At 34.0% G+C, this 133,209-nt stretch overlaps 14 protein-coding genes and 2 pseudogenes across 24 annotated transcripts; 8 read left to right on the plus strand and 8 right to left on the minus strand.

Moving 5' to 3' along the window:
- Nucleotides 1–3,862: 3,862 nt before the first annotated feature.
- LOC111317646 (transcription factor TCP12-like) lies at nt 3,863–6,210 on the plus strand. Its single transcript, XM_022920087.2, has one exon. The coding sequence runs from the start codon at nt 4,520–4,522 to the stop codon at nt 5,987–5,989; it is 1,470 nt and encodes a 489-aa protein (XP_022775822.2). The 5' UTR covers nt 3,863–4,519; the 3' UTR covers nt 5,990–6,210.
- Nucleotides 6,211–13,342: 7,132 nt separating this feature from the next.
- LOC111318412 (uncharacterized) lies at nt 13,343–16,321 on the minus strand. Its single transcript, XM_022921267.2, has 7 exons — nt 16,208–16,321; nt 15,609–15,671; nt 15,402–15,481; nt 14,886–14,994; nt 14,561–14,720; nt 14,062–14,225; nt 13,343–13,974 (listed from the first exon to the last, which is right to left on the minus strand). The coding sequence occupies exons 1-7, from the start codon at nt 16,208–16,210 to the stop codon at nt 13,624–13,626; spliced, it is 930 nt and encodes a 309-aa protein (XP_022777002.1). The 5' UTR covers nt 16,211–16,321; the 3' UTR covers nt 13,343–13,623.
- A 1,889-nt stretch (nt 16,322–18,210) lies between these two features.
- Nucleotides 18,211–19,127, plus strand: LOC111317647 (CLAVATA3/ESR (CLE)-related protein 12-like). The gene has a single exon (XM_022920088.2). It carries the CDS (start codon nt 18,444–18,446, stop codon nt 18,777–18,779), a length of 336 nt encoding a protein of 111 aa, XP_022775823.1. The 5' UTR covers nt 18,211–18,443; the 3' UTR covers nt 18,780–19,127.
- Nucleotides 19,128–22,118: 2,991 nt separating this feature from the next.
- On the plus strand, nt 22,119–22,801 carry LOC111317648 (uncharacterized). The gene has a single exon (XM_022920089.2). The coding sequence runs from the start codon at nt 22,237–22,239 to the stop codon at nt 22,699–22,701; it is 465 nt and encodes a 154-aa protein (XP_022775824.1). The 5' UTR covers nt 22,119–22,236; the 3' UTR covers nt 22,702–22,801.
- Nucleotides 22,802–23,120: 319 nt separating this feature from the next.
- CHUP1 (Hydroxyproline-rich glycoprotein family protein) lies at nt 23,121–28,978 on the minus strand. 4 transcript variants are annotated; one of them, XR_016335051.1, is made up of 11 exons: nt 28,933–28,978; nt 28,346–28,643; nt 28,007–28,098; nt 27,091–27,843; nt 25,336–26,718; nt 25,106–25,237; nt 24,866–25,006; nt 24,596–24,777; nt 24,267–24,378; nt 23,714–23,857; nt 23,121–23,407 (listed from the first exon to the last, which is right to left on the minus strand). XR_016335051.1 is itself a non-coding variant. In XM_022921272.2 (10 exons), the coding sequence occupies exons 2-10, from the start codon at nt 28,452–28,454 to the stop codon at nt 23,309–23,311; spliced, it is 3,006 nt and encodes a 1,001-aa protein (XP_022777007.2). In that variant the 5' UTR covers nt 28,455–28,643; nt 28,933–28,978; the 3' UTR covers nt 23,121–23,308. The 4 variants fall into 4 exon arrangements, 2 of the variants coding, with proteins under 2 accessions (XP_022777007.2, XP_022777006.2); XR_016335049.1 differs by having other exon boundaries at nt 28,346–28,652; XM_022921272.2 differs by lacking the exon at nt 24,866–25,006.
- A 1,944-nt stretch (nt 28,979–30,922) lies between these two features.
- Nucleotides 30,923–34,392, minus strand: LOC111318414 (uncharacterized; annotated as a pseudogene). The gene is made up of 10 exons (XR_016335053.1): nt 33,891–34,392; nt 33,645–33,814; nt 33,363–33,451; nt 33,183–33,271; nt 32,972–33,075; nt 32,777–32,876; nt 32,619–32,694; nt 32,406–32,519; nt 31,439–31,969; nt 30,923–31,237 (listed from the first exon to the last, which is right to left on the minus strand). The product of XR_016335053.1 is annotated as an uncharacterized LOC111318414 (transcript).
- Nucleotides 34,393–34,610: 218 nt separating this feature from the next.
- Nucleotides 34,611–36,556, minus strand: LOC111318415 (Cytochrome b561/ferric reductase transmembrane protein family). The gene is made up of 4 exons (XM_022921274.2): nt 36,251–36,556; nt 36,122–36,173; nt 35,836–36,032; nt 34,611–35,077 (listed from the first exon to the last, which is right to left on the minus strand). Exons 1-4 carry the CDS (start codon nt 36,413–36,415, stop codon nt 34,751–34,753), a joined length of 741 nt encoding a protein of 246 aa, XP_022777009.1. The 5' UTR covers nt 36,416–36,556; the 3' UTR covers nt 34,611–34,750.
- Nucleotides 36,557–39,708: 3,152 nt separating this feature from the next.
- LOC111317649 (clavaminate synthase-like protein At3g21360) lies at nt 39,709–42,197 on the plus strand. Its single transcript, XM_022920090.2, has 3 exons — nt 39,709–40,962; nt 41,346–41,599; nt 41,728–42,197. The coding sequence occupies exons 1-3, from the start codon at nt 40,597–40,599 to the stop codon at nt 42,071–42,073; spliced, it is 966 nt and encodes a 321-aa protein (XP_022775825.1). The 5' UTR covers nt 39,709–40,596; the 3' UTR covers nt 42,074–42,197.
- An 834-nt stretch (nt 42,198–43,031) lies between these two features.
- LINC3 (little nuclei3) lies at nt 43,032–50,599 on the plus strand. 4 transcript variants are annotated; one of them, XR_016335060.1, is made up of 8 exons: nt 43,032–43,598; nt 44,621–44,830; nt 44,982–45,235; nt 45,359–45,629; nt 45,708–45,791; nt 46,680–48,751; nt 49,734–49,900; nt 49,994–50,599. XR_016335060.1 is itself a non-coding variant. In XM_022921275.2 (8 exons), the coding sequence occupies exons 1-8, from the start codon at nt 43,284–43,286 to the stop codon at nt 50,207–50,209; spliced, it is 3,594 nt and encodes a 1,197-aa protein (XP_022777010.1). In that variant the 5' UTR covers nt 43,032–43,283; the 3' UTR covers nt 50,210–50,599. The 4 variants fall into 4 exon arrangements, 2 of the variants coding, with proteins under 2 accessions (XP_022777010.1, XP_089613214.1); XR_016335062.1 differs by having other exon boundaries at nt 49,734–49,894; nt 49,994–50,436; XM_022921275.2 differs by having other exon boundaries at nt 49,729–49,900.
- A 2,855-nt stretch (nt 50,600–53,454) lies between these two features.
- Nucleotides 53,455–55,974, plus strand: LOC111317650 (RNI-like superfamily protein). Its single transcript, XM_022920091.2, has 2 exons — nt 53,455–53,745; nt 54,630–55,974. The coding sequence occupies exons 1-2, from the start codon at nt 53,533–53,535 to the stop codon at nt 55,851–55,853; spliced, it is 1,437 nt and encodes a 478-aa protein (XP_022775826.2). The 5' UTR covers nt 53,455–53,532; the 3' UTR covers nt 55,854–55,974.
- Nucleotides 55,975–66,759: 10,785 nt separating this feature from the next.
- Nucleotides 66,760–68,670, minus strand: LOC111317651 (protein MIZU-KUSSEI 1 pseudogene; annotated as a pseudogene). Its single transcript, XR_016335065.1, has one exon. The product of XR_016335065.1 is annotated as a protein MIZU-KUSSEI 1 pseudogene (transcript).
- Nucleotides 68,671–73,073: 4,403 nt separating this feature from the next.
- NUDX1 (nudix hydrolase 1) lies at nt 73,074–74,008 on the minus strand. The gene is made up of 2 exons (XM_022921278.2): nt 73,705–74,008; nt 73,074–73,558 (listed from the first exon to the last, which is right to left on the minus strand). The coding sequence occupies exons 1-2, from the start codon at nt 73,856–73,858 to the stop codon at nt 73,239–73,241; spliced, it is 474 nt and encodes a 157-aa protein (XP_022777013.1). The 5' UTR covers nt 73,859–74,008; the 3' UTR covers nt 73,074–73,238.
- Nucleotides 74,009–74,423: 415 nt separating this feature from the next.
- On the minus strand, nt 74,424–78,674 carry LOC111318418 (sialyltransferase-like protein 1). The gene is made up of 11 exons (XM_022921277.2): nt 78,281–78,674; nt 78,092–78,204; nt 77,807–77,893; nt 77,623–77,700; nt 77,446–77,537; nt 77,111–77,312; nt 76,698–76,788; nt 76,394–76,452; nt 75,916–76,064; nt 75,330–75,411; nt 74,424–75,218 (listed from the first exon to the last, which is right to left on the minus strand). The coding sequence occupies exons 1-11, from the start codon at nt 78,384–78,386 to the stop codon at nt 74,835–74,837; spliced, it is 1,443 nt and encodes a 480-aa protein (XP_022777012.2). The 5' UTR covers nt 78,387–78,674; the 3' UTR covers nt 74,424–74,834.
- A 1,893-nt stretch (nt 78,675–80,567) lies between these two features.
- On the plus strand, nt 80,568–92,226 carry PPC4 (phosphoenolpyruvate carboxylase 4). Its single transcript, XM_089757100.1, is given in 20 exon segments — nt 80,568–80,900; nt 81,618–81,781; nt 82,487–82,601; nt 82,925–83,002; nt 83,100–83,168; nt 83,317–83,395; nt 83,481–83,557; nt 83,665–83,760; nt 84,070–84,211; nt 84,657–84,788; nt 85,371–85,444; nt 85,540–85,818; nt 86,777–86,894; nt 86,968–87,077; nt 87,162–87,308; nt 89,434–89,532; nt 89,699–89,787; nt 90,505–90,631; nt 90,712–90,918; nt 91,354–92,226. Coding segments are annotated over 20 exon segments (3,183 nt in total). The 5' UTR covers nt 80,568–80,744; the 3' UTR covers nt 92,179–92,226.
- An 8,328-nt stretch (nt 92,227–100,554) lies between these two features.
- On the plus strand, nt 100,555–104,669 carry ABCG21 (ABC-2 type transporter family protein). The gene is made up of 5 exons (XM_022920093.2): nt 100,555–100,949; nt 101,082–101,889; nt 102,952–103,131; nt 103,285–103,466; nt 103,749–104,669. Exons 1-5 carry the CDS (start codon nt 100,731–100,733, stop codon nt 104,397–104,399), a joined length of 2,040 nt encoding a protein of 679 aa, XP_022775828.2. The 5' UTR covers nt 100,555–100,730; the 3' UTR covers nt 104,400–104,669.
- A 4,246-nt stretch (nt 104,670–108,915) lies between these two features.
- LOC111318420 (putative isoprenylcysteine alpha-carbonyl methylesterase ICMEL1) lies at nt 108,916–115,952 on the minus strand. Of its 3 annotated transcripts, none has more exons than XM_022921279.2 (11): nt 115,282–115,952; nt 113,944–114,020; nt 113,445–113,514; nt 113,254–113,334; nt 112,822–112,896; nt 111,758–111,859; nt 111,541–111,681; nt 110,872–110,937; nt 110,631–110,774; nt 110,172–110,262; nt 108,916–109,196 (listed from the first exon to the last, which is right to left on the minus strand). In XM_022921279.2, exons 1-11 carry the CDS (start codon nt 115,647–115,649, stop codon nt 109,035–109,037), a joined length of 1,377 nt encoding a protein of 458 aa, XP_022777014.2. In that variant the 5' UTR covers nt 115,650–115,952; the 3' UTR covers nt 108,916–109,034. The 3 variants fall into 3 exon arrangements, with proteins under 3 accessions (XP_022777014.2, XP_089613237.1, XP_022777016.2); XM_089757111.1 differs by having other exon boundaries at nt 113,944–114,015; nt 115,282–115,355; XM_022921281.2 differs by lacking the exon at nt 112,822–112,896.
- Nucleotides 115,953–133,209: the final 17,257 nt, after the last annotated feature.

Genomic DNA, 133,209 nt, shown 5'->3' on the forward strand with positions numbered 1-133,209 from the left:
AATCCATCCATTTCTATATTATATATATCCGCCCTCTTTTGGATGATTTGTTTCTCATTAGTAATTACTTAAATGCTGGCTGATTCTGGGCCCCAAATTAAGCTAAATTAAGGGAGATAACTATCGTTGAAAAAGGAGATGGTCACTTCCATTCCATTCCATCACCACCCACCCCTTTAGTATCACTCTCGGAAGTCTGAACTGAGCGTAGAAGGCAATTTTATCCGTCCACTGCCATCTTTTTCACTTTTTTCTTTCTACGTACGTGAAGCAGGTATCTCATGATACCCAACTAAGGGCATCTGACAATCAATACTGAGCGGTCCATTTGGAATTTTGCTACCTATGCATTGGGAAAATGGAGAAGAAGAATTATTCCCAAAAAAGGTAATTAAGAGCAAAAACAAAAAGAAAGTTCGATGATTATTGTTAGCATGGATTCCTTTATTTCCCAACCTCTTTCTGCACTAAACTTTGTAGATAATCTGAGAATACATCGGTCCCAATCAGCAAGTTGAAGCCTAACCTCTTCCTGTGAAAGAGAATCCGTATCATCATTAGTAGTGTTGGCTACAAGGAGTAGTGGAATATTAGGCAATTAGCACTTTGAATGCATAATTCTAAATGCGCAAAATATTTTTTGGTGATTTATTAGGTCCACCCATATCCCTCACATGATTTTCAGGTACAATGAATTAGGTGCTGCCAGTGTGGTAAAAAAGAGTACTGGCGGGCGACATGCTAGGAGCAGGAATATCAAGATCATGAGCTCCATACAAAGGAGTTGATGACTGGTCATGTATCCATCGCCTTGGTTGTCAAATTTTGAGCAAGTGAGGAGCAAAATCTGACTGACATATATGCATATTTTTGGTCATCTAATAAGCAAAACCAAATGGTTTGCTTCGCTTATCATTGGTAGAAGTGCGCGTACAAACAAGTTTTTATGTGTATTGGCAGGTCATCACTAGATGGGGAAATAACACATCCCAAACTGATGAGTTATTGAATCATCCAAAAAGGTCAGTAACATTTTAGGTGCTATATCCATCTGCCGTTCAGTCTTATTCAATTGCCGTCACATTCCACAATCAAGGGCCACTTTCCTGGCACTGGCAGGGTGGGGTAAAAAGAGAAACAGGCAAAATAAAACTGAAACAAAAGACATGATGAAAGACATGAACATATATAGAGTTATATATCTATATATGATATTATTAAAATTAAATATTAGTTGAAAACATTATTGGAGTTTATTGTTTCCCATCAACTTGGTTGCTTTCTCTTTCCATTTTTTTTTTTTTTGCTTGTTCATCAAGACTAAAAGTACTTCTTAACTGTGATCATGGAGATACATCATTTGCATTTTATGGGGCATCACTTATGCTTAGCTTTTGGGAAACAATTTTGTGTGACAGAAGGCAATCTCGAAAAGACCCCCCAAAAGCAAAAGTTACAAGCAATTGTTTTAAATTCAATCTAAGCAAAAGCAACTAATACTACATATGATAAGCCGATATATCCACACGTTTTTTTATCTTCATCCTTGTACATTGTGTGTATATATATATATATATATATATATATATAGGATCTAACATATATATATATATATAGGATCTAACATTCTCCTAATTTTGGTGGGATCTAAATATATATACAGCTAAAAGAGCTAGAGCTTCAAACTTCAGACATGGAAACAGAAAGATCGATCACCAAGGGACAAGACCCGCCAGTGTTATGTTATATGTAAGGGCTGCTTAATTTATATTGATATAATTTGTAATTTGAATACTCCTACTACCCGTATATCTGTACATTTTCATCAAAGCCAACCTAAAATGAAAAAGAAAGTAAATGACTCCCAAGAAGACAAAGATAAGTAAAGTTAGCCAAGAATTAACAATGCTTGGAATAACTTACAAAGTAGTTTCTTTGTTTAATTATATTTGTGAATATCCAGATTTGTAAAACTTTTTTAGCTTGGTATCTTTGACAAAGTAGTTTATCCTCTGACACCTTATTACCGCCTATCTATCGTTATGATTAACCAGCCCCTGTCCCATTATTTGAAAGCATGCGCAGTCCAGACAAGTGGCAACGTTTCACACTACGGTTTGCAACAAAACATGCAGTAAATGATTAATTAGTATGACTTTGGCCATTCACCATTATCTGATCAGCGTCAGATATTTTAATTTTACTGTGATCTTCTATTGTGTCTTCCTATGAAAATGACCATTATTACTTATCCCAAAAAAAAAAAAGGAAAAATGCTCCATGTATATCAGGTAAAGGCCATTTACCGGGTGACATGTGGTCCTTGCAAATTAATTGTACGTTTCTGGAGAAGGGAGAAATTAAACCATTTGAATCTTTATGAAAAGCTTCATGTAAAAGGAATGGATGAATTTAAAGCGATATAGTGCAAACCTGGTTTCAGGCTACCTGAGGATAGTATTTCAGATCGAAATCTATGCTTAAGCATAAGCACTTCAAAAACAGTAGGCCCGGGCGACTAGGGTTTTCAGAAAATCTCTCATGGCTCTGTACACTACTACTAGCTAACTAGTTAGCCATGCTGACATATATATATTTTTATGTGGTGCAAATTAATGAACCAAGTGTTTCTTTTCTTAATTTCTTGGTCACACCCGGCTGTACGTGAGCTAACCAAAGCTGCGACGGCAATGGTAGCTAGAACATGAGCACAGGAACTTAATTGCCATTATGACTTTAAAGTCGACTAGATATATATGCTCATGATTGATGCATATATATAGAACGCGGACCACAGTCTTGCCTACTGATACATACATATACATATATATATATGATTAAAATTGGCTCAAAAAATAAGTTACGACTTCCATAATTTCACATGAATTGCAAAAATTAGACACAAAATTAGGAGTAATAGTTGCATATAACTAATTAAACTTTTTCTGGGCCTTTTATTATGTCTTGTTTGTATACTTTTTTTTGTCTCCAAAAAATGTCTCGATTAAAAAGAAAGAAAAATTATTTTTACTTTTCTTTGTTACTTTTAAACAATACCTACCTACTTTTTCTTATTTTCAAAGTAAAAATAATTTAAGAAAAAACTTTACAATCCATAAAAGTCAAAATTCAACTCAAAAACTTCATAAATTTTGTGTAAAATCAAAATAAGATAATATATGAATTTAAAATTTAATTTAATTAATTTATATAATTATTTTAAGAGATAATATTTAATAAAATATGTTATTTAAATTTAACATATGTAACTTCTTTTTTACTGATTATAATTTTCTTTGTAAAAAAATAAAACACAATATATGAGACACGTGGAACCCAGGGAGTCTTTTATTATTAATTTATCTTGAGTGACAAATTATTACAACGGAATGTAAGAAATCGAGCCCTAAAATATATATATAATAATAAATATACACACGTTAAATCTAGGACTTAGTTCAAATTATTTATTTATCTCTTAGAGATGGTTTTCAGTAAAATTAAAGTTTGAATTTTTTTTTAATTTAGATTTAAAAAAAAATTAAGTGACAAAAAAATTATCTCATTTCAATATCAGGGAATGTTGTAAATTTTTATAAAGATTTATATTGACTCAACAAGAATCAAATTTAGCTATTCTCTTAATGACAGAAAAATAAAAAAAAAAACCGTTGCCAATCAAGTTTAGATATTCTAAAGGCATGTTAGCTTCCAACTTAATGCCTGCTCCAGATATGGGTGCAAATTTTAGCGAGTTTTGGATTAACTTCTTTTGGAAAGACCAAAACGAATTATGGATTAACTTCTTTTGGAAATAATTAGGAGATAGCTTAAGAAGAAGGAAAATGCTGGAAGGATCCCAATGAATAATGAACGGGAAGGCAGTAGTCAGAGGGAAATGAAGCGCGAAAGCGACATTTGGTCTCCCAGTCAAACAAAGTCCTTTGCCCAACCATGGCCATGGCCAGTAAAAGTAGACTCTACACTCTAAAATGTACATTCATATGCTGCTCTATCTCTCTCTCTATCTGCTCGGTTGTGCTATAATTAATTATTGTCCTTGTGTTTCTTTCTCTCTATAATCTTCCTTACCCCTAGCTAGGTTTTCTAGAGGTGGCCATTTCTAGTCTCTCTTTGTTGTAATTCTTTACTGTCTATTTCTCTCTTTCTCATCTTTCTATCTGAAAAGAAAGAAAGAGAATGAGAAAGAAATATGAAGGGTTGCTATCAAGCAACTACCTGCACCCACGTGAAGTGTCACAATACCGGAGCTTGGGGCTAACTTCATATTCATATCCCCTCACTTTCACAGCTTCTCTGCCTCCCACCACCTGTGCTTCGCATCCACTCACTTCCACAGTTCCAATTCTCTTTTTTTTTTTTTTTTAAGCTGCCCTGCACTTCACCTTTTTCCCCCCTTAAAAAAGATGAAGAAAAACTTTTGTCTCCAATAAATACCAGCTACTAGCGTGATATTTCAGCGTCAGGTATACCGAGGGTACTTCCTTCTGTTGTAGTTATGTTTCCTTCAAGCAACACTTACGACCCTTTTCCCTTAACGACCCATACCATGCCTGGAAGCTCTTTTTCAGGCGATAAACAAGCTGCAGGCTCATTACTGGAGGATCCTCCCCCTCCTTTCTGGCACTTTTCTGCACCCTTTATTGATGATGATGCTGATGGGTTGCTTATGAGTCACCTGCTATCCCCAGGGCAGCAACAAATCTTGGGCTCCAGTAGCAACATGGCGCCACCGGATTCTGAGATTAATGCAGCTTCTCCAATAAAGGAAACCAAAAAGGTGACCACCAACAGGAAGAGAAGTGCCAATAACGCAGCAAAGCAGGGGATTCCTCGAAAGAGAACCGGAAAGAAAGACAGACACAGCAAGATCTATACAGCTCATGGTCCAAGAGATCGGCGTATGAGGTTGTCACTTCAAATTGCCCGTAAGTTTTTTGATCTTCAGGATATGTTAGGCTTTGACAAAGCAAGCAAAACTATAGAATGGCTCTTCTCTAAGTCCAAGGCTGCTATCAAGGAACTCACTGAAAACCTCCCCGGAGTGAAGCACAGCTGCAGTGGAGGTGGAAAGAGCGTGTCATCTACCTCAGAAAGCGAAGTGGTATCAGCAGCCAAAGAGTGCGAGGACAATATGGGGGACCAGCAAGTTGTTATAGCAAGAGGTGAATCTATGAGTGCAGCTGCAGCAAGAGAGACAAAGGAAAGAAAATCACGTAAAGTTTCATTCAATCCTGTTGCTAGAGAATCCAGGGACATGGCGAGAGCAAGGGCAAGGGAGAGAACTAGAGAGAAAATGAAGATGAGAGGACTTGAAAAATCAATTACGAGTTCGGATGAGCCGAACCCTAATGAATTGGGCCGGTTGCAGTCTTCGAGTCCCCTTGAAGCCGGTGAAAATTCAGGTCCCTCTACTCAACCAAACTTTTGTTGCAAGGTAGTGGCCGAGGAAGAAGAACAACACCACCAAAATACTTTACACTCTCTAGAACATCAAATGGATTCTGTAAGCATCATTGAGAAATTTCTGGGCATCACAAGATCGTCATCCATGTTTAATTACTCACACAGCGTTGCAGATTCAGAGGAAAATTGTCCCGTTTTTTCTGGTTATTGGGGCATGAACAATGAGAGAATCCAATACAGTTACTGTTCAATGACAAACATCAATGAATCAACAGGTAATGCCCAAGAACAAAACCCTAGTGTAATTTTCATGACGGACCCAAATGGGCAAGAGCAAAAGTCTAGTCCAATTTTTTTGACCCAAGGGGAAAACCCTAGTTCAAATCCCATGGTCAACTCATATGCAAAAATAATGAACCATAATTCAGACTCGATGAACCCCTCAAATGCCCACGAAGGAATAAGCCCTACTTCAATTCTCATGTCCACCTCAGACATTGGTTTGCATTCACATTACCAAGAAAATCCTGCTGTTGCCAGCAAAAACCGCATTTTTTATTAATGAAGATGTTGATAAACCCTTCCCATTTCCTAATTATGTCAAACAAAAAATGTACGGCTATCTTCCACTTGATTTCTTTCTGTGTGATTGAATCCTCTCTGCTAATTAATGGTGGAATGGATTGAGTATTGTTGTTTATCTTCTATCAAGTTTATCAGAATTTGACTTAATTTGTGGTTGGTCATTCTCGTATTTCTGACTGTTATTTCTTATTACTATGATATAAAGTTGCCTGCTAAATCAGAGACAAATTATATATTATTGAAAATAATCAAGACAATGGATTCATTATCCAGTTTGTCTCTGATGAGGAAGACAAATTTTCATGTTATATATAGTTATATGATTAAGGGGTGAATGGTGAAAAGAAGAAACTAGGAGATATACAATTAATCATTGATGAAAAAGATTGTGCTCAAGTTCTTGATGCCTTTTCTACATGTTTTGCAGTAGCTAGGAAGGAATTTATCTGTTCCATAACTAGCTAGGGTTAATTAGAGATGTGAGACTGTAAAGAATGAGCTAATTTCCACTCTTCACTTTCTTTCCCTATAGAGTTAATTTATTCTAAAGCACCTTTATAGCTATGGGCAACACATTTTTATCACCAAAAGTTCTTGGAGTTCAGTGCAGTGTAGGCAGAAAGACTTGGTTATTTGTATGTAGATTTCACCATCTCAACTGCTTGTCGTGCTGTTAGTGATCTCAGGTAGAAATAAATCTGTTTTTCCAAATTTTCTCCTATTATATGAATTCTGTCTTTCTTCCTAACAATATATAACAGTATAATGGAACAAACTGACAATGAAACATTCTGACTATAGCTAGTCACTAGTGGTAGAATAAGTAATTGAAGGATTAACCTGGATTAGTAATTAAATGTATATAGTTATAAACTTTAAAAATTTGGTTAAAAATTGTCTAGATAACTAACAAACCAGGTATGATTATCGATCAAAAAGGAGTTAAAAGTGACAAGTTGTGCTTTTTAGTGCAAGTGAAGAATGCAATTTTACAGTAATGAGACAAATTAATCAGGCAAAATAGAAAACTCTGAGGAGAAAATTTGTTTTCTATCATGTCAGGACATGCTTCTGTGGAAACTTAGGATTTCCTTTTTTTTTTCTTTTTTTCTGAAAAGTATCTGGAAAAACTTTTTAATAACTTAGATTACCCCAAGGTAAGTTATATTGCGGGTTCATACTTTGGTAGACATTGAAATTACTATTGACTGCTATAGCAAGCAGATTTTTTTAAAAAAAATATTATCAATACAGTTAATCAGTAGAGTTTAATTTCCATACCTTAGTGTCTGACAATCTTAATGCTCCCTCTGCTCTAAACTTTATTTCTTTGGTACGCCGGCCAACTGCATGTAGCCTTATGACCTTTAGAAGTAAACGTATTGCATTTATAGACCTATAAGATCAAATAAGCCCTATGGAACATAGGGCAATATATATATATATATATATATATATTGCTAAAATGTCGAATCATCATCAGGCACACACATGTAAGTGACTTCTCCAAATTAGCCAATGATGTACTTGCCTTGAATATTGTGTTTTTCTAAAATGTAAAACACAAACCATGCATAAATGGGCATAGCAAGAATGAAATTGAGGAGAATATTGCAAAGTCATTAGAAGAAGCTTTGGTTGGATGGAAACATATGCATCAATACCATTGAAGACTGGAAGGCAGGTATTTATTTTGCTAACCCATGAATTCATTCCTACCAAAAAAAATGCTTTGTTAAATTAGGGAGTTAAAGCTATTTGGTATCTCACTTGATTTTCTCCATCTCTTCTTCTTGATTAGTCAAGAAAGTACATATATATTAATTACCATGAATGAAGTTGATTTTTCTAGTCATAATCTTTTCTACTTTGCCCATCTAAAACAATTATATCAAGTATCATTTTTCCTGGTCATCTAAGAAGAAATAAAGCACATCATGCTGAAAAATCGAACAATAGGTTACAGAAAACTGTACTTTTATATTGATTTCGACCTAATCAATCTCTTTGTAGAAGTCTGAAGAAACCCTAAACTCTTTTTCAAGGGTTTACTGAAAATCCATGTCAATCCTCAGTGTCTAACAGTTTCATTGTATCCTAGGTAAAATTTTTTATAACTATTGCCTGAACATAGCAGGTAAGGCTGTAAACGAGCCGAGCCGAGCCGAGTAGTGAGAAGCTCGAGCTCGAGCTCGACTCACAACTCGGGGCTCGATACTCGGCTCGAGCTCGATCGAGTTTTATTTTTCAAGCTCGAGCTCGATTCGTGATCGAATTCGAGCTACTCGAGCTCGCTCGATTAAGCTCGATTAATATGTAAAAATAAGCTCGATTTGTATACTCGACAAGAGTTCGATTATTCATGCTCGAACTCGAACTCGAACTCGGATTCGAAATATTTTTTTAATTAAAAAAAATAAAAATATATTTAAATATAAAAGCTCGATTAGGCTCGCGAGCTACTCGAATCAGATATAAGAATACTCGAATTCGGCTCGATCGATAAGTCGAGCTACTCGAGCTCGAGCTCGACTCGACAATAATCGAATCGAATTCGAGTTTTTTTCGAATCGAACCCGAGTAGCTTGCGAGTACTAATGTATCATTTACACCCCTAATAGCAGGTCATGCCACATAGTCTACATCTTCCCTTTCATGCTTAAGTTTCTATATATGCACCATCTCAGTATATGTACTGCCCCCAAGGTAGAATAGCAAGCTTTCACGATTGGTCTTTGTCATGGAGCTTAGCTGCTCTGTCCTTGTATGTCAAGTTAGTTAGCTTTCCAGCTTGTCTTCATTATCTTATCTTACGGTATCACATCATAATTTTTAATGTTATCCAGACTAGCTGTAGGTGGACATGACGCCTCAATCTTCAATCACAGACTCATTAAAACCTGAATATATAGTTTTCTAGTAAAATTTCTGCCTTCCATTTGCGCAAAGAATCAGAAGCACAACATGGATACTTTGAGATTAAAGCTCTGGACACATCTTATTCTATACCTCATCAAATGTATCATGGTTAAAGGAACTGTTCATGGAGAAGCATCTCTAAACATTTTTGTTAGTATACATTAGTCAAATCAGTAACGGGTGTCAACTCTTTTATCAGCTCAACAAGCATTATGCTAGCTACGGATTTATGTTCTGTTCCTCAAATATCAAGCCATTTATGATGGTGGTTGAAGACTAAAGAAAAGGAATAAAAAATAAACATTTCCAAGTTCTAACGCGCACCCATTTACCAGTTGGCAATTATATTATTATACAAATGTGCAGGGGTTTCTGTACAGGCACTTCTTGTTATCGCCTGGCTTTTGTTCTTTAGATGTTTTATCTTTTTCCCTATTTTGATTTGTTTTGTACCCCAAGGTAACAGACAAACAACATTCAGTATTTAACCGATCTGGTTAATTATTTCTATGCAATACAATGTAACACAGCAGTATAACAAATTTTATGGTTTGTGTTGGATTCAAAATCCTTTAATTTCTACCTGTCATATGGGCATACTATAATATATAGTTAATATGCATGGTAAGTATCTGATGAAGACATGGAGTGATCTAATTTATTGAGAGTTGTGTTAGAAGGGGATCACTCAAGACAGACATAGTTAAGTAGCTCGAATGGAATTGTCGGTATCAGCTTGAAAGCTTGTTGAAAGCTTGTTGAAAGTAATGGTTACACGAAATTGATGATCAAACAATATAATACAAAAAAAGACGGGAATTGCGGAAAAGATGGGGGTCAAGAAATTAAACAAACCGCACCTTGGCAAAGAAAACTATCTTTGAGATTCCAGTCTTTGTTGGGGGAGAAGGGAACACTTGCGACCTGCCCTGGGCCTGGGGTAGTGCTGTTATTCGAGGAATCAACAACATTTACATTTACATTTATGCTAACAGTGAAAGTTCAATTTGAATTGAAATATATGTTGAAAGGGAGAGGTACGTACTGATATTATTTGAGTGCTCTAAGCCAACTGTTATGGCCACCGTGCTAAATGCTAAACATATATATTTATATATATATATATGAATACGATGCCCTCATAAATCAAAACAGATATACGTACGGCGTGTATAAATTCATATACTATTGCTACTAGTAATGTATAAAATATTGGGCTAATGGGGGCCCATTGTCGACTAACCACTTCGGCAATATTGGGCTGCATCCTTTCGCGTAATCCGATTTCCTTTCTTTCTTTTTTTAAAAATTTTTTAATATAAAAGGAAGGAGCAAATAATTTTAGAATATTTAAAAACAAAAAAAGATGAAGTTTACTATGAATTACTTGAGGAACTAATATAATAAATTTTGTTTACTGCCCAAAAAACTACTAATAAATATTTTAAAGGACAAAAAAATTACTATTTAATTTACATTAACTTATGAAAATATATAAAAAAATTTATACATTAACAATATATCAAATATAAATTTATATATATATATATATACGCGCGCGTGTAGAGAAATACAGTAAAATAGATCAGCTGCATGTAAATTTCAGAAAAAACAAAGATATAGTAATATTTAAGGAAAATAAAAAAAAAGGATTAAAATAAAGGAAGATATACTATATAGTTATAGTTTTTAGTACTGCAAGTTGTGATAGCAGGGAGTAATGAAAGCAACTGTACTTCTCAGCGTCTCAGCAGTTTATCGTTAAAAGTAGGAATCGTATCAAAAGTCAAGAGCTTAACTTTAGTTTTTTGCTTGTTTTAATGGACTGGCCTCTGTCTGTCCCGAGTATTTGTATTTCACACACTCTAATAAAAAGCACACCATTATTGTTCTTTTTTCTACTTTTAATTAAGCTTTTACTCATCTGATCTCTGTAAACAGGATGAAGTAGCTAGCTAGTGTAATCCAAGAAGAGAGCAAAAAATGAACTATGGACACGCAAGAGACCAAAGATGAGATGAATTTGGTTTTTAAAAGAAAAAAGGAAAAGCGATAATGATCTTTAACCCATTTCATTATTGCATGATCGTTTTGGACGTGGGTCCTGCAGATCAAAAAGATGGATATCAGACCATCAACTCATCTACTGTGGGACCCCTAAGCATTGTGTAGTTGTGGGTACAGTCGATGCTTCACTACCATCCATGCCTAACATGCACCAATTCAATAAACATTTAACTGTCTAATTTTGAAGCAAACATTTTCATGCAGAAAGAGAGATTCCGATAAATGCAAAGCACACAGGGCTAGCCCGATGTTTTCTTAACGCAACACTCACTTTCATACACCATTTTGTCAGTGTTGGATCTCCAAAGACGACTGTAAGTGCATGCTCAAGAAACATAATCAAGAGAGACGGGGAGAACAGACAAAACAAAGGGAAAAAAAGTAGGAAACTAAGGAGTTTACTGACCTCAAATACCTGATTGCAATGATATATTTCTAGATCCGATGTTTTCTAGATTGCTTGAACAAGAATGATATCAAAGTACACGAAGCATCAAGCAAGTGCAAATGTGGGCAAGGGCCACAGCCCTAGAATACCAACAACAGCCGATAATAAATAAAGATTATATTATAGCGTATAGCCAAAAACATTTCAGTTTTAAGACTAAGCTCACTAGCGAACAACCGAAAGTAGCCAAAGAAATTAAAGAAAAGCCAAGTAAAGAGACTGTTCAGAGGAAACAAATACTAATAACGAAGAGCTGAACTATTTTAGCGACAAACCCAGTCAGAGAGTCCTGCAAATAGAAACACAAGTTGTTTCCTTTTTTTTCTTTTTTGGGGAGAGAGAGAGAGAGAGAGAGAGAGAGAGAGAGAGTATCGACTATATATATATAAAATATATATATAGGCAGATGGTAAGGGAAGGAAAGCAAAAGAAATTAAGATAACCAGAATCCAGATACTGTCAAATAAGATCTATGGATACGAATGATGGCTTTTGTACTGACAGTGAAAGTTTTTTTTTTTATTGAAAGAAAAATAATAAAGACTGACAAAGAGCCGTAACATCTGTGTGTGAAAATTTTTTGTTTAATGTATTAATATTTTATAAGGGGTTAGTTACTTTCGATTTCGTTTTAGTCAGTTGCGTGATCTTTTTGAAGTGGTAGGTGTTATAGACCGCAAGAAAGATGAACATGAAAATGGCCTATTTAAAGGGCAGTACGGAAACTGCTCCCCTTCTCGGCTGATAAAAAAAAAAATGTAACAGTTGCTTGATGTTCATCATCACATTAACTTAGCACTGCAGATTAAAAAAAAAAAGTGAATTTGGAATTTGAAGCTATTACACAAACAAACAAACCAAGACATGAAGATCTTACGCAGTACAGATACAGTGGCCTATATATATAATTAAGGTGTGTCAGAGCCCGAATTTAAGCTTCTTGATGACAGTCCCTGCTACAATACTACTGATAATCATCATCATCAGAAGTTCAGAGCAACTGCTGCAACGTCGATCTTTTCCTCTTTAGGGTTTTCATCTAATTCATTCATTTCCACTGCACATTATATGTACGGAAACGGAAGTGTGTATACAGAGCCATGCGCTGTTGGGAAGATTTTTAGCAAACCAAATTATTGCGATTTTCAGAGGGAGAGAGACAAAGAGAGAGGTGATCACTGATCAGAGTCAGGTGATTCCCTTGTTGCATGTGGCGGTCGATTTCTGTTTTTTTTTTTTTTTTTTTCCTATTGGCTGATATTAATGACGAGATGAAATATATTTTCCAAAGGCTGCTTTTCAACTTCCAAATCTTTCTTTGGATTAATTCCTGTGGCTGTGGATTGCAACTCTCATACCTAGCTATGACCTATTATGAAATCTACTCCAAAACTTCATAAATATAACAAACTCTTGCCCCTCGAGGCTAGACCTTTTTATGATTGGTTTATGTGTTGTGAGTTAATGACAGACGAAACCCATTCTGCCAAGAGACACAGTCAAGACTCAAGATCCAGCTTGATTTCTAGTTTACCTCAAGTTCAATTGACCGTGCAGGCTAGACGCGGTTTCGGCCTAATCATCATCAACATCGCCGTCAGCTGGGCCCAACATCCAGTTGAAGAAGATAAAAACGGAAATGGAGTCAATTCTCAATGGAACAACCTAGGAAAAAAATTAGTAAGCATTCACAAAGGTTTTATACCATGAGACATCCATAAATTTCAATTTTTTATTTTTCCTTGTCAAAAAAGAAGAAAATTTTGTGGCCATTATGAAAGATGAGATGCAAAATCCTGGCTTGGCCAATTGCCAACTCAAAAGCTGGACAAAGATAAAAGAAAAAGAGCAGGATCTACGAGTCTTGCGCAGAAAATTGATTTAACTGGCATGGTGTGGAAAAAATTAAAAAGTGGGAAGTAATATATATATATATATTCACTCCATTTTCTAAATATAAGCACATCAAATACAATGCCCATTCCATTTATAAATGATTTGATATAACCACATAGATCGCTTAAATCCAGAGGTTGGAAGAGTTAACTAGCAGTAGAAGTATTTATACACATGCTCCACCGCAGTCGCGCACAAGAAAAACCAAGGGTACCTGACTCAATCCGTCCCAACTGCCTTACAAACTTATGTGAATCGAAACAGCAGTCTGATAATTCAAGCTAAAACTTTCGTATATTCGTTGAAGCACTCTTCTTCGCAGCATTTTGTGACCATGACGATGGCTTGAATCCCCCTGTCAGCAAGTTAGAAGCTGCCGCTGCACAGATTTTTCTTCTCTTGGAGTCCAGCTCCAACCTTTTCTTATTGGATGTGGAGGACCCACATGATCCGGGGAAGATTGAAGCAGCTTTAATCAATGCTCGCTTATCTTTCCTATTTCTTTCAAACTTGGAAGAAAACTTGACTCCTGCAGCAGTAGCAGCATCTTCTTCGCTTGCCGGAAGGAGTCGAATGCTTAGGCCCATTTTCTTCGAAGCAGATTCTTCTTCAAAAACCCTTTTCTTTTGACTCTGAGAACGAAAAAAGAAAGAGTAAAACTTGGAAGCAAGTCTATAAGAATATGAAACCAACAAACTAATTTGAGATTAGTAACATACTCTAAGTTTGGCACGGAGAGCTTTGTTGAGCGCATAATCATCTGAATGCCTGGCATCAGACACTCGCTGAAGGCGAACCAGTACTGGCTCAGCTTCTTTCTTCTTCTGTAAATCCTCTTCCTGATGTTCAAGACGATAAAATGGATCTGCAAGCTTGCCTCTTTCTGCATAACAACGAATTTAACCGTCAAAATCCACCGGAACTTTAAAATGGTAATCACGTAAAAAATGAGTAAGCCCCAGTAATGTCACTACAATGTTATGACCAAATTGCTAGTATTATGATAGATTAGATGCGCATATGGGTTTAACACTGTGAGTCAACCTGTGCGTTTTAATTGCAAGTTATAGAGAGATTCGCACTTTGTCAAATAGTTAGGTCCCTGCCACTGATACAAATTGTGCCAGAATACTATGCATGCAAGCAAAGCAAAGGCAGCTCGGCGGTAAAAGTAGTTATCATATAAGAATCTATAAATCCATATAACTCAGTACATACCTTCATCAGCAGGAAGCTCTAATGTCTCTGCATCCTCAACATCAAACACTTCAGTTTTCCGCTGAGCACCACTAATGATCACGTACTCACAATTTTTTGGGTCTGTCTGAATGATGATCTCATGTTTACAGCATGCAGACTTCATGGTAAAGCTCCATATCTAAAAGAAACAATTAATTGTTAAAAACACCAGATCACCAATGAGCTTATGTTAAAAGATTTAAGTCTACTTTAACCAAAACCAAATCACAGAGAAACTCTTCCACCAGTTCAGAATTAAATGAATTACTCAAGAGTAGCTTATGCAATCACCAAGAAAAGATACCTTTGTAGAATAATAATTTCCCACTTGCTTTTTTTCAGCGTTGAACCGTACACCTTTTGCAATCATAGAATTGCATCCACCACACCAAACATTGAAAGGCATTTCGAACCTGAAAGCAAAACAAGAAGGAAAATCAAACCTACAATAACCATTTAGAAATAAACTTCCCAAAACAAAAGCAAAAATTATCAAGGATCATTTAAACCAAAACCAATTAAGAAAATTAACCCATAAGAAAATTAACCCATTTATAGTTCAACACTTGCTCTTAACAAGTCTGCTGGAGAACTATGTCACTTAGAAAATTAGCAAGCTTGTACACTATCTACCACATATAACTTTCACGCTAGAAACCACTAAACATTAAGATACCTCTATGCAGCCACAACTTAGCCTAGTTTATCACAGCTACACAGTCTAATAGGATAGAGATATATTGGTTTCTTAAGTAAAGCAAATAAAACAACATATTTGAGAAAAAAAAAGTATAAAAATTCCAAGAGTTTGATTTATTACCTTATAATCAAAATGCCTTGATCTATTTTCCTTGCCCTCTCTCTCAATGCATGTTGACCATGAAACTTGTTCAAAGAGCCCTGAAAAGAAGAGCAATCCCAAAATTTAAAAATTTGATATGCCATAAATCATAACTAATTTTAGCAAAATATTTTCTTATGACCAAAAATGAATGCAGCAAGCAAAATAATTCTAAACCCTGCATACCTGACTTGGGTCCCATTCTGGAGGATAGTAAAAGTTATCTGCTCTAGCAGCTGCAAGCGAAGACTGCAGAAGCACAAACAAAGTGGGTTAAGCATTTCTAAATTAATTGGCAACGGAGCAAAAAGAGACAAAAGAAAAAAAACCCAAGCTGTATTAATGCCAACCTCCCCACAAAATAACTTGTTGATGCTGCAACTTATATTAGCAATCAACCTAAAATATATTTCCCTTGAAACATAGCTCTAAAACTAAAGGCCAAAGCCACATAAATATCATGAAATCAACATAAATGGATCAAAATTCTACAAATATAAAATCGGAAATTGGCAGGGTTAATGACAAAACTTTGCCATCATCTTCATATTAATTTTTTTTTAAAAAAAGGGAAATTTCAGCGCAGTTCAAGGGGCAAGATATCAAGAATAATAAAGTTAATATAAATTAAACCAACATGATATAATTAAATGACAATCACTATCTAGAGATTCTAAGATCTATAACGAACCATTCGAATAACAATAACCCTAATTCTAGAAAAACAAAAAACAAAAATTTTTGTAGTTAAACGAATCGAAAGTTAGGGGTAATAATTTGCTTACCATATTTTCTTCTTCTGCTTCTGATTTGGATACTGGAAATTAGGGTTTGATTTACGGCTTTTTCGATATTTATTTTAGTCGGTTTTATATAAAACAGCACGGGGGAAGGAAAACAGTTTTTGGTGATTTCTTGGGTCAATTTTGGGCTATTATTTCTCAGTGTGGGCCCCTGAATAAAGTTGTGGCCCAAATTGTTGATTTTGGGCTACAGTTTTCTTTGCGGCTATAAAATAAAATAAAATAAAATAAAAAAAACAAGAAAAAAATGATTTAAGTACAAATATAGGTATATAAATTAAATTATTTGCAACACTCTATTCTTAAATCTTCTAATTATAAAATCACAAAATATATTAAATTAAACTCAACAATTTCACATGTGGCATACATATTTAATTTTATATTCCAAAAAGTAATCTAAAAAAGGAATAATATCCAATGCACATGATAACATCACACCCTAATATTATAATTATTTCCTTTTTTAAATATATAATAAATTCATTTTGTATATGTTTGTCAAGCACACACCTTTTCTCTTATCAAATTTATACCATAATAAAAATAAATAAAGGCTGTCATTATTTTTGTTCTCAAACCGAATGTTTGCTTTTATTACTACTATCTTTGCTTACAAATTATATATTTTTTGTTTCCTTTAAACAAACCAATTAAGTTAATCTATACAAAAGGAATAACAAAAATAAATTAATTAATTAAATTATTATAGCTATTTAATCATCGATCATACCCCCAAAAATATTGTACTGTTGATGAGTCGTTATTAAATGCGTAGAAAACAATAGACAAGTTGGTCACAAGTAAATTTAGTGACTGATAAATCCTTCATATCTAATCTAATATTAATTAAAAGATGACAAGCTGCATGTATGTTGCATGCAATTTATAGAATTAATTGATATATATATATATATATGAATATGAGAAATTAATAATTCATGTTTCTAAACATTAAGATATCAACTTAATTATCTAAAAGATTTAACTAGTCTACAATGAGATTATTAAAGGAATATATATTTATTTATATATATGTGCCAAACGAAGTTAAGTTGTTAAGTAATAATTGGAGCAGACTTAAATCTTGTCTTCAATAGGAAAGAGTGAAAGTAAAGGAAAAGGACTGCCATAAGACAAATAAAAAAAAAAAAACATTTAGGCATAGTGAAAAAAATAGATATTCATTTACATTAATGTAAGTGTAACTTTATTCTTTTTTAATTTTTAGATAAAAATTAAATTAATAATTAATTTTGATTAAAATAATATTTTTTAATTTGAATCATTTTTATCTAAAGGTGAAAAAAGAAAATAACACTTACATTGGTGTGAGAGCATCTTTCTACTAATGAAAATCAAGTGATGAATATATTTAATCATCAATAAAACGATCAAATTAAAAGTGGACAAAACTCTCATCCGCATCCAATCCAACCACATATAATATTTGTCGAATTTTTTCTTATGGCATGTAAAATATTTTGCATATATAAGGAAAAAGTAAAAAAAAGTGATTTTAACAAGTATTATATGAGCTTATAATTAAACATTATTGGCAATCATCTTCACTTTTGGAACTGTTGATATATCTCACCTTCACCAACCTTTTTTTTGTTGCTGAAACTGTTCATACATTGCTTTGTCCATAGAAAATGTGGATTGCACATTCCCCACCCTTTTCATTAGTTGCAATTCACTCAAAACCAGCATGGGATCTTCCCTTGGACCCCATCCTGCATTATGAATTCTAGATAAAAAAGAGAGAATAAGAATATATTGTGTCATTTATTCATTATATTCCTAGATGTGCGTCAAAGATATTCAAAAGATTACTAATAATAACCATGATCAAACTTAATATTATTCAAGGTTTGACAACCTTTTAATAATGGCGACCGCTTCTTTTTCCTTGATTTCTAAGGAACTTTAATGTCATTGAGAAAGGGTCTACCGCCCCCTCCCTATTTCCCTTCTTGTTCAATTAATTAGCATTAAAAAGGTGCCATCAAGTCTCACATGAAAGACGAAATGCTCCACACACATTTCAGCTTTCAAGTTTCAACCCCTCCCCTCCTACACATTTTGTCCATTAGATTCAATCTGTCAAGCTTCCCAAATCTTTCAATATCTACTAATTAAACTCTCTTCCTTGTGTTTCTCCTCATTTCCTGCCCCATGCTTCCCCTTTTAACCCTTCTGCTGCTACTCATTCTCCATGGCCTGGAAAGTTTCCCACTTGGTTTTCACCATTCTTTGGCTCTCCCTTCTCTTGTTATTGCTTCATGAATTTAACAATTTCAAGTTCAAAATCAATAGCAAACAAACCAGCTCCATAACATTTTCCTCGTTTTCTCATAACCCTTTGATCAGTCGAAAAGTTGGTGCTAGCAAATTTGACTTCACTCCATTTCAAAAGCATCATCAACAGGAGCAGGCTAAACATCCTCCAAACATGAAAAAACAATCGGAGCTTGCTGATAAAGAGATTGATCCACGTTATGGTGTCGAAAAGCGCCTTGTACCGACTGGTCCGAACCCATTGCATCATTGATGATTATTATTATTTCTGATCAGGGGGAACGAAAAAAAAACCAAAAAGAAAAACAGGTTGATAGTAGCAATAATAAAAAAATTTTAGTATATTTTATAATGGTGCTTTTGTCTTTTCTTCTGATTATTTTTGGTCATCCTTTAGTTCTATGAAACCTTAATTGCTTTTGGATCATACAGATCATTATATATGTATAGTATTCTTGTGAGATTAAGCTTGTAAATGTAGTCCTAAGACAAATGGTATTATATACGTTAATTTTAGGGTTTTACATATTGATTTTCATGATTATTATCGGCAATGAGTATATATGCTTGATACTTGATTTAATTTCATTTTGCTTTTTGTCGTGAGATTTTTCAAAGAAAACATGAGTGGCTGTGACGCAACGCAAGAACAATATCAGCTAACACACCATAATTAACCATCATATTTTTTTGCTAAGAAAGTAAAAGAATTGATTATAATTGATTAGATATAGATTAATATACTCCATTTGTTAATGAGTTTGGTTAGTGCAAAAGGATGAATTGCTTTGTATTAAAGATCAAGTGTGTTTTGTTCTCACTTCTCGTGATGGTTTGGTGCCATGTGGTGGATTTGTAATGGCTATGGTTCCACGGTTCCACTCTCCCATTGATGCCCTACATCTAGAATTAAATTTACCCATTTTGTATCTAAGATTTTGGTGTGAAAATTTGTCCAATTGGTGAGGATTTTAGTGATGGCCACTCATTTAATTTTCGCATGCATGTGCTATTTCTATCATTGCTAGTCCTTTTTATGGCTATGGCCTATGGGTCACTCCACTTGGTTTAAAGGAAGTGCTAGCATCCCCAAAGTATTTTTCTTCATTTCTTTCTTTCTTTTTTTTTTTTTTTCCATGAATGTGTTTGGAATTTTGGATGTGACAAATTTAGGGCACAATTAATTTAGAACTATCACGTCCTGATTTCATTTCCATTTCCTTAATTAATTAATTAATTAAGAGGGTCTTGAGTTTCAAATTATTAATTTGAGTTAGAGAAAGTTTTGCCTTATGTTATAATGTAGTTTAAGCGTTGACCATATTAAAAAATAGGATGAATATTTAATTTGAAACTAATTGGCAATATGCCAAAAAAATGCTTTTTATATTTACAAAATACCAATTAAATTATATATCTAAGATCCAATAATATGGACTGCAAATTTAATCAATATGGGATTTTATTTTAAGATTAATTACTTATCATTTAGACATTCTTTTTTTTTTTTTTCATACTTGAGGTTTCTCATGAAAATAAAATAATTTCATCTAACTTGCAGGCACTTTAAAAAAAAAAAGAGTTTATAAGTGATATGAATTAATTATCTCAAATACTTAAAAGTTTTTGAATTCAAATTCTAACGGTGGTTTCATTAGAATGCTCATCTGAGTATTTGGCTGGCTATAGCTTCTCTCATCGCCAATTCTTTAACGCTTATAACTTGTAATCTTCTATTAATTAATATATGATATGATTTTGAAATTTAGAGATTTAGAAGGAAAAAATGGAGATATGTATCATCAGTTGGCAGCACACAGTTTTACATGAATCTACCTTATAATTATAAAATTAATAATATGATACAATTTCAATAAAACAAACCCCCCCCCCAATCGATCGTCATCCTTAAAAAACAAACAAACTAAAGAATAAAGAAACCAAAGAGTAGACACATATTAATGTTTTATTTGAATGAATGATAAGATTAATTTCGATAAAATTAAAAACATTAATAAAAATTATTATAATTGAAATTTGAAAAAAAAATATTGTAGTTATAATTGAAAAAGTAATAAAAATTTTATACTGAATAGATTTTATTAGAATTAATATTTAGATTTAACTATGATGAATTAAATTGTATCACATCGAAAATACAGTGAAAACTAAATAAAGCCTAAGTCTACTCACTCACGTACAACCGCTGATTTCACATGCTTTACTAAATTATCAAAGGGAGGATTTGCCGACTGCCCATTAAGATTAATTACCTAATTAATAATTATATATAATCATGCATCTTTTAGCTTCATCACATCACTCCTGCTTTTACAAGTTGTATATAATTTGACAGCAACGTTTTTAGTGCATGAAAGATAGGTTGGCCACCTAATGAAAATTAAAGATGTTTAACTTAAACCATAAACAGTATATATACCCAGCTAATTAACCGAAAGGTTTTCCATTCAAAAGATTGAACACACACTTCACTTAAATGAATCAATCAATTAAACTCAACATCAGCTAGCTAGCATTTGATATTGAACAATTAATATGTAATTAATGTAATACAATTAGCATTCAAGTTATCATGTTAGCTATCATTAATTGTTGACAACATATATATATAACAATGCCTGCAGACCAAAATTGATTAATTGATCTGAAAATTACAGGTTATGTACAATATTAATTTTACTAGCTAGCTAAATAGATTACAGCTTGAATATTTCAGTGGAAGAGTTATTAATAGAAAAAGATGAGCATGCATGCTTTTCAACCAAATTAATTTATTAATTGCAACTCAAATTGCCAACCTAGGTGTGACAAAAACACGACTTGAACTAGTTCTAGGAAGTGGTTGGAGGAGTTGTCGCATAGAATTAAGCTGCAATTCTCAAACAACCCTATTAAGTAAAGGAAAAAAAATGGAGCAAATTAAGATATAGATCTGCAAAGGCCAAGAATGTCTACCTCACACTGCCTTTGCCTTGACTCAACTGCCCCCTTCCCCTTACAATATGCCAAAAAAAAAAAAAAAACTTTCACATTTACAATGTTGGCCGCCTTGCCTCTTTTCTTTTCTTCTTTCTTATATTACACATATATTCGTTTAATTTCAAAGTTAAGGCAAGATGTGTTTTATTATTAGGAAGGGAGTGTACATTTAAGATTAATGTCGACAAAAAATCAAAAGTTTATAATAAATTTTTTATCTTTAAAGTTGAATAAATCATAATAATTGAAACAACTTCTAATTAATTTGTTGTGTTTACGGTATATAAATTCAAATAGATGCCCTCACTTCTAAGGATATGAATTAAAACTTGTTAAGAGGATGTTTTATATGTATACATAATATTGGGATGTAAAAATAGTGACCTTTCGCTAATCATCCATTATCTTATATAGTGAACAATATATCAGTTGTCAACTATATATTAATTGTTAATGCTGGATAAAGCCTCGCACCCACAGTTATGACAAAACAGGAGATATTAATACCCAACAAATTAATAAGACAAAGTTTATACGCTTATATATGAAGATGTTAATGGCATTAAGAAAAACATCGAAAACTCGTCCCCGATCCCCCACCTTACTGGCTAAGTAATAATAAATTGACCTATAAATTCAGAGAAACCTTCGATTCACCTCTAACCAAATCTTCCATTAATTGGTAACGCCTCAAGCTTCAGGCCCTTCAGATGGTCCGTCTAGTCGCTGAACACGCTAGCAAGCAGTGGGGATCCATTCCCCTTGCAATCGGCTTGTTTGTCGCAGTATCCGCTCTGGTAGCCTTATGTGCTAAGCACACACGCCGTGCTCCACCAAAGTTTGAGGAAGATGCAATTGATACAAAACTTGCACCAAAGTCACCTTGCTTGTTGAAGCCTAAGCAACTTGTGACAAATATTGGTAACAAAGCAAAACCATTTATCTGCAAGAAAGGTAAGCAGCCTGGAAATGGAGGTTTAGAGGAGGGGGGATTTGGAGGAGGTGGTTTGTGGCAGAAGGCAATTTTGATGGGCGAGAAATGCAGGCCACCAGAATTTGCAGGTGTAATATACTATGATAGCTATGGAAATCAGGTTTCGGAGCCACCACAAAGGTCACCAGGGGCAAGTCCCTTGCTGCGTTTTTCGCTTCCAGTAGCTAAACTTACGAGCTAGCCGTTTCTTGTACAAAATTTGATTTGTAGAGTATTAATATACATATATATATATATAGTTTTGTCAATCTAATTTATAAGATACCTGCTGTTAATTATAACTTGCTACTTCCATATATATGATATCATCCAACTAAGTGATATAAAACCATACATGAGCAATTTATTGAGAACAAAGGAACGAATACGAACGGATTATTTCAAAATTCGGCTCAAAATGAAAATAATTTTATCTTAGAATTCTAAAATATCAATATAATAAATATTTTTATTACTTCAAGTCTTCAATTAGTAGTATAAGTATTGTGTGGATGAGGGGCCGGGCTGGGATCATGTTTTTCAAGGTATCTGTCCAGCAGGGCCAGAAACGGCCTGCACATAAACTCCCCATTTTTTTGTTATTTTTCTATTCAGGTGCAATTTTGACATCAAAGCATATTTTTTTGGTCTCCCTTTTCTAATTGAACTAGAGAGGTCATTTTACAGTATATCCAATGTATATGGAGTTATGTATAAATTCTAATGCATTGTAAGTATAAAAGCAATATACAACAGAGAAGTGGAGAAACAAGGAAAAGAAAATGAAAAAGGCCAAAAATAGTATTATATCATGCTTCTGGCTTATTGTCTTCTCCCATTTGTGTATGCACGCGGCTCCTAAGTTCTTCGAAAGCCTTCATGCTTTCTGCATCAAAACCCCCTGCAAACTGGAGTAAAAGAAAGAAACCAAGGCGTCATTTATTTGAACGTTTCAAACAAGTTTCTTCCTCAAATAGTTCTATTTTTCAAGTAGAATTTGAGAGCATTACTTAAAGCAATAAGAGTTCTTTTGACTGGACATATTCAGAATTTGGGTTTCAATGGAAATTAAAGATGTCAAACCATACACAAACCAAATCCAGTTCAAGTACATGAGTATCCTATACTAGACATCTTAAAAAATAGAAATAAAGAACCTTTAGCTTTGATGCTTAAGAGTTAATACCAAGAGAACCAAGTGCAAAGTAAAATACCTGATGAACACGGAAAGCAAAGCGGACGCCTTGGAGAAGTATAAACTCTCTATTTGGTTCTTTCTCAGCTCCACTCAATGCATCAAGTTCTGATGCTACACGTTTCATATATTTCCTTGCCAATTGTACAGATGAAAGCTTGATCTGCAATATGCAAAAAGAAAACAGAAAACGGCAATTACATCATATAGTAGTACAAAGTACATGCTAATTTTCTATTTGTATTTCATCTGTCCTTAATTGCATACAACAAATTATGCAACTTCTAAATCGTAAGAACACTTCAATATCTAGAAAAGTATGTCAAACTGACAGAAATATAAAATTTTCCTTATGGCCCTTCTAATAATCCAAATCCTTATTAATGGCATCATTGAACATTAGCATAACATAGTAGTGTTGATCAACTTGCTATTACATTGCCATAACAGGGTGCCACTTAGCTACCTTCTGTATGTCATTATTTGCCACTAGAGAAGTGGAAGTTCCATGAATTAAATAACACGTATACAATGACCAAACCAAACCTTTGAATTCATAGTTTGATTCATACCTTGCCAACAATCCCAGAATCCAACAACCAATAAACTGGAATTCCAAACTCCCTGTATCGTGAAATAGCCATGTCTCTTGTACGTAAGAGTGCATATACACTTTGTTCCACTCTGAAAAACAAAAAATGAAATAGAAAATCAGAATTGATAAAATGACTAACCTCCTGACAGTATATGACAAGAGAAAGTGCATCTCTATCATCCTAAGAGATTGTTAATTAATACTGAAATGCTCCTAAAGGAAAACTAGTAGCATTCTATTCGTGTTTTGAGTAGATTATTGCCCCAAAGGTTCTGAAATTGAACTAAATGACCCAAATCAACATACTTTTCAAGCAACTTGTACATCTTCTTCAGAGCAGCTTCACATGGGAGGTTGGGATCATCAACAAAGGAAGAGACCTGCTTCTCCAACTTCACTAGGTCCTGGTGTTCAAAAGCTGCCTCTCTTAATGCATCAGCCTTTCCTTCAGGCCAATCAAAGTGCTTGAGAACTGCTCGTTCATCAACCTATACAGATGCAGGAAGATAATTCAGTCAATATGGTAGACACTAGACAGACAATTTCCAGTGAATCTGGGGTTCATTTATAATACACCTTGCCAGAATATGAGTTAAAGCAATGACATTAGGTCTTTGGTAGAACAATTGAGCTGACTATGAAGAGCAACATTGCAAGTGTCTTAGACCCCTGGTTTAGATCCAAGATGCATCTTTCTGCCATATTACCTAAAAAAATCTGTACTTCTTTTATGCAATAAGATCTCTTCTGAATTCAACCATAAGTAACTCGGACAGATGAATACATATTTTAGCTAGTGAATATTTTATTGCATACCAGGAATGAAAGTTCCTCATCTAGCCAATTTACAAAAGCCACCAGGTCTTCTATGTTGGTGAAGGAAGCTGCTCGAATTTCAGTTGCCAAGGACTGGACAAAGTCACCTTGAGTTTCCACATCAGCTTTTACCTAGATCCATTCACACAATATCATGCTGTTAAGTTTGATAGCTACACTTTATCTGAAGATCAGCAGATAAATGAAAGGAAAGGAAAATTTTAACACACAGCTAAGAGGAATGACGATCTGTTTTCAATCTCTCCAATCATGTTGCTCCTAGCATCTGATGGATTAGATGTTGTAGAAATCATAGTTGACGTGTCCTTCTTTGCCTCTCGTTTCATCAATGTTTGATAAAATTCTACAAGTTCAGGAGCTCGATGAACTTTATCGCCACTGCCTGCCCCTCTAGGTAGGCTTCCTGGAGGAGGAGGAGGAGGTGGTTGTCCACCAGGAGGTGGCGGTGGCAGTGGCAGTGGGGCACCAGGTAGTGGAGGTGGAGCAGGAGGTTGTCCAGTTGTAGTGGTGTTCACACCAGCAGAAGTGCCACCAGCTGGCTTAGGTGGTGGCCTGGGCACCCTTGGTGGTCTCTTTTCTATGTGAGCAAGTTTAATCTTGCTTATCAAATGAGAATCTACAGCCTTATCATCATTGGATTGCTCACTTGAGTCACCAGAAACAACCGTTCTCTCCTTTATTTGGGCAAGTTTGGGTGGTAGAATTACAGTTTTCTCTCTTTCTGCCTTTGCTCTAAACTCAAAGTTTGAATTGAAATTTGACTTGTTGCCAAACCTCTCTGCCCTTGCTTTTTCTGCTTTTTGCTTTATTAGTTTCTCCCTCTCCATGGCCAACTTATGACGGTCCTTATAAGCAGGATATTTTTCCTCTAGAATTCCATCTACTGATTTAGACATTAAGTGGAATGATGCTGCAACAGAATACAGAGAGTCACCAGAAGACGCTTGTGTTCTAATGTTTGGAAGAGTTGGTGTTTCAGGGGAATCGTTAAGTTCCTGCTCCATTTTACCAAAAGTTGTGATTGCAACACCATCACCTGCATTCCTCAGCATAAGTGCTTCTAATGGACCCCGAGGACGGTGGCTCATGCTAGTCCTGCTTGGAGAGCCTCCAGAGAGGGATCTGGCTGGAGATGAAAGAGCACTTAAATCATCTTTGCTCTTGCCCCATTTCTTCAGCTTTTGGATTAAGCTAGGTTTCTTACTGAGACTGCTATATCTACTGTTGGAACTATCAATAGAAGCATTTTCCAAATCCTCACTCCCAGGAGATGATGGATGAGAGAAGTTGCTTTCAAGATCTGTGTCTCCTTGCCCACGCTCCGATCCCGCATATTCTAAAAGTAACTGTTTAGCCCTCTCTTGAGACTTGGGGCTCAGACTTTTGTTGAGATCACGAGCTGATATTTTTCCTCCAGGTGCCTGGTAGTTTCGGAGTTCATATCTTAAGCATGCATTGACCCAGCGAAGGTACACTAGCTCTTCAACTTCACTAAATCTGTTCATCTGAAGTCCTTCCACTTGCTTTAACAGATCTTCATTTGCATGTCTTAAATTACTGACCTCTTCCCTTGCCCTGGAAGCAATTTCAGTCTGTGACAGCATGAGACAGAGAAAAGAAAGAATCATGTACATGCCCAAACTAGAACATTTATGCTATTACTGATCACACAGCCTAGGCTTGATTTGTTTAACTTGTTAAATCATTTTCAAAAATCCGTATCTAAGCCTTTCCTGAAAATCCTCAATAAAATATTTGACTAATAGTCATCTAGATCAAATTTACATGCGATAATGTTTGTTTTCAGGCAGACCAACCCACCAAGTAGCTCGAATTCCTCAGCAGTCTGGAATTTTCTTATGTTGCTCATGCTCAGCAAATTATTACATAGTTAGGACCAAAGGGCTCTTAACCCATTACCTGAGTTGAGAATATGATACATAGGAGAGTTCAATGGGACTTACCTCTGTCATGTTGGAAAGGGAGGCTATTTTTGCTTCAGCAGCATCCAGTTTAACAGTTAACTCCCTCTTTTCATGTTGAAGCTCTTTATTCTTTCTCCTAAGCTCCATAACTTCCATTTCTAACTCCTTTGCAGCTTTCAGTTTCTTCTCAACCTCAGCATCATTCTTGATGGCTTCTTGCTCTTTTGCTTGAAGACCGGAGACTTGTTGCTTGAGAAACAATAACTGAGCTTTTGTTTGGTTAGCATCAAGCTGAATTTGCCTTTGTAGCTCCTTGATTTTGTTCCTTGCCACCTCAAGCTCCTTCTTTACAGAAGCTCCATGTGCAATCTCTTCTTGGAGCTTCTTCCTCTCAGCCTGCATAGAGTTGATGGTAATATTCAGCATGTTAATTTCAACTGTCTTGATCTTGAGCTGCCTTTGTAATGCAATAATATCTGATTCCTGCTCCTTTAAACCATAGTACTCAAGCAATTCACCCTCAAGCTTCACTTCCCTCTCCTCCAGTTCCTTTACTAAATTGCGCAACCGTTCCAGTTCATTTGCATTGTTTGCCATTTCAGTTTGATAAATTTTTTCTTTCTCTGCTCTGTCAAACTTGTCAGTAGGTAACGTATATTCAATCTCCCCTGATAGAAGGTCTTCAAATTCAGGTAGGATATCTTCATCACCAATATCCGGTCGGCTATCATTAGCTCGATTAAATATGCTGCTAATCAATTTAACCTCTTCTTCCTCCTCTTCTTTCTCACCCTGTAATATTTATCACATCTCAATAATTTGTAGAAAATAATTAATAAAGAATAGCTAATATTTCTTAAATGATAAGTTACTAAGAGCAAATCATCTCTGGGAACAGAAGTATATTGACAACAGGATATCAAAATTTGATTGAAGAAGTTATGTATATACTTACATCCTTCTCTTTGAGGCTATCATTAGGATATGTAAACTTCCTTTTATTGCCCCCCACATTTGGATGTTGCTCGAAGCTTGCTTCTCCATTTTCTGAGTTTCAGTGTTACCATAACAGAAGTTAACATAACGTAATGAAGCCCACTGGCCACAGGAGTAAAAGAATGACATATCTTTGTTTTCAACATATATGTTTAGCAATTGACATAAACCATGAATGGCAGATTTCTCTAAAGGGAAAACATAAATTAATGAAAAAGTGCAATCTTTCTTTTGTTGATTAAAATATGACCTCGGATTGCTAAAAATTGAATTACTAAGAAACTGCGAACTTGGATACCTGAAGGTTTGGCCAAAGAAGTTGATGACTTTGAGTTTTTGACCTTGCGCTGCTTAACAGCAAAAGCTGCAATTGAAGCAGCAACAAGGAATCCTACCCTGACAATCATGTAGGAATTGTTGATATAAAAATCCTCTTCCTCCAGTCATCTATAGGAAAGAAATACTCCACAGATATCCCTCTGTCCATTTCTTCTCATCCCCCATCATTAATAACTTAAAACATTATGAGCCTTTAAACGCAAATACAGCAACCAAGAATGTAAGAGCTTGCCAGCAAGGCATGTACAAACGCAATCCTGGTGCAACTTCAAGCAGAACCCATGTTAGAGAAGTTGAAAATATGCTTGAACTATAAAAGCCATATCCTGATATAAACGTTTCTACACCATTAGCATTATCATGTTATCAGATATGTAGACCTTTCAAAAAAAAAAAAATTTTCTAGTATACACCAATTTCCTTGATAAGTAGAATCCAAAACAACTGTCATGCTAAGAGCTACAGCAACCACCAATAACTAGTGGCCAGTTTTGCTCCGAAAGGATTGACAATCTACTTATGGTAAGGGTAGGGCTAAAACCTTACCATTTTCCTGAGAAGAATATTGCACAGTGAAAACAAAGCCAAAATCAAAGCTGAAAGAGACACCAGAAACTGTAAATTTGAACAAAAAGCAAGCGTGCCCAAATATCTGACCTTTTTGTTTAAGGACTACGTATCTTTTTTAATGGCAATTAAGATAAGATGTGAGAAAGAGAAACTGTCTTGTCTCTCATGCATTTAATCGAATGTTTCAGTTCCAACTAATAGGTAGGTGTTTGTCCAATTAAATTTCTCTAATCAAGCTTTTGTAGATTAAAGGATAACGACGGACCAATCACAACCGTCTGATCAACCATGCATCAAGCAGCCTAGGACCCTCCCCAATGATAAACGCTGGTAGATTAGATATAAGACAGATAGTAAAGGCTGAAACTTAATTCCCAGCCGTTTGCTTAATGGACCGAAGCGGATGCAGAGGTCCAGCCAAGCAAAAAGCAATGTAAACCCAACTTTTCTGGTGATTGACCCCCAATCACATGTAGGCCTTTTTGGCTTTTCTTTGGGATTTCCTGGGTTTTATCTGATGAAACACGTCACTCTCTCTCTCTTTGAGCCACCGAAACAGAATTATCGCAGCTCTAATAACCTATAAATAATAAAACAGCAAAGCATGTCAATTATTCAAGACCGAACGTGCTTAAATTAGCTACTATTTTCTCAGCCAAGTAATGGGTTTTTTTTTTTTTTTACTTTTTGGTGAAATTTGTAGAATCGAAAATCAAAAGTAGCATTTTGCACTAAGCTAGCTCCACTGGTAAAAGAAAAGAAGGCAAATAAGCAATTGAATTCCATTAAGATGGTGACAATGGGAAGTAAATCAGCAGACAACTTGATAGATGGTAATGGGTTCATCAAACTCTGAAAATTCCTTTTTCTGGCTGAGGAAGTTTTGATGTTAGCCAATCAAGGCCATATTTCCAGGGGAACAAAAACTAAGAAGGAAAAATAAACCAAAAAACAAAGCAGGAAAGTGATTTTCATGGTCATAAATTGAGTGGGGTCAAGTCGGCTGTAGCAGACAATATGTTATCCAATACAGCCGGTGGTTCATAGCTCTCGCATGATTTATTTGTCGATTTTTATCGGCCTCAACTTTTGTGGATTGAAATTTCTTGGCCTTGTTTTTTTTTTTTTAGGCAAGATTAACAGCAAAAAAGTGGTTGAAGAATATTGATGTAAATAGTAACCGAAAAGACAAAGTGGAAACTGAAAGTCCAACACAAGTAGAGAGCACACGTACCTGGTACTGCAACTGCAGCCAACAATGAACATTACATAGCTTAGCGTTAGAGACAAACAGAACAGAAGGGGTCCAATGGAGAAGGGAAAGTTCCTAAGTTGCCCAATGGTCGGGCGGGAATAACTTTTTGAACACTCTCCCACTTAATGCCAACTACTGAGGCATTTTTGTTTTTGTCGATTTTTTTTTTTCAGAAGACACAGTAAATCTCATTAAGCTATCTTAAATCTCAATATATATTCCAATTCAGAATTTCAAAATAAATTTCATATTATAATCATTGAAATGGCTTTTTAAATATATGTTTGTTATATATTAAACTAATATAATAATTATGACAGATTATCCATACTTAATACGGTTCAAGTATCGGGTCCCAATTTAAGAAAATTTTGCAGTAAAGCTAAGCTGAGGCTTTGTTTGTATTATGTAATGAAGCTGGAACCTTTTCACCAATTGCTGAGGTCAAGCACCCTTGCATTACCGAACTCTGTGGCATCCATATTGCCATAAATTGTGACACTCCATTGCAATTTGCAATGGCTATCTCATTAGCGTAGCCAAACCTCAATTAAAATCAATTGCTGGTAATGTGCTCTTATTACCGACAATCTGACCAAACCGAGGAATCCTACACTTTCTTTCTCCAACTAGATTTTGCATTGGCTAAGAGTTCTTTCGCTGAACAAAATTAAATCAAAAAGGAAATGTGTACACACATGAAAGAGGTCATTTCTCAAATTCTTTCACCCCCTTTATTTCTTCAAAAGTATGCCAATATAGGTAAGAACATGCAAAAGTGAGTAGATATAATCCATCCTGAGCATGCTCAACAAAATAATTCAGATTTCTCATATTGCTCTCCATGTGAATGTCATGGGATTTCTAATTTTGTCTTCCGACATTAACATTTTGAAGCTGTCAGCGCCAACTCTATTTCAGCTGACTGACAATCAAGCTTGGTCAACCCATTTCCACCTTCGTCCCACCTCCTCAAGAACCTTAGCTCGGGCTTGGTTTTTTCTTGCTTCATCCTCTACCCAAGATCTGCGTTCATTGCTTTTATTAATTAGAACCATGCCAACTTAGTGAGATTAGTCAGGACCCAAGGAGTCCTTCCAAGAACGAATATTACATTATATAGGATAAGCCTAGTGAGTCAGAGCTAACCAGCTTTTGCTACACAAGCAGTAACAATAAATATGGTATGGCATGGAGTGAAGGGTGGTAAGCAATTTCAGCATCTACCTGAGAATACAAAGAGCTTCAATCTCAGCTTCCAATATGGATTTTGCATTAAGTATTCCTTTTTGCTTCGACTGCAAACCACTGAGTACATCTTGCAACTTACTCTGCTCAGCAACATATATGGTCCTCTCTAATGCAAGCCTTTCTGACATCTCAGCAACCTCTTCTTTCAGACTAGAAAGAAGTTGCCTCTGGCAGTGCATTGCTGCCTTTTCCTTCAAAGGCTCAGCAACCCATTTCTCCTGAATAATCTTCTCCTGTTCCAGGTCCTGCACTACAGAAAAATAAAGCTTCTCAACCTCAAAACCTCAGGTTCTTTCTTCATCCAGCTTTTCACCCCAAAACCTCTGTATGTCTCCCTTTTCAAGCAACTTAGACTTGATCTCTTTCATCTCGCTCTCCTTGAAGAACTCTCCATTTCTAGCTTCAACAACTCATTAGAAATTGCTTCTGCCATCCTGCCACTCGTTGAAGCCACTGCCTCTTGTGCTTTTGATGAAGGTTTATTTGATTGAAAGCGCTTGCTTTGTCCTACAAAATTTAGAAATACATGTGATTGCAGTGCTTGATTTACCATCTTAGAAAGAAGAATAGCACAAAGGTTTTTTTTCAATTGATAAAAAAAAATGTGCAACTTAGCATATTATCTTATTTACATTAGTGACAGTATCGCAAGAACAACTCTGCACATTCTAATCATTCTTATCTATGTGTTAGTTCAGCATTTGCTCTTTGCACTTTCTTGGCCAAAACAACTCTTGGTTTCCTAAATTTGATCTTCTAATATATTGACATGGTAGTCAGTTCTGAGTGCTTTATTGTAGAAATGGTACTAGTCAAGAATACTCCTGCTATTTATGTATTAAATACTTATTTGAAAGGAAGGGAAATAAAGCAGCGGGGGAGAAGAAAGGGGAAGAGGATAGTGCATAGTTATGTTAGTAACAAATCAAGACAAGAATTGTACCAAAAACTTTTCTAATTATGCTCTTTTCCTCAGCCAACATGTCTACAAAACGTCCGGGTGATGAATCTGGATGATCTCCTTCAAATCCATATAATCTATCTTTGTCCTTGATATCTGGACTGTAAACAAGTCAGGTTTTAAGAGCCATGAAACGACTGGTGAAGCATCAGTCTAATAGTTCCTAAAGCAGATGGCAGGGGAGATTTGTTGTACCTGCTCTATTACTCCTGGCTCAAAGTTATAATCTACCAGGGCTTTCCAGTTTATAGGATCCTGCCGAGAAATAAATCTAGAACACCAGATACATTTCACCAAGTCAAAAAGTACTTTTAAAGAATTGATGAAATTCATGAATGACTGCACAGCCTTACCGGTCAGGAGAAAAGTTGATTCCTTCTTGGCCTTTTGAACTATCAGAACCAGTAATCCTTCCTGAAAGTTTGCTGGGAACAACGCTTGCCTCTGCCAAAGCTAAATCAAAAGTTCCAAGGAGAAAAGCTCTTAATTGTCATCTTTAAAAAAGATACAAGCCTGAAATTACATGGAACTGTCCAATTGAGCTTTACCTTGAATGGACTCAAAATCTGGGTAATCAGCACCAACATCATCATATGCTGCAGTTTCTGACCCAGAAAGTGCAATGGATGGAACAATCCTATGCTTAGGGTTCCTAGCAGACAAATAAGTTGCCAAGTCAGATCAGATCATGCAAAAAACATGCTTATAATTTCAAATTTTCAAGTTCAAACTATTCCCAAAAGACAAGTACAAGACTACCTTTCTAATAAAGAAACCATACGAACAAGCCATCTAGCATATTCTCTTCTTGTGCATAATTCATCAACTCTTACATCATCTTCGATTATCTGCAAGCCTTAATTACTCGATACAATCATATGCAGTTCATTTGAAAAGATGGTGAGATGATTTACATAAAAAGAAGCTTCAAAAAAAAACCTTCAGCTTCTTTAGAACCAATAAAGCTTCCTGTTGAGTAGAATCCATAGCAATCGGTAACACAATGCGTTCACGCTTATGTGTAGATGCTGAAAGTGTCAAGGAAGAAGATTAAAATTTCTAAAGAACTTGGAAAATGCATCAATAGATTAACATTCTACTGTTGCTCCAAAATATGGCAATAATGAAGTTAAAAGTTAGAAACTTTGATTTGATTAATTTAGCTTGATTCTCTCCAAGAAAAAGCCAACCTAAAATTAAAAAATTTACAATTGACTGCACCTGAAGGAACAGTTTCAGTAATTGCAGGAGACACACAGTCGGTATTGCCTCAGCAGCCTTTTCATCATATTCAGGATAGCGCCTAGCTTTGGTTTGATCACTTTTTGTCTAGCTCCAGGTAAAGACCCCATGTAAAGCATTCAAGGGACTGCTAAACTGAAACTTAAACCCTGCAAAAATCTCAAAAGAAACGCATTAAACATGATTTAAATTGTACCATTGTGTTCATTGAAAAAACAAACGTACCCTTTCTGTAGAATGAAAAGTATGCAACGGCAGCAATTGCAACAGCAACTGAAGACCCAAAAAAAATGCTAAACAATCCTGTGCAGCAGCCAGAGCTCAATTCAATCGCTAAAAAAAAAAAAAAGAAAGTAGAAACCTTTTTTGTTTGTGTTAGGAGTTGGAGGGGCTTGAACAACGGCCCAACCCCCATAATTGTTGGGTAGACAATTGGGGTCGGGAGGAAACCAGGAAAGATTGACGTTTGAGTGAAGGAGAGAAGCCAAGGGACGCAGAATCCGGGAGTTGGAGGATCTGGGATAACAGAGAAATGTAGTAGGAGAAGTGAAGGAGAGGCTGCTGCTACGGCGCGGCAAAAAGGAGGGGATTTCAGGTGAGATGAAGAGAGACGATGGAGATGCGGCGGATCAGACCATCCTTCTTCGATTAATAAAATTGGGGGACTGGATTGAAAATAGAGATGATGAAGCAAGCATTGGAATTTGGACGAGCTGAGCTTTGGGGTTTACGTTTTACCCTCGCTGGCCAACTTGTCACTTAAACTTAACAGTACTTGTTTCTTTTTCATGTGCCATGGTTTTCCTTTATTTTTCCACAAAAAATATAACCATTAACTAAAAACTTACTACTACTGCTACTAATAATAAATTACTGTTTTCTTTTTTTTATAAGTTTCTTTGGTTATTTTTATTACCATAAAAAAAATTACTAGTCAAAGCCTGGTTTTAATACCAAAGATCCATGCAAATGGCCTTTTTCATTTCTGAAAACGTTTCATTCCTCCCCTTTCTGCAGAATCATCTTCTTACATTATATACACAATACTAGAGGAATAACTAATTAATTTCCCTTTTTAGTCTCTCTCAAGAAGACAACCACTTTGTATGTGACGAATACATAAGTTTGCTTTGAACAGCATGATATTTAGGCGAAGCAGCAGTCAATATGACAATGCCACAGAGGAGAACCAGCCCCAGACCGAGACTATTAACAATCATTGACTCTGGACAGTGCTTCGATACATTCCTTCTGCTTTGCAAGAATGTCAGTTTCTCTAACAGCCCGGTTTCTGCTGTGACCACTGCTAAGCCATAGGTGTAGAGACCAAGGAAGATATGCCATGGCAAGACCTCTGCTCTTGTCGTCCGCACCTCACTCCGGTGCCAAAAGCTTAGAAAACCCACCAACCACTGCATTGAAATACAGAAGCGCACCATTAAATCCTTATGTTGCTCCGTAATGGACTACATATATATCACCAGCAACCCAAATTCGTTATCTTGCTCTGAATGTAATGATTATTTTGACCATTTGAGAGTATGAGAATTCATCACAGTTAACATGCAAGGTGCATTAGGGGTTCCACCTGAGGCCTGTGAGCTAAATCTAGGACTGAGTTATGCAACAATTAGTAAGTCCATTACAGTTGCGCCAGGCCCGATTGTAGTGGCGTGACAATACATGACTGCATGTTGGTTGCTGCCAGCCTGCCACCTTCACTAACATCCAAATGTATTGCTTAATCATTTTGATGATTGATGCTGGGATGTTTCATCAAATTGTTAAAACAGGGAAAGACGATGGGGCTCATATGTAACGCTAGAATACATTATTTCAGCAAAACAAAATAATAATGATAACAAAAGGGCTAAAATACGTTTTTTAAACTTGTTATTGACGCTGGAATCTTATAAATGGGGCCAAAAAACAACACAATGGGGTAGATGGCAATAATGGTATCATTGTGACTATTTTTATGTCACCTGAGAACCACGCCATTGCCGATGTTAAAAAACTTACTGATTGTGATGATAAGTCAGTTTGGCATTAGTTTACGAGTAAAGAAAATTAATTTATCATATGAGTTGTAAAGAAAAGTTGAGGGGGCTTCTTTGAAGACTAATAGTAATTCAACAAAATAAACATACGAGGGATTGAAGAATAGAACCTGAGCTCCAAACAAGCAGACACAGATCAAACCCATCCAAGAATGCAGGCTATAAAAGTTAGCCACAATGCCATCTTTTCCCTGGAACTTTGTCCAAATCCCAAAAAACCCAGAACCTAAAGCCACCCCTTGAAGGCACAAGTGCACAGATTTCTTCAAATTCCTTGAACCAGGCAACCATCTGTGTATCAAAATAGCTGAAAACGGAAGAAAATAAAATCACCACCTAATTAATCAACCCCCATTTTCTCGGAAAATGTTGTTTCAACAAAGCAAAATCTACTACCTTCTCCACTTATGAGAATGAAGCCGATCACCATCAGCAAAGGATGAAGGACCTGTCAACACAGATTATAACTTCGAACTCTGAAGAAACAAAAGCAAACTAATTAAAGAATGGCTATAAAAAACTCACTGCATAGATGGTGTCTTCTTGGGAGGAAAAAGAAGAGTGGGGAAGGAAGCTAGACTTGAAATGTATAGCCCAAGAGAGGACCAAAGCTGCAACTACGAGGCCTAATATTCTAGCAAAGAAGAGAAGTGGAACCAAAGAAGGAGAAATTGCGGCCATGGGCGACATGCAGCTTCGGTTACTTTTTTTTCAGTTTCAGACAGTACAGCTGAGTGAAGTGGCGAAAGCAGAGCTACCGACAGAACTCTTAGATCTACCAGGGGAGCAAAGAGTAAAGGAAAGTGTCCATTTGTTCCCTGTATTTTAACTAGAACAATGAAATTTGTCAGGTTATTCACTATATTGTGTGATAGGTCGGTAAATTACATGTTGATTAGGCAGAAAGAAAGGCACTTGGTTAAATTTAACTTTTGGGAATTTGGGAGGATTAAAGACCATGAACCCAATGAACAAAAAAAAGGACTATGGCCCCATAGTGGGGCAGTGCTAAATCATGAATTTAATTAATAATGCAATGGACCATTCAATTAGTACTACTCCCTACTTGTATTGTTTATCATCACCACGTGAGATTGGAAAGCTTTATTAAAAAAAAAAGGGAGAGAGAGAGAGAGAGAGAGAGAGAGAAAGAAAGATGGAGTGGTAGAACTATTATGCTATCCCAAAAAAGAAAGTCTAAAGCTATAATATACTTCATTTAATTACATGACAACAGCATTAAAAAATTTTCGAATAAAAATTTAATAATTATTTAAATTTTTTATGTTTTATTAATATTAATTAAATCTAAACTTTTTACTTATCAAACATTTATTTCGTTTGATTAAATTTTTAAATTTTTATTTTTATTTTAATTGAATATTTGATTTGATAGAAATATATGTTGATGATTAATCAATTCATCCAATAAAATCTCAATTAATAAAAATAAATATTTGAATTCTTAATTGATTACAATAAAAATTTATGAATTTGAATAATTATTAAATTTTTGTTAGATGATTTTTTTTAATCATTCAAACTAATTATAATTAGTATGATATAAATATGACTACTAAATTAAACCCAAGGAATAATTAAAAATACTGTCGGTTGATTTATTCCAATCCAACGTGGAGGGTTTTGATAAAATTAATGGTAAGATAGATATATATATATATATGTATTTTTGATAAGAATAATTCGTTGATAAATAGATTGTTCAGTAATTTAAGATATGATAAGATATATCATAATTAATAGTTTAAGATAAATAATCATAAATAATGTATTAAGATAATTTCAATAAGTAAGTGACTGAAAGATCGTACGTTCAAAATAATTTTAATAAGTAATTATTGATAAAATTATGATTCAAAATTTTTTTATTAAAAAAATAAATTTTAATCAATTGAATCGATTAATTATTGATATATATATATATATATATAAAAGTATATTACAATTTGGGGAGTCCTCGCAACGATAAAGAAGTGATCTTATAGTTAGCTTCTTCAAGTCGTCTTCATTATTGCACCTGTCATATAAACGTGAATACTATAAGAAACGCGATAATCTATGGGCGCAGTTGATTCTTTCGGTTCCAATTGAATTAATTAATTGAAGGATTTTGATGAGTCAATATGTTACAAGTCATAAGACGAAGAGAGTAGTTAATCTAACTTCGACAATACGAGATATATGTTTCCTTTTCCCCTTCAAAATATTTTTTTTCTTTTTAGGAAAAAAAACAAAACAAAATAATTAAGATAGAGACAGATAGTGTGAATATATGTTAATATAATAATTATTTTTATTCAAATTTTAATGGCAAAAAAAAAAAACCAATTAGCTCGCAGGTGATTGGATGAATTCAAGCCGTGCTCAACCTTTGTGATAAAAGGATGAGTCATAGTTGTTTTACGTATGTTTGAAGTTGTGGGCAATTCATCAGGGACAACTAAAAAGCTGCTGACCATTCATAATTATCTCCAAATGCCTTTTTTTTTTTTTTTTTTTAGCCAATATAACTGCTCCTTTAATTATTATAATAATGATATTAAAAATAATAGTTTAATATATGTTTGGATTAAAAAATAACGGTGTGATGAAGTGAAAATAAAAATTGATTATTAAAAACTTTAAAAGTGTTGATAAATTATTTTTACATGTATATTTTAATGTTATTTAATTTATAATATTTATTAATTAATTTATCTTTTAACCAAATATTAATTTATTTTTATTATATTAAAATAACAAAATCATATATAATATTATATTACAACTTACATAAAATTATAATATTTACTTACGTAAATGTTTAGGTAAATAACATATATTATTAATACGTAAGATAATTTTAAATAATTTTATTCAATAAATTATTCAATTTTTAAAAATTTTAAAATTTTAAAATTTACATTTATACAAGTCTTTCAAAATATATAAGTTTTATCCTATTTAAATCTAAAAAACATATTTCATAAGTCACTCTTACCTATAAATATGAAATACAAAATTCAAATAATTTTTAAATGTTAAATTCTTAAATCTAAGGAATCATAAAAAAATCATACATTTATCTAAATCAATGTTCACATAAATTTAAATTAATAAAGTTTGTGGTTGAATCACTGTTGTTTATCTATTTTTTTATCTTTATTTTCTTATGATATAAAATAAAAAAGAAAGATATTTTATCTCAATTTAAAATTATATTTTGATCAAATTATTCATAATTTTATCTAATAGTTAAAATCATAAATTTTGATTTAGACGTACAATCGTAATACAAAATAGTAAGTGTCTTCTTAGAAAAAAAGAAAAATAAATATTTATCATGTAATAATTTAATATACAAGCATGTAATTACAATTCATACACCACTTTTCTTTTGGTAATTTTGAAGTTTGAATAGTATTAATGTTGACATGTAATTTAATTATGAATAATGTGAATTTATTTTATTTTTATAAAAAATTTTGAATTCAAAATCATATAAATAATAATCTTTACCTACATTAATTGGATGGTAAATAATTAGGCTAAATTTCTTTTTATTTTCATTGAAATTTTGAATTAAAATTTATAAATTTACTACCTAAAAATTTTTAAAGAAAAACAAATTTAAGGTTTTTAACCTATAAATAATATGTCACATGTGTAAATCTTAGTTTTCACTCTAAAATAATATATATTTTTAATAATATATATATATATATATATAATTGTGAATAAGAGATTGATTTTTTATTGAATCTTATATGTAATTTTACATTTATAATTCAAAAAAATTTTATTGAAATTAAAATTTTCAAAACTTGCACACTACTTATTTGAATTATTTAGGAATAATTTATTTATAGACAATTTTTGTAAATTTTGACTATAAATTACTGATAATTATAAATAATATTATTTATATATAATATAAAAATTAGTATAAATTCAACTTTTAAATTATAAAAAATATAATAAAAAATTTTGTGCATGACATGGGTAAAAAACTAGTTATTTGAATATTTTGAAATAAAAATTCAAAATGTAAAAACAAAAAAATAGAACTTATTATCATAAGGCAAAAAAAAAAAAAAGAATCATAAGGGTAAAATTGAAAAAAAATTGCAGTGAGATTAGATAAATTTCACTTCAGCTAAAAGTTTCAGTTACTCACTGACAATAATCACGTCAACAAAATGATATGTTTAAATAGAAAAATAATTAAATCTCACCTCATTGATGGTTCAGTGAGATCCAAATCAAGCCTGAGTATTGTTATTTGTAAACATGCATTATGTTTTGTGGGGTGGGACGGCAACCTAGAAACTTTCTTCCTGTATTTGGCTGTTCTAGTTTGTTGTTTATCTAAATGGATTGATGAGTGGAAACTTCAAGAAAATGGATATATACCAACTTTCTTTTTTTGATCAGGCTAAATGGCAAAGTGTTGATGATTGCTAGAAAAACAAGGTTTAAGCCTCAACATGCTCAAACTATGTCTATGTGGGCAGGCCCAGACAAACTTTGACAACATTTTATGCCATTTCTTGTTTTTAGCTGTTATATCATCAGGCGCTAACCCAACTAGGGACTTGGAAGGCATTGACAATAATACAAATGAACTTTCACTTGAGAATGATCTCATTCATTCTTTACTTTCTCTTCTTCTCGATCTTACCTTGAATCCGTAGTATAAAAATATATATGCAACTGAGCTGCCCACAACACGACAAACAAGAATCAAAAGCAGCAATGGCAATGGCGATGAATACTTTAATCCTACCACTACTATTTAAGACCCCCAATTTCACTGAAAACCTCTGCATCAGAACTACAAAATACAAATTAAGCGGCAAAGAAATTAAGATATGGAATTTTCTTGCAAGGACTTCAAGGTAGGAAAATGCCAAGGCCAAAAGGTGGTGGATGGTGAAACAATGCCACTGGTTCTGCAACCCCCAGAGACTGACAAGGCTGATATGGAATCACTTTTGTTGGCTTTAAAGACAAACAAGGATTGGTTCGAGCAAATGATCATCAAAAACAGTGCTGTCCTCCTACGAGGTTTCGATGTCAAGAATGCACAAGCATTCAATGACATCGTGGAAGCCTTCGGTTGGGATGATATTCGCTATGTCGGACCAGCACCACGGACGCATGTGTATAAACGTGTTTGGACGGCTAATGAAGGACCTCTCTCTGAGTTCATATATTACCACCATGAAATGGTTCTGGTATGTCTTGTCTTTATAACTTCTCTGGTAACTAAAAACCCAACTCCATCAAGAATTTACTCTTCTCTCTTACCAAGTAGAAGCCAAATTGCCCAACTCAAATACTTAGTTCAGCTATTTCTTATTTGGAAGCCTATTAATATGGTCATTTCATATGAAACGGAATAGAACAACATTCTGTCTGAATCAAACATGAAATTTGATCCTACTTCAGTCTTTAATTAGTTAATCTTTGTATATGGCTGACAGCTTGATGATGCAATGATTGTAGACATATCTTAAACTGAACATATTGTTGGCCAAAAAAAAATGGACATATTTTGACACATTAGTAGCCAGCTATGAAATTGGTATTTAACTAGATCTTGCAATGTATTTACCAGATAAAGGAATGTCCAAAGCAATTACTACTATTCTGCGAGGTGCCACCACCGGAAGGTGGAGAGACACCCTTTGTTCCTAGCTTTCGAGTAACAGAGCGGATGCTAGAGGAGTTCCCAGAAGCTGTGGAGGAAATGGATGCCAAGGGGTTAAACTACACATTCACAGCCCTCAGCAAGAATGATACATCATCAATGAGGGGTAGAGGCTGGGAAGATGCTTTTGGAACATCGGACCGTGAAGAGGCTGAGAGAAGGTTTGCTTCAACCTTTACAAGTTATTCACTAGCTATTTACTAGTGAAACTGAAGCTTTCACATATGTATACACATATATATTCTTCCTGAGAAAGAGAGTGAGCCTAATCAATGAATAATTGTTACAGAGCCAAAGCACTGGGAATGGACATGGAGTGGCTACCTAATGGTGGGGTGACGACTAAACTGGGACCTCGACCTCTAACAAGGGTGTTTGAAGGAAGAAAGGGGAGGAGAATGTGGTTTAACACCGTCGTTGGTATGCATGGAAGAGAGATTAGCTCAGCCGTCATGGCAGATGGAACAGAGATACCGGAAAAAGTCGTTAAGAGATGTGGAGAGATCATTGAGGAAGAAAGCATTCAATTCAAGTGGGAGAAGGGTGATGTTCTCATCTTTGACAACTTGGCTTTGCTCCACGGACGGAGACCTGCTAAGCCCCCCAGAAGAGTCCTTGTTGCCACTTGCAAGTAGAGTACCACTACCCTTTTCTTAACATAGCTCTCTGTCCATCCTCATTACAGCTGAGCACAAACACCATTTTAAATAAGAAATCTCTATCCTATGTGATGTTTCTTTAAAATATAAAGAAATATAATAAAACCTACTCTTGGGATTTCACAACTTTTTTGTTATTATTATTATAGCATAAATAAAAATATAGATAATTAATAGCTTCTGTTTCTATTTCTTATGTATGGAAAGTTCAAATTATTGTCATATATTCATCCAAATTTTGAAAAAGGAAAAGGAAGATTTGTGGTGATTTTAAAATCTTTTCAACACCAGGCAAGCTAATATCCTCATGCAAGAAGATAATCATTCACATGTATGCCCACTTATGAATGTTGCTGTTCAATGCATCACCCACTTATTGGAGCTGATCAGTGAAGTTGAAAGTAATCGATGGAAAAATACTAATGGGAATACTAACCTCAATGAGCCATCCAATCCATGGTGAATAGCAGTTTCCTTCCAATACTTTCGCTTTTCATATACAATTCCCCCAAAATACATACAACAAATCAACCAAAAGTTATGCTTAGTGGCAAAACAAGCGCATCTTAATGAAACTGAAAGCATCCTCGTTAGATTAGATCCATAAAAGAACACTATCGACGACAAAAAAAATGTATAGAACAGAGTGAAATAACACAGCATGTTGCCTACTATTTTTATTATATTTCTTTAAATATTAATAAAAACAAGTCTATATTTAAGTGACATGACAAACCGACGATCATTAACGTTAATTGAGAAAAACCCAAAAAAGCCCAAAACCACAGCATGAGCGGTGGGCCTGAAATGGAGAGAATTTGGTCATTTAGAAGCCCCACCCTGCGGAGCTCCGTTCCGTGGGTAAATGACACAAACACCCATGCTCCCTTGCTCAAATCAGAAAAAGGCTTGGATGGTTAGAACTTACAAAGCCGTAGTTAGTCGGAGGCAGAGGCCAAAAGACAGCGACTTGTTAGTTTCCTTTTCGCTTGAAAAGCAACCATAAAGGAAAAACCTCCGATCTCTCAGGAAATAACCGGAAGATATTCATACGAATACAATACAGACATTATCGATTATTTTTTATAAGTGAAAAAGAATTGCGTGCGATTGGAAGTTCTCTAGGGTTTCTAAGTTGAGCCTTTTCTTTTGAATATCGTTGGTTTCTTTTATCGTCCTTGGTGATATGTTCACGCCGCAAAGGAAGGCGTGGCCTCGACTGCCGCTAAAGCCTCCCACTGAGCCAGCGGCGGTTTCAAACACTAGGACTGGAGGCATTGACGGGAAGGGAAAAGCCGTTGCCTTTGTGGATGATCGTAGGAAACTGCCACCGCCGCCTGTTGTTTCCCTTAGCGGCAAGAGGCCGCTGAATTTGGGGTTGGAAGAGGAGGACATGGAGGACTGGAGGCGGCTCCAGGAAGCTGGTTTGTTAGACGAAGCGGCCTTGGAAAGGAGGGACCATGAGGCCCTTCTAGAAAGGCTCTCCAAGCTTGAAGGGGAGGTGAGTACTTTCTACCCTTCCTTTTTAACGCTTTTGTTTTTAGTTTAAATGTCTTACTGGAACTTTGGTTCAAATTTAAGATGTTTAACTTTGGTTCAAATAAACTCAAGATCTGGGGCAAAAAAATCATGATTAAAATTTTAATTCACCTTTGTATTATGAATATATTTGGTTTAAATTAAAATTTGGTTGGGAGAATTCTTTGGCAAATTATGTCTGGCCTTTTGGCTTTTAAATCGATCAAATGCATCGAGTTCGGTACAACACTGACTTTGTGCTGGGTTTTTTTGTATTGGCCTTCAGTGTCTGCTCTTATTTGGTCATGTGCACTTTGCCATCATTTGCTGCTCTGAGCTAGCTATTGCAGTAGGAGGTAGAAGGAATTTTAGTGCATTTGATCACCCCTCAAGTGGTCATTTATTAGGTGCCTAACTATTTTAATTTTGTGTGAATTTATTGTTTCCTTTTTTACCCAACATATGAAAGGTTAAATCATCTATTGGTTTGATTTGGTAAGCCTTGGTGCGACATATAGGTTGCTTCATTGTGACCCTGGAGGTCATATGTTCACATTGTGGAATCATTATATCTGCAAAGCAAGGTTTAAGGCTGCACATATGTTTTAACTTTTTCAGACTTATGCAATGTCAGAGTCTAATGCACTAGACTGCCCCCTTTAGTGATTTGAACATGTGAATCAGGTCATGATGCTTCATTGCAGTACTGGTGAAACAAGAATCTTTTTGTTGTTGAATTTCACTAGGCTGACCTCTTGAGTGATTCAAATCGGTGATGGTTCATTTTAATACTGGTGAAGAGTGAATCCTTTCTGTTCTTTACTCTATTAGTTGTGCATGATCTTTGAATGTCCATCATCTTAAGATTGCTTATACAGATGACTTTGTATGGTTGAACTTCATTTTTTTAGATGTTGTGACATTATGTTGAGTTCCTGATTGAAGCTGCAAATATCAAATATGCTAAATACTTTTTCATTGTCTTATGTCTCTATTTTTGTGCAGCTTTTTAACTACCAGTATAATATGGGGCTTCTCCTCATTGAGAAAAAAGAATGGGGATCAAAGTGTGAAGAATTAAAGCAAGAACTTGCTGAAGTGGAGGAGATCCTCAGACGTGAGCAGTCTGCACACTTGATTGCCTTATCGGAAGTTGAAAAGCGAGAGGAGAACTTAGCAAAAGCCTTAGGTGCTGAGAAGCAGTGTGTGGCTGATGTATGCTGTTTCTTTTTTTCTTTTTTTTTCTTGAATTTCCAATAATGTCTATGTTCAGTAGTGTCCTTAATGTTCATTTATTTATTTTCCAATCAAACCTTTTGTCTTTCTAACTCATTGATATTGATTATGGCCATATCTCTTGTTGCAGCTTGAAAAGGCATTGCATGATATTCAAGAAGAACATGCCCAGGTCAAGCTTAGTTCTGACACAAAGTTGGCTAATGCGAATGCATTGGTTGCTGGAATTGAAGGAAAATCCTTTGATTTGGAAGAAAAGCTTCGTGATGCTGATAATAAGCTTGCAGAGGTAAATAGAAAAAGTTCAGAATTGGAAAGCAAACTGCAAGAGATGGTGGTCCATGAAAGTGTGCTTCAAAGAGAGCGCCTTTCCTTAGTTACAGAGTATTTCCCTTAATCAACTTTCTACCATATGTTGTAATGCTTGTTTTTACTTGAACTTGCTTGGATTATGTTCACTTCTCTTGACATAATGCTATTGTTATGCGTTTGTTCCACTGCTTTTAGACGAGAAGCACATCAGGCAACTTTTAACAAACAGAGGGAAGACTTAAATGAGTGGGAAAAGAGACTAAACAAAGGAGAAGCGAGGCTGACTGAGCTTAGGAGAATACTCAACCAGAGGGAGGAACAGGCAAATGAGAATGAAAGGCTTCTCAAGAAGAAGGAGAGTAGCCTTGAAGGGCTGCAAAATAATATCGATTTATCCACATTGAAGTTAAAGGAGATGGAAGATGATCTAAGCGAACGTTTTGCAGACTTGGTTTCAAAGGAGAAGGTGGGTTTCATGCTTAATTTAATGCATTAGCTTATCGTGATTTCCTTCGTAATTATTGCATTTTGTTAAGTATTTTAGGAAGCTGACGCCATGAGAAGTACCCTAGAGGCAAAAGAGGAGGATCTAGTTGCATTAGGAGAAATGCTTGCTGCTAGAGAAAGGGTGAGTTACAATACATGCTATTTCTGCTTGCCTTGTAAATAATGCAAAAAATGTTATACGTCCTGGATTAAATGAGTCTTAATATTCTTTTTTTTGGCATCTCTTCTTATTCTTGTTTTGCGTCGACGATGGTGATGTTTTACCATATTTCCTGGCATCATGTTGTGTTTTATACTTTTACATGCGTCAGGAAACACATCGCATACATCTATCATTTATTAAGGCACATATAAATTGTTTGGTCAAATGGGCCAAATGTTTTTCTGGTTGAAGACTTTCTGTTTTTAAGGAGCACAATCTGAGAGAATTGGCATGTTATTGGATTGTGAGGAACTTGGTGACACATTGGCTAGATTGCAGTATCCTATTTGCATTCATGAGAACATTAGGACATGATGGTAATGATAATGATGCTAACACTTACTTGACACCTCTGTTGAGGTTGAAAGTTTTCATAATGATTGTAGGTAAATTTTGTTTCTGATAAATGTGAGGAACTGAAAGTAGGCACCGTAAATTTGACAAATGATTGCATATTGCTATCACATGCACTTTGTTAGGGTGCAAGTTGCATTGTTCCTATTTTTTTGATGCAAGGAATGGAGTTTTACAGAATTGCTAAGTTTTCTAAAGGAGTAGATGCTTGTGTCTTCTTTTTCTTTTTTCCCTTATAGACTGATACAATGTGGAATATATCAGTCTTATTGTATGCATGCACATGGTTGTATGTATTTTTGTTTTTAGTGCTTTATCCTTATTGATTGTATGCTCCTTGTGAATTGGGTGAAAATAATCTCTTTCTTTCTGTTTCTGTGAGAATCAACTGTTTGTGATTTAATAATCTTTATTTATTAGCCTCAAAATTTTTTAATCCTGGGGTCTTTATAGGTGGAGATTCAGAAACTTGTTGATGAGCAAAGGGTTATTCTGGATGCTAAAATGCAAGAGTTTGAATTGGAACTAGAAGAAAAGAGGAAATCTGTTGACAAGGAACTAGAAAGCAAGGTACATGAAGTGAACCAGCAAGAAGCTGAAATTAACCACAAGGAAGAAAAGTTGAGAAAGCAAGAACAAGCACTGGATAAGAAGTCGGAGAGAGTGAAGGAGAAAGAAAAGGACCTTGAGGTGAGGTTGAAAACAGTCAAGGACAAAGAGAAGTTTCTGAAAATTGAGGAGAAAAAGTTGGAATTGGAAAAGCAACAACTGTGTTCTGCTAAGGAGAGCTTACAGATTCTCAAAGATGAGATTGATAAGATAGGGGCTCAAACTAGTCAGCAAGAGTTACGGATTCGTGAAGAGTCTGAAAAACTTAAAATAACTGAAGAGGTGAGGTCTGAACACATCCGTTTACAGTCAGAATTGAAGCAGCAGATAGACAACTGCAGACATCAGGAGGAGTTGCTTTTGAAGGAACATGAGGATCTGAAACAGCAAAGGGAAAATTTTGAGAAAGAGTGGGAAGCTTTGGATGAAAAGAGAGCTGAAATCATTATGCAACAAAAGGAAATTGTTGAAGAAAAGGAAAAGTTTGAAAAGTTGCTATATTCAGAGGAAGAAAGGTTGAAGAAAGAGGAATCTGCTATGCAAGATTATATTGGTAGGGAGATGGAATCAATAAGGCTGCAGAAAGAATCTTTTGAAGATACAATGAAGCATGAGAAGTCAGTTTTATTGCAAGAAGCTCAGAATGAGCAGATTAAAATGCTTCAAGATTTTGAACTGCAGAAAATGAATCTTGAAACTGATATGCAGAATAGGTTGGATCAAATGCAGAAAGATCTGCAAGAAAGGATTGTTGCATTTGAGGAGGTGAAGGAGAGAGAACTTGCTAATATGAGATGCTCAAAAGAAGTTGCTGAGAGGGAAATGGAAGAAATAAGGTCTGTGAAGCGTGCTGTAGAAAGGGAAAAACAAGAAGTTGCAATTAACAGGGATAAGCTGAAAGAGCAGCAGTTAGATATGCGAAAGGACATTGATGAACTTGGTCTGCTTAGCACCAGGCTCAAGGACCAGCGGGAACAGTTTATTCGCGAAAGACGTAGCTTCCTTGAATTTGTTGAGAAGCTCAAGTCTTGTAATTACTGCGGAGAAGTAACGAGGGACGTTGTACTCTCTAACTTCCAACTTCCTCATGCGGAGGATAGGGAAATCCTTCCTCTTCCACAAATAGGTGATGAAGTCATAAGGAATCATCTAGGTCATTTAGATGGTTCCGGTGTTAAAAATATCAAGAGATCTCCTGAAGCTGATGCGCAATTTCCAGAATCTGCCAGGAGCATTTCCTGGCTTCGCAAATGTGCTACGAAGATTTTTAGCATTTCACCAACTAAGAGAAATGACAGTCAAGCTAAAGGGCCCGATGCGCTTACCACTAAGGAAGCAGGTATAAATATTCATGAAGAGGCAGGAGAGCCATCTTTAAGGATTTCAGGTGACCCTATCCATAAGCAATTGCTCCAATCTAATACAATTAGAGAGGTGGACGATGGATCTGGTCCATCCATTGATCATAGCTATGTCGACAGTAAGGTGCAAGAAGTTCCTGAAGATTCTCAGCAGTCAGAGCAGAAGAGTGGTCGCCGCAAACCTGGAAGAAAACCTAAAACTGGACTGAATCGGACATGCTCGGTGAAGGCTGTAGTAGAAGATGCAAAACTATTACTTGTTGAAAGCCCTGAAGAACCTGAACCCAGTGAGAGTGTGCAGCCACATGAAATCAGCCATGTCAATGAAGAAAGTGTGGGTGTTTCTAGTCATACTGACAAGGAGGCACGAAATAATTCAAGAAAACGGCAACGCCCTCAAAATTCCAAAGTTACTGACAGTGAGTTGGATGCTGCAGAGAGTGAAGGACATTCTGATAGTGTCACAGCTGGTCGGCGAAGGAAGAGGCAACAGACAGTGGCTCTAGGCCTGCAAACCCCAGGAGAAAAACGATACAATCTCAGGCGACCCAAGACGTAAGTTCTGTTTTATGATATATGTAATTTTCTTAATGACTTCTAATTTAGACATTTTATATGTTCTACAATGTTGCTTTTAATGTGCTGTGCTGCTTTGACTAGATACAAGTATGTTATCCCGCTTAATTGATTGAAAGGGAAGGGATTTGACTTCTTGTTTGCAGAATGTTCTTTAAAATGAATCTTATTTTGATTTTTTTTTTAAGTTGCTAACTCTGCCTTTGTATTGAACTTGCTTGTGCTGAGCCTCTAATTGAACTGGCTGTTAATGTTGAGGGTTTATTAGTCTTTAAGGGTCTTCTGCAGATCAGATGCTGCAACTGCCACTCTTGTTTCTTGAACTTTAAAATGTATATCTATGTGGAAGGCAAGGTAGTCTGAACAAATGCATTAGCTGTTAAATGATTTGGTAAGCATTATTCTTGCATTTTGGAGGAAAAAAAAAAGAAATAAAAAAATTGTAAGATATTATAGAACAATAAACTATAGCATATACCGTAGATAAGTAATAACAAATTGATTCATCAGCACTTTCTATCCTCTTAAAAGAACCATCCAATGATGGGATTACATTGTAATGATTTAAAAGGTTTGGGATTCTAATTCAAAAGAAAAAAAAAAGGTTTGGGATTCAAATAAAACAATTATAAGTTTAGGGATCTACACTATTTAGATTTTAGCTGCATATGAATAGCATTAGAAGTGGGAATATTGGATTAAGAAAAAGATAAAAAAAGGAGAAAATTTTTCTTTGCAATATTTTTAAAAACACTGTTTTGTTTTTTAATTTTTGATAAAAGGTGTAGCCAAATATGTTTATTATTGTTTTTTAATGACAATGTAAGCACAAATTTGAAGGTGAGCTCATTTTTGTGTTTGTGTCGGATTGTGATTCAAGGACAATAATTATTGTGAAGATTAAAGTACATGCCAAATAAAGCAGGTCTGAAGTCGTGATTTTAATATTTTTTCAGTACAGTTACAGCCATAGCGGCACAAGCCTCGTCTGATGTCGTGAAGACTAGGAAGGAACCTGATGGTGGTGGTGTGGCAGGAGGCGCTTTGGATACTGAGAACAGAAAACCTAATTTAAAGCAGGTCACAGCATTGAAGAATGTGGAGATATTAGAAAGCAACCCGGTTAGGGTAAAATCCTCTCTAATCCATTTGTATTGAGATGCTATGTTATGATTTTCATCATGTTTTTCTGACTCCTCCCCGACCCTTGTTGTCATGCAGTTGAAAACAAGTGTGGATGTTGATGACAACTACAATGCAGCAAAGTCAGTTGGGATTGTGGATTTGCAGGAAAAAGTAAATGGTACATGTGAAAATGGTGATGAAGATCAGAGTGGGAGTACAATCGATGAGGATGAGGATGAGTTTGATGATGAGATAGAACATCAGGGTGAAGTCTCAATAGGAAAGAGAATCTGGACGTTCTTTACCTCATGAAGGCTTCCCCCAATTTTCTTACACTTTCTTCTGAGACCGTAGGTGACTCACTCATATGCTTAATGCAAGACTTGACATAACGAGTGTGTGTAACTAGGAAGCTTTAGCTTCGGCTTCAGAGCTTTGCATTGTATCTTAATCTTTTCCTATAGTTTATATAGTAGTATTTCCTGTGGACGATTCCCTAGGAAGGTGATATGCAAGTGGTTACAACAATTTCTAGGCCATTTTGTTTGTATACTAGATTCATTATCATGTTTCCACTTTCAAGTATTAGGTGCCATAGTTTTGCTTCGTTTTTATCATTACATGTAATGAAATTACCGGAGATCCTACATATGCCTTCTTCCCATTTACTGAAAATTATATCATTAAAAAAGAGTTTGTGCATGGAGTAGAGCGTCTCTTTCCCTGTCATGCCTGTTTGGTTTGTTTGTCGTACTTGTGGCTTAAAAAAAAAAAGATTGGGAAAGAAACGCAATTGTGAAGGCCCAAACTAAGGTCGTTTAATTCTCTCTTGGAATCTTATTATTATTAGTCAGGTTATATACAGCTGTAATTACATGTATGCCTTTAAGTCTGTGACGAATGGAGGCGAAGTGTAGTGTTTTCGTAGGAGTTGATGATGCAGAGGCTCGAGAATGTTGGGCTTAGTGGGCAGGGTAAGGGCTGCTATTATTTGTCTTTAATGATTATTGACATATAATAATAATAATAATAAATCAGGTTCAGAGAACCCAAATCATTATTTCTCCAAAAGATGATTTCAGAAATTGCAGATACATGAGAGTCATTTCAAATTAAAGGAGAGAAATAGGCTGCGAGTGTGAGCAGGTAAAGAGGGGCGTTAATTGAGACAGAGCAGAGGTGCTGTATTAAAAATTAATTTTTTTTTTTTATTTCTATGTAATTTATGTTTACTTTTTAAAATGAAGTTTAGAAGAGTGAATAGTGAAAAAGAATGAATCTTTTAGGTTACATTTGCTAATGTCTTTGTTTTCAGTTTTATGTTTTTATTTTGAAAATTTTACAAAATAAAACAGAAAACATGTTCGGCGGAGTGATTCTATTTTCAATTTTGTAAAACTAGCAATAATATTTTCAAATGTTTTGGAAATTATAGGAATCAACAATTTGGTGTTTCCTACAATTTCTAAAATACTTTCAAAAAAAGTTTGGCCAAAAACATGGATGAATAGTACATTTTAACGAGGTTTTGCATTCGAATCTCAACAAATTTCTTTTATTTTCAGATTTTTTTTTTCCTTTTCTTTTGTTAAAGAAATTTGTACAATTTTTCTTGCTACAATGCGATTGTTGCATATTCTTCTTCACCCCCTTTTAGATCCGGTCTCAATCTACATTTTCAAAATCTCAAATCTCTTATTCAAACTCTTTGTTACTGATCATCCTATCATTATTGGAAAACAAGTGGTTTTAAGAAATAAATTGGCTGGTGAAGAGTTGAGAGAGCCACCGTGAAAGAATAAGGGAAGAAAAGAAAGGAGGACAGAGGAGTTGAGAAAGCCACCAGACCAAACTTTAATTTTCTTTTACAATCCATTTTTTTAAGTCAAGCAAGTTTTTTTTTTTAAAGCATTGTTCTTTAGGGATTTTGTTGTATATGGGTATGATCCTTATTTGGTTGCTCGTTCAGCATTTTTTTTAATTGTTATTTATTTGTATTTTATTTTATTTATAATATATAAAAAGTATTAGATTTGAAAACCTATAATTAATTAAATTATATAAATTTAAATTTTAATTAGTTTTGAATTCTTAATTCCATTTTTATAATGCTTTATTTATATTTGAATTATCAGTTTATCATTTTAAATAAAAATTTTAATATATCAAATTTTTTTGAAGTGTTATATATTTATAATATGTAATTTTAATATATTATATCAAATGTTTCACATTATTAAATTATAAAATAAAAAATAATTATTATATTTTAATTTATCAGACTTAGCAAACATATTTTATGTTTTGGTTTTTGAAATCTAACAAAATAATTTAACCAAACATGTTTTTTGTTTTTAAAATTTTAAAACAAAACAAAAATAAAAATTTTAAAAATATAAAACATAGAACTGACAACGATATCAAGTGACCCCCTAATTAATCTTTCATTTTATAATTTACCAAGTAAAGCATTTATGTGAAACTTAGAACTTAAAGTACACCAGTTTGCTCCTTCAAAATTTGTGGCTCTCGTTTCTAATTAAAGCCTTTCTAACAATTATTTTATATTAGGTGGTCATGGTGGCATGCTCAACAGAACTAGTAGAACTCCATACTTGCAGTGTAGGCAGAAAAGAAAAGAATCCCCACTTTTTTACCACATTTCAATGCTCTTTTGTACCTGCATAGTATTACGTCTCTATGAGTCTGAGCAGTAGTAGTGTTTGAAAAACCCGTCAGCTAGCTCAACTTTGTCTTGCATGCATCTACATGATCCTCCATTTCTCTTGTTTGAGCGGACAGAGAATGGTCCCCTCCCCCAACCAATCCTACAACCTTAACCACCAGCCCTCTCTTCCCCAACCAACTCTCTGCCAAATACATTGAATGAAAAATTAACAATTATCATTTATTACTACTAATACTATAACCCAAATGGAGTCTGCGGAAAGAATCACAAGGCGCTGCCTGCAAACTGCAAAGTGCATGGCAAAGTAGACTGTAGAGCCGTATATATAGATAAAAAGGCTAGCTCTCCCCCTTCGTTTTTTGTACTCAAAGGCCCCTCAGTTTCTACTGCTTTAATTTTGTTATTACTTCCATTGCTTTATTGGCTTTGAGAACTGTGCTTAGATCTCTCTGTTCTTTTCTTCTATATTACTTACTTTAGCTTTCCTTCTACACACGGATGCAAGTTGCTCAACTTCCTTACTTTTTTTCTTCACTGCTCTCTTCATTTTCCTTTCCCTTCTTTTTCAATTAGCCATCTTTTTGTATCTTTCACTCTCAAGTCTCGATACTATTCTAAGCTTTCTCAAACACGCATGAGAGTGGCTTTCAAAAGGGTCTCATATTGATATTCCTTAGGACCTCTAAATCTATGTTGATTGCTTGGACTCCCTTTTTATCCCTTCTTCTTCTTCTTCTGTCTCTCTTCTTTGCCTTTATTTTGACACTGAAAACTCCTTCACTTTGAAAAGCCTAGCCTTGTGCTCTTCTTTTTAACTTATAATATATATATATTTATTTCTTGCTTCTTTTTCGAAGACCAACTCGTTTAGGGTCGTTTAAGCCGAGCTATACTTGCTTTCTCTTCCCGAGGTTGAAAAGTATTGTGTTTTTAACAATATCCAGTCATGAGGATGCTTCTCCGTGGCAGTCATTTCATTTTGGGAGTTTGCATTTTGTGTTTGGGTGTGTGGTGCTGTGCCCAAGCAGACAGTACTGATGCAGCCCCCATGGAGAAAGCTGAGCAAGCCGCTCTTTACTCTGCCATACAAGGATTTGTAGGTGATTGGTGGAATGGCTCAGATCTCTATCCAGATCCTTGTGGTTGGACCCCTATACAGGTATAGTTTTCCTTTTATAAAGTTTTAACCTTCCTTGGTGGAATTTACTGTTTCATTCATAGATGCCCAATTACACATTACCTCTTTTTCATTGTGCTTGAGATGATGAAGTTTGTAATGTATGCACTTTGTACTTAAAGTTTTTCATTGAGCAACATTTATGTATCGTATGTATAGGCATTTATACACTGCATTTTTGGTATAACAGTATACTATACTAGTAGTAATTTAACCTTTCCCCTTCCTTTTTTATGTGTGAACCGAAAGATTATTTTAGGCTTTACAGTTTAAATCTAGTACAGGGGTTGTTTCTCCATTCTTATTGAAGAATCTCCCAGGACATGGTGTGTTATCAAGTGCTGTCATTATATCAACCCATGAGCAATCGAGACAGCTGGAAATTAAACTCCAGCTGCATGCCACTAGGCTGTTGGTTGGTTGTACAAAACAGCCTCTGTATTGCATCGTGCACTAATCAAAAGAAACTAAACAGCATCTCGTCACTAGTCAGAGTCAAACCGAAGAAACACTTTCCAGTCAATTACTTGTCATTTATTGATATTTCAGAGAAAGTAGTAGGTTTAATGTTAGCATATATGAAAAATATAGCGTGCTTTGGTTGTTTACTTGTTTAAATGCATAATAACCTTGATTCACATTAATTATTTTCCAATAAACTAATGGCTAAGGTCAATAATTGCCTATTTGATACATGGTTACGGGTCTCTTTTTTAAAGACAAAAAGGAGTTCCAAATTCTCTTTCTCTAAATTCCAAAAACTATACTGTATATCGCTTTTCTTTCAGTAAAGTGTTAGAACTAATTAGTATACTATGTGACAGATTTGATTAAGTGGTAATATCTTGCTTTGATTTTTTCTGCAGGGGGTCTCCTGTTATATCGTTGGTGGCCAATGGTATGTAACTGCTTTGAGCATTGGTCCCGTACATGACAACTCTCTTGGTTGTGCCACTAAAGTGGAATTTAGGGCTCAGCTATTCCAGCTTAAGCACCTAAAATCTCTCACCTTTTTCAATTGTTTCATCTCACCTCGCAGACATCCGGTCACCATCCCTGACGATAAATGGGAAAAACTTGCTGGCAGCTTGGAGTTATTAGAGTTTCGATCCCACCAAGGTCTCATTGGGCAACTGCCAACAAGCTTTGGTTACCTATTTAAGCTCCAATCTTTAGTCTTACTAGAAAATGGGCTAACAGGAGAATTACCAACCAACATTGGCAACTTAACTAACTTGAATCGACTAGTCCTGGCTGGAAATAGGTTTACTGGTCAAATCCCAGATAGTTTTGGAAGGTTGAAAAAGCTGTTAATCTTGGATTTAAGTAGAAACTCACTCTCTGGCCATTTGCCTTTTGCTCTTGGCTGTCTGACTTCACTCTTGAAACTTGATTTAAGTAACAATCACTTGGAGGGGAAGCTGCTTGGAGATATAGCTTATTTGAAGAATTTGACCCTTTTGGATTTGAGAAACAACAAATTTTCAGGTGGATTAACCCAGTCAATTGTAGAGATGCACTCTTTGGAAGAGTTGATATTATCTCGCAACCCATTAGGTGGAGATATTATGAGCCTAGAGTGGCAAAGTTTACAAAATCTGGTCATTTTGGATCTCTCTAATGTAGGCTTGATAGGTGAAATTCCTGGATCCCTTTCTGGTTTGAAGAGACTGAGGTATCTGGGTCTTGGTAACAACAATCTTACAGGCAATCTCCCACCAAAGCTAGCATCTCTGCCTACTCTTAATGCACTTTATGTAAATGGAAACAATCTGACAGGAGTGCTTAACTTCTCTGAAGATTTTTATGGGAAAATGGTGAGGCGCTTTGGGGCCTGGAATAACCCAAATCTCTGCTACCCATTTGGGCTAATGACAGCAACTAATGCTCCATATGGAGTAAAGCCATGCCGACGAGGTATCACTCTGCTCGAACCCAATTCTAGGGCAAAGTTGGGGGATGGGAATTTGAATCAGAATTCCCATTTCATTGCCTCATTGGGATTCTCAAGCTACCGCATTCATGGGCTTTGGCAGTTTTTTTTGGTAGATACGTCGATAACAGTACTACTATTGAATCTTTTCCTGTAGGTCCTATTTAGACTAAGAGATGCTAGGCCTAGGCCTGATAATTGACCTTTCACATGCAACAGCTATGTTCTCTTTCTCTGTCTTGTAACCAAACATCGAGCTACAATACAAATCCTTTATTGGCCCATATTGCCAAAAAAAAAATCCCCAACTTGCATGCACAGCTTTTCCCCGAGCCTTCGTGTCAAGTAAAGGTTATTTTCTTTTGCAGAATAAAATGTATAGTAGTATTTTCTAAGTTGTAAATGTGCCTTCTCTCCCTGAACATTTCAGTCACAACATTTTACTTGTCAACCTTAACCAGCAATTCTGATTTTGGTTCCAGATGGACGAACAAAGTAGGCGAATTTAAATGCTGGGAATTTCTGCAAGCAGGAGATGGATATGAACTTGGGATCTGGGATTCATTTTTTGGGTTTTTAATTGGATTTCCAAGATATGGCTGTTAGGACTTTAATACATTGAAAGTGAAGTTTGGCGATAATGGAGGCTTGTAGACTGTGACTTGCAGCTGAGCTGCAAGGCCAATACTTTGGTTTTGTCTATCTTTTTTCTCATCTCATCATCAATATCATCTTTAATTCAAACATAAGAACAGAGACCACTGCACTACTGTATGCATATAGGCTATAAGCTTCCATACGATCTGCCAGCTGAACTCCGTTTGTTCTAGTTTGGAAATTAGTTTCTTCTATTGTTGGCTCTGACCCAAATTGAATGTTCCTTCACTTGTTTAGTTCCTTGGACTGATCCCATGATATCTAGTTGTGTTCTGTTTCAAGACCTTGTCATCTAATCTTAGCCTCTTATTTTCATTTATACTTCACAAAGTCAGGATTGTTTTTGTTCCTGTTGTTCACATGTAGGAATATTTTTCTTGTCTCCAACCTCACTCCACCCTCAAGATGATTCTGTACAGACTTAGAACTGCCAATGTAACATAAATTTGATTTTTCGAGTAAGGGTAGAGATTCAAACATTCACACTAGTATTTGGACAAAAAAAAATAGAAAAAACTTTCAAGCTAGTTAAAGCAATAAAAAAATAAAAACCATTGTGCATAACTTTTTTAAGTTTATATAGCATCTACTCCGGTGCTAAAATGCAATTTTTACATTTGCAGAAAAAAAAAAAAAGAAAAAAATTACTGATCAAATTTTTACAATTTTATTCAAATGTTATTTTATAGATTATTACACTTAAATGGGTTTGTATGAGGTGCTGGATGTTCCATGGACAATACTCAAGCCCAATATGACATCAAAGCTAAAAGGACACAACCTTTTCCATTAAAGTACAAATGTACTGGGCTTGAATTGGTCCAAATAAAGAGAGCTAATGAATCTCCTTCTTTTTGCTACTGGATTCTAAGGTCGCTCAAGCAATTATTGAGAGTAGCCTCGTCTTATCCTCTGGCTGGATGGATTTCCAAGGTCTTCGTTCCAAAGTATTAGATAAGATGGTTCAGGTCAGGTTCATAGATTGCACGAGATGACTTAGTGTCTTTATTCTTATACCTAAAATGGTCAGGAGTTTTAGAATTTTACAAGCCAGATGTTAATGAGATATTTGCTTAATGATAAAGAAAAAAATCTAAAATTTTTAGGTCTTAAATCTGAATCTCATCATGTATAAATTTAATTATCTAATTAAGTTATAATTAATAACTTGATTATAATGTAATAATCAATATTCGATTGATTTATAATTTTAAAAAAAAAATTACAAGAGAGTTAAATAATTATTTTTATATATTTAATAATCAATTAGTTTTGTAAATATATTCTTAATGGTACACATTTCAACCAATATCTTGTGTTTGTGATATTGAATCATAAAATGAGGAATACATATTCATGATTGACGTCCCGTAAAAAAAAATCATATTGTCTAGTTAGCGATGATATGGATTGAAACCAAAACCAAAAAGCAATTGATTTGGTCTTCTTATTAGATGCAATGCAAAGAAAAGCACAATATTATATAGTTGTAGTATTATTCATGACAATCTAGTGTTGATATTTGAAATGGATGATATCTTCTATCTAGCTGTGGTCGGCGCCGGTCAGCTTATTTGGGTATACCAAAAATTGAACAAGTCAAGGAAAACAATAGTATCCAAGTTGCCTTTTACACGCTTTGTTCATGGAGGGCCTGAGGATTGACTTTTAAATCTTGCATGCACATGACTTTTTTTGCATCACATTATTATTATTGTGATTAAACAACCCCTCTATCATTACATCTGCCTTTCTTGTTTAATTGTTGATGTACAATTTGCTTTTATATACACGCAAACTTTAAGCAATATTAGAAATAATAAATTATGTCCTACTGTTGAGTAATGGATACAATCCGTGCCCAAGTCTTTAGCATCTCGTATGGTTAACTGCTGATGGAGAGTAATGGGAGCTGATTTTGAAGTTAATGAGGCAATATCCTTCATACTTTCTACATTTTTTTTTCTTTCTGTTGGGATGGGAATGGGATCAACTATAAAAAAAAACCTGTGATTTTGTTTGTTGTTCATAGATTTGTGAATTGATTGTCCAGGGCCTCCATTGTATGACAACCTGACGGTGTTGCTGCCCATTGCGCTGCCTTTCTCTTTTTGGGTTGCATATGGAAAAATATGAGAAGCTTATATATGTCAACAATTTTCATATGCAAATTGCAATGCCACTTACAGTTATAAGATATATATATGCATTGCATTTGATAGAAAGCAAAGAAATCTGGAAGATCTGAAATTAATTTTCTTTTTTTCAAGCCCAAGCCACCGCTAAATGCGGCAACAGGTATCTCAATTTTTCTTTCTATAGTTGAAGTTGTCAAAGATTAAATTTAGTGTTTTATTAATAGATCACGGAGCATAGTTATTATCTCTCACATTTTATTGCTTAAAACAAAATCTTGGAAACTCTATAATCAAGCATCTTGGGCATTTTCCTCCAGTAGGCAAAGTTTCTGTCCCAAGCCCACGCACTTGTGGAACATTAACCAATTTTCAAAAGCTATCACATCAGATTTTAGATACTTTAAAGAGCAACTTGAATTAATTTCATGCAGGAAAATATTTCAAAAAAAAAAAATTCATGTAGGAACAAAGAGGAATAAAAGTTAAATTAAACACAGTAGTTGAATTTGTACATCAAATCAAAACAAGACCAACACCAAAACTACATTTCACTGCAACTACAGTACATTTATGACAAGCAGGACCAGGAAAATATTATTTAGCAGCTCCCAAAGCCAGCAGATCAAAGCAGTTAGTCCTTGAAACAGCTGCAGTACTTGGAACTTACATGTTCGTCTCAGAGAAGTACTTGGATTCACAATGTTGCATCTTACATGACTCAAAAAGAAAAAAGCTAACTAAAATAATCAATTGTTGCTAATGTTGCCACTACTGACTGCACTATTTAAAATAAAGTGTTATCAACTACATTAGAAATCTTTTGGTGTTTGTACAAACAATCGAGGTTGTAATGTTATATCCTTTAATATAGAGGATTTATAGGTGGGGAAAGGGGGACCAGTTCAATCTAACTAAAACAAAATACCAGGGAAAAAAAAAAAAGAACTGAAATCCTATTCCAAGTCCCTTTTGGAGATCTAAGAAACAGGGCATGAGAAAACTGCCTTGTAGTTTTGACACCGATTTGGCTAAGCTGACAAAGACTAGAAAATGGCACAACGTTCAGCATGACTTGGCTGAATGGACTTTCAAGAAGTAGCCCATCCTCGATCTAGGATCAGCTTGGGTTGGTGAAATCATGGACGATCAATTATCCAAGCAACAACTGTAAGGACCACGTAGCTAGGAAAAGAAAAGCAAAAAAATTTTCTCTAGTTTTCTTTCACAACAAAGTCGTGCCATATGGCAATGTATTCTTTCAAGTGTCAACGTAAACGAAGCTGTCGTGTATTTCTTGCTTAGCCAAATGCATCGCCAAATCTCAAAGTCTCAAGAAAACCCACAAAAGTTGACAAGTAGGAAATTTTTTTTTTTTTTAAAGTCGCCCAAGAAGAGTCTGAGAATACACTCTTAAAAGACCCTTTCTCTTCCTTATTCAACAACGCAACGTTCCCAATCCAATGATCTCCAGTTTTAGCCCTATAAATGTGAATGTCGGTCTCATTGGGTCATGAATTTCCTAATATTTGCCTAATTTTATATCGGGATTAAGCATAATCCAACGGTTGGTATCATGCCAATCACGTTGACATTTGACAATTGACACAGAACAATCTCATATATTAAAATGGGTACCTACCCACTTGGCCATTCGCCACATGTTCAACACCCCCGGGATAGTTCAAAGCCTTGACATGGACCTTAAAATAGTTTTTTTTTTTTTTTTTAATTTTTTATTCCCTGAATAATGAAGGTTAGTTTGAAATTTTCGTTTTGCAGCGTAGGAGGTTGAATTTGGTAAGCTAAGGATGCAAAACGGAGGAGATTGCTTAGTTTCTATTGATTTTAATAGCTAGTTTAATGGTAATTTCTGATTAATTAGAAATAAAGAAAAGATAGAAACGATTACTATTGGGAATTGAATTGGGATTGCAGATAGATGTCTATCAATGTCAGCTTGAATGTTAATACAAGGAACCCATCAAGCTTTGATTTCTTATATGAGCTTCCCACGCAAAAGATGACCTGCTACATAAAATTTTCAACTTCAATTTCTCTTTTCATTAATTTTTTTTATTTATATTATAAATATATTACTATGACTATGATTCTTTTTATAATGCTAAAGTAAATAAATAAAATTCTGAGTTGGAACTTTCAATTAGGATTTAATGAGGTTAAGAGTCTCCTAATTAATTGGCTTATCATCATGGCTCAACCTGGCATGGTCTAAAAACAGTACAAAATTATGCATCCCTTGAAAAACACCTCACCATCATAATCATGTGCTGTAGAACTAGCGCCTGTTGAAGGGGTCTGATTCAGAAATATTGGATCGTAACACTATCACAATAACTATGCATTTGAATGTTATTAAATTAGAAGGTTTAACAATTACTTATCATTATTATTATTACTCTTATATGTTAATATCTGATATAATTACATCGTAAGAAGCAAAAAGCAGAGAGCCATTCATTTTTAGCAATTACACGCCTCCATCACGTACTATTCATTGGAGTTGGCACGAATGCTATCTTAATTTGTTTCCCCATCAAATCAAATCAAATCAGAGATCTTTTTCTTTGATTTTTAATTATTTTAAATTAAATTACATACAATAAGTAAAAGACAAAGTCATGCATGGATGGTTAAAAACCTCAGCAATACCGAAAGTCCATACATATCTATTTATTTTCCACTATACTTGCCGTCTTCGAAATCCCAATTTTCTGCGTCTGCAATTAGGTTATCTCCTGTCAACAAAGATAATTCTTACTCTCTGCCAAGCAAACAGAATGGTTAGGTTAGGGTACACAACACAACAGGTTTTGGACCAATATGTACAGTATAATAAGCTACTATTAAATAAACAAAGGGGCAATGTTTTTGAATTGGGATGGTGTTTTCCACTCTGTGTTGATGTGTTGCTCCTCAATCCTCATCTTGCACACTTAATTCTTTCCGTTTCACATTGCCACGCCAAGTGATGGCAGTCTCTAGGAAAATCTCACCCTGCTTTGCTTATCCTTATTTAAAGACAAAATGGTAAACCCTGAACCCAAAAAACTTTCCCAGCAAGGAATCAGAAATTAAAAAAGATCAAAAGAATATGTTTATCTATTTATTTCAAAAAAAGAGAATATATATTACATATGTAGTATAGAATAAAGTCTACGCCTGCCGGCATCGAATACTTTCAATGATAATTTTCCAAACCGTTGACAATCTTAAAAACCAAATTTCAACAGTCTTTGGCGTGCGTTTCACTCTCTTGGATCTCTCCGCTCTTTCCTGCTCTTTGCTTCCCTATTTGCCAGCCTTTTTCTCTTTCCCGTAGTCCTTCACCATAATAATTACTATATAAATAAAATCTTCACCTTATATATATACTAACTCGTCTCCCCACTCCAAGTAAAAAACTACAGAAAAAAAACCTTTAAAACTCTTCATCTAAAACCCTACTGCCTTCAGCCAAAGCATTCGTTTTCTCTTCTTCAAATGGCTCCTTCTTTGTCATCGTCACTTTCTTTTCAATCCAAACAAGTTTCATGCACGAGGAAGCTTACCAATATCATATGTGTTATCTTTCTAATTATGCTTCTTGCTGGCTCTAGTTTCGCCACTAGGCCTGGCAAAACAATCATCGTCGACGACAAAGTTTCCATGGCCACTTTCAGGAGAAAGTACGCGACGGGTTTTCGATACCAAGAACAGATGTTCAACTTCTTCCCCAAAGGGACCCCTATACCACCTTCTGGTCCATCTAAAAGACACAACTCTGTCGTCGATTCTACTCAAAACTGAGTAAACAGTCCCTTTTTTGTAGTTTGAAAGGTTTTTTAATCGTTTCTTAGTTCTTTTTTTTTCCTCTGTTAATTTAATGTTAGGATTGTCTGTAGCAAAGTTTTTTTGGGAATTGAATGTGAAGCCCAATGAGATCGGGTCAAAAACAGGGCTGATCCCTTTACGGCTTTTAGGGATTCTTAGCTATATACTGTATAGAAATTAAGATTTGTTTGTTGAAATTTTCTACTGGCATTCATTTAAATATGAATTCAACTGTATGTATACTTGGATGAAATGAATTCAATTTTGTGATGATTTATGAATGATGATAAAATTTTGGATATGATATGTTTCTGTTTTCAAATATTGTTTGCATCAAGCTTTGTACATAAAACAGTAGTTAATATGGTTTATCTGCCTCTCTCTTTTTGGTTTTGACTTTGAATTGTCAAGAAAAGCTAGCATTTGGATCTACTTTCATTGCTGTAGGCGAGAAAGGTTCATTGGATAGAGGTTACCATTCAAATTCAATCAACTTGGCTTTGGTTTAGACTAGACTTGGGCGCCTTTTGGCCCACTTGTTTTGAGTATTCCATTCATTAATGAGGAGTGAGGAACCTTGTTTAATTCACCAATTGGTTATACTACATGAGAGATGAGACTTGAGAATTGAGATGGAGTTGTTTTATTTATTTGGGTTACCTTTTGAGCAATTTGATTTTAAGAGACTTTGTTGGTGACTAACATGTGTTGGGAGTGTATCTTTCACATTTTAGACCAAAACCTCTGTTATGTAAAAGCAGAGTTTTCGAGTTTGATGGCATTTTTCTTCCCTACACGGGTATTGGAAGGCTAGCTAATTAATGAAACTCCAAGAATTCTTTCATGGGAATAGTGGAATTTGTCAAACAATATGAGAAAAGCATAAAAAAAATAAAAAGAAGGAATCAAGGTGGAAGTAAAGAATATTTACACCAAGCCTTGAGAAACTCATGCATCCAAGAAACCCCCCAATTCTAAATTGCTCAGCTACAAGGTAGGCATATTTGTCACCTTTTGACCATCTGAGATATATCAATATTAAAATAATAACGAATGTGTATATATATGTATATATATTAAATAACAGTAGCGCGAATGCCACCTTGACAATGCTTCACCTTTATTTAAGGGAACTGGTAAGATGTGAACCCTCATGTTCATGCCACACATTTGCTTGAATTTGGAGACATTTCAACAACTCTTTGTAAACCAATAATAACAATGCCTCAAGGTTAGCGATGGTTGAATTGAAATTATTAGAAGCTGATAATTCCTTCGCTTTTTTACTTGGTCTTGGAATGAATAAATAAATATATATATATATGTAGGTTAATTATCTCAATGGTAATTGCATTAAAAATTCTAAGGTATTGGTCCTTCTTGAGCTTAATTTAAATTGGTAGATAAGATAATTAATCAATCTGTTTCTAAAATTATTATCTTCTCACTTTTTATGTTGCTATTTCAAAAAGTTCGTATAATGTAGCGGCTAATAGAGGCATAATATATGTAATAATGCTCATGTCGTCATTGGTATTGCCCAAGTATCTTTAAGTTGACTTTTGGACTAAAATATTATTAAATGGTGGGTCCAAAATTCCAAATACATGCTTAGAGGTAGCCTATGTCAATGCCTTACAAAAACAAACGAATGAAAGTCTGTTCAACATTGATGGTTGGATTGGATGATGGAGTCAAAAAATATATTAACTTGTTCAATACTCAACTTTTAATTTTCCTTTTCTTGCCTTATGCTAGCTAGCTGGCCCCTTGAAAATGATCCCTTATTTTCTACATTTTTTACTCTGTTCTGGTTTCTTTTGCAATAACCGGATATGTTAACTGGCAAAACTCCAAAAATATTTGGAAGAAACAGTAGTAATACTTGCTGTCAAATTTCTTTACCAGCTATCCAGTAATATATACTATATTTAGATGTTATTTGCAGGCAGAGGCAAGCCTTACAATTATATATATAGCAAATTAAGGCAATGAAGGTCAAAATATGTATGGTGAGCTTTTGCCAGATTAATTTGTCCCAAATCCAAGTTCACACATTAATGAGAATGCATTGTAGAAGATTAATGGAACAATAAGCTAAACCCTAGCTACCATTTAGTTCTTTTTTTATAAAAAATTTGGGTTAATATATAACTAAGTTAACAGGAGATCTAAGAAATTTGAAGTATATGTACATTTCTATACGTACGCACTGTTGTTGTGTAGGTGCTTTGAGAGAAGTAAAGAGAAAGCATGATGAGCCATGAATTCTTTTGGCAATGGTAATGTTATGTAAGTCTAAAAAAGTGTGCAGTTTGCGGTTTCGAGAAGGAGGGTGCATGTGAATTTGACAAAATCTACGTTGGGGTTGCCATGGATTTCTAATTATACAAATTTCTTAAGTTCCTCGATTCATTTTGGTGTTTTGCTTAATTGCATGATCACCCTTTTTCTAAAGGTGGGAACAACAGCAACACCAATTAAATATTATTATTAGAATTGCTCCTACCCTGGGAAAACTTGATTACTTTCTTAAGCAAATTTAAAAGCTGGATTTCACAAATCTTAAGGTGTACATGCTGCACAACAAACTATACATCCTTTAGTTGGCAGAAGTTGAAAGCAATCCAAGCTCTTTTCAATTTGTTGTGAGTCCTAACTTGTAGGAGAATAATTTCATTAAATTAAGGTTTCATCTAGTTTTTTTTTTTTTTTTTAACATTTTAACATTTTGTTATTTATCCCTTATTTTCAGTTTATTTTTTATTTTCTATTAAAAAAAGCAAAAAAAAAAGAAAAGATAAAAGCATTAGAACAGATTAATTCTCAAGGCAAATGTACCAAAACCTCTTTGATCGCTATATATATATATATATATAGACACACACACACACCCTAGGAGTCGAACTTGAGAGTATTATTGAAGCAGTGAAGAACCTTGGATAACTATCTTGTGACTGGGTAATGGTCAAGTTACTCTCCAGCAGTCCCGTTAGCTTAGAAGATGGGGCTTGGTCCAGTCAAGATCGAAGAAGGGGGACTGCCAAATAGAGCCCAAAAGGCCAAATGCTTAAATTTCAAAGGATCTAGGTATGTTGGGCTCATCAACTTGCTAGCAGCCCATATGTATATGTGCTCATGGACTGCAGCTCAGCTCCAAAGTCCCAAGTGTTATTTGTAAGTTTTAAGAATAAAGTTTAAAGTAGAAAAAAAAGTAACTTTTTAAAATAAAATTGGGATAAGTTGTAAATTTATCATTATAAATTTAAGTATAAACTTATATTGAGACGAAACAATTGAGTCAGTCTAGTTATGATTGGTTTACCCATTTAGCTAAAATGTCATTGGTTGCTGTTTTTAAGCATTTTGTTTGATTAACAGTGGGTTTTCTCTGTTTCTTCCAGACAAAAAAGGAGTATTTTGGTTTAGTTTGGATAGAATTACATTGGACAAAAGCCTAAAGCCAATTTGTCTCGGAAGAAGCATTTGTACCTTGGGCGAACACAATCTCTGGTCCAGATATATATATTACATAGCAAAAACCTGACCGCCTCTTTTCTGTCTGAAAACTGCGAGTCAATCAAGACTGGAGAATCCCAATGGATTTTGGTTTTTTCTTTAGCTGTAAGCAACAACGTTTGATTCATTCTTTTGGTTTTAAATTTGAAATGCAAGAAAGATACTTACGGATTATATATATGTACTATGACCAAGTAACCAGCAGGTTAAAAACACATAAAAAAAGAATTGTCCTAATATTAACAACTTCGGGATTAATCAAGTCCCTCATATTATTTAACTCCGAGATTGTTATATAAGATATGAATCTGTTACAAAATTTAAACTTGATGAAGAACTTTGCATGCGGGGAAACAGTTATCAGATGTCATCTCATGTCAGCAAGGCCTAATGGGATTGAGAAGAGAAAATGCATTATTTGATTCCTACACACACATTCGTTTTAGTACATGTGGTTCGAGGAACAGGCTTCCACTTTAATTAAGTATTAATGATAATATAAGGCCACGTGCTGGACTGCAGGCATACGTTTCCAGAGAGGATGGCTCTGTCTCACTTTAATCTACATATGTTTCCAGAAAGGATGGCTCTGTTTCACTTTAATTCACTTGTTTCTGTTTGGAAATGATTTGCGTAAATGGGGTAAATGGAAGAAAAGAAAAAATTTTCTTCTCAATTTGTTTGCACTTTCAAGGTTGCGTTGGCACTTGGCATTCTCATTGACATTTTGTTTTTGTATGTTGAAAAGCTTATATGCAAATTACATCTTCAGTTCATTTATCCTTACCTATATCAGCTCAAGAGACTTCTGCAATTTAAAACTCCAATAAACAAACTATCCTTCATGATTTTTAATAAACCAAACTGAAGTGAAAATTGGAATGTTGAGTCTAAACCACAAGATAATTCCGCAATGGAAGATCAGAATTCAGAGATCAAATAACTTTAAAAGGAGAGACATTTGCAACTTTGTTTCCAGTACTTACGAAAAGAGAGAAAGAAGATATACATGGACATACCCCGCCACAGCCACCCCATCTATCATATCATGCCATTGCCATTACCTTCCACTAACTAAAAGGTTTGTTTATATTATTAGCATGATACAAAAACATTATAACCCATGTTCCCCATATCCGTTATTATGAGGAGTAAACCTGCACTCTACGTCTTCATTGCTTAACAACAAAATCTAAAGCTAACGCAGTGGATCATAAGATACTGTCATGAAAACTCAAAACTAATTAAACTCTAAGCAGATAAACACTGAGTTCAGGGCCTCCAGAACCATCAGGATTCATCATGTAAAAGGCTTCCGAGTCCTTAGACCCTACAACCCTCTCAAACCTGGCTCTCATGTACATCAGCTCACCCTCCGACCCAGCTCTATTCTCATTGCAATATCCTGGTAGCACACCAGCACCCATTGAAATTGGCTCCACCGCCTTCAACACTTTCCATTCCTCCGGTCCACACTCACGCCTCATTGCAAACCCACATTTCTTTCCATTACAGTAAGTCCTCCAGACAGGTTCCTCTAGCAACTTCACGCCTTTCTTCTCTGTCTTCTTTTCACACTCTAAGGCAATTCTGACCAATCCAGAAGCCATTTCCCGAACTAAAACATTTGTTGGTGTTGCAAGTTGGATTAAAAATGCAGGACTTAATTTTGCCTCTTCTTGAAATGCAAAATGGACGTGACCACGCCGATATCCGAACAGGGTTCCTACAACTCTGGTGCCTAAACCTGAACGATAGGCTGATCGGTTCTTACCAAACACACTGAGAGCTGACCGAAGCTTGGAAACTGAAACAATTGGCAACTTCTTTCTTGGTACTGGAACTAAAGATGTTTGACTAGGCACCTGGATTCGGAGCTGGTCTGCTTCCTTGGCTTCCTCACAAAAATGCGAAGAGGAGCTGAGGGTTAGGATTTCTCCCTCGTCATCATCATCTTCGACCTTCTTTTTCCAGTTGAAATATCTCCTGGAGAAAGAGAAAGAAGAATCATGGGGGCTCTTAGCTGTGATTGTCTTCATATGGAAAAGGAAAGAAACAATTAGCAACAAGTAACTCCTTACAGACAAGGTTTGGTGACAAAAGAGAGAAAGAAGCTGGATAAATAAAGAGATTTTGAGTGTCTTTCTATTTAGTGGTTGTGGGGTGGATTTATGCTTTGCTTTGTAACGCCTTTTTTGTCAGCCTTGTAGGAGTGAGGGGGGGACTCGCTAGAGAATCCTGACAAGAGGAAGTTGAGCAGCCCCCACCAAACTGTAACAGGAGCAGAGAAATGGGGAAGCTTACACAGACAAACACTGAGAGAGAAAGTGACTATTTGAAAAGAATTATTGGAGGATAGTGGGTACCTGAGGAGACAATAGCGCGTGTGATTTCTTTGTCATGTGGGCCGGGGAGGATAGGCTGAAAATAAGGGGAGTGTGGGGTAAAGACTGGAGAGTGAAAGGGAGGTGGAGGGGGGGGGGGGGGTTGATTGTCTAGTCTGAGTTGCATTGAAACTGTTAAGAACAGTTACAGCTACACCAACCGCAGCCACTAGAGCCACCACCCACTTCTGCATTTCAGTCCTTTGGAACTCCCACCGATAGCCCTTCTATCAGTTCTATGCTTCTACCTACGGATATGAGCCAACATTATTAGCCTCCTTTGTGCTTTGTATTCTTACGGTCTTTTACTATGTGGAATAGCAGCAGTTTTATTTTCTGAATTTCAGAGAATGAATGATTAGTCTGACTGTTGCCCCTCTCTTACTTTGTTCAATCCTTAGGTTCACAGGACATTGTTATCTCTCTTACTCCATTTTTCTTATTGAATCGTACTCCATTTCAATAATAGAACAAGTTATATGAAGAAAACAATAGTAATGCCAGGTCATAAATACTAGTAAACAAAGCAAATGAAGTAATCTCCTATGATTTGTTATGAGTTGTATGGATTGGAGGAGTGTCAATGTCAAAAAGTTTCTATATCTACTCATAATTACTATATAGCCATTGACCCAATATGTTTCTGAAAAAGAATGAGCTAAGATATATAGGCTGCAAGCAAAGGCAATTATATATCCTATTCTGGTATATGTTTGAAATTTTGAGCTCAATAGATCCTTAGGTCAAGACTCAAGACTGACTAAGAATTTTGTCTCATTTTATTGCATATGGCTCCACTTGTGCTGAAAACAATCCTTAGGGTCAAATCTGGTTGAATTTTGGATCACCACATGCAAATTGTTAGAAAATCGAATGCTTGAGTTATTTTCCAATTTATGGGACCTACCCAAATTCACGGATCAACTAACCAGGCAAGATCCCATGATGATCGAAGTTGAAGTTTACCTAAATCTATAATATATATATATATATATGTATACACATACCTAAATCTATAATATATATATATATATATATATGAAAGATTAATTTATATAATGTAAAATTAAACAAGTTTTATTTTTTTTAACTTTTGATTTTAATAGATCCATCTCATAAAAAAACAAATTAAAATAAAAAATGATTTAATCTCATCTTTTAAATATATTAAAATCAATTATTAAAAAATTATGTATATTAAAAAATTTTTACTGATCTCTTATCATAAATATTTTGTGTACCACTCCAATCACTTAATATATATATTGATCTTATTGGGCAGCTCAAGAAGAACACAAAAAGCTTATTTAACGAAGTCAAGATTAAGCCTGAAGTAATGCATTAAAAGAACAATAAATTAACAACTGAGAACTAAGGAGATAGTCTTTGGTAGTGCAAAATTCGTCCATGACTGATGTATAGGTAACCAACCCATACTTATTCAGGCATATAAACAAAGTTTATTAGTCAAGCCGGAAGACCAGGAGAAAAGAGTTCACAAACCAAAGGCAACTTACCACTAATTAATTAATGAGAAATTATCTGATGCCCAAACCTTCAGCATAATAGCTCAAGCCAAGCAGAAAGAGAGGAAAGTCGATATGCTTTTGATCAACACCTAATTTGGTTAACTGGGGACATAAAATTCCAATCTAAAAAATAAAAAGCTGAAACTGTTTAATTGCTAGTGGAAAATCGCTACGATATTAAGGTATCTTCCCCGTCTCTTACCATGAGAGACGCCAAAAGAAAGGATATTAATGTTGTGCCTGCAAAAACTTTGCTCCACTTTACTGGAACTGCTCTTTTAATCCCAAGAAATTTACCACTCACTTTCTTCTCTGGCTTTGGAATTTCCCGTTAATGGTTTATATTGTAATTACGCTGTGCTTAGCAGAAAGAAAAGATGAGGATAGAAATGACTGCAACAAAACCTATAGGACCAAATCTCTACTCTATCATCCGTTTCACTTCAGTTCCTCTTCTACAACTTTTGTGACTGAACCCCCTTTACGCTAATGTATCCGTTTCACTAACACCATTATAAATAAGTTTGGTTGATGGTGAGGCAATTTCATAACATTACTCCTACAGACTATAGCAATGAAATTCGGGAATTTCTCATTTTGCATCCTAGAAGAAATCAATCTTACAGGTTTGAATTTTTTTTTTTTGTGTGCTGTAGCAATAGCATTAGATGAATCAATGTTGAATGTATGACTAATCGGAAATGTCCAGTACATGTACCCATAGAGAATTTGTTCATTTAATGTGAACAAACTGTCGAGCCTGATCACGTAAAGAAACATCACATAAAGAAACCAAAACCAAAAGAACTAAGACCAAAGAACGCCACAAAAAGAACAAACATTTACTTCAACGCGTAAGCAATATTATGCAATCACAATGAGAATATATATATATATATATATATATATATTTATATAGACGTAGTGCTCAACTCCACACTCCTATTGCAGTCAGTTATTCTTGAAATAACCCTTTCAGTCACCTTTTAATAAAACAATTGTGTTCAAGTCCAATTGGAGTCTATGCCATTTGTAACCTTGTGAAACACCACGGATTCATGCTATTTAAAAGGGTCACTCCATTTATCCAACTCAGAAATTTTATTAGGTAATCAGAAACTTTTACCTTTATGGAATTGACAAGTGAGCCAATGCAGTAAGTCTATACTACTCTCTATGATCTTCTTGCTATTAAACTTAATTCATAAGCATTCAACTTTACATGAATTATGTTAACTAAAAAATATATAGATATAAAGAGGAAACTTGCAAGAATTAATCGCACACACATGCAAAAACACCAAAGTTCTCTCTTAATATCAAGAAGAATTTTAGCACCTAGTATATTCAAAATTGTTTTAGAACCAAAATTATGTCATTAAAATCCCTAAAATTGTTTCAGAACAAAAATTATGCCATTTGAAATGCCAGTCAAGCCTGTAGTGATATAAGAGTGGCAGATGAAAAAAGGTCAAACTCTTAGAAGGTTGATCATAATTAGACAAACAAAAATGGCAACACATAGACAATTCAAAGCCTATAAAAGATTAAAACATAATTTTGACTTTCAAAATTTGTAACTAATTCCCAAGAACAAAGAGTCAGATGCCTAAAAATTAATAAGTAACATGTATAGAAAGGAAGCTAACAAGAGAACAGTAAAGTTGAAGGATTATTGATAGTGTATAATACGAATTGTGAGAAATTTAAAGCTTCGTACCCACAGAAAAGAGGAACCATGAGAGCTGTGGAAGCAAAGTTTTTAAAATGACTCAAAAGGATGTCCGCTACAAGAATGAATGAATGTTTTGAACTGTTAGAATCTGCTTCAAAGAAACCATTCAGTATCGTGCCAAACTAGAAGGGAGATTATATTGTGCTAGCAGTGGAAGTTGGTAGCCCAGATATTACTATTGCTTCACTAAATCTCCTGCGAAATAGGAGGTTTTTCAGCAAATTATTTGTCAAGGACATTCCTTATGACTGTTGCTTTCCAAAACTTCTGGTTTCACTTTCCCCCTGCCTGTCTAAAACTTTCTGGTTGACAAAATATTTCATACTCAGTCTCTATATAGGTGATGGAATTGCTACAGTTGGTTCAAAGTTGTCATTGTTATCATTTCCACAACCATGATTACTTTATAAATTGATGCCAACAAAATCCTCATGACCTATACTATGACAACTAAGTGAGGAGAACTTTGCCCAAGTGGAACAAAAATATTAACAAACCACTACTTTGCTCAGAAAACATTAAGATTATCATCATTAATAAAGCAAAAACCAAGAGTGAATGCCAATAATGCTGAATTCTTTTAACAAATGAAATGGAGTTATTTTTACTCAAGGAAACCTCAGTTAAATCATTAGATATTCGTAGAGATATCAGAATCATGTCCCTAATAAAGCAAATAACCAAGAGTAGTATGAATTTCAATAGAAATTAAAGAAAATGCTAAGTCCTTCTTACCAAAAACACTTTAGTCTGGCAGAGTGAATTTAATTTGTAAGATATTCAAAAGAGAAACATGAATCAGCCAAAATAACTGTGATCAATAAATGGTGAATATGATGTGATTAGGTTGACGGTGCAACCGAGCTCCATGAAACTAACCCAAAAGCCAAGCCAGCTTTGAACATATCTACTCCAATCTTACCTAGGGCAATTCACCGTAATTTTACAGGTAGGTATTCCTATATTAGAGGACAAACCCATCTTACATGACTCATCACTTATCCAGTTTGAAGGACTTGCTCCTAGTTGTTATCAATAGTATAGTCTTTAGTCACTTTTAACACTTAATAGACTTCCACCAAAATTAACTTTAAATATTTTTTGCTATTAATTTTCATATTATATTTCCCAACAGAAAATAAAATTGGACAAACACCAGAAGCCCACAATCATTAGATAATTTTGGTAGATAAACAAGTCCATCCTTATATCTCCTGGTGGCTTTTATTATAATTATTCAATACAACAACCCACAAAATTTCCTACATTAAACCATTGTTTTAGAAAACAACAATCCTAATCTGTAAATGTGCAGAGCCACATGTACGATTGATAAGTAAAATTTTCGAGTCCATGTATCTATATAAATATTTGTTTGAATAGACTTATTCACAAAATACATAAAAAGAAACAATTAGATGTACAAATGCGAATGATAAATAAAGTAGAAAGAAGGCAGCAAGAGAACAATATAAAATGTTGAAGCATAAAAAAAAAAAATGCAATCAACAAAGAAATATAATACCATATTAATAAAACTAGAAATATAAGGGATTTATACCTTGGATGAAGCACAAGAGCACATTTTAAACCAATCACAGTAGCATCACCTTTTTTACTAATAACTAAGCATAAACATTCACAGTTTTAAATTCACATTACCAATAATATTGGCCATACAATACAGCATGATAAAATGAAACCCATCGATCAGTGTTCAGAAAATAAAAGCAAAGCCCTAAAACGCATTCAGCAACTGTGAAGTGGATGAGATTGAGATGGAAAAGGATTGAAGCCACTCCGTACCATTTTCTCCAGTGGCCAAAACAAAGGTTGGGGCAGCTTATCCCAATCATACCAGTCCCAGCCATCGCACTTATTTGGCTCCAGGTTTTGTGGCACCTGATTAGGATCCGCTAACACTGCACGCAGGAAGATGGTGACGTAATGTGCGGGTTTGGGTTCCTCCAGGAAGACGGTATTGGTCACTGTTAAGTACTCTGCTTTCCCCATTTTCAAACCCGTCTCTTCCTCCAGCTCCCTAGCGCCGCACTCCTCGAAGTTCTCTCCTGCAACAGGCGTCTTTTAGTTACTACTAACAATTTCTCAAATGTAAGAGAACCGAAATAGTAAAAAAGAAGACATTTTAATAACGAGTAAATATTTGGTGAGGAGAGAGAGAGAGAGAGAGAGAGAGAGAGAGAGAGAGAGAGACCAAACTCGAGGTGGCCGCCGGGGAGAGCAAAGGTGGAGTCACCAATGGAGGAGCGGCGGCGCCCCAACAGGACCGATTTTCCCTTTAACACGAACACCGCCACCCCTACTCGTGGTTCCAGCTTTGTTTCCTCCATCACAACACCGTTTTGCATATTCAAGCAATTCGAATTCAAAAGAAGAGAGCGTTAAAGTCTCCCTTTTTTTTTTTTTTTCTTTTCTTTGTTTTACCTCTACTCTGGTAGTTCTATGAGTTATGTACTATGAGCTTGACATTCCCTCGTGCCTTTTATAAACTTGACGGGAAGGGTAAAGACGTCGTTCCACTCCGCCTAATTGTTTACCTTTACAGCCATGAGGAACGTGCGCCACGTAATAATAAGCTAAAGGGGAAGACCATCACTTTTTCTGACATGGCGCAATACAATCGCGCAGCAAGGTTTCTTCTCTCTCTGTTTGGGCAGCAAGCAAAATGGAAAAAGGTTTAGAAAGTATAAGCTAACGGGAATATATCAAAAAATAATGTTCAAATAAGCTGATGGGAAAGACTTTGACTTTTTCTGACCTGGCGCACTACAAATGAGCAGCGATGTTTCTTCTCTTTCGGCTCGGGCAGCAAGCATGCCACGAGGAAAGAGGTTTAGAAAGTTTGGGAACCTTTCTTTCGTAGAAAATACTTTTTTTTTTTAAATGTTGCGCATTAGTTTTAGACTCCACCAGTTAACAGAATATCATATATCTTTATAGAATTTCGTATAGAAATGGGACTCATAATAATATTATAAAGAACGTTGATTATTTTGTGGAAATATAACCGAACTCTACATCATAAAAGAACTTGAGAATAAGAGAGACAGAGAAGCGAGCAAAACTAAAACCTGTAGTAACACGCATCAGATCTTCCACTCTGCAGGCATGGTAGTCAAAGGTAATACTTTTAACACGTATTGCTACAGAGCATGCATTATTACCGTACAAGATTTTGCCGAGGTCAAAAAATGAGGGAACCAACAACTGTCAACTTGACACATCTCTATAGTCCAAAAGCCCCCAACTCATTGTTGATTTGTTGGTCATAGGAAACGGTTTGATTGGAATGCACATGGGGCACCAACATGCATGTAACATTTCTTATACCGCAGATTTCAAGGAGTGCCTCACGCATACTAGATCATCCAATTTGTTACCATCCATTTTGTACATAGAAACACCTTCCATTTGCTTATAATGATCTTGCGCTTCCTTTCTTAGACTCTCAAAAGGCATGATTTCCCATTTGCTGTAATTTGACTGTTTCCTAACACTAATCATGTCTGAAGAACCTGAAATCCGCCCACTTTTGTTCGGGTCCACGTTGCCCCAAACCTTGCAACTACCAAACTGTCCCATGAGACCTGCTGGGCCCTTTTTTAAGTGCAAGGCAGCTGCATGAGCCCTTCTTATCATTTCTCTACTTGGGACATCTGACCAGACTTGCTTCCTCTTGGCTCTCATAGGAGAATGAATCCTGATAACCTGGAAAGCATAAACCATGAATGTCAATTAATGGGACTTTTTTTAACGCATTCGATGATAAAAATGGAACTAAAAGCCTTCATAGTATTTTGCAGGGGGCGAGTATCATACACCAAGGCACTCTAGCAGTTGATAGTATGCTCTTCCTTGAAGTGGATTATGCCCTTTCCTTGGTGTAGAGAAGTACCTCGTCCTGCAAAAAACATTGTGAAACTATAAACATTGTGAAACTATAAGCAAGAAATTGGAAGGAAAGCAAATAACATACCGTCATATTTACAAGAAAAAAGTCAGAAATTCAGCAAGAAAATAATATTAATAATCATTCAGTTGAAAACATGTTGGAGAACATATCGACTGTGTTTCTACCACATGTAATAATTAAAAGTCAACTTTCATCTTCAAAAATCAGCGAGTAATACAAACTTATGGACATCAACGACACATCACTTGATTTCTGTTCTTCAAAATGCAAACTAGAAACTATTGAGCATTCTTCTTCATTTGAACTGAGAGAAGGACAAAAATTTGTCTATAATACTATCTTTAATACATTTAAGCCTCAATTCCAAAACAATTTGAGACAAACCAATAAAAGTGAAAAGTAATTTCATATGAAAATCTTAATGAGGAGCATTAAATTCAGGAAAAAATATCCAACAGAGATGAGGAAAAAATAATAGAAGAAATAACTGACCATTCAGTATAGCCTGGATCGACAGTGAAACCATATACATCAACAATGTCGCACATGGAAAGTGCCAGCTCTATAGATTTCATTCCAGTTCCTTTGGCACCCCTACGTAGAACAATTCCTTGAAACAGATAAACAGGATTCGGAATCCTCTGTGATAGAAATCAAACAAAATATTTTAATTGCTACACGAAAATATTAGCTTATAAATCAAATATTAGTTCCTGCAATCATCACAAGAAATAATAAAATTCCTAAAGATACCCTTGCAAGAAACAGTATCAACAGCAAACAAGAATAAATAGCACTGAAGGCAGAACTCTAAGAGTCGCTGGAGATTTAATCTGATATCTGATAACTAGCACTCCAAAATCAAATATGCAATCATAGCCGCCAACTTCAAATTCTGCTCCTTTTTCACACAACCAGCTACTCAATACAAATAAACCATTTTTTTTAATTTCCTGAGATATGATCCCACCTTAATCATTGCATTAAAATCCCTATGGGTTAGACTCTTGATTATAAGCACCTCATCATCTGCATGGAAAAACGAGTATGTGAGTTTGTTTAAACATCATATTGATATGTCAATGACTGCTTGCATGGATAATCTTCACTAGATGAACAATAGCAACAAATAAAATATACATGAACATAAGGCCATGCAGAGAGAAGGGCAGCTTTCTTTTTCCCCCAAAATGTAGAAAGTGAAATTAAAATAAGAGTATGCAGGATAAGAATTCAAGACTTTATCAGCAAGATTAACATAGACCAACACTTACCAGATCCATTGAGAATTTCAACCATGTTTTGAGCAGCACCCCGTACCACAAGGCGGAAATCCCTCTTAAGACCAACATATTTGGCATATTTCTGTTGAGTGAGTGATAAGGGAGATAAGCATTTTCATAGTTTAAATGTCAACAGAAACCAGAAGAACAAAGAACCAAAGGCCATGCAGCCTCATGAAAAAATAACGATAAAACAAAAAAAAAAAGGAATTTGCTACTAATTCAGATAAACCTAGTAGAACAAGCATATACAGAACAAATTGCTTAAAGGAAAAGTTGTTGATAAACTATTCCATTCCTTGAAGTGTCATAAGGGCAAACTAAATCGATGGGAAGAAACAACATTGAAAGTTATCAGAGAACTGGATAACTCATTTGGTTTTGGTATTAGATTTTCAATCTACCTCATTGACAGGAGCCTCGTTGTCTCGTATAACAGCATCATGACTATCAATTTCTTTCCCAAACTTTGTTTTTAAAAGATCACCTGAGTTCCCAACAACTGCACACGTGCGAAACTGCCGTGGATGGAAAGGGGGCTTAGCTGGTAGAAGCAAATTAAGATGTTCTTCACAAAGAGTTCGATTGAAGCATTTATGAGCTCCCCTACAAGCCACAGCAAACAAAGTTCACAAACTCACGTAATTCCAAAAAAAAATATTTATTGCACCAAATTTACTTAAAACCAAATCTAAGAATTGGAAAAGATAAACCAAAGAATATGTGTCAAAAATAATACAATTGTGCAATCCTTTTTGCTGCATAGTCCAACCATCCATCTGGCCGAGTATCTAGATATTCTCTAGTCAAAACAGTTGTAATGTTACGGTACTGCATTGATAAAGAGTAAAGACAATATCAATCACAGATGACTCCTCGGTGGGCAAATATAACAAGGAAAGGATGGTACATTAACCTGTTCCCACAATATAATGGTATCACAAATATCATAACTGTACTCCAATGGTTCATAAACCTTAAACTGCTCATTATACTGCAATCATGAAGGCATAACAATCACAATACAAACACATTAAAAAAAAGAGAGAGAAAGAGAGGTAGAAAATTTTATCATTAAGAGAAAGTAGAAAGAATCAGACCCAGGTGCTGTTTGTGCCTTGAGGAAACTTAAGAACCAATTTGCAATGATCGATAATGTGTGCAGTGAGTCCAAGTCCTCTGTTCGCCTACTTTCACAAACAATATACAATCATCTTCAACACTCAAATTCATCCAATTCTAGACAAAATCAGCATATTAAACTAACCCAAGTTTTTATTTCGTTTCATTTTATGCAACATAAAAGAAAAGATAAAAACTTTAAACTATTATGGAAGATCAAAGCATGAAAAAAAACTGGGAAAAAAAAAAGAAGAAGAACTAACGACGCATTGTTTAATGCTGGTCTGAAAATCAGATAAAATCCCCACTTCCTCCCTGTTGAGATCTGATACGGGTAGTTGTTCTTTACTGAGATCTAATTTTTTGTTAGTAGGACCTGAGATTCAGAAATAAGCAATGAAAGAAGAATCAACGGTATATAATTTTAAAAAGATAAAGAAAGAAAGAATAACCTGAGAAGAAAGAAGATTGTACTGCGAAAACAACAAGAGAAAAAAGAGCAGCAGCGCAAACTAGAGGTAGAAGCGCGGGTTTCTTCTGAGAGTGCTGAGACCTCATTGTGTTTTCCAATCTCACTTGGAAAAACAGAGGTTTTTTTACTCTACTCCGTTTCAGATTAGGTTTATCACTCTTTTTTTTTTTTACTGTGATCAATTATTAGTGAAATTCACTCTCAACATTCTGATTTCTGAAGTAATAGGATACAGAGAGCTGAAATGGTTGGTTGAGGAATCTTGTTAAAAAAGGGGCAAAGGCAGAAATGTTCTGGAATTGGGAGGTTAGAATTGAACTCGTTGTTGAAGTTGATTTTGAGACCCAATCAGAGAAGAAAAGAAAAAAAAAAACAGAGAATGGTCTATGATGGTAGGGTCACATTTTAGGAGACCAAATCAAGCCCAAGTGAAAATGAATGAAACCCAAGCCCATTCAAAAGCATTTGCTTCACGAACAAAGCTAAGCAATGAGTTGCTTCAAAGCTCCAAGTAGAATCGAATGGGGCATTTGGGTGTTTATTCTGGTTATTTCCTTGAACCATCATGTAGAAGAAGGTATCATGCAGAGCAAATGCTTGAAAAAAATTACTCCAAACATATGTGTATGTATGATGCTCCAAGGAATATTTTATGGTGATAGAATTGAAAGGATGAAAATTGATATAATATAAATTATACACAAGACAGATACACAAATGAAAATGAAAATGCAAAATGTTCACATATGATATCTTAAAGAAGAATATTAAGAAATTTCGTCATATTAATATATTTATATATAACTTATAATTTTGGTCCAATTGGTTGCCCAAATGGATTGGAAGCTAGTTAGCGCCATGTGCTTTTTGGTGGGGTGCTTGATTATTTGAGACAGTGACATGCATCCTATTAGAATTTTGCTTAGAGAATATACAAGAGAAAAGTTTTGGGAAGATCAAACACAGCTAGCACACATTAGCCAAATTTTAATTTGGCAAGAGCGTTACTGCTCAGGTCTCAGAGTGAGACCGCTTGCGCTGGTATTGCTTCGTTCTATCATCATCTATGCACGCTCCGATGTGAATAAGCACTGACAATGTACGACCTCTTTGTTGTTTCATTTTTATTATTACTATTGGATGATCAGTATTCAGTAGCACCATGAGAATGATGAGTAATAATCGTGCCTGCTTTTAACATAAAGAGATGCTTATAAAAAAAAACCATGGTGATCCATCCAAGGCCCTATCCTTATTGCTAAACTTGAACTTGAAACAGATTATCATCAAGAAATGATACCTTATCTCTTTCACCCAAGACCCTAGCCATTCGAAAGAGTCTTTTTGTTTAAAAGTTTATTTTTCTATTATTGTTAGTTAGACGTCATATAAAAAAAACATCTAAAATCATTCACTATAACAAATTAATACTAATAATATCATAATCATTAAAAAAGAAAGAAAGAAGATACTCTCCCTATCTTGTTTTTGAAAAGAAAATTTTAAGGAATCTCATTATTGTTAAAGTGAATTTGATAACAGTATATATTTTCAAGATTTAAAGTGAATCGAGGTCAAACATAATAAAATATTAATAAATTTTAAATTTATTCAAATTTAGTTTGACTTTAAATTCGGTTTTTATTTGTTATTTATAATTTTTAATATTTAATATTTTAATTTTTTAAAATAAAAAATAAAAAAAATTTATAATAAATATTAATTATGATAAAATAAATAATTAATAAAATAAAGTCTAAAGAATAACCGTTAATTCAATTCAATATTTAAGTAAGATTAGATACACAAGTGTATAAAATATTAATGCGTTCATATATATTATTTAGTTATCTATTTATTTTTATTTAATATAATTATAAATATAAAGATATATATAAATAATTACCAAGGTGGGCAAGCTTAACTCTTAAGTTTTATGTCGAAAGCCCAACTTAAATTTTAAATGAAATTTCAATTTAAACTTAAATCTGTTTAACGAATTTAATACCTATGTTTCAATTTTTTAAAATTTTTGACGAATTTTTTAGTTGAGCGAATATTTTCGCCCCTAGATGTAAATCGCCCTATGTCAAAAATTCTGCTGTGCTTTTTCTAAAAGCGAAAGGAAAACAGAAAAGTTGTGAGACTCACGCGCTTGATTAGCCAGTGGGGCAGAGGAGAAATCCTGAGAAACTAAACGGGCCGGTCTTACCGCAGAGACCGCCACTTGTCAGGTTCTCCTTGTCATCACATGCGGTAAAACTCCTGGCCCCACAATTAACAGAAATATTCGCAGTCTACTTATCCAACTTCCAATTGTACGTTTTTTTAACGGCGATGCGATTGCTCAACTCAGGGCCGTGCTGACTCACTCGTATTTCAATTCATAGCCTTGCTCTGCTTCACTCGCTTTTTCTTGTTTTCTGTTTGGTGGCCAGGCAGCAATGACGGACACGACGGACGATATAGCGGAGGAAATCTCTTTCCAGAGCTTCGACGATGACTGTAAGTTGCTGGGGAATCTGCTCAACGATGTCTTGCAGAGAGAAGTCGGCGGTCAATTCATGGAGAAACTCGAGAGGAATCGACTCCTCGGTCAGGCCAGTCACTTTCCTCTTCTCATTTAATTCCACTAAATCATCTTCGCTTTTGCCTTTTCTTTTTCTCTTTCTCTGATTCATTCATTGTCTGTTTCTTGCTTGTATTTTTCTGTTTATTTATAGAGCAGAGAGCCAAAGGTTACAGACACACAGTGAAAGGGGAACAAATATAATCTTTAATATTTTCTTATTACTGGCGTCCTTTTTATCTCTCTTCTCCAGACTTCATTCTAGTTTATTATTTTCTGCTTCCCCCCTAATGCTTCTGTTTGGTTGCCTAGAAAGTGGTGGAAGAAACAAAAGTGGGGAATGCCGGTGTGCAAAAGTTACGTTTTAAGTTGATTTTGTATGAAATCAAAAAGAATATTCTTTACAGGTTTATATACATTTGTTAGCTTTTTCATTTGTTGTTTTTTCTTCTTTAGAAAATGTTATTTGATTCTGTTTGGTTGCTGAAAAAATTATATGAAAACGAGAAGTGGAAAATAAAGGAAAATGTCAAATTGTATTTATATTTTTATGACTGTTTACTTATTTGCTTTTTGTATGAAAAACAAATTATTGGCTGAATCAAGGTTAGATTCTTTATGTTTATGCGTTTAGCTGCAAGTGCATGTTAGAATTTGACTTTTCTTTTTCTTTCCTACAATTTCCCTCAAAGCAAAAAAGGGAAGAGATTTATTGAGAATGATTTTTGCTAGTTTTTTCTTGTTGTAGAGTGCTTCTAATATGCGGTTGTCTGGGATAGAGGATATGGCAGAGTTGCTGGAGAAGCAGCTAGCGTCAGAGATATCGGCGATGACATTAGAGGAAGCCTTGCCACTGTCTCGTGCTTTCAGTCATTACCTCACTTTGATGGGAATTGCTGAGACCCATCACAGGTAGTGGAATTAGCTTATCAACTATTTACATTTCATGAGTTCCATTTCACTTTTCAATTTATAACAAATAATGCATGTAAAATTGTAGATCCTATGTTGCACTTGGAATATTTTAAAGTTTTCTCTATGAAACTTCAGATAGATTTTTTTTTTTTCACTAACTATTCCGAATGCTGTAAATTTTTTTTTTTTTAATTTATTATTCTGTTATCTCCTGCTAAATAAAGACAAAGGTTTTGTTGTCATTAACATTTTCATGCTTTATCTTAACAGAAAATCATGTTGGAATAAGGATTGACTTGGTTTCCTTTCTCATTTATTCTGTGAATGGTGGATAAACTAAATAAAGACAAAGGGTTTGTTGTCATTAACATTTTCATGCTTTATCTTAACAGCAAATCATGTTGGAATAAGGATTGATTTGGTTTCCTTTCTCATTTATTCTGTGAATGGTGGGTAAACTATACAGGAAATAGGCCATGTTAATGTCTAAGTGCCTAGCAAATGCATTCATTACTTTTTGGATTTGCTTATAAAAATTAAGAAAATGCAAAAACAATCTGGAGACATACAAGAAGGTGTCCTGCACTTGCCTTTTATAGGACTCTAATACTATTATTATCATTTTCAGTTTTTGCTTGTACAAAACAACTTTATAATAGTTTTTATTTAATCAGACAACTGGAATAACTTAAGTTTCTGTAGGGTTCATAAGGGACGAAGCGTTACACATTTATCAAAATCTTGTGATGACATTTTCAGCCAGTTGGTTCAGGGTGGAATTTCCGCAAATGACCTTTATAACACTGTTTGCAAGCAGGTTTATTTCTTATCATTCCTTTTAGATTTAGTTTTCTTCAGCGCCTTGTTCAATAATCTGTCCAAAGAAAAAAGTGCCTTGTTCAGTTGCCTAATCCAAAAACACCAATTAGCAAAGAATATTAAGTATTAGAAGATTCAACTTCTCATTGTCTTTCTGAAAAGTGTGAAACTCACCTCAGTGAAGCCAAACTAATGTTAGCTTCTCTTGCAAGCTCAACTAATGAAGGGTAACATAATTGTGACCGTAAGTCCAGTCATGCAACTTGTTGTTCAATTCTTTATTTTGGGATCTAATTAACTGTAAAATCCTTTTTGCTGCAGGAGGTTGAGATTGTTCTTACTGCACATCCCACACAAATTAACCGTCGTACCTTACAATATAAACATATAAAAATTGCTGTAAGATCCTTAAAGGGATTTGCTGAAAATTATTAACTTGAGTCATGAAATTGTGTTAGAGCTATTTATCTGAATGTCAGCCTGTCTTTCCTTGCAGCATCTGCTGGAATACAATGACGGACCTGATCTTGGTCATGAAGATCGAGAAATGCTAATTGAAGATCTGGTATTGTTCCCCAATGCAATGCTTCCTGACCCCTCTCCAGGAAAATAAAAGGAAAAGGGGTTGGGGTTTGGTGTTTCTACTATTGTGCTGATCATGTGAAAAAAATGTGTTCCATTTTTTTAATCACATTTCCTTTTGGCATTTGTAGGTGATAGAGATAACATCTATATGGCAGACTGATGAACTTAGACACCACAAACCTACTCCTGTAGATGAGGCCAGGGCTCGTATGTCACTTTACATATATTAGAAATTGCATACATTTTCTCTTGTAAATGCTTCTATATGACAATAATATTGTTTTTTTGTCAGGTCTGAACATTGTGGAGCAATCCCTTTGGAAAGCCGTACCTCATTACTTACGTTGTGTTAGCAATGCTCTAAAGAAAGTGGGATATTGATTTCTGTTTTGAAGTTACTGTGATCTTTGAATGGATATACAATATTTATTGGCTTTCAGTCTCATTGTTTTCTTTTATTTGCTATTGTTTTTCAGCATACAGGACAGCCGCTTCCACTAACATGTACCCCAATAAAGTTTGGCTCCTGGATGGGGGGTGATAGAGATGGAAATCCTAATGTCACAGCAAAGGTGAGGCTCCTCGCCTCCTTTTACTTTCTAGCTCTCTCATGGCTGCTCTAAAACTGGCTTATACTCTAAAAATTGGACGACTGGTTCATTTTGGGAATGCTTTTTGGAACCTTAGTTTTGGAATTTCTAGATTGATTCTTGTTCTTTTTCCTGAGAATGCATGTCCCTTTTTCCACCTTGTCTATGTTTCGACTAGTGCCAAGCATTCTCTGCAAGTACTTATCTTATAATTTCATGTAGAATTAGTATTTTTCCTCTACTCTTACCAAGTACCTGATGCTCTCATTATTTTTCTTCTCATTGTTTCAGGTAACAAGGGATGTCTCACTTTTATCCAGGTGGATGGCCATTGATCTGTTCATCTGGGAAGTTGATAGCCTTAGATTTGAACTACCCATGAACTGATGCAACAATAGGTTGTCCAGAATGGCTCACGAAATTCTAGAAAAAGGTTTGGGCTGTTTGGCATGTTTCAAGTATTATAGAGTTGTATGGTCATTCTATTTGTTTGATACCATCTCCTGCTAATTGAGGACTACCTGCTCTTGTATTCTTAGGGGGCTAAAGTCAGACACAGGTAGTTTAGAAAGTGTTAAGATGAGCATAAAGCTGGTTGGCCTTGATAACCAAAAATGTCAATTGGGCACATGATTTTGAAGATTAATTTTCAAATCATTGAAAGAAACCTAAACTTGAAGAAAGAAGTGATTTTAGATCTGATGATTGTATGCTTTACGCTATATTTAAACTTGTGTGAGATGGATCACAGAGTTACGCCTGATGATTTTCAACCAAGTCTTCCATATTAGATTTTGTGTTGTAATCTGTTTCAATTCTCTTTATCTCAATTGTATTACTGCTTCGGAAATCTGATAGTAGGTTTACTTTATCTTCAGAAACCTCATCAGGGGACCTGCATGATAGTTGGAACCAACCTTTAATCTGAAGTCAATTTAGGCTTCAAGGCCAACAAACTCAATCCCTTCCTATCCAACTTCCAGCTAGAGCAGATTTACCTGCCTGCAAAGGTACACACATGCATATACATGTATAAATCAAAGTAGTTTTGGTAATTTTTACTCTGCAAAAGGTTTTGCTTGATTTGCTTATTTGTGCATACACTTTTGAAGAGTTTTTGATCTCTCTAAAATGTAATGTATTTTCTGTTAGGGGTGAAGCCAAAAATAAGCAGTGCTGAAATACATTGCTAGAAAAAAATGAAAAGTGAAAAAATTTAAATAGGGGAAATTTTTTGTTTTGTTTTTTTTTTTATTAGAAGTGGAATATGTTTGAAGCAATTTCTTTAAGATTGAAATCGAATCATAATCTCTCTTTTGGAAGAAATACAATATTGTCTAATCATCACCCTTTTAAGTATAAGCACAAGAATATATGGTATTGAACTATTAGTTTATTGTAATGATAAAAAAGGAAAATAGAAAGTTTAATTTCGTCTGTAACATTTCATGCATGTCTTGTCCCGCACAATCCATCCATAGCTGTCATATATATATATTGTTTCTTTTTTTTGGTAATGCCATTAATCTATTCCTTAATTTCCAACTGGACTGTTTCATTGGATGATTTCATCTAACTTGTTATTCATGCAGATTACAATGATGGTGGATCTCAGCATCCAAAACTAGAACTCCCAGGGACTGATTAGATGCCATTGACTCGTCAAGTTAATTCATTCCCTCGTAGTTTTTGGCTGTTCAAATGGTTCTTTCTATTTATTGTCAGCATCATTGCTAAATTTGTTAAAATTTTAACTTTTAGGATGGTCAGGGCTGTTCTAGTTCAGAAAATTCATCTAAAGGTTCTAGTCACAATCTACTCAAATTATCAGCAAATGGAAGTTTTGCTAACTCCAACGGGTCGCAATCAGCTGTCACACCTCGGGGTTCTTTCTCCTCTAGTCAACTTCTAGTTCAGAGGAAACTATTTGCAGAATCTCAGATCGGAAGGTCCAGCTTCCATAAGCTTCTTGAACCAAGTTCGTCTCTATATCCTGGAATTGCTCCTTATTGAATTGTTCTTGGAGATGTCAAGGAAAAGGTATTGTTTCTCTTTGAGTTAAAATATGTAATAGCCCATGTAAAATACTGGTTCATGGAGATGAACCAGTTATGTTTATGGCTTGCTGAAAGAGAACATGTCCTTTTCTGTTTTAGAAATGTCAATTTAGTTCTTATAGGGGATATTTATACTTTTATGTTTGTCTAGCATATGGTCTTGCTCTTAGAATTGAGCTAAAGAAAAAAAAAAAGAAAAACAAGATGGATAAAAATGATATTACCCATTCTATGCATGTAGGAAATGATTTAAGATAAAATCCAAAAACCCTGGAAGATTTGAAATGTTTGTGATTGTGTCAATTTTAGTTTTAAGGAACTGGAAACTCTTACGTAAATTGATTTGGAAAAATGTGCTGATGATTATGGCTAAAAGATTTAAAAATAATTTGAAAATTTTGGACTTCAACATTAACTAGACTATCATAGGGTTACATCTGTCATTTGAAATTGTAAGGCATTAGATATTTAACATTCCTTTTGCCAGGTATGTCGGTTAGGCTGCAAAATTTGATTATTTTGTGACAGTAATCTATGAAAAACTTTATATGCTAGGTCTATTACAATAATAGCTTAAGGTTATAAAAGAATTCGAATGGGCTAGGCTTCATTTGAGAATTATATTTGAATAAAAAGGAAAGGCATTCGTGAAATTTTACTCTAAATCTAATTCATTTCTAGATGTTGGGACAATTGCCTCAACTGGCACTGTTAAGGAAAAGCTTATCTAAAATTTCAAGATTATTTTGAGTACGGAACTAAATAAATTATCACTAGATGTCATGCTTATTCTGAAGTGAGAGTTTTGCATGTAAAATTGATTAAACAATTAATTGTAGTTATTGAAGCCCAGGCTATGGAAGTTAATTGTTTTTCAGTAAATCTGTCTTTAATATCCACAGTAAGATAGCATATTTGTGTTTAATGACCTGTAATTTTAGCTAATGAAAACACGAAGACGGCTGGAACTTCTTCTGGAGGATCTTCCCTGTGAATATGATCCTTGGGATTACTATGAAACAACAGATCAACTTCTGGAACCACTGCTTCTATGTTATGCTGGTAATAACTCCACTTTCCCATGTCCTGCTGGAGAAAGAAAGTTTGTGCTATATAATATGCTATAATTAAAATTTGCAGCAATCATGCGGGGCTGGGATTCTAGCTGATGGTTGGCTTGCTGACCTGATTCGGAGGGTTGCCACATTTGGGATGGTGTTAATGAAGCTTGATTTGCGTCAGGTGCATTTTATTTTCTTATATTCTGGAACCTCCTCATGTTTTGTGTTTAAGCTAAACTTTTGTTAATGTACAGGAATCTGGTAGGAATCTGGTAGGCATGCTGAAACACTTGATGCAATAACCAGATATTTGGATATGGGTACTTATAGTGAGTGGGATGAAGAAAAGAAACTTGAATTTTTGACAAAAGAGCTAAAGGGGAAGCGACCACTAGTTCCTCCTACTATAGAGGTAAAGATGTTTCAGAAGTATATTGGTGTGAATAGTGGCTTGCTAGTAATTTTCAATAGTGGGGCCGATGTGTGTATGAAATGCATGCATACATACATACATAAATATATCATGACAACTCTTACGGCATAAATTTTGTTGCATTGTTTATTATTCATTTTCTGTATTCAAGTTTCTATATGTTATAAAGATTGAAGCTAGACATAAACCCTTGGATTCTTATAAATAAATTGCTCTAGATTTAAAGCTTCTAAACTTGAAATGGTCCAAGCCTTACTGTGGCTCAATAGATGAAGCAACCCAAAACCCTAGTTAACTAGATAAAATGATTGGATATGTGGATTAACTTGAACTTGAAGTGATCCAAAATCAAACAACTTGAAACAGCATAGCACCCGAACCCAATTCAAGTTCCTTGATTGCCATCTGTAATCATCACAGGTAATAACAAAATAAAGAGAATTTGAATATGCCTAATATCAGAAGCCCTTAAGCATAGGAATCAGAATATATTACAATAATGCCTTAATCAACTATAGATGGTTGCAAGGTTTTGATTGTCAAGGTCATAAGGTGGGTGGAAAGCAAACTTGTGCAAAAGGTTAGGCTGTTGGTTGGTTGAAGGAAACCGGAAAAACCTGGATTCTAAGGAAACTTTTGTCCCAAAAATCTAAATACTAAGGATATTTGTGAGAAAAGTATGATTCTTATTGTAATATCTGGTCAATGACACTTCAGGGATTTTAAAATGGAATTGGGATCTGGATGGAATATAATGAAATAGAGCCACGTTCAGGTCCCTTATGAAATGAGGCATGGAAAGACAGGGGTCTCAGATTCTCATTTTTCATGGGAACATAATATGCGAAGGGAATGCCTGCCACATTTCCAAGAATCCTCAGAAATATCTTGAGCGAAATATAGCCTTTATTTTTCCATTGTGTTTATCAGGACTCATATTTGAGTTCAATTTGCTATGATTCATGGCTCTGTGTGTGTTCCTAGGAAGCTGAAAAATTAGCATTGGGATCTTCATCCGGTTATAACACATTGCATTGTGGCCTTTTTAAGGTGCTGGAAATATTCTTTTTTATATTATTGTTAGATAACATATGTAATTGTTGTGACATTTTCCTTGGCAATGTGATTTCTAGAAATGTGGGGGTTTTGAAAGTTGACAGGAAGTGATACCAAAGGGACATGTGGCCAAGCAAACTTGCATGGTTATAGTTCCTTAGAAAACATTCAATCCAGTTTTCATTTTTGAAATTGAAAAAGGTTGTGGGAGCCTGGGAGTTTAGGCAGGCATGATAAACCTTAATTGATGAGAATGTGAAAGTAGAACACTGATCAATACTTCTTGCAATTATCATGCACCGCCTCTCCTTAAGGCCTTGATGGCTTTTGCATGAGTTGGCTCATTGTGATGAAGCTCAGAGTATACACAATAAGTTCCTTGAATCACAGAATGGTCATGGTGTGGGACTCTAAGCTTATAATTACCGTGCATCAAAGATTTCTTTGAGTTGAAATTTCCCTTTTTTTAAAATTTTTTTTGTGACTCTCATTGAGATTTAGCAAAGATGTCCATTCTGTTTCCTAACTACTAGGACAGTCAAAATTACCTAATTAGCTCTCTATATGATTAAGATCCATACGTGGATAGCTGAGATTAAAAGATTGTGATACTTATAACTTGAGGCTTATGTGGTTCTTCTGTTAGCAAATTGGGGAAGACCTCTCTACTAATAATGTGGGGACTCACAATATGTAGAAATTTTTGGATAAATTCCTGCTTCTTGCTCTTAGTGAATTCTAATTTATAAGATAAATAAAAATGAAAAAAATTAGAAAGAAGAAAAAACTGATATTTAATCTCAAGAACAAAAAGCATGCACATATACGTGGGGTGGAAAATTGTAAACAGTCCATAAAGTTTCTGTTGGAATGAATTTGAATGGAGGCAAAACAATTTCCCTTGGAGTGACATTACTAATCATGCCATTGTTTCGGTACAATATTCCAACCAAATCACGGAACAAAGTCTTTCCTTTTCTTTTATTTTCCCTTTGCTTTTATTGCTTTAGTTAGCATCTAGCTCTTATCTCAATTGGAAATCTTTCAGGTTGCTCCTGATGTTAAAGAAATCTTAGATACCTTTCATGTGGCTGCCGAGATAGGAAGTGATTCTCTTGGAGCATATGTGATATCTATGGCATCCAATGTATGATTTACTAAAACCATATGATGTTTTACACTATTTTCTACCTCTGCGGTTCATAACAGAACTTTTATTTTCCTTATCTCTTTTAATTTCTCTTGTATAGCTCTTACAATATTCTTATATGGGATAAAAAGAAACAATGCTACCCATTCTTGCTGATTTGCAGGCGAGCGATGTCCTCGCTGTGGAGCTTTTGCAGAAAGATGCTTGACTTGCCGTTAGTGGGGAATTGGGGAGACCATGTCCTGGTGGGATGTAAGTTTGCACCTCTTACATGTTGATACTCATACTCTTAGATATATTAAATGGTATCATATTTTTTAAAGTATGATAGCACAATAATAATGAGAGAAATAATGTTGGTTTATGTTTTTCTGAATGTCTAACCATGATTTCCCCTGGGATTTAAAGTTTTATTATCTTGAATTGTTCTGGTTTTTTGCATCCACTTGCTTTAAGTTGATATTATTTGTGGGTTCTCATAATGTGTTTGGTTAGAGTTCTAGGCTACTCTTTGAACATGGATGATCTTATATGCGCATGTAGAGGAGTGGCTGAAATTACCAACTGTTCAAGTTTACATGGCTACTTATTCATCATCAAGTAATCAGTAGTGAATTAATCAGTATTGTATAGCTGGAGTTTTTTCCTTTCCGTCCTTTTTTTTTTTTTTATTGAAGCGAGCTGTGGGGAAAGGGTTTAAATTACAAGCTATTTTTGTTACAGAAGATATTTTGAAGTGAGCAAAACTCAGAACCTATTAAGCCACTATCTATTCGCTTGTAGATATTTACAGGGGCAAGAATAATAGAACAATCGTAAAGCAATACTCAAGCAGAAAAATAAGAGCTTATCTTACATTTTGGCATAAGACGTTCAGTAATGGATAAAATAATTTAGCATAACTCTAACACTGTTTAATTCTAAGATATTTGTACTTGCTACATTTGTCTATCTGCATCTTTTGAGTAGGTTGCGTGTGGTTCCCCTGTTTGATACTGTGAAGGACCTCAGAGGAGCAGGTTCAGTGATCAGAAAACTATTATCAATTGATTGGTATCGGGAGCACATTATAAAGAACCATAATGGGCATCAAGAAGCATGTTGTTTATATGGCCATTTCTAAGATCTTTTCTGAAATTCTTATTAATCTCGTGTTTAAAAAGTTATTTTAAACAGGTGATGGTCGGATATGCTGATTCGGGTAAAGATGCTGGGAGCTTCACTGCTGCATGGGAGCTTTACAAAGCTCAAGGGGATGTTGTTGCTGCTTGCAATGAGTTTGGAATCAAAGTTACTCTTTTCCATGGTCGAGGAGGGAGTATTGGTCGTGGTGGTGGCCCAACATACCTGGCAATTCAGTCCCAACTACCAGGTTCTGTAATGGTAAGTTGCCAATGTAATTTTTACCTCAGAAGTTTGGTATTGTTTATTAACTTAATGATCCATAATTTTGGAGATCAATTTTTTCTTGAATAATTGAAAGAAAATAAATGACAAAATATCTTATTTGATTGTCTCTTTTTGTGACAAAGTTACTCTATCACTTTAAATTTACAGTTTGCTACTTTTTATTAACGTTTGAAGTTCAATTGTTGAGTTCCAAGTCCTAACCATCTATTGCCACAAGGTAGAACTTGTGTATTGTAGATATTGTTTCACTGATTTCTTAAACTAACACTTGTTGTTTACCATTAACTTTAATGATGTTGAATGTTGTAGCAGAGCTTTTCTGAGCTAAACTTCTGCAGCATTGGATGTCTTTGCTTTCAGGAATATTTTCTGTGGTCTGTGATTGATAATGTTATGTTGAATTGGCAGGGCACACTTCGCTCAACAGAGCAAGGGGAGATGGTGCAAGCGAAATTTGGGTTGCCGCAGACTGCCGTTAGACAGTTAGAAATATACACCACTGCTGTGCTCCTTGCAACTCTGCGTCCCCCTCAACCACCTCGAGAACAGAAATGGTGTAACCTCATGGAGGAGATTTCAAAAATCAGTTGCCAGAATTACCGAAGCACAGTTTATGAAAACCCAGATTTCCTTGTCTACTTCCGCGAGGCTACACCGCAAGCTGAACTGGGCTTTCTTAACATAGGAAGCCGCTCCACAAGAAGAAAGGCCTCCACAGGAATTGGACATCTTCGAGCTATTCCATGGGTATTTGCATGGACCCAGACCAGATTTGTCCTTCCAGCTTGGCTTGGTGTTGGGCCAGGTTTGAAGGGTGTTTGCGAGAAGGGTCATACAGAAGACGTAAAAGCAATGTACAAAGAGTGGCCTTTTTTCCAATCCACAATCGACCTTATAGAGATAGTTTTAGGAAAGGCTGAGATTCCAATAGCCAAGCATTATGATGAAGTGCTAGTGTCTGAGAGCAGGCGGGAACTTGGTGCCAAACTTAGGAGGGAGCTCGTGGTGACAGAAAAGTATGCATTGGTGGTCAGTGGACATGAGAAACTATCTGAGAACAATCGGAGCTTGAGAAGGCTGATAGAGAGCAGGCTCCCTTATCTCAATCCACTGAACATGTTGCAGGTGGAGGTTCTTAGGAGGCTTAGGAGTGATGAGGATAACAATAAACTAAGAGATGCATTGCTAGTTACTATAAATGGAATTGCTGCTTGGATGAGGAACACCAGCTAGGTTAAATGTCTTTCAGCAAAAATAAATGTACAACCTGTTGAATGGAAATTATGCCTTTATATATATATATATATATATATATATATATATATATATATATATATATATATTGGTCTTAGCGCTATCATTTGGTATCTTAATAACAGTACTTGGGAGTTGGGACAATGTTTTCGTGAAAACTAAATTCTGATAGACTAGACGTTTGAATCTCCAGTGTGGTTTGTGTGAAACTTGCTCTATGATGGAGAAATGCAGAGTGGCAAGTAAAGCTATACTTTTCAAATAGTATTTTTTTTGGCCAGTAAATCCAACATTGAAATGTGAGAGCGGAGAGCACATTGAAACGCAGCAAGGGTGGTTTTTGGAACATCCACCTAGCGATTGGGCTTATGATCGTGTTGGAGATCAGATGAGGCTTTTTTTTTTTTCTTTTAATAAATAGAGATGAGGCTTGAATTCAACTTAGGAAACATGTAGAGATCCCCATGCCTTTCTTAATTTGTTTAATTACACTTGGCTACAAGAATGGCTAAAATTTTACATTTAATATTATAGGGTGTGATTAGTTGCTAACTTTCTGAAAGTTGAACTCAGCGATTGAAAACAGATACACTAGATTCAGTGTTTAGGGACCGATCGACTCGCCTCTAGGCCGCCATGTTTGGACTATTACTACTCCTTTCTGCATTTCTGATACTACGTAGGTATCAAAACCTTAATTAATGGGCCTTCCCCCATGATGGCAAATTATTGGAGCCTTCACCACTAGCTAATGTCTTAGTGTGCAACTTCCATTGCTGCAATATATATTCACACTTTTTATCTTTACATGTCTTTTGTACATCAATATATCTCACTAATTCTCTTGTCAGTGCAGTACGTACGTAATATCGCTGAGTTTATCATTTTAGCTTCCACTTTCTTTTGAGTAAACAAATAAATAAATATATATGTATATTCTTGTACTGATCTCCACCATGCATATGTGGAATCTTATTAATGTCATCTAAATATAGTTGCTTGGCTTGGGTTGTCTTCCACTTTAAGTTTTTGGTGTTCCCTAGCTTTAATTTCACTTGTTTTCAAGATGCGAAATGTTGTTTAAAGGAGATACCATCCCTGCAGTCATGGAAGTGAGGTTCAATCAAGTGGCCTGCAAACATATGTATATTTATGCTATAATTGGAGCTTCCTCAACCTCAAGCCACCAGAGACAGAGAGACAGAGTCACAGACATCGACCTAATTCTTTTCGCTTAATTATAAGTGCTGTCCAGCTTTAGCTTTGAATATATATATATATATATATATATATTATATATCTCGCTTTGATTCAAAGCTTTTTAATGCTACTCTTCCATCTCATGGTCATGGTCATGGATGACTCAAATATACAATTAAGCTAGTTAGCTTGAACTACACTGCCTTGTAAGTATATATATATTGACTGGGGAGTCAAGTCATTTCTTTTCTTTGGATTCTGACTTCATTAACGAGATCTATATACATACATACATACATACATATATATATATATATATATATCTCATTCCTTCATTTCTTTTTAGGTGAAAATGCAAGATTATAAGTGAGACTTCTTAATTGTACTGCGACAATTACTTAATGTAATCTCACCTAACTGCTTCAATTACAAGGTTCCATTCCATTTCGGTAAATTCTGTTCTTCATTGGATCATTAATGCATGCTGCTGCTAAAGATGATTGGTGCAAATTATAATTCTCTTAATTACATTTTCGAGCAACCCGGAGAGATCGAGCTCTACAATTAATCTTCTCTCTGTATCAACATGATATATATGTTGTTATATATTCAACCTGGCTATAGGTTTTACAGGAATTTTATTAAAAGATAAGCTCGAGCGCCCTAGAGAAGATTCTCATGATCAAAAAAGCCCTTCATGTGTGATCTGAATGCATTATAACATACTAATGCATAAAAACAATTTCATATATATTAAGAAAACTCAACTGATGGATCAAAGTTTCTTTATCAGACAAAAAAGATATCTTGGGAGTATCTAAACAAAATCATTAAAATTTTTTTTTTTAATTTTTAAAAGTATCCATAAACATCCGCATTCAAAGAGTGGATCTGGCACTCAGTAAACTGATGTAATGGATATATTGTACGTTTTGCTTGTCCCGTACGTAGAGATTGTATATAGCTTTTTGTCAGACCACCATTCGCATTAAGTGGCGCTGCCATCAACCCACTACTTGTCTTAACTACGCCTTTCATGGCAGGTACACATCAACCCACCTGTATATATATACACACACACACACACACGTAGGTATACCCTTCTGATATCATATGCCAACTAACAATATTCAAGTGGCCTGGAATTGGAAAAATATTAGTAGAAACGAAAATGACAATTACTTTTCCACAAAGCAAAGGTACGTACGCAACATGTTTTTGAGAAGGTATCTAATTATCTAATTATTTACAGGCTTTTGAGACCATATTACATGTATCTCAGTTCAAACATGTGAAATTCCTAAGAAGATTGACCGGTCATTCTTTTCTCTCTCTCTCTCTCTCTCTCTCTCTCTCTATATATATATATATATATATAGTTATATATATATATATATAGTGCTTAAGTCGTGTGGCTGATGAAATCGATTCATGATAATAGTGCACACCATTCAAACAAAACAAACTAAATATCAGTATTCCTACGTCTCCTTATTTCTAAGACTAGAACATTTTGGGTAGCTAGTGCATGTCAATGACTTTGTTAATTTAAAACGAAATTGACTACTTATTGGGAGAATTAATGTTGCGCATTGTGTTTGTTCCAGCTAGTTAGTGCGCTTAGGAAGTTAACTAGGTTTTTTTGCACGACAAGACAATCCTAGGAAATGGAAATGAATGGTGTTGCTGATCATGCATGCATTATTGAATGAAGTGTAGTTCATTAGAAATTGAGCATAAGTTGTAGTGTTATTTTGGTGTGACAAGAAGCTGGACAAAATGCACTAAATTACAAAAGAATCTCGTACTCAAATAAGTGATGCTTCACTTTATTGCAACAATGACTAATTATTATTGGCATTTAGATCGGTCTATTGCTTGGAAGTTGGGTGGAGGCTTCATTGTGTGTCCTTTGATTCTAGTTTTTTAGCATTATATAGCTAAGAAGTCCTCTGAGCAAAAAAGAAATGCTGATTTAAACTCAATTTTCTAACCCATCATAGTTTTTTTCTTTTTTTTTTTTTCTTTTGTCTCTTTTAATTTGATTAAAATAAAATTTAATTCAATAATTGATATATTTTCGAAGATTGTCATTATCACGTAAATGAGTGTATCAATTTGATTTTGTGAATACTTATGTAAATATATATATATATATGCAAATACATTTTTGTTACAAACATTTACAAATTCATATGAAAAAAAAAGAGTTTTAAAAATTATAAATATTAATATATATATATATATATTTATACACACAAAATTTTCAAACATCAAATAAATGAAACAATATAAATGTAATAGGAATACATAACAAGTTACCATTAAACAAGTTCAATAACCAAATTTAAAGGAAACAGATTTTAGATCAAATAATGAAAAAAAATAAAAACGATGATAATAGAGAGAGAATTAATTAAAAGAGTTAAATCAATTTAAAAACCTTAAAAAATAAAAATTAGAAACAAAATCTTATATCCCTAGAAATAGCATTTTTTGACTAGTACGATTGAAACAGGCTCATACACTCAATATAGATCAATTTGAGTCATGATCACTTCCCAAAAAAAAAAAAAATTGTGGCAGCCAATGCCAAAACAATGTTTTCTATGTATTTTTCATGGATTTTTAATTGCATGAACATAGAGATGCATGCATATTGCATGGAAAATTACTATATTGAGATGAAAAGGGTGGCCCTTGCCAGGTTGTATCTCAATTATGGGTGCATTTATAAAGAGACAAAAACACAACAGTACTTGCGCCCCAAATAAATAGATATATATTCACCAAAGAAGCTGTTACTCTGAATGGCCACTAGGATTTTACAGAAAGCTACAAACTTTCTAGGAAACAATCAGAAACATAAGTGATCAAAGTAGGCAAAGCAAGCTGGTAAGGAAAAAAAAAAAAGTAAGATTGCACCGTGTACTAGTGTACTAGGGATATATTTCGTATTGCATGCTTTTCTCTGTGATTCCCCACTTGTTTCCTTGACATATATATATATATATATATATGTATGTATATATGAATTCGTCCCACAATGGCATAATTTGCCTATTTTTGATGGACAAATATCACAATCTCTGGGAGAAAATTAATGCAGTCATAGTGCAAAAATAGTTTTCTTTTTCTTTTAGGAGGGGCCAAGCCAAGACGATCCATAGACTAATAGTTGAGGTGGCCAATATTGGCTTAATGAAAATGATTGGGTAGACTCTTAAAGGGATATGTCATACTCATAAATAGGTGAGGTCAGGCCTCTAGTTGTTGATAAACATTGAGGGTTTTATAGAACATAGATATCCATCCACCTTTTTACAGTTTAATCCAAGTTTGAAAGATACATAGAATGCCCAGCTTTTATTGCTCAGCCTATATTTGATGAGTTGCAATAATTAGATTTCCTAGATGGCAAAATAGAAGCAGTAGCAGCAACAGCAGCCGGTTGAGAAATGAGATAAAATATCTTCTATATAATTCATGACAACATTTACTTCCTGATTGATGGATGATTCCTGGCCTTTGCTTTGCTGGGCATGCCTCAAACCTGCTTTATTGATTTTCTACTTTTTCTTATCCCACATCTTTTGAACCTTCATTTTTTTATCCGACATTTTCAATTTATGCACAACCTTTTTATCCTTCTTTCATGATTCTTTTTCTATTTTTTAGCTATTCAATTTGATTTCTTGGAAAGTTATTGCAACTTAAAACTGATATAAAGATTATTATTCTACATATCAATGCTAAATTAAAATTTTAAACTCCCATGGGAATTACATTATAATTAATTAATGATAGAAGAAGAAAAGTATATATTCACTGATATTAAAATGAAAATAATTAGATAAATATGTACAATATCTATAATTGATATAAATTAAAAAAAAAAACATGTGTTTGAAATAGGAACTCATCTAATATTATAATATTTTCGTAGAAAAGATTATATATATATATATATATATATATAGCTTTATAAGATGCTCAACCGACCCACAATTGTGGAGTAATGTATTTTTCTTTTTAAGGATTTTTCTTGCCACGTGTTGTGATGATGATTAGAGTCTAGTCTATACTTTTTTTTTTTTCTTTCTTTTTTAAATCTACATTAGCAAATTGAAAGAACAAAAATAGTTGGAATTTTGACAATGATTCGAAAGAACAAAGCTGTGGTGCAGCGTGGCATGCAAAATTTGGGTTACCAATAACAGTATACTTGTGCTTTAGCATATATAATAAAAATATTTATAAATATTTATTATTAATGGAATAAAATATTTCATTATTTGAAGCATGATTTATATTAAAAGATATATAGGTCTCAATATACATTGTAAGTTTAGTGAAGAATCAAAATTAAGCCAATCAAATCAATCAGCAAAATAATAATAAAAAGGCCAATCAAATCAACCAGAAATATTTTATTTGATTACCAAAGGAAAGAATTGAAGAGTTGAAGTTGAAAGATAATGAGAGAAAAGCATAGCAAGGCACTAATAAGACACAGTTAGTGGCGAGGTGTAAAAGTTGCAATGCGTCTCTCTTATTTTAATGGCAAAGTGGAAAAAGAAAAGAGGCTTACAAAAAGCAAAGTAAAACAAAGACACTTGGCAAATTTACAATACCCTAATGGGGAGCCTGCAATAGAATCAAATTTGCTGTGCTCTACAGTCTAAAGTTCAAAAAATTAAAGTATACAAAGTGGGCAAAATCTTGTAGTACTAGATATTTATTTCCTATAAAATCCAAATTGATCAGCCTTTGTTCTGCATCCTATCAATTTTTCTTTATTTAGTGCATCGATATTTAAAGGTAATTATATATAGATCACCCCCAATAGTAATTAGTTTAGTTGATAAGAAAAAAAAAATTATCAATTAAGATTTGATTTTTATGAGAAATATTTTGAAAATAAAATTTGTTTTTTGTGAAAAATATTTTAAAAGTAAAATCTGATACTAGACCGATGAAATATAATATACGCATTTTTAAAATCACTTTGAAGATGTATATTAAATTCAAATAAATTATAAAAAATTATTAAAAAAAGGAAGGTAACTATTAATCCCTTAAGTGCTCCTAATTATTAATTTAATAAAGCTGTATCCTATTCGAATAGATAAAATTAACATGTTATGATCATATTTGATATATAAGATGATGAATAAGATAAGAAAATAATTATTTTATATTATATTTTATTTATATCTAAAAAAATATATAATTGTAGAGAGAATTAATCATCCTCTTGACACAAAATAATTCTATTCTTTCAAATAAGGAAAATTAGTTTTAATCTATTGAATTAAACTTACATGTTTTATTATATCAATAATTTAAATTGTATAAATTTTAAAAAATAATAATTTTGACTAACAAATAAAATTATCATATCTTAATTATTATACATATCAAACATAAAATAAGATAATATTATTTAATTTAATCATATTCCTAAGTTTATTTTATTTTATCTTACTATAATTTTATGCATGAAACACATCCTATAATTCTAAGATAAATCTAAAATTAAATCTTATCTATATATATATATATATATGTATATATAAAAGAGTATTATCATATCCAAATACTTAAAAAACTTGAAAATAAAAAAAAAATATTAAAAGGAATTATCACAAAAACTCTAGCCATCAAGTAAGTCAATTAAGGTTTTATAAATTAAGATATGACACAAATCATAACTATTATAGCTTGAATTAGTTAACTTTTTTTTCATTAATATATAAATTAATCCATTCATGTTGACATACACTATCTTAATTTAATAATTCTAACAGTTGACTTAATTTGTATAAGAAGAATTTATCCAATAATTTTGTCGGTTATGTTTCCTTTGATTTAGCATCTAAAATTTGTAGGACTACTTGTTGATTTTCAAAGTAAACAGTAAATGAGGATGACATGACGTTGGAATAGTAATGCAAAGAAACGGATATTATTTTATCATCCCCTGCTAATTATTCCGGGGATCGATTTTTCCTCAGCTGCATGCTTTTAAAACAGTTGGGTTTCATTATCATTCTACCTTTGAATTTCCTTTTGTAGATGATGCCAAGGGAAAATATATATACTCTACGGTATTCATATGTTAATCCAATTATATATATTTATATTTAAAATTATCAAGAATTAAATTTTATTTAATAAAATAAAAATATTAATATTCTATCAACGTGATTGTTGAGTGATTAGTATTAACAGCAAAATTTATGGTGATTCCAGGAAATTAATTAAGACCGGTAAAAGAGAAAAGAGAAAACAAAAGAATGCAAAGAGGTTTGGACAGGTCGTTGAAAGAAGGCAAGCTTTTTACAGGAGACACGATACGACACGGCACATTCTCAATCCACAACCACTATATCTTTCTCTGAATGAGAGGCTGCCACCTAGCTAGAATTAGAACGAAAGGGTATGAGGAAGAGGAACCCCAGCAAGCACCTTCGCTTTTTCTCCTCTGGAAAACACCCCATCCTCCAGAAAAAGAGAAAGGAGATACCCCTTTGGCCCCCTACTAAATTTTCTGCTCCATCAAATTCAAATCCAAAATTTAAGAAAATTTGAGGTGGTTCTTGGTTCTATTTCAGCCTGATCAAGACCTCGATGGATTGGACGATTACTGATTAAAACCTTCTCCTTTATGTACTTGGATATATATATTAAAGCAAAAGGTTGACTTGATTAATTTCCATTAGTTCTTGATCCAAAACTACATGATCAATTTCAGTTTTACAGTTTGTACAAGACTTAATTTTAAAGATATATATGGTACTATATAGATTTGAATTATTTCTCGCTTGGCAGATGAAATGTCATTTATAAAAAAAACTTCTTTTTTATTCATAAGTTTTACCTTTTGATTAAAACATGAATTTTAAAATTTGACAATGGGGAATTCTCATAATTGGTTTTTTTTTTTTTAAATTTGATTTGAGATGTAACAAATTAATGTTGTCCAAACACGTAGATAGGTGGAAAGGACATTGCAATACATCTAATCTAATACATCTCCCTTGGGCCACCCAAAAACACCCCCTTAATCGATCGTTGGCTACTTATTTTGCTTAGCATGTACAGTTCCAAAGGCTTTGCCTTTAAATCCTAAATCATCAAACCTTATTTCTCGTGCTTTCCTCACTTTATAACTCACATGATCATCACTTGTTCTTGCATGTGAATTCTTAGCCCTCTCCTCCTCCAACTCTTCAGCTCTGTCCATCCAGGCCCCAGCTTGATCTCGCCATTACTCTGCTTCCTCTAATTCACCTTTCCGCCCTACTTTTCTAACTAGTTTAATTAAAATGATGCCCCCTGAGCAAGATACTAGCAATATCACCACCCATAATAGTCCGGCCAGCATCATGCTCACAAGCAGGACTGAGAATGTTTCGGTTCATGCTGAACCATCCAACGTTGTCCCATGTTCTCAATATCCAATCCCATCCCAACAACACCAAGGGCAACAAACTCGACTTCGGTTTTCAGTTCTCTGCCAGCCTTTACGTCCTGTAACTCTTAAGGTTCTGTACATTATATATCTTGCACATTTGGCTAATAATTAATTAAGCACAAAATTGAACATACGACACGATCGAATTCGATATTTATGTAATGATGGGTTAAGTGTTTACAAATTGTTATTTACGTTGCAGTTTGAAGAAGTAGCCTACAGCATCTATTCCAGTACTACCACAACGACAAGTTGTCTATCTTTATCCTCGCATAAACCCAAACCAAGAAGAAGTGTGCTCAATGGTGTTAGCGGTGTTGTTCGACCTGGTGAGCTACTGGCAATGCTTGGCCCCTCTGGTAGTGGTAAAACCACCCTCCTGACTGCCCTAGGAGGTCGTTTAACTGGAAAGCTGTCCGGTACCATAACATACAATGGTCGGCCATTTTCTAGCTCCATGAAGCGCAAAACAGGCTTTGTCGCTCAAGATGATGTGCTGTATCCCCACCTCACAGTGGTAGAAACGCTGACTTATGCTGCTTTGTTGAAATTGCCAAAAGAGCTGACTAGAGAAGAGAAAATTGAGCAAGCTGAGTTGATTATAGTGGAACTTGGCCTAGCAAGATGTAGGAATAATATAGTGGGTGGGCCTCTTCTTCGGGGCGTGTCAGGTGGGGAGCGTAAACGGGTCAGTATTGGCCTGGAGATGTTAGTGAACCCAAGTTTGTTGCTGCTGGACGAGCCCACTTCAGGACTCGACTCCACCACCGCGCAGCGAATTATGGTTACCTTACGCCGCTTAGCACGCGGTGGCCGGACTGTGATAACCACCATTCACCAGCCTTCAAGTGGGTTGTACAGAATGTTTGATAAGGTCCTGGTTCTATCTGAGGGGTGTCCCATCTATTGCGGGCAAGCCGAACAGGCCATGGAGTACTTCAGTTCCATTGGTTTCACACCTGGTTTCAATTTCCTGAACCCTGCCGATTTTCTCCTTGATCTGGCTAATGGTAAGCAAATTACTCTTCCACCTCTTTCTTTCTTTGAAGTTGAATCCTTTAACCAGTTCAAGAAGGGTAACAATGGCTATATCTTTCAACTTATAAATTTAATTGATCATTAATGCTTTGTTTGGATTGAGTAATTACTGCAACCTGAAATGCATATAACATTTGTTGTGCAAATGAATTCTTTAAATTTAACGAATATTAATTAATTTCAAACTAGTTAAACCTTCTATTTAATTAATTTTATGTCTTCAATCACTGTCATGGTGCTGTTAATATCGGAAAAGAAAATTGTTAAAGCCAGCAACAAAAAAAAAAAAAAAAAAGGGTATATCATATATAACATGAGATATGACAAAGACAACTATAGTTTTAGATATCAATGTTTGCATTAGCTGACATATAGCGTGGAATTTAATCCATTTTCGACCACACAACCAACCATTAAAGTGAATAAACTTTTAACATTTAATACATTGGTCATTATTTGAGCTAATTAAAATTTTAATACCTGACAATTTCAATTTTAAAAAAAATCTTATTGCATATTTATGCATTAGTTTTATTTGTACTCTTTCTTTCATCGTTGGGCAACATGTTAATTAATAATCCAGAATACACTCTAATTAAATAAATTAATCATTCATATATTTACTTTGAGCAATTATTAAGTCAAAAAGGTAGTCAATTAAGGGGAAGGGAATTATTTAATTCTGGTATTTGTTTTTGTTTGTTTATCTTTTAAAATTTTTTTTCCCTTTTTGACTGGAATTGTTTGTCGATAATTCAAGCACCACCATCCTCTTGATTTCTAATAGTAATAACTTTATCATCTTTTTGGCCCTTCCCCACCTCCTCATTGTTTAGCTTTACTAATTATGGGTAATTGTTATATATGCACATTAATCAGACAATAATGAACACTAAGCTCTTTTTTTATGTGAATTTCATATGTAATTAATTATTCTAAAGCTTCTTGCTATGCAGAGTACAAACTTTTTAGCTGGTTCCTCTTTACATATATATTTCCAGCTAATTATTTCAAAACTGTTTTTGGACAAGCAGGTATAACCCCTGATGAGCAACTAGAGTTCCAAGGCAGCGTAGACCACCATGATGATCAAAATTCGAGAAAACAAGACCTAACATCGTCTTACAAGAAGAATATATACCCTGTACTGAAGGCTGACATTAACAAGAACTTGCAAGATTCGTCTTTTTCAACAGTAATATCATCAAAATCAAGTAAGTGAAAACATTGTCTCCCAACAGGTGCTGCTGTTAATTACAACTTGTTACGGTGCATCAGTGCTCGTGTCAAAAAGTAATAAAATCCTCTGCTGGCATGCTGCTTCTATTTATATTATTTCTAGTGATCATTAGTTTCTATATACGCAGGCTGCGGTGAGGTTCAATGGAGCACCAGTTGGTGGGAGCAATTCAAGGTCTTACTGAGAAGGGGTTTACAAGAGAGGAAGCATGAATCGTATTCTGGCCTAAGAATATTTCAGGTCATGTCTGTTTCCATTCTTTCAGGCCTCCTCTGGTGGCATTCTGATATTTCACACATACAAGACCAGGTATATATCATGATCCTGAATTCTTCCCAAAGCTTGAAATTTTGCTTGTAGCTAGGGGCCTCTAGAGTTGGAACTAGACGTGAAGTAGCAGTTTTCCTGAAACAGATCCTGCAAAATTTTACGAAAGGATATGCTGAATTTAAAATTTCAATTAAGCTGAAGAAAAAGAAGCCATTTTTCCTTGTAATTGTTTTAGACTGCAGACAAGAATATGTATCTTTTGGTACCACCTTCCTAATTTATGTTTATTTATTATTGATGACAAAATAAAAATTTTTACAGGTGGGACTGCTCTTTTTCTTTTCAATATTCTGGGGTTTTTTCCCACTGTTCAATGCCATATTCGCATTCCCTCAAGAGCGGCCAATGCTTATAAAGGAACGATCATCAGGGATGTACCGTCTTTCCTCATATTACTTTGCCCGAACAACCGGTGACTTGCCAATGGAACTAGTTCTTCCTACAATATTTGTTACTGTCACATATTGGATGGGGGGCCTCAAGCCTTCACTAGTCACATTTGTACTAACCCTCTTAATCGTACTCTTCAACGTGCTGGTCTCTCAAGGACTAGGACTGGCACTCGGAGCCATCCTAATGGACGTAAAACAAGCTACAACCTTAGCTTCTGTGACAATGCTTGTGTTTTTGTTAGTCGGTGGATACTACATTCAGCACATTCCTCCTTTCATAGCTTGGTTGAAATACATTTCTTTTAGTCACTACTGCTATAAGCTTTTGATGGGGGTGCAGTACTCAGTAAATGATGTCTATGAATGCGAGATTGGGATGCGTTGCAATGTAACGGATTTTCCAGCAATTAAGTGTCTGGGTCTCGACAATAAGTGGTGGGATGTGGCTGCTTTGACAATAATGTTAGTTGGATACAGGCTACTGGCTTATGTGGCTCTAAGAATTGGGCAACCTCACTGACCATATCCATGGCTCCAGCATTTTAGTTGTTGAAGGTAGAAAAATTGGCGAGCAGAATTGTCTCCAATTTGATAGCGTAAACATGAATGGTGACAGAATCTGTGGTCATTCAAGATAATCTATTATTAGTCAGCTGATCATCAGATTATTATTATTGTTAAGATTGGAAAGTATGTTGTCCATTTACATGGAACTTGTGGCGGTGAAGTGCGTGGGTTAATTGTAAAAATCGCTTTCTTAAGCTTTTTATAGTACATATGATCTTAATAAGTGCAAATATGTTCAATCATAATTTCCTTGTAGCTAAAATCAATCACTCACTCAAGGGGTCAATGCACAATATAAGCAACATATCCTTAATCAAACTAGGAATGTTAATTAATGTTAGATCAGTTCCCTACCCTCCACTTCTTTTAAGCTTTCAATCGTCCTCACATAAAAACCCAACTTTAATCCCAAAATTCAGTCGTCTTTCGCAACCTTTGTTAGGACTTGAAAATTATTTTGAAAATCGCCGTCGAACTGTGATTTATTTGCTGTCTGTGCCTTCAATTGAATCTTCCTATCTTTTCTTCCTCTTTTATTTATTTATTTATTTATTTTTGGTGAAGTCTATTCGTAATAGCTATCTCAACCTCTTTTAAAGCTTCGTATTTACTATCTCTTATTTTATTACATAGCGATTGATAATTGGAATCACATCATCTATGATAATTATATTATCATTAATTAATTAAAATTTAAAATTATATAGGATCTATCAAAATATTGTGTGAAGTTTAAATTTATAAATGATAAATCTTTATATAATTTTTTATTATAATTATATAATTTCAAGATTATAAATAAAAAATTTCAGGTTAAATGCTTGCGTCATAATCCTATGATCGGCAATTTTGACACAAAGCCAAAAAAATTATCCTGGGCTGCTACCAGACTGCTATGCCCAAACCTTTCTTCCCAGAACCAAGCCCATCTGGCTTGGAGCTGTTTTCCGCGATTGGCAACCCAGATCCAATATTCAACCCAAATTCAGCCTTTTTATTTAAATCCATCGTCACTCCCGTTACTTTTAGGTTGTCATTTCTTCTAGTAAATGCAATGAAGGTCATGCGTTGTTTCCTTATCAATTGGGAACATAGTATTTATTATAATTACATTACAATTAATTAATTATAATTTAAAATTGTATACGGTTCAATATAAAGCCTAGGCTTTATTAAGCAGAGAAAAATGTGAGAATAAAAAATTTGTTAATCTAATAGTTAAAATTCATAATTATTTTTCTATTTTGTATATTAACAAATTTTTTCTCATTTCTACCGATCAAAGCTTTAAAAATGGTAAACCTTACATAAATTTGTATTATGATTGAATAATTATAGTATTGTAGTAAAAAAATTATTAGTGAAATGCTCAATTATCAACTATATCGATCCCAAACAACTCTATACTCAAGACTCATGCAAGCTTCTTCTAGCTCCATCAGAATCATCATCAGCTTCGTTATTATTATTGATATAATTATCTTCCAACCATCTAGGGATGGCAATAGTTACCCTATAAATGGGTATTTGAAATTACCAACTTAATTAAGTAAGATTAAAGTATCCTATAATCGAATTCGGATAGTAAAATTATTACTCGTCACTGATTTAAGTAAAATTCGATTAGTGATTTTAGAGTATCCATCATTCGAATTTGATTATATATAATATATTTTTTAATATTATATATTTTGTTTATAAATTATTTATTATTAATGTAATTCTTAATTATAAATAAATTCATTAAATGTTCTAATTATAATTTTTAATTATAATTTAATTTTTATGAGTTAATTTTAATTTATTGATTTAATTTTTCTCAATAATATTAATTAAAATTGATTTTAAATTCAAGTTTGAAAGTCAAACTTTGATTTAATAAACGGATACTTAGCAACTTGAGGTAATTAACGTGTACTTAACTACTTTAGGTAATTTATATCTAAATAAACTCTTAACCTTTAATTTGTATATTAAAAAAGTTTTAACATAAATCAATTTTTTATTTGAAGTAAGGGTTTATTTTGAGAAACAATAAGAGTTTATTTAAATATAAATCAACAAATAAAAATTTATTTAGGTACAATAAAAATATAAAAACTTATTTAATAACAGTAGAATAGTTTAACTTTTTTTAATATTTTAGCCATTTAATTACATAACCTATCATCTCTTAAATGATTATTTAATTAAATTAATTAATGTTATTATGGCATCAATAAAATGTTGCGGTACAAATCTTAGTTAGTGGTGTATAAAAGATGATTAAATGATGCCTAGCTTTATGCACGGCTAGCTGGCCTTATGTCCTAAATCTTGATAGCTACTTGGCCTTCAGAATAAGCATCCAATTGATGTTAATAATAATGATGATAATGTTACTGAAATATGCCCAAGCAAGGTATCTGACAGTGAAACAAACGATACAAACTACAAGCATCTTTCCATCTCCACTTCTCTTATTCTATTCCCACCATCCATCAGCTCATCAGCAATTGATGCTTGTTCCCAGTAATGGAAGGATGGTTCCCAAAATCTCAACTATAAATTTGAATATGCCTATGGTTTCATTTGTGCTACAACTCGATCCAGGCAAACGAAGCTAGAGCTAACTAGCACATCTGATTCTGATTCATTCCTCTGCTTAGAAAGAAAAAATGGCATCTATCAAGGCTGAGAAACCTGTTGGCACTCAATGCTGCGGGCAGGCCAAGAAGGAGCCCGCCAAACCCAGCGGTAGCACACCCAAAGATGCCGCCTCCAAGCCCGCCCCTAAGAAGGCGGACCAGAAACCTCGGGAGCCTAAAAAGAAGGTATTTAGTCGGCAAATTTGATCACTTTCCTAGCTTGGGACTTGGAGACCCATGTGCTTTCAATTAGTAGCATTTGCATGGGGCATGCATTCAATATCCCTAAAAAAAGATAATAGCAGCTGGTTGCATGGGACATGCTTAAATTAATCATTTTAATTAATTTCAATAATTGATTTGTTGCTTTATTTTTGTGAAACTGATCTAATTTCTCCCTTTCATGGATTGGTAGGCATCGGGAGGGAAGCCAGCAGCTAAGTAACCAAGTAAAATTAGGAAGACAAGAGCTTTGTTATTAATTATATTATATTATACATGAAGATCCCATGGAGCTCAACTTAAATAATGGCCGGCTGGCTGGTCAGGATTGTTGGAATTATAAATATTGCAAAGCTTTTCCCTTGTAATTGTTATTTATAATATCTGTATGCTGTCTCTCTTTGTAGGCTTGACCTAATTAATAAAAAAATACACATGTATTTCAAAGGGCCTCTGAGTTTCTTCATTGCCGATTATAATATCTATATATTGTATAGTTAAATATAATTCATGTAAGAAATTAGTTTAATTAGTCCATTGAATATATATATATATATATATATAAAGAAAAGTGGCCAGCTCTTTTTAGAATTAATCTTCTCGGCCTTCAATTAAGCTAGTCAGTTAAAAACTTTACAATTGGTAACAAGTAAAAATTGCTCATTTTGAATAAAGACGTTTAATTTTGTAAATCAAACAATAAAAATTATGTTTTAATTAATTGTTGTGGGCTTTTATATATATATATATATATATATATATATATATATATATATGATACAAGCATCGATTCATGAAGGCACATATGCAGCCAGTTCCTCGAATAAAATAACTACTAGTATATTAGGATATTTATGATTGAATAATCTAACTTATTATATTAATTTGTTGAGGGAATTATGCTTTACACTTCTAACCTGAGCAAAAGAAAGAGAATATGCTACTCGAACTTCTACAACAACCGTAGCCCAGCATGATAACTCCACCATTATGACCGAGTATTAAACATCCTCCTCTTTGAACAAATCGAGTAACTGCAGGTATAAAAGACCGCCATGAGAGACACAACACATCATCAACAAGAAGCTAGAACTCAACCCTCTCCATGGCACGAACAACTCGAAAGTACAACTCAACAACCAGGAAAAGTTCAATAGCCCAAAGAACAAGAATAGACCTTCATCCTTCCAAGACAACCAAAACAATAAACCTACAGCCTTGCCTGAACCATCTAAACATACCTCAGGTTCTGAGAACTCCCATGCCACCACTGCAAGCCACCCGCTAAGTAACAACACAGCAAGCTATCAGAATAGAATCTCAATCAAATGCCCAAAATTCCACAAGAAACATATGATAGAGACCTAGCCAACAATTAATTTGGCACACCTATCCTCCTGGCTTGACCTTTAAAACTATAACAAAGCAATGCAATGTTGAGTTCTCCACCATTTTAGTCCCAAATTTCTATGAGATAGCTACCTGGCTACATTCTATAATAAACATTCTCGCCAAATCTGTGTAAAGGATTTCTAATAGGGGACAGATGGATTTCTCATTTAAAAAGTAAAAAGAAAAACTTTGGATGAGAAGAAAAACTCTTCACCAAGGGCACAGAAATGGGAAAGTAAGCATGGTAAAGCTTATCAATGAAGGAAATAAACTTCCATTGTGATATGTACATGGGTGAATTTGATAGTATATGAATTTTGGGTCTGACAGATGAGCAATTTTAATGGCTAGAAAGGGCTGACATTATGAGCCAATTTCAACATGAATTCGGGTACAAGGCGTCTTCTTGGAGGCGCCACTGCATCTTTTGCAAGGGCATCTTCATCTTCAGCATGTATGATGGCAACAAGGTCTTCAAACATCTCATCTGTGCCACCTCTCATGGGATCCTGAATAATATGTTGGCCAAATATAAAACATATAAATGTCTCCTCAGTGAAAGTGAGATACCAATGGCAAATGATTGTGAGCCTTATGTACATATATGATTGCAAACTTTAATGAGACAAGTTGGTGCTCAATAGAAGATAACGTACAAATCATGCATTCCCTTTTGCTCTTAGGTCTAGGCTGAACAACTCGTCCTCATCCTTAAAACCCTCATTCCTAATTAACTAAGATTTGGGATCCCTAGGTCTCCAGTAAAATGTTGTGACATTATTAGAAATATTAAATAACCTTTAATAAGGGAAGTTGGATGAAAAAAATGTAAATTGGCTAAGGTAACATAAGAACATGTTATAGAGGACACAGCAAGCAGTGCTAGTGAAACTTAAAAAAGCATTTGATTGCATTTTGACTATGCATAATCTATGGTCCAACAGAAAGAAACAGTAAATAGCATAAAGCAACTCAAGTGGAACTTTCAATCATTCAATGTATTTTGATTATAAATGGTTTTAGCCCAAAAGAGGTTGACATAACAAAACTGCAGCACAGAAACCATTGGCATTTTTTGAGAAAAAGCTTTGGGTCAGTTTACTTTTAGAGAAAGTTTTCCATTTTCCATCTTTATTTTTATATTATAAACAATCAATAAAATAAAGGTAATAATTAAATTTAGAAACCCTCATTTTTCAATTTTCTATAAAAATGGAAATTCAAATAAATTGTTTCTAACTTTTCAACAACATTTGAAAACACTGCTTTTCCAGCTTTCAAAATGTAGTTATTTGCCTTATCTTATCATATTTAGAGTGTAAATAGGCATGAAAATGGGAAACAGTTTGTAAAACTAAGCAGGCTCTAAGTCACTTTAAAGGACCACAGATATATCAAAAGGATATACATCTACATCAGTAAATTGACAAGAGAAAGCACACTGGTATATCTAACACACAAAGCATTGTTCCTTCTTTCATTACCTGAAGAAATAAATCTGTGTGAGTCTTTCCTTCATATAATATGGATTCTGCTTTCCCTCCAAGTCTTCGAAGAGTATCTGCAAAATTTTTACTGCAAGGGAAACATGTTATACAAAGTCTGGATAAATCAATTTGGAATGAGTTAAGGGCTAACCATGCAACAATTAAGACTCCATATTAAAAGTAACTTAAAGGCTATAATATCATTGCGAGGACTAAAATACCCAAAACCCCCTCTCCTAACAAAAATGGATCGAAAGGTTCCAAATTTAAGTGTTACATAGCTACTTCAGAACAATCCCGGATGTTGAGTACAATGGAATGAAAAAGAAGAAAATGAAATATCAGTCATAATGTTGTAATGTCAATGATTATCGAAGGCCTTATCCATGAATGCAAATTTAATAAAAAAAAGGAACAAATGTTTAGAATTATCAATTTAAAAGACAAGATTTAAACCTGGCATCTGCAGGAATGGAATAATCTCCAGTACCATGAAAAAGAATGATAGGAGGAAGAAGAGAAACAGCATGCTTAATGTTTGAATCCTGCACCAGTACTTCAGGAGAAAATTGACGCAAAGAATCTTCCCCCTCCATTATGCTGTATGGAAATGCAGAGAAATTTGTTCAACTGAGGAAAAAACAGAGAATAGAACTAAACAAGGTTTTCGTGTCTATATCATAATGAAATCACTTACCTTAAAAAGATCGAACGGTATAAACCTCGACTATGGAAGTGATCTATAAGGTTAAAAAGATTGTACCTGTTGGGGAATGTTAATGATAATTGAGCATCAGATATTAAACACAAAACTGAAATTGTTTTATTAAATAAAAATTCACACACATATATGTATAAGGGGTTAAAAACTTGCATTAGATGTTTATTCCAAACACCTATGGCACTAAATAAAGGGGGAAATAGAAAGGGAAAACGCTTAATGCATTTAACAAGCAACCCAAAGACATGAGAAATAACAAGAGCTATTTAAGATTGTCTACACTAATACCAAACACTATAGTAAAATGCTTCAGTTACAACCTTTGACTCTTTACCTTTTAGAAAAAAATAGTGCTACGTGAATTAGGTGGGGAAGGTCAGAATATGTATAAACATATATGTGTGTGTGTGTGTGTTTATATACACATGCATACATCAGTATTTTTTACGTTGACTGAGATTTGAAACCAAAAATTTATTCCATTTTTACTATGAAAGTTATATTCATCATTAACTTAAAGTTTCAGGATCAGATTCAAAGTAACAGAAAAGAAAAAGAATAAACTGTATTTTTAGAGTGCCCAAATGTCCATTTCTTGCTGGCAGGAAAAGTTACAAGGTTATAAAATTTTTAATAAATAATTACCCGCCAGACAAACCAAAATAAGCCTTTATCTGGGACACACTCCAAGAAACACTGTCACCTTCACCAGCCTCTTTGATTGCCTGCTTTATAAGTGTGCAAGCAGCAATATGCGCACCAGCTGACTGTCCCATAAGATAAATCCTGGCAAGACAAAGCATGAATAGAATATTAAATATATTGAACCAAATTAAAAATGGAAATGTTACTAATCCCATACCTGTTGGGATCACCTCCATATTCAGCAATATTATTGTAAACAAATGAGATACCCTGAGAAGCATCCTCCACCATGTCACTTATAGTGCCCTGTGGAAAATTTCTAGATGCAGATTCCAACCATGAAAAGTAGGACACTTGAAGCATAAATTCAAAAAAAAATTACCTAACGAGAGGCATGAACCCAATTTAATATCAAGGGACTGATTCTTATAACATCAAGATTCTCTTACACTGCATAAAGTGATTATGTTGTATTTAATCTAACAGTAAGAATTTACATATTATTCCGAGATATTATTTATTTAGCAATATATAAATTTTTAATTCAGAACCATTCACCAAAATGTATGAAAAGAGGGAGATTATGGTCCTTTTAGATAGAAAACAACTTATCATGAAAAAAAATGCAGCCTTTTAGATGTGTTCAAGTACATACAAAGAAAGAGAAACAGTCGCCACTAGAATATCCCCAATGAGATTAAATTATCGATATGAAAATGATAGCTGGCCAAGAAACATTACTTTTGAAATTAGAGATTAGAAGAAATATGCAAAGGAAGAAGAATGAAAACAGAAAAATCGATAGAAACGAACAGGCAACACATTTGGAAGATGTTTGAGGTGGGACCAAGTGAAAATAAGATAGTGAAATTGTATTATAAGATCATTCCATGCCCAAAATAGACAAATAATTGCCCCAACAAGACTTTAGAACTACATAAACAAATAAAAAAAATCAGTAAATCGCGTCTACTAAACATGAGCCCAGCTGGGTGATAAAAGATGAGAACAGGTTAAATTTTGTGGTCATCAAAATCATGAAGGCTTCTACATGTAAGTGTTAAGATGTTTAAAGGGCCAGCATATAACTGCCGTTAGGATAAAGTAACAAATTCTCTTTAGGATACGATAAGGAGGTCAAAATACAAGTTAATGCAAGTAGCAGCATGTCGATCAGAGAAACTTAATCAACAATGCTGGTTGGGTCTTGAACTCTTGATCCAGTAAAATAGTATAATGTTCTACAACAAAATGTCATTGCCTTAAAGTGAAATATTTCACCTGTAGTCTATGCATGCCACTATGATGTCTCTTTCTGACAACTGTTGACCTAAAAGAGAACCCCATGCTTTATAACTGCATTAAGGAAAGAAACTCCATGAACAAATCAAGGATAAATTAGCAAGTACAAATCAAATGAGGAGCCAATAAGGTATAATGTCAGAAATAGCAGCCAAGAGGCCCATGACAGTGATCAGAACCTGATTTGGCAACTGTAAAACAAAAAGGGAAGTGATTACTATCTTATAGATTGTGCTTCCCTTCTGTCAATGGAATTACTTATCTTTCTAAGACTGGTTAAGGCATCTTTTAGTCTGATCACACAACAAAATAGAAGCTCTTATCTTCCAATAAAACCTAATGGAGAGACATCTGCTACTACAGTTGAGAATTTCTACTACATGTCCAAATATATAACGTCAAATAACTCACCCAATAATCCAGGCTCCACCAGTTACAAATGCTACCACTGGTTTTGTTCCGTGGCTGTTTTTAGGCAAATAAAGATCAAGTCTGCAACAAAATTCAAGTTATTCATGTCTGAAAATCAAATATAATTGCAAGGATATACATATTAATTGCTTGGAAGTGCACAAGAAGTAGATAATGACCACCAACTTTACCTATTTCTTGGCTGTTCACCATATATTACACTCCTGCGGACCTGTCTGGAAAAGAAATAGTAATAACCAACTGCAAAAGAAAAGCAAGCTTGTTATGCTATTTCAGATCCATCAAGTTAAACTGATGACAGATGCCATACAAGACTCACTGTCACAAATTAAGACTTTGATTGTTACTTTTTAATCTTTGCCTTTTGCTTCTGAGAAGAATGCTATAAAGCAAAATCATAATTGATTAAAAATGACCAAATAACTAAAATCTAACATGATTGTTCTATATAAATATAAAATCATGCACTTTTTATTCAAAAAATTTGACATTGTTAGTTTTAATTCATCAAAAATATTGTCTGTTTTTGTAGCCACATGCATTTTTTTGCTTTTGCTAGTAGAAGCAAATAGCAAGTAGTAAAAGCGACAATCAAATGGTACTTAGTAATAAATGAATAGGGAATATATGTTTGATTTTTTTTCCAGTGATCCATTTAACACCACAGACCTTGAATAAAACCTGGCATAAGTAGCAAAGCATAACAACCAAGGGCAAGAAATCTTGTGATCCATCTGTAGCCTACCCTGAAAAAATAATCGACCATCAAGGCACATCTCGTAAAAAAGTAAAATATAAAAGTGATATTAGCATCTCAAACAACAGTAAAATAAAAAACAATTCCAAGTCCTTGAGCGATATAAAAATGATAAAAGGGTACTGATCTTGAAGTTTGAGGCCTCACGAATTGGTACTTCTCTTCTCTTTCAACTAACTCCAAGTAATTGAGTTTGTTACATAATTATATATTCTTAGAAATTCATTAACATTCTTTTCACGTTCATTGAGATTCTTGTTAAACTCCAAAACATACCTTCCACATACAACAACTCATGAATTTTTGTTCTTACATCTTTGCTTGTCAGCCAACTAATTCAGTTTTAGATCTTCCCAATCAATTTGCCATCAATACTATTTAAGTTGAATTTCAGCTAAACCATCTCAATTGGCTTTTGTCCTTGCTGATAATGATATCGTGCAGAGATTCTTTAAGGTTTCCATGAGATGAAACGAGCAACATTTCTTCATTGAAAACTTTGAATGGGTCTTAATTAACAGTAGAAATAAAGCTTCATCAATAATCATTATTAGATTTCTCAATGTAGCATAGTTGAATGCATCAAGTGATTTAAAAAAAAAAAAAAAAAAAAACTACTTCAGAATTTTATCTGGAGGTCATAGTTTGGGGACCTCTACATAAATGATCATCAATCAGTATCATAAAATCTCACAGAAGAGCTATTGACTCCTCACCCAAAAGTTACATCCTTTACAGCACCAGTTATTAACTTCAGCACATTCCCAACCCCAGTGAGTAGTAACAGGAAACTTCTTAAGCTTTCTAATAAACAGAAAACATAATCAAGAAAGTTGTGAAAGGCAAGGGGGGCATTAAAACCGAATATATGTTCCTTCTTTTCCTATTTCTATGTAGAAATAGAAAGATTTTGGCACCGTTCCATATCATCGAATCAATACAAAAATTCTTATGAAAGGCTGAAGATGGATCTCAGGAAACAATCCTTAAGCAGAACACACACACAAAAGCATTTTGGAAAACAGAAGGAATCAAAACATATCAAACAAACATTCATGCCTCTGAATCTATTAAATATCAAGTCTACCAATACAAGAAAGATTCGGTCTACGAAAACAAGAATGCTAATTGACGATCAATCCACCAAAAGAACAGTCTTTTACATCAGCATACAAGTAGACATAAGAGAAAAAAAGAAAAATATCATTAAAAGGAGAGGCTGAGAGCAATTGACAAGAAAAGAATCTTACCCGAGATAGCTAAGGAGTTTCAAACTTAAGCGAGTGAGGAGAAATGTCTCGGCAGCAGCATGGCCCACTTCCCGGCTTAAAGACTGGCGGGGGCTTTCATCAGCTAGCAGAGCGAGCGAGCTATCGCTGGCAGTCCGGCGCCTTCTCTGCTGTTGGTTGTTAGTAAAAGCAGTAGAGTTGTTAATATTGCTTGTGTTATTGAAACTTGAAGATCTAGGTAAGACAGGCTTAATGGAAATAGCCTTTTCTTGCGACGAAATGAGGAGGGTTGTCGATGGGTCAGCATCGATATTAGCTTTAAGTAGCATTGTGGATGCCGATGCAGAGGAAGACGGGTGGTTTGATATGGGCAAGATTGGAGATGGCATCTTTTTATGTTTTTTAATATTTTTTTGGGAAGTCCAAGGATTAATCTCTGATTGGGTTTTCGTAGCAAACGTTTGTTTAGTTGTTCGTGATGGTTTTCATATGTCATTTGTGTACTAAAAATTGGGAAAACATGGGATTCAACCACTACCCTATCAGGATTCAACAAAACCCAAGCAGGGCAGGCGCCCGGAGCGGAACCGGAAGAGAAGAAGAGGACAGAGAAATGAGAGAAGGGAATACCAGTTGGAGGAATTGGTCGTTGGCATTTTTTTTTTTTTTGTCGTTTTGTTTCCACGCGGACCACGCCAAAAGGCCAAATCAAAGATGATTTACCTTAACAGCCACTTTGGAACACACAGCTCTACACAGAGCCACGTGGTCCACTAGTTTAAAGCTTAGACAGTCAACCGCTTGTAACAAGTTACCTATTTTTTTTTTAGATTTTTTTTGCTTTTACTAGATTATTTTTACATTTGATCTCTTCTTGACTTCCCTGTAAAATTGGGTTTAGATAAGCTAAATATTTGAATATTATTTGTGTCGAGCTTCAAGCTCAAAATATTTTAAAATATACAAATAAAAAGATAATTAAAAATAAAAATAAAGAGTGCTTTTTATATTAGTACTTCAACACATAAATTAAAATAGGTGAAGTCGAAATGAGAGTAATAAGAAAAATTAAGAATATGATGAACTTATCTTAATAGCATTTGGGCCTTCATATTTATAGATAAATAATAAAGAACTTTTAAGAGACAATAAAGATAATGTCAAATTGATGTGACATTAAATATGTCAAATCGACTTGATATGAATATCAAAATTACCTTTGATTATTTGCTTAAAGCTTTTAACATGAAAAATATCACTATATCTTTTTTACCACTAAATACCTTCAATACTATGTCCTCCTATCAAGTAGTTTAAGTATCAAACTGCTAGGTGTATAATCGACACACTTCATGTAAGGTAGATAGGTAAAAAAGAATAATGTGAAATTTGATTCTTCAAAGTTGATGTCACATAAAAGGTTGGCATTGAGGGACAACTAGCCTTGAACCATGGTCTGACCTTTTGGGGGTCTGATCTTGAGCGTATGTCTTCGGTTGAGTGCATTACCGACTTGAAGGTTGTCGAGGTATTAATTGTTTAGGATGATTTGAGATTAGCGTTGGAGTTCGTCTAGTCGACGTGGGACTTGTGTTTTATTTCAAGAGTTTGAATTTAAGTCTTTACTTTGAACTCTGACGATGAAATCAGGCATCCGATTTATCTTAAAGAGATGTCTGGTTTGGTTGATCTGACCTAGAGTTTGTCCGATTTGACGAGTCTAATAGCTTTAAATAAGGAGAAAAGTAGTTTGAGCAAAAAAATTTAAAGAGAGAATACGAAAAAACATCTTCCTGTCTTTGTTCTGACACGTGGCATGGTCTGTGCCATTCATATAATCTGCAATACAGCTATATAAATGGCATTCAAGGCTTTCATTTTTCACTTTTTTGCTTTCTTTGCTCTTAGCCCAATTTAAGTTTTTCAATCTTAAAACTTTTTAACCTTAAAATTGTTATTTTCTTTGATTTTTTTTGTACGTATTTTCAACTATATCTTCTAATTTAAGTTTTGGGGATGTCAAAAGTTTCAAGGTAGAACTTAAAGGTGGTCAACTTTGGCAAGAGAAAGATGACTTGATTTTAATAGTCATCGAAGGTTGTGATTATTAGAAGATGGCTTTCTGGTTTAACCCGATGTCTAAAGAAAGGTAGTAATGAAATAGGATAATGCTCGGGTAAGAAAAGAATGGGTTCTGAAGACAAATAAATTATGTGCTCAAATAAATTTTGACTTACAAAATCCACTTCCTTTCACTATTTTTTAGGTCAGTCTATCTTCTATGGCTAACATTTCTACATGTTATGTTGTTCTCCCTTTTGGGGTTCAATCTCATCGATTTTTTTCTACTTTTACTCTCCCACCAATTGATATTCATATGGTTTCTTCTATTCCACCTCAATCAATTATTATTGAAATTACTTTTTCTTCTAAAAGGTCTTCACCTTATCCTTCTTCCCTCAGAATTGTGTTACTATCAACCATAGTTCAACATGGGAATTTTGCACATGCTCAGGAGTTAAAGTTTTATAACAGTGAAAATTATGATAAAGAGGAGGGTTCCAAATAAGAATAAGGGGAATAGAGTACCTTAGCTGAGGAAAATGATGACAAGGTAGGGGATTCTACAGAGCAAGATGATCTAACTGAGGTTTCTATATATATTTCTTGTAACCTTGGTATAATCCCTAAAAACATAATGAAAAAACCAAAAGGTAGGGCTAATCTTGAAGATTACCCTAACATGTGTTCAACTCATCATGTTCACACTCTGAAGACAACATTTTTTTTCTTAGATGTAGACACCCTAATTTGTTTGAGGTTCTACTTGAATTAATTTTGTTAATAAAAAATAAAAAAATAAAAAAATAGGTGATTGAGTTTGATTGAAGTTGTTTGTCTGAGTCTAAGTTGAATTTGGGGTTTAAAGTTGAAGTTTAAAAGAAATTGAAATTTTTATCTAGATTAAGATTCTTTGGATTAGAACTTTATAAATACAAACCCTAATCGAGAGATCAGAAGGACACAAAAAAAGAGAAAGATTAAACAGATACATGAAAAGGCAGAGAAAAAAACACACAAAAAAAGTCAGAGAATAAAAGCTTTTTGGAGCTTTTTTTTAAAAAAATTTGAAAAATTCTCATATTCTAACAAAAATTTTCAAATTTCAATGAATTTTTTTACGACGGTTAAATTTTTTGATGAATTTTTCAGAATCTAGTAGAAGATTCTGGCGAAGATTAAATCTTTCGGTGAACTTTCGATGAACTAACCTAGATTTCAATGACTTTTTTTAGAATTCGATGAAGATTCAACCGAAGTTCTTCGGATTCTAAAGAGAGAGAGAGAGAAAGAAATAAAAGAAATAGCAGAGGTGAAGTTTGACCCAAAAAAATGAATTCGAGCTTTCATACCCTCACTAAAACGATGTTGTTTTGGCCTTAAGTAGCCCCAAGATTTACGTGTTTTCTCAACAGGTGACCCAACCCAAGTGCAACCCATTCTGCTAACCCACATTCCAGCTAAGGCCTCCAGTCAAGCTAAGCCAAGCTGTATCTCCTCAGCCATGTTTCCAAGCCACTATCTGTCTAAAGTTGAGCCATTTCAACCATCAAACTGAACTGATTTTTAGTGTAGGCACCCTATTTGGTCCAGGTCCAAGGTCATTAAGCCTGATTTAATAGGGTTTAGGCTTAAGCCAAAGTTATGAAAGGTGACAAAGAATGGAACAGTGATTGAATGAAAGAGAAAATGTAATGAAATGCATTATCTTTGCCTTTTATTAAAATGATAATGAATGAAATCCTATTGCATAAAAGAAATCCTAACATTACTTTAAAAGAAATCTTAAAATGACATGTAGCTTTCAACCAGCTTTGACATCCTTCTCTAAAATCATGCCCTTATGCAATTAGGTGAAAGATTTTCATTGACATCTTGTCCTTTTGATTCATCAAAACTCACTAAACTTTTTTGGATCAAACTTTGCACTTTATATTTGAAAGCAGGGTAAGTTTCAATAAAATGATCCACATTCTCATTATGATAATCACACGTCGCATTAGCGTTGTATCATTTTGGATAGGGTGGCTTTAATGGTTCTAAAATAACTAAAGATACCAATTTGTTCTTAATCAATTCTAGGAATAACTCAATGTAAGTCATGAGGATAGGGTCAATATGTGTCATTTTTTTATTATCTCGAGATCTTCTTACACCTCTTTCTAGGTTGTTATGCCTTGAAGCTGATGCAGGTACTTGAAGTGCTGACTATGGATAAGTTGGTTATGGATATGGTTGGTAAGGTGAGATATTGTTTACAACAGGATAGTATGAAGAGTAACCTTATAGTGGATAAGGTTGATAGTCCCTGAACTGTCTATCAAAGCTCACAACTTGAGTTTTAGTCTCTTTCTTCTCTAGCATTTTCTTAGTTTCTCCTCATTTAAACTTGTCATTTTTAATGGCATTCTCAATAATTTCGCCTGAGATCACCATATCGATGAAGTTTTTTGTTACATTCCCTATCATCTTTTCATAATAGGAAGATTTCAAAGTGTTGACAAACAACATCATGGTTTTTTTCTCAGTCAAAGGAGGTTGCACCTAAGTAGCCATGTCTTTCCACCTCGAAACGTAAATTTTTTCATTTATTAGGAATTGATTTTTATAGTGCTCGAATTTTATTTGAGAAAAATAAATTAGAACCATTTTATCGAAATAATTTTTAAAATGTTTTAGTACATTGGCAACATTAGAAGAATTCTTTTTCACCTGGAGATTTCATAGGCATCACTTCTAGAAATACCTTAGAATCTCATCTACGGAGGCTCAAATTTATTTTTCGTAAAAAAACTATATCATGCATGCAATGCAGAATGTTACCACGTTGATGCACACATTTTATTCATTTTTTTAGAAATTTTTATTAATTGTTTTATTTGATATTTTATTTTTAATTTAAATTTTAAAGAAAAAGAAATTTTTATTATATTAAAGATTTTCTACAAATATTTTAATGCACTGATAATATTTTAAAAAATCTTCTCACCTATGGATTTCGTAAAACATCACTACTCGAAATACTTTTAGAATTTCATTATTGGGTAAAATTTTTTTTCCCATTTTTATTATTTATTCTTAATTTATTAATTAATTTTTATTATTCTATTAAAGAAAATTTTTATTATATTAAAAACTTTTGATAAATACTCCAATACTCTAGTAGTATTTAAAAAAAAATCTTCTCACCTAAAAATTTTGTAGATATCACTACTTAAAGTACCTTTAAATCTAATCATCGGGTAAAAAATTTTTTTTTCTTATTTTTTATTAATTTTGTATTATTTTTATTTAATTATACTTATCAAAAACTTTTATTATAAATTTTATTTTTTATTTTTATTAATTATTATTATAAAATATTAAAAATTTATTTTGGTAAATTTAAACATTTTTATATGCATAAATATTAATAATAAAATTTAAAATAACAAAAATAATATTAAAAAAATTCAAAAAAAAAATTTTTTACCTGAACTGGACCGGTCAACGATTTGGTCAACGTCGATCTGGGTCGGTCTGGTCTATTCTACAGTTTGACGTCGGTTTGGTCCAGTCTGGCTGGTTCAATTGGATCGATTAGAGGTTAAAGGAAATACGAGTATTCGAGTCGGGTGCATAAACTTTGAGTACGATCTCGAGTCAACGTGCAGATCTTTTGGTGTTAAAACGACGTCTTTTGCTTCTTACCTAAACGACGTCATTTTGAAAGCCTATTTAAAGTGTCAAAACGACGTCATTTTGAAAGCTTTTTTTTTTTAATTTTTTTCTCTCTCTTCCTCTCATACACTTTCCCTTCTCTCTCTAAAATATAGAATCTGATGACTGCTCCTTATCATTAACCATCATCGGTGGTTGTCGGTCACCGCCTGTCGATCGTTAAAAAAATTTAAAATCTTTGAAATGAATGTTCCCAGCCTCTTAAGTCCAAATCCAAGCCTAGTTTTACGAAAAAAAGACTCCAAACAGCAGAGATCTAACCTGAAAGGTTTCAGCCAAACTGGCTTTTCTTGTTTCTGTGATTTTTTGTTTTTATTTTTTGTAGACTAGCATTGTGGTTCCCGTTCCAGGGATTGTTAGTTTGCTTGTATTTTGGTGTTTGATTTTTTTGTAGAAAGCTTTTTTTTATCTGGTAGTATCTTTTTTTTATCTTTTTTACAAGGTTTTTAAGCTTCTCTCCCCTCATCCCTCTTGCAGGTGTTTTTATAGCTCTATTTATAGAGCAAAAAGAAGATCAAATTCTCAAAAAATTTGAGATTTTGATTACCTATAATTAGGGGGGCCACCGACTGTCAGAACGGTTGTCGATGGCTTGCAGGCGACTGTTAGAACCACGACAAAAAAAAAAGAAAAAAAGAAAAAGAAAAGAAGGAATAAATAAAATGGTGTCTACAATATACATTATATGTTGGGTTAGGCGATTTTGACCACTAAAGGTTCTCAAATTATTCCTTACATTATCGTTCATCATAGACTAGTAAAGTAATCCAAACCTCACCCATCACAGGCTACTAACGAAAAAAATTTAATTTGAGTGAGAGTATTTTGTTAGCCACTGCGAAGGTATTAGAACTCACGAAGCATAGGTACTTTACTCCCTCCTAGAAGGATGAAACTCGGGTATAGAGTTCATGTTATGCATATGCATATGAATGACATAGTTTGTAATATAAATAAATAAAATGAATGGAAAATAAATAAAAAATAAAAAAAATCCTTACAAAGAATTTAATTTTATTAGGTTTTTTGGATAACACGAATTTATTTGCTGGCTTGACTCTCGGTTGTCTCCAGTGGAGTCATCAAACTATCATAACGTCTAGATCTAGGGATCTATCACTAGACATTGACTTTAAGAGTCGTCACCAATCTTTTTTTGTTTAGGTACGATTGACCACCTAAAAAATCTATTTTTTTAAAGAATACCTAAGCTTAAGGGTCCCTAAAAGAATAAGTTCGGGTCTATTAACCAAAATAAAATTTGTGAGTTCGATTACAAGTGAGAAAAGTTATAGCACCCTCACAACGTCTATCAAAAGATGGTACTAGCTCAATTTCGTGTTATTCGATAAGCCTTAAAAATTTACTATGTAATTAATTATTGAAAATTATTCTTAATTAACTTCAATACTTTTGGTAGAAAATTAAGAAAAATTCTCACCTCTTAAGAGTATACAAGAAAATTACTGTTTCACTTGTAGAGACTCGATCATCGAATTATTTAACATTAAAAATTTTTTAGAGAAGAAAGTAAAAAAATTAAAAAAATGATTCATCTTTTTATATAAATCTTTTTCTTTTTATTTTATAAAAAACCCATTGCTTTTGTACAAAAAAAATTGATACTTTCAACTTTTCCTTAAAGTATTTGGAGATTTTTAAGAAAATTTGATACTTTCAACATTTTTTTAAAATATTTTTTCTTGATAATTTTTATTTTTAAGAAAAATTAGTACTTCTAACTTTTCTTCAAAATACTTTTCTTGATAATTTTTATTTTTAAGGAAAATTTGTACTTTCAACATTTCCTCAAAATATTTTTTTAAAACTTTATTTTCAAGAAAAATATTTTTTTAAAATTTGATTTTTAAAAAAAATTGATACTTTCAACTTTTCCTCAAAAATATTTTTTTAAAATTTTATTTTCAAAAAAAATATTTTTTTTAAGTTTGATTTGTAAAAAAAAATTGATACTTTCAACTTTTCCTCAAAAATATATATATTATTAATTTTTTTATTTTAGGAAAAAAATCATTAAAAAAATTAAAGAATGTTTATTTAAATAAATAATTTTAATTTAATTAATAAATAACTAAATAGAAATAATAATAATAATAAATAAATAAAAGAAAAAAAATTACGTGACTCGGCTCAATTGGAATTGGCTCGGCTTGAGGCACGAAAACGGCTTGCAGGCGCGGCTCGGGAGATACGGCTCGGCTCAGCAGCAGGATTTGGGTAACGGGTTGAAATGCGGGTCAGCACTCGGGTTGGGTCATCTGAATGAAAACATGCGGATCTTGAGAAGTACTTAATGCTAAAACAATGTCGTTTCAAGGCCTTATAAAATGTCAAATTCTTTTTTTCTGCTTCAAATCCCCTTTTGCTCATTCTCTCAATTTTTTTTTTTTTTTGTTTCCCTCTCTCTCTATCCAGATGAACTTTGGTTGAATCCTTAATCGAATTCTAACAATTTCATCGGAATCTAGGTTAGGTCACCAGACGGTCACCAAAAAATTCAACCGGTGTCAGGATCTTCACCAGATTCTAAAAACCCTTGCTGAAAAATTCAACTAGCACCAAAAAAATCATCGAAAACTGAAAATTTTTGTCGAAATCTGAGATTTTCTAGAAAAAACTCTTTTTTTTTTCTAAACCCGAAAAACTTTGAATATTTTTTTTCTTTTTGTTTTTTTGTGACTCTGAGATTTTTCTTCTGTTTTTTACTTCTGCCCTCTCTTCTGTTTCTGATTTCTCTATGTTTCTTTTGATTTTTTGTAGTTTTTTTCGTTCCCCCTTTCTGTGCTATTATGTGCTATATTTATAAGAAAAAAAATCAGAATAATTTTTTATTAAACATGACTCAACTTCCAGTAGATTTGAGTTTATATGTAATTCTGCCAGTGTCTATACATGGCGGAATTTGTATTTTTTTTCCTCTTGTTTAGCCATTATCCCATTATTAACCTAACAAAACAAAACTAAAAATAAATCAAGAAAAGAAAAATAAAATAAAATAAATTAATAGAGAAAAAAATAACTAATAATAATAATAATAATAATAATAATAATAAAGTCCATAAATAAATAAATGAAAAAAAGGGAAACAAAAGTTGGGCCTAACTACTTGGATTCATTGAACTAGGTCCAATGGGCTTACGCCCAAATCTTATTGGACCAGGGCCAATGGCCTTTGGCCCGGTTCAATGAATCCTAGTTAGGCCAAACTTTTTTCCCTTTTTTTCATTTATTTATTTGTGGACTTTATTATTATTATTATTATTATTATTATTATTATTATTATTATTATTATTATTATCTTTTTTTTCTCTATTAATTTATTTTATTTTATTTTCTTGATTTATCTTTACTTTTATTTTGTTAGGATAATAATGGGATAATGGCTAAAAAACAAAAAAAAAATGTAAATTTTATCGTGTATAGACACTGGCAAATTTGCATATGGACTCAAATCCGCTAGAAGTTGAGTCATGTTTAATAAAAAAAAATTTTAATATTTTTCCTATAAATATAGCACAGAATAGCACAAAAAGGCAGGAAAGAAAAAAACTATAAAAAATTAAAAAGAACATAAAAAAATCAAAAACAGAAGAGAGCAGAAGTAAAAAAACAGAAGAAAAATCTTAGAGTCACAGAAAAACAGAAAGTAGAAAAAAATATTCAAAGTTTTTTGGGTTTAGAAAAAAAAAGGGATTTTTTTAGAAAAATATGGAAAATCCCATATTCCAACAAAAATTTCTAGTTTCCGTTGACTCTTTCGACGCCAGATGAATTTTTCAACAAGGGTTTCCAAATTTCGATGAAGATCTCGACACCGGTTGAATTTTTCGGTGACTGTCTGACAACTTAACCCAGATTTTGATGAAATTTCCAAATTTTAGTTAAGGATTCAACCGAAGTTCACCCAGATAGAGATAGGGGGAGAGTAAAAAAATAGGAAGAGAGATAAGGGGAAAAGAGGATCTGAAGCAAAAAAAAAAGAATTTGGCCTTTTATAGGGCCTTGAAACGACGTCTTTTTTTCAAACCCATTCTTCAAACCCTGCTACTGAGCCAAGCCGTTTTTCCTAAGAGGCGCCTACAAGCAGTTTTCATGCCTCAAGCAAGCCAATTCAAGTTGAGCCGAGCCGCGTAATTTTTTTTTCTTTTTTTTCTATTTATTTATTATTATTATTATTATTTTAGTTTAGTTATTTATTAATTAAATTGAAATTATTTATTTATTTAAATAAGCATTCTTTATTTTTTTAATGATTTTTTCTTAAAATAAAAAAATTAAAAAAATATATTTTTTAGAAAAAATTGAAACTATCAATTTTTCTTGAAAATTAAATTTCAAAAAAATATTTTCCTTGAAAATAAAATTTTAAAAAAATATTTTTGAGAAAAAGTTGAAAGTATTAATTTTCCTTGAAAATAAAATTAAAAAAATATTTTCCTTGAAAATAAAATTTTAAAAAACATTTTGAGAAAAATTTGAAAGTATTAATTTTTCTTAAAAATAAAAATTATCGAGAAAAAATATTTTAAAGAAAAGTTGAAAGTATCAATTTTCCTTAAAAATCTCCAAGTACTTTAAGAAAAAGTTAAAAGTATCAATTTTTCTTATACAAAAGTAATGAGTTTTTATAAAATGAAAAGAAAATGATTTATATCAAAAGATAAATCATTTTTTTTATTTTTTTCTTTCTTTTCTCGAAAATTTTTAATGTTAAATAATCCGACGATGGAGTCTTTGCAAGTGAAATAGTAGTTTTCTTGTATACTCTTGAGGTGAATAAATTTTTTTAATTTTTTACCAAAATTATTGGAGTTAATTAAGAATAATTTTCAATAATTAATTACTTGATAAAATTTTAAGGCTTATCGGATAACACCAAATTGAGTTGGTACCATCTTTCGATGAATGTTGTAAGGGTGCTATAACCTTCCTCGCTCGTAACCAAACTCCTGAATCTTATTATAGTTAATAGATCCAAACATTTTCTTTTAGGGACCCTTAAGCTTAAGTGTTCCTTAAAAGAATAGATTCCTTAGGTGGCCAATCGTACCTAAACAAAAAAAGATTGGTAGCGACTCCTAAAGTCAATGTCTAGTGATAAACCCCCATATCTAGACGTTATGACATTTGGTATTATTTATTATTTATTTATTCAGTTTTTTTTTTGCATGATTAAATTTTAGGAAAAATAAAAAATATAAAACAAAATAAAATATTTTTTTAGAATAAATAATAATTATTCAATGATGGAATTTTTAGAACTTTCACATGATAATTTTTTATAAATTTCTTAGGTGAGAAATTTTTTCTAAATGTATCCCAAATAGTAGAATAATTTAGATAAAATTTTAATAACAATAATTAATATTTATTTTCAAACAAAAAATAATAAAAAGTAAAATAAAAAATTTTGGGTTAAAAATATTTGACAATTATCCAATGATGAGACTCTTAAAAATTTTAAATGATAAATTCTTAAGAAATTTTTAAACTAGAAACTTCTTTAAATTTATCCTAAATGGTACAAGAATTTAAATAAAATTTTAATAAAAAATAATTGTCATATTATTTTCTTTCCAAAGAGAAATGAAAATTTTCTAAATAGACCCAAATGGTATAAAATTTAAAAATTAAAAATTAAAAAAAAAAGTCTAAATAAGCCCAAATAGTGAAAAATTTAGAAATTAAAAAGAGAAGATATTTCTAATTTGACCTAAATTGTAGAATAATTAAATATATTTTCAATAAAAACTAACCAAAAACAAAATTAAAAAAAAATGATTAAACTTTTTTCTGATGACAAAGCCTCTTCAAAAAAATAAATTGGATTATTGAATACTCTTGAGGTGATAAAATATTTTTAAGAATTCTACTAGATTGATGGAAGAATCTTAAGAATTACTTTCAATATTTAAACATTAAGACCATTAGAATCAAGACCTTAAGATAATTTAAAATAAAATGATACCATTCTTTGGATAGACATGTGAGAGTGCTATAACTTTCTTCATATGTAATCAAACTCCCAAACTTTATTTTGATTAATAGACCAAAACATATTCTTTTAAGGACCCTTAGTTAAGCTTATGAGCTTTTTAAAAGGATAGATTTACTAGGTGGCCAATCTTACCTAATAAAAAAAATATTGGTGGTGACTCCATCTGTTAAGTCTAGCTATAAATTTTCAGATTTATATGTTATGACAGTTTGACGACTCCACTAGGGGCGCTATAGAAAATCAGGCCATAACATTTTAAATTTATCCTATCATTTGATTTAATAGTTTTAAATTGTAATTATTTGTTTACTAACATTTTTCTTTTTTTATCTCTCATTTGATTTATAGGGTTGACAATTATATGTTTTTTCATACACACTATCACATGCATTTACATTATATGAGCTCTATACCTGGGCTCCATTCTTTTTAGGATGGAGTAAAGTATCTACGCTTTCGTGAGATGATAATATTTATAATGGCTAGTGAAATACTCTCACTCAAATTAAATTTTTTTTATTGGTAGCTTGTGATGGACGAAGATTAGAATACCTTACTAGTATGAGATGGACAATGATGTAAGAAACAATTTGAAAACTTTTAGTGGTTAAAATGACTTAACTCAGCATATAATCTGCATTTAAGAAGTCAGCCTTAAGATAGAGCCCTTCCTACCCATTGATAGATGTAACCCAAAATTAAGACACAAAAAGAAATAATTTGTGTGGTATATTACTTATCTAATCATTTTATTTGTTTGATTTTTGCATTTGCATTATCATTCTATCCATCATTTTCATTATCATGTTTAAAATTGTCATTTACATATAGAAAATATTTACCACATATTAGTCATTGATAAATTAGATCTCATACTTACATCCATGGAAAGCCAAATGCAATCAAAGTGTACATCAGTTCATTATGAATCTGCTCATCAATTGAAAATCAAGTAAAAAAAAGTAAAAAAAAAAAAGGTAATTACTTTCTTAAGGGTTTTATCTCATCGTTGCTTGAAAGAGTTCATATCGATCTCTAACAAAATGACTTGGCTGACTTAAGCAATGTTTGGAGATGCATGAATAGAACATGTCAAAAAGTATTTGAGAATAAATATAGAGACATAGCTTCACTGCTTCAAGTAGATGTGGACAATAATCTAATTAGAGCCATACTTTAATTTTGAGATCTTTCTTATAGGTGTTTCATTTTCAATGAAACAAATATGGTACCAATAACTGAAGAATACATGGTTCTATTTCGCTTTAATTTGCCAAACTCAGACAAGATTTATTGGTAAAATAAGGTGAGTTATAATAAAAAGGTGGTGCAAATGCTTGGACTTAGCTTGTCTCAAGTTGATGCATATGTTAAGATAAAAGGTGAAAGTAAGGTTATCCCATATAATTTTTTGTGAGACTTCATCCAGGGTCATTTGGATGATGAACAGGGGTTAGTGGCAATGGCTATACCTCTATATGAATTGGTAATCTTCCTAAAAGTCATTGGACATGTTGATATTACAGTGATAAACTTTGTTGATCGATTAACATACAAAGTCAATGCAGCACTAACCATTTTAACAGAAACCGTTTGTTCCTTGAATTATTATCGTAAAAATGGTAAAGGTTGATTTAATGAATGTTTACAACTGCTTTATGTGTGGATAAATAGTCATATTGAGTGTGAAAAAAGTTAGTTTTATAAACCAAACCTTCATTTCAGTGTTTTAATCAAGAAATTTTGTTGCAGCACATGACTTAAAACGAAGTCGAAAGAATAATAGGTTTCACATTTTCATGCGCTTGATAGCGAAATGATAATTTGGAAAGCACTTTAGATGCGTCATGATACAATGTTATATAGTTGTGAAAATCAACCTTGAGTTTTCTTATTGGGCCTATGGGGTGTTATTACTTATGCCCTAACTTTGGTAAGAAGGCATTCTAGATGTGAGCAATTTATTCCAGAAACCTATGGACTTAACCAATGAAAATTTTCTTTCACCGAAAAAGAGGCATATGGAATGATCGAAATGATAAAAAAAAAAGGCATAAAAACAAACCATCAGGGTTAACTAAAGGAGGCTTACTTATAATGTCACCCCAAAATATATATTGTGTGGCATATAAGGAGGGGCAAAGACATTATGCTTCCTCAAGAACAAATAGTTGACCATTCCCCAAAGTCGATTTCTTAAGATCCCTTGCTCAAAGTGGAAACGACCAAAAGAAAACTCCAAATTATGAAGGATAAATTGGAACAAGAAAATAAGTGACTGAAGGTAGAAATAAAAGAAAGTTTAAAGCTGCAAAAATAAATAATCTAGAGCCTCACATTCTATATCCTTCCTTGTGGCTTTCTGCTTCTCGTTAGCTTTTACTATTTACCCTTTCGCAGTGCTTTTGGTTTCAGCCAAACTGTTAGTCTACTTTCCAATCTTTCATTTTATTGTTGTGACATAATATTGTCATGCTGTGGACTTGTCTCCCCTAACCTCTCCAACCTCATTGGGTGTTAAAAATTTCACTTTCAGGTAGAGAGTTGAGCTTATGAGTTGCATAATAAATTGGCTAGGTTGGTCCAATATCATATTGTAGGCTAATAGGATATCCACAACCATAAATTCTATGACCAAGGTGATAGTCATCAATTTTATCCCCAAAGAGATCGGTAGCTTGATTATTCCTTTTATTGATACCTATTCATTCTCAAATCTCACTAGTGCTGTGGTGATTGTTTGTAACTGATCTTCACCTATTCTCATCTTTTTTATACTGCCATAATGCATGACATCGATCGAGCTCTCATTATCAAACAAGATTTTTTTGATTCCATAGTTATATTCTACGATCGTGATCACTATAGCGTCATCATATAGGTGTTGGATTCTTTTCATGTTTTTAGACTGAATGAGATTGGTTTGTCTTTTCATTTTTTTTTTTATTGAGGTACCTATGGCTATGACCATGCATAGATTGAACTTTCTTTTGACAAAGGTAGAGCTGTCTCTAGTGATCACATTTATCACTCCAGTGATCAGCTTATTGTTATTAGTTCAGACTTCTTCTTGCCTTGGCTCATCTCCTTGGACTTATCTTTTTCCATTCTTTTACCTTCCCTCTCTACCTTAGATAGGTTCTCTTCAATCTTATCTGTAGTCTATTTTGGGTTGACTTAGTCTTCACTACTCTACAAACTTTCTCGATTGATCTCTCCTTATCAAGGCTTCAATCTCATTTTTTAGATCAACATAATTTTTGGTGTTATGGCCTACATCCTTATGAAAGTCACATCTTTTGGTCGAATCCTTCATTATATTCTATCTCAATGGCTTCAGCCATCTGAGGTCTAGATTTCTTTCGATTTACATCAGAATCTTCTTCGAGAGTTATTCAGTGTAGTGTAGTTCTTTTCTTCACTAGGGCTTCTAACCTTATATCATCTCTCTTTTATGAGAGAATCATAAAAATCTTTGTCTTTCTTATAATCGAGGATAAAGGATGAACTTCTCTTACCTCAATCGTCAATGGGGGGGGATGAGCCTTTTTCACATCGATTGTTTCTTATTGTAGCTTTGGCATTTATATATTTCTCAACTATCAGTAGGACGTTAGCCAGAGTTTTAAATGGTTCTAGTGATGAGGTTAACTTCAGGTGGGTACTTTTTGTAGTTAAGTCCACTTATCAAGGCGGCTACATCGATCGTTTGCTCCAGATCTTTAACTTGTAGAGCTTCTACGTTAAAAAACATGACATATCTCTTTAAAAATTCATTGTGACCTTGGTAAGTCAACATCAAACTTAGAGTTATCTTCTTCACTCTTCAATTACTCAAAAATCAAGACAAGAAAGAGTTACTAAGCTATTTGAACATCGTAATTAATCTCAGTTCTGGGCTACGTACTAGGACCGAGTTGTGCCCTTTAGAGTAGTAGCCAAACCTTTGCATATTAGAGCTTCATTTGCATCTTACGTCATCATGTTAGTCAGCTAAAGTTTCAAATGATCGAAGGGATCAAAAGTACCATCATAAGCTTTTAAGGTCAACATTTTAAATCCTTTTGGGGGTATGACTCTGTCAATTTCTTCAGTGAAAAGTGAGGTCTCCAAGAACTTGAGCTTGTCCTCAAATGCTACCTTTTTTATTTTTAACTCTTTTGCTATGGCTTACATTCGAGCTTTTAGGTCCTTGTTTGATTAGGGTTCAGGCTTTATCTGTTTAGATTTTTAGGTTGTAGCATATGTCAAGTTATGGTTGGGGTAATGGCAAACAGGTGTATTATGCTCCTCTTCTCTTGAGGTCGAAGAGGCTTCTATTTTTTCATAACTTGGCTATCTTACTATGGCTCTTCGGCCAGGGATAATTAGGTTAAGCACTTTTGAAGCTTGTAGTGAGGTTGTGGTCTGCAACATTTGTTTAAAGGCCTATACATACTCAATCAAGACCTAAAATTTTTTCATAGTCGGGCCTGTCTATAGTGGAGGAAGTCGTTCTAAATGTTGACTGTTATGTGTTTCTATTCTAGCTGGGATGGCCGTATCTCTTTCTTTTAAGGTTCTCTTCCTTCGTGATATTGTTTCATACTTAGCTAATGAATGCAAAAGAAGGTCCGTTACCTGGAGCATCAAATATTTGTGCTGAGCTCCAATCTCAAGGTATTTTTGGAAAGACAAAAGAAAATTACAGTTAAAAGCAAAGCAAAGAATGTTCTCTACGTTTGTACTTCGATACACATGTCAAAATAAGTGAAGTCAAAAGGAGAGTAATAAAAAGAATTAAGAGTAAGATGAACTTGCTTTAATGGTGTTTGGACTTTCATATTTATAGATAAGCGATAGGAGACCTTTAAGAGACAACAAGAATAATGTCGAGCTGATGTGACATTGAATATATCAAATTGACCTAACATGTCAAATTAGCATAAATGTCATAATTATCTTTAGTTGTTTGTTAAAGGCGTGAAAAAAATCCACTATATTTTTTTTACCTCTAAATGCCCTCAACAAATATATATTTTTTTAGTTGCTCACTTGATCTTCAAGTATATATTCATTAAAATTTAATTTAATCAAATGAAAACAACATTTACGACACAAAGGAATTAATAAATTAATTTTGAGAAGCCCTTAAGTCTGTTTAATTGTAAATGCAAAATCTATGTTGTTATATATATTATTTTCAATGAAGTTTTATGTTGATTTGAAAATTAAGCATGACGTTAGTCTAGCTCCGTAATGAAGCTTTCGATACGCATGAATTTGATCAAACACGTGTGCGTTGGCAGTGAGTTGGATATAATGTTTTATAATTGACTTTTTTTTTTCGATCAAATAGTTGGATTCAATATCGAGGCTCTTAGCAACAAGTCGAGACTTGAGCTTTGTTGCGATAAAAGGCATTATGATAAGACAAGATTGATCCCATTGCTAGGATGTATAGTCGGAGCCACCCACCATGGTGTGAGAGAACAAGTGCAAGAGTTGGGCTCGTTTTGATGTATTTTAGACCAATACCCAAAGAAGGTTGGGTTGGGTATAGAAATGGAATTGGCGCTGTTGATGCATGGAGTAGAACGATTAACCATGAGATGTTAGGCAGGCTGGCTTAATTGTCCTCTTCAAGGTTCAATTTTTTAGGCCTTGTCGATTTCTCGTAAGCCCCTTAGCAATTTTTTTTAGTACAAAAGATTTCGGATGTGAAAAAAAAAATCATAAATTTAATAAATGTTATTTTTTAAGATTAATTATATAAATTAATTAAATTAAATTTTGAATTTTTTTAACAATTATTATTAGTATTGACTCTGCGATGATTGCAATTTGAGATTACATGAAACAACTTCAAGGTATATTGATATCCATTTTGAAGTAAATTGCACCGGTTAGTTTTTCATATACAATTTTTCAATTTAGATGCTCTAAACCCTATGTTATCTTAAAATTAATTTTGGCTGAATTTGTCACAATTTACATGTCCATGTGTTCTAACAAAAGAAAATTTTTTTTTAAGTTTTTCAAGTCAAAGATAAAAATGAATTGAAAATTGTGAAAAAATCAACAGCTAACGATGCAAAAACAAATTAAAGATTGAGGAAAAGTTAAGAACTAACAATGCAATTTATTCTATTAGTATTGGCACCTTACTT

The sequence above is a fragment of the Durio zibethinus genome, chromosome 2 (genome assembly GCF_047325235.1).
Source record: "Durio zibethinus cultivar Kanyao isolate XHJ-2024 chromosome 2, ASM4732523v1, whole genome shotgun sequence".
Lineage (NCBI taxonomy): Eukaryota > Viridiplantae > Streptophyta > Magnoliopsida > Malvales > Malvaceae > Durio > Durio zibethinus.

Bases quoted from the DNA above. Each gene is read 5' to 3' on its own strand.
- LOC111318418 (XM_022921277.2), bottom strand. From the start codon at position 78,386: ATGAGGTCTCAGCACTCTCAGAAGAAACCCGCGCTTCTACCTCTAGTT. The intron at 77,701-77,806 runs GTCTGATTCTTT...TCATGATTGCAG, and splicing joins AAGGCACAAACAGCACCTGG to TATAATGAGCAGTTTAAGGT. The intron at 76,453-76,697 runs GTAAGTGTTGGT...TTTTCCATGCAG, and splicing joins TGAAATTCTCAATGGATCTG to ATGATGAGGTGCTTATAATC.
- LOC111317650 (XM_022920091.2), top strand. From the start codon at position 53,533: ATGAGGATGCTTCTCCGTGGCAGTCATTTCATTTTGGGAGTTTGCATT. The intron at 53,746-54,629 runs GTATAGTTTTCC...TTTTTTCTGCAG, and splicing joins GTGGTTGGACCCCTATACAG to GGGGTCTCCTGTTATATCGT.
- LINC3 (XM_022921275.2), top strand. From the start codon at position 43,284: ATGTTCACGCCGCAAAGGAAGGCGTGGCCTCGACTGCCGCTAAAGCCT. The intron at 45,630-45,707 runs GTGGGTTTCATG...TAAGTATTTTAG, and splicing joins ACTTGGTTTCAAAGGAGAAG to GAAGCTGACGCCATGAGAAG. The intron at 48,752-49,728 runs GTAAGTTCTGTT...ATATTTTTTCAG, and splicing joins AATCTCAGGCGACCCAAGAC to TACAGTTACAGCCATAGCGG.
- NUDX1 (XM_022921278.2), bottom strand. From the start codon at position 73,858: ATGCAAAACGGTGTTGTGATGGAGGAAACAAAGCTGGAACCACGAGTA. The intron at 73,559-73,704 runs GTCTCTCTCTCT...CGCCTGTTGCAG, and splicing joins CGGCGGCCACCTCGAGTTTG to GAGAGAACTTCGAGGAGTGC.
- CHUP1 (XM_022921272.2), bottom strand. From the start codon at position 28,454: ATGATTGTCAGGGTAGGATTCCTTGTTGCTGCTTCAATTGCAGCTTTT. The intron at 27,844-28,006 runs GTAAGTATATAC...TAAATATTACAG, and splicing joins ATAGCCTCAAAGAGAAGGAT to GGTGAGAAAGAAGAGGAGGA. The intron at 26,719-27,090 runs GTAAGTCCCATT...ATGCTGTCACAG, and splicing joins CCCTTTCCAACATGACAGAG to ACTGAAATTGCTTCCAGGGC.
- LOC111318420 (XM_022921279.2), bottom strand. From the start codon at position 115,649: ATGCCATCTCCAATCTTGCCCATATCAAACCACCCGTCTTCCTCTGCA. The intron at 113,515-113,943 runs GTCTGTGGTGTT...TTTCTTTTGCAG, and splicing joins TATGCCAGGTTTTATTCAAG to TTGGTTATTACTATTTCTTT. The intron at 111,682-111,757 runs GTATGGGATTAG...TTGTCTTGCCAG, and splicing joins TATGGAGGTGATCCCAACAG to GATTTATCTTATGGGACAGT.
- LOC111317648 (XM_022920089.2), top strand. From the start codon at position 22,237: ATGGTCCGTCTAGTCGCTGAACACGCTAGCAAGCAGTGGGGATCCATT.
- LOC111317647 (XM_022920088.2), top strand. From the start codon at position 18,444: ATGGCCTGGAAAGTTTCCCACTTGGTTTTCACCATTCTTTGGCTCTCC.
- ABCG21 (XM_022920093.2), top strand. From the start codon at position 100,731: ATGATGCCCCCTGAGCAAGATACTAGCAATATCACCACCCATAATAGT. The intron at 100,950-101,081 runs GTTCTGTACATT...TTTACGTTGCAG, and splicing joins TACGTCCTGTAACTCTTAAG to TTTGAAGAAGTAGCCTACAG. The intron at 103,132-103,284 runs GTAAGTGAAAAC...CTATATACGCAG, and splicing joins AGTAATATCATCAAAATCAA to GCTGCGGTGAGGTTCAATGG.
- LOC111317649 (XM_022920090.2), top strand. From the start codon at position 40,597: ATGGAATTTTCTTGCAAGGACTTCAAGGTAGGAAAATGCCAAGGCCAA. The intron at 40,963-41,345 runs GTATGTCTTGTC...TGTATTTACCAG, and splicing joins ACCACCATGAAATGGTTCTG to ATAAAGGAATGTCCAAAGCA. The intron at 41,600-41,727 runs GTTTGCTTCAAC...TAATTGTTACAG, and splicing joins CGTGAAGAGGCTGAGAGAAG to AGCCAAAGCACTGGGAATGG.
- LOC111318412 (XM_022921267.2), bottom strand. The intron at 15,482-15,608 runs GTATGCAGGGTT...TCTTCTTTTCAG, and splicing joins CAGAATGGGACCCAAGTCAG to GGCTCTTTGAACAAGTTTCA. The intron at 14,721-14,885 runs GTATCTTTTCTT...TGTTTCTTTTAG, and splicing joins GAAATTATTATTCTACAAAG to ATATGGAGCTTTACCATGAA.
- LOC111317646 (XM_022920087.2), top strand. From the start codon at position 4,520: ATGTTTCCTTCAAGCAACACTTACGACCCTTTTCCCTTAACGACCCAT.
- LOC111318415 (XM_022921274.2), bottom strand. From the start codon at position 36,415: ATGTCGCCCATGGCCGCAATTTCTCCTTCTTTGGTTCCACTTCTCTTC. The intron at 36,174-36,250 runs GTGAGTTTTTTA...CTGTGTTGACAG, and splicing joins AAGAAGACACCATCTATGCA to GTCCTTCATCCTTTGCTGAT. The intron at 35,078-35,835 runs GTTCTATTCTTC...ATTTCAATGCAG, and splicing joins TCTGCTTGTTTGGAGCTCAG to TGGTTGGTGGGTTTTCTAAG.